The 144179-nt window shown below is 36.0% G+C and overlaps 1 pseudogene across 1 annotated transcript; it reads left to right on the top strand.

Annotated features, from left to right (window-relative positions):
- Positions 1–50018: 50018 nt before the first annotated feature.
- LOC311625851 (serine/threonine-protein phosphatase CPPED1-like) lies at positions 50019–139791 on the top strand (annotated as a pseudogene). The gene is made up of 3 exons: positions 50019–50091; positions 138618–138726; positions 138867–139791. The product of its transcript is annotated as a serine/threonine-protein phosphatase CPPED1-like (transcript).
- Positions 139792–144179: the final 4388 nt, after the last annotated feature.

The following is a 144179-nucleotide window of genomic DNA, read 5'->3' as shown; positions in this document are numbered from 1 at the left end:
TGTGCTTTCAAAAATGGTTCTACCTGGAGAATATCATGCCAAGTGAAATAAGTCAGTCAGAGAAAGACAAATGTCACATGATCTCACTTATATGTGGAATCTAATGAACAAAATAAACTGATGAATGGAGTAGATCCAGAGACATGGAAACAGAATGGAGTGTGGAATCTCAGAGGGAAAGGGGGGGTGGAGTAGAGGTGGTTGGAAGGTAATCAACCAAAGACCTTATATACATATATGCATAACCCCTGAACACAGAAATAGGGTGGTGAAGGCCTGGGAGGGAGGGCAGGGGCGGGCTGGGGAGAGGTGTCTGTGGGGGAAAAAGGAAGACATATGTAATATTTTCAACAACAAACATTATTTTAAAAAATAATAAAAAAAAAAACTGGTCCTAAAATTGATTAGCTTTATAATACTTCATAGTCACATATATTCATATATTCTTATGGAATAAAGTTACATTTCCCCAACATACATTTATTGTTTGACAAAATCAAACTTAAGTAATGGTTTATAGCCTGAAACATCAGGAGAGAGAATCACTGATCAGCTGCCTCCTGCACACCCCGCACTGGGGATCAAGCCTGCAGCCCAGCATGCGCCTTGAACAGGAACTGAACAGAGATTTCTTAGTCCATGGGTCAACACTCAACCACTGAGCCACTTGGGCCAGGCTAGCCTGGAACTTTTTAAAATTAAAGTTTATAGAAATTTATTCAAGATTTGAAAATTATCTGTATTTTAGGTACTGTTGTGAGAAAAATGTCGTAAAACATGACCACTGGGGTCTTTTAGTGTTCTCTAAATGACAGTTGTACTCAATAACCTCCCATGTATTCCAAATTTTATGTGAAGATCAAGTGAATGACAGGTCTCCTTTGCATTTTGGGTGATAAAAACAGCTTTGCGATTATGTTTTGGTACTCTTTTATTCTAAGTAAGATATTAACATATTTTGAATAAAATTCAATATTAAAAAACGTTCTGATTTTTAAGGCAGCATCTGCTGAACTAATAAAAAAAATTTTCCAGATAGGGCTTCTTATGTCACAACTGATCACATTAGCAAGTGAGTCAAGACGGTGATATTTTCCACTAATAAGATTTTCATAAATCAAATGCCCCTGGAAATGAAATAAAGCTAGAATGCTATCAAGATAGTACAATATCTCAAATAGTTTCCTGGTAACAGTCAGCATATAGTAGAAATGCATCTTAATATATTCCCTGGAATAGATGACCTCTACAAGGCTATTCACATCTCAGACCTCAGGAAGAAAGAGTGTGTTCTCTTGGTGACTACTGGTGGGAATTCCTTGGCTGCCATTCAGGATGAGCACCAAGCTGCCAAGATGCTCTATTCAGTAAACGGGCATCTGCATCTGGACTTAGCTCATCAATAAATTACCAGAAGGAATATTTCCTTTCTGTCACTTGGGAGCCACATATGAATTCGGCTTGTGCTTGCTGCTTGTTCATAGTCAGGCCCAGGCCTATTGGGGAGCAGGGAAGGCCGGGCACAATGACTCATTCAGGCCCGAGCACAAGGAAGGAAATGCTCGATGGCCAAAATGTTATGTGGAGTTCCATTCAGAGCACCACACATTTCCCTGAAACTCGCTTAGGAAAACATTCTAATGCTGTTTTTAGTGTGTTCTATTTGTCATTCTGAAACACAACATATTAGCTGCTTTGAACTCCTGGGCACTAAAAATATTTAAGTTACATAAGCAGATTGAGTGAAAGACTAAATGGAGCTTTTAACTCAACACACTCAAAAGCATCTCCTTATTGCCCTAACGAATAGTGAAGCTCTTGTAAGCGACTGTGGAAAGCCGTCCAGACAGCCAGCCCATATTGAACAGTGCAAGGGAGCAGCAAAACCAAGATAAATAGCCATGCATATTTTCTCCTGCTGGAATGAAAAGTAATGTTTTGCAAAAATATATACTCTTTTTCCTATTACTATTACAGTTCTTGTATGACTTTTCATGTCCAATAGTTGGCTGACTCAGACTTCCAAAATGTTTGAGGGTAGAAGGAAAACAGAAGGAAGAGATATTGCTTTTGTGCCCTACTTTGTGCACATTTTAAAAGTTGGCACTATGTAAATATAAAAGAAAACTATTGAAATTTACTGGTCCTTTTCATTTTTTTTGCCTTCATCTTCGATGAAGAATTATATATTTCTTATATAGTTCTAAAGTGTTGATTCATAATTTTGATCCTTTTAGTGTTGATTTCTTTTTATCTTTGGTATAAGGTATCCACCACCTCTCTTTAGGATTCTATAGTTTCCAGGGAATCAGGAATTTTTTAGGATGGATATTGTCTGTGAGTGTAACATTATATGTAGAATATATTATATAAGAGTAATGAGGGGATTAGTATAGGGCTCCTGTGAAAAGCAAGCTTTAGTATGAATGTGAAAATAAATTGAATGATAAAGAAGACAAGCAGAATAAATGGCATCATGAATATTCACAATATAATTCTTTAAAACAATTTTTAAGTTAAACTTTATTCCTTGATTTTTGATTTAGCATCTTGGGTCAAATGTGTACAAAATTCACAAAAGAAATTATATTCATTAAAATCTATATTTATATAAGTAAATAGGACAAATGTCTGTTACCTTGCTCTAAATATAAATATAACTTCACTTCATACTCATTTCCTAAAGACCTCAAACTGTTTTTACTCTAGGAAAAAATATAATAACAAGGCTGTCAAATTAATCTGCATTGCTATAAAAATGTATTTCTTAGAGAAAAATATTTTTAAAGCCTCTATACTTGAATAATAATAAAAAAGTGATGGCATTAATTAGTGGCAAACACAGATGTAAAATAAAATAAGGAGGGACACAGGATATAGGAAACTATTTGAACTATTTTAGCACTGGAAAATGTCAAACAATTTATTCACTTGGTTTGGAAGGTCTTAGGGACTGGCTATAAAAACATCGAAGAATTGGTACTGGTATAACCAAGTCACAGAGTGTGAGCACAGAGTATTTTTCAGGTTGTTTTATTACACTAGTAAATGAAAGGAACAAATTAATTACTGTTCTTTCAACTCTAACTTCAAAGATAGAAGGCAAATAAATAATAAAGGAAGGCAAAAGTTAAATCAGTGTAAAGTTCATTTTGAAAAAAAAAAAAAATAGAGCCTCTGCTCTATATGCCTCTACCCCAATGGAAGATTATACCTCAATTCACTATTTTCATGCATCAGCTTTACTTCAGGGAACTTAGCCATTAATTTGTGATCTTTGATTTTTAAAAGTAAAACTAATATCAGAAGTTCTATTTTACTTTACCATAATATTTTTACTATAATACATAAGATAAATTATATGTAACTACTTTGAGATCTTAGGAAAAAAAGGGTTAAGGTAATTATTTTATTGGGTCGGCAACTAAGTAATTGCGGATTTTAAAAAGAAAATCAAAGACAATTTTTTCATGGAACTAAATAACTTTATTCTGTAATGTATTGCCCATTTTGATCAATGACCTTTTGCCATCTTTCAGGCAGCATCATAATACCACGTTCAAAAAACTTCTGGTTTTTATTAGCAAAAAACTGAATCAGGTACGATTTGACATCATCATCATTATTGAAATTTTTACCATTCAAGGAGTTTTGTAAAGATCGAAACAAAAAGTAATCAGATGGTGCAAGGTCAGGACTATATGGTGGATGTGGCAAAACATCCCAACCAAGCTCCATTAATTTTTGCCAAGTGACCAAAGATGTGTGTGGCCTTGCATTGTCATGATGGAATACAACACCTTTTCGATTTGTCAATTCGGGCCGCTTTTCTTCAACTGCATTGTTTAATTTTGTTAGCTGTTCAATATAGACATCAGAATTGATCGTTCGGTTGGGTGGTAAGAGTTCAAAGTAGACAATTCCTTTGTAATCCCACCAAACTGATAACAAAACCTTCTTTTGATGAATATCAGCTTTTGATGTTGTTTGAGTTGGTTCACCTGGCCTGCTCCACGATCTTTTCCGCTTGATATTGTTGTAAACAACCCATTTTTCATCGCCAGTTATCAGTCGTTTTAAAAATGGATCATTTTCATTACGTTTCTTTAGCAAATTGCAGCTGCTAATGCGTTGCGTTAACTGTGATTCTTTCAGTTCGTGAGGAACCCATGTATCGAGTTTTTGAACATAGCCAAGTTGTTTTAAGTGATTTTCAATGCATGTATGTGATACATGAAGCTTCTCTGCAATCTCACGTGTTGTACTGTGACAGTCCGAATTGATAGTTGATAAGGACACATTTAAATATTGAGTAATTTATAGGAATTGATATTCAGCTAATTGAATATATTTACATTCAACCTCTAATCCAGAGTTTATCATGTATCTAACTCTTCCTTCCTAGGAGGACAGCACATCAAGCATAATGTAATGACAGCCTAAACGGTGAGTCACGCATTCAAACTTCTAACTCCTTTTAAGCTTCCTTGCCTTATTATCATTACTTAGCTCCTCTACTAAACTCAGTTTAAAGGAAGCATATTTTAAAACAAAGCCAACATTTACCTCAGAAAGAAACTTTATTTTCCATGAAAAGTTTTGGATTTTTCAATTCCTTTAACATCATAACCGAGTTCTTTTCACACTATTGGCCATAGAATGCAAGACAAGTCAATACTATTTCCCTTATAAAAGCATGAAAGTGCTTATATAAACCCTTTTTAAATTCCAATTACTCCTGTGGTGTTTTCTGTAGACACTGATCCTCTCCTTCTGCCCCCACCCTGTTCAATCATGAGATGGGAAACTCAGAGGAAAAAAAAGCACAACACATTTGAAAAACAAAAATACTATTTTAGATTTTTTTCTGCCCTGTGGGGATTATTGGATTATTAATGTGGGCTACCTACTATCTTCGTGTTGAATGTTGGTGTTTGCTTTGTGTGTAGAAAGTGAATCATCTCACGTGCTAAATACTTCTTCATAGTTTAAACTTCATGAAAGAAATTGTGCACAATTCAATAGAGTGTGCAGCAAGAATTGTCAAAGGAATATTCAAATAAATGTTTCAAAGTCCATTTGTACTTTTAAATTACAAGCAAAATTTAAAAAGTAAGAATGATAAGGATCACTTTAAAGTTAATAATAACCCCCATTCCTTATAAGCTTATATTTCACAATCATGGAATCCTAAACTATGAAGCTTCCCCATCCCTTTATCCTCCTCTAGATCATTTTTTTCCTTGCCTGTGATTTAGGAAAAATGAAAGTGCAGTAATCCAGTCACTGTATCCAGGTCACTGGAGCACCCTGCCTTCCTTCTTTACTCTCCCGTCTTCCCACCCACCCCACACACGCTGGAATGTAGTTGTGAGCATCATTTTCCTTGTCCTAAAGACATCATAAAACTAACTGAATAAGTGTGAACAGTGGCCAACTTTTCTTTCTTTTTTCTCTTGGTAAACAGTGTGGTTCTCAAGTCTTCAACTCCTCTTCCGGAGCCTTCAGTCACTTTCATTGCAAACCACTGCAGCCTGCCAGGGCTAGACCACAATCAGAGAACGAGTTCATCCTGCAAAGCAGGGACAGCTGTGTGAGGGAGATTTATAGGAGAAGTAGATAAGAAGATGATTTTTTTCTAAGTTGTTTCTATTAGTAGTTATGATTAGGAGGATGTTGTAGGGCAAAACAAGGAGGCAAAGCATAAACTGATGCACACTTGGGGTTTTTAAGAGATAGCCTATGGCTAGTTTCCAACACATCTGGTCAACTGTCTCATGAACCTACGGAATGAAATTGCAATCAATGAGAAGACGGCAAAACTCTTTGCCATTAAAGTAAATTTCTACTAGTTGCGCTATTTTTTAAAATGTATTTTCCAACCTCTGACAAATACTTTTAATGTGATTCAGTTTGGGGAGTTCAAAGTAAATGGTAGAAATTCACAGAACTCTGAATGTGCAAAGATTTGCCCTTGCATAAAATAGGCACAAGCTCAGTTCAAACTCACCGACATCTCTTAGTGCATCTTTTGACTGCACCCTCCACTGCTTGGAGCAACCTAAGGAAACAAATGCCATTTTACTCTATAACCAATACACTCAGAATCAGCACAAAGAAGAAATGTGAATACAACCTTTAAAGACTCTGAGCTAGAGAGGGAATTGAAAGGAAAAGTGCAGAACCTGAAACAAACGAAAAAGAAGGAACACATCGATGACAAAGTTATTGTTAGGGCTGTCTCCAGACTATTTTAAAGTCATCTTTATTATGGCTATTTACCAATTACCTTCTGACCTCTGTTTTATATAACTCTATTTTTATACACTTTTTCCTGACAAGTTTGTCCCAATTGTATATTTGAAACAATTCAGTCTACTCATGATCAGATATTACATATGAATGATACTACCTAATTATCCATTTTAAAAACTGCCTAGGAGATGATTTATTGTGCTATCATTCCATTTATATTTATTTTGTAAAGCTATATCTATGCTTAGATAGAACTTCTGTAATTTGTTTTATTACAATTTTTTTTAGAATTCAAAAAAATGAAAGTGGGGTGAGTCTTTTACATAGCCTGATATGATGGGTCAACCTGCTTGTGGCCAGGCCTAAGAGAGCATCATGGACATAAGTACAATTTGGAAGTCGTTTGGCCACTGTATTTGTCTCAACAATGGGATGAGATGAATTGAGAGAAAGATGACAGATAGTATACATGCAAGAGTAAAATACTCTTATCTTGGAAAAGAAGTGTTTTGAAAGAATGTGTAATGGAGGCCTTTATTAAAAGTCATATACTTTACTTATCAGAACGAATCAGAGTCCCAAATATCACATTGTGGGGCTTTTCAGTGTCTTGTTTTAAGATTCAAGAGAAGGGAAAATCTTTAGTCTATTTAAAATGCAACACTTAGACTCCTGATACCCGATCTTTATAAATACTAAGCCCAGAAATGACCAGGACATTGTAGGTGTAGTTAGTGAAGTTAATGTTTGAGCTAGAAGCTTCACCAGTGTGATAAATGATTAATACTTTTGAAAACCGTGTACTGAGTATAGGTTCTAATATAAACTATGTTATATTTTACATAATAAATTGAACATTTTATGGGGAAAAGTCAATTGTCAGTATGTGTAAAACAGCAAATTAAAATGACACAATGCTTATAGAGCTCCATTTGTGGCTCAGTGATTGAGCATCGACCAAGAGGTCTCCAGTTTGAATCCTGGTCAGGGCACATGCCCAGGTTGCAAGCTTGATCCTAAGTAGAGGGCATGCAGGAGGCAGCTGATCAATGTTTCTCTCTATCCATGTCCCTTCCTCTCTCTCTAAAATCAATAAAAACATATTTAACAAAATAAAGTGACACAATGCTAACAATATATAAATATTAGTGTTATTTATAATACTAATAAAGTGACTGATGATTAAACAGCTTCTTTGTATGGCCAAATATAGTACTAGTGTAACAATTATCCCTATTTTATAGATAAAGATACGGATGCTCAAAGACACTAAAGAACTCACAAGTCATATAGGCAACATGTGGCAGAGCCAGAGACAGAGCTGGTCTCATGCTGTTTGATACTGTCAAACTGAAAATAAGTGCTATTTTGAAAAGTGTTCGGAGTTAAATTAAATTTGAAATCACGATTGTGACTCTTAACCTGTCTGATAATCTGAATAGTCATCTGAATCTGAATAAGCACCTGTGTTCAGAATCATCTGGTTTTCTTCCACTTTCTCCCCTTTGATATACCATTCAAATAAATGTTAACAATATTTCATTTTGCTGTCATACATTTACGAGCCATCTTCAAGAGAATAAGACATTAAACATCAAGGATTTCTGCCACCTGAGAGATTAAAAGTCTGGTAGCAGCTTTCATCCCACTCTGCTTGAACCTGTCTGTACAGACTGAGCTAGCAGACTGTTTAAAGTTCCTGTGGCTTGGGCCAACGCCAGCCTTTACAGACACAGTTTCTTAGAAGAGAGACTTTTTCCCCTCACATGCGGCCAAGTTTTAAATCCTTCATTGGTTGAGTCTGATTAGGAAGGTAGCATTGGCGGGGAGGTGGAATGAAGTTGGGGAGTTGTTTGATGAGGAGAAGGTATGTTTTATAAAAAAAAAAAAAAGAAAAGAAATAATAATAGAAAGTCATCAGCTGCAAAAAAGGCATAAAGGCACAGATATTTTCAGTTTATTTCTGAAGCTAAAAGATGGGCTACACCTCATTCACGGCCGTTGTCCTTGGAAATAAATGTCCAGCAACCCCCTGGCCACCTCGGTGTCATTACCATTTTCTTTGGCGAGGCTTTTTATTTCATTCACACACTTGTTCACTCACACATTCACTTAGGTATTCCTTCATTTTTCACTTGTCCATGCAATCAACCACTTCATTGTTCTAAAACTCTACATTTAGCTCTCTAGGTCTGCCTTGCTCTACTCTGTATTTAGTATCAAATCTCTCTCTCTAATCCAGTAGAACCAAAATAGGACAGCCTTTAAAAATATTTGACATGACCCTTCCCTCCTTCCTTCCTTCCTTCTTTCCTTCCTTCCTTCCTTCCTTCCTTCCTTCCTTCCTTCCTTCCTTCCTTCCTTCCTTCTTTCTTCCTTCCTTTCTTTCTTTCTTCCTTTCTTTCTTTTGAAGAGAAATTTGTGTGTGTCATATAACTTTAATTCAAATATTCTGATGCAACCAGAAGAATCTAACAGTTACTTTTGTGTTCATGGGAAAATACACCTATCACCAGGAACTACACTAGGGTTTCAAGTACAGATACTTGTGCCTCTTCATTAAATGAGTTTTGGTGGGTTTGTGAACATCTGAATCTATAATTTTATATATACAATATACACAGGTATCTTCTTACCTAATAATAGACAAACATGTAAATTGACCATACCTCTGCTACGCCACCAGCCAATCAGGAGTGATATGCATATTAACCCAACAAATATGGTGGTTAATTTGCATACACAGGCACCAAGTGACAGGGGTGGGATGCTTTTGTTGTCACCATGGCGATGATGCAGGCATTCTGCCCCACCCCTGGTCCCTCAGGGCCCCTGGACAGCGTGGGAAGGTGGAGTCAGAGCAGAAAGAGGTGGCTCTTGGGCCTGAGCAGAAAGGGGCTGGGCCATAGTGGAAAGCCGATGCCCGCAGCCAGGGAAAGGAAAGCCCATTCTAGCGTGAATTTTCGTGCATCAGGCTTCTAGTATGTTTATATGTAATATTCAGTACTGACATTTGGTACTTTTAATCAGATTCTCACATAGTCTGTGATATATACATGCATAAATCTTTGTATCACCTGTGCATGCATACTTTTATTAAAATCTATGACAAAATGAATTTTATTACTAATTGGCAAGGATTACACTTATCTATTCAGAAAAATATTTTTCTCAATCACTCTTCTATGCCTTCTTTCTTTCATGAAACTACCAGTCACAAATCTTTAGAGGTTATATTGCTTATATAGGAGAACAAATTTAAAAACCAAGCAAAAATAAGCAAACCTTAAAATACTTCTCTTGTTTCTATTTTCTTAACAGTAGTCTATGCTTTGCTTTCCTTCCAAATTTAAAATCTTCAGCAAAACTTTACAATCATCTTTATGTCATGCATAAATAATTTAATCTTTTTTTTTTAAATATATTTTATTGATTTTGTACAGAGAGGAAGGGAGAGAGATAGAGAGTTAGAAACATCGAGGAGAGAGAGTCATCGATCAGCTGCCTCTTGCACACCCCCTACTGGGGATTTGCCCGCAACCAAGGTACATGCCCTTGACCGGAATCGAACCCGGGACCCTTCAGTCCCCAAGCCGACGCTCTATCCATTGAGCCAAACCAGTCTCGGCAAATAATTTAATCTTAATATTGGTGATATGAGTCCTATCTAAATCAAACTAAAAAAAAAACCTTTTATGAAATCTTGCTTTCATTGTTAGAATAGTTTAACATACAAATTCTGTGAAAAAGCTATGGAAGTCTGAAAGATGAGGAAAGCAAAGAAAAAAGAAGGAAATGTATTTCTGAGGTCACATTTTATAAGTTATACTAAGAATTAAACAAAGGCCTTTTTTTGCTGTTCCTCCTACTCACTCATACCATCCTTTGCTAAAATCATATTTTTTCTTCTTTACTGTAGTTCCTTATTTATCCTTTTCAAAGTCCCATTTTTATGCTTTATTTTTATGCTATTTAACATCGCACTTCTTGAACCCATTCAGCCAAGATATTTGATAAGAAAGAGAATTTAATTTTTCTTCAGATGCATTTTATACACAATATAGAAGATTTCTTCTTTCTTTCCTAAACTTAATCCCCTTAGGAACACCAAGCATAAACCAATGAAAAGGATTAAATTTAATTTTTGTAGATCAGGTTAATAATAGGCTATGGGTCTTAAGGGTACAATTAGGTGGGTTTTCACAAATGAATCCCACACTTCAGTGAAGATATAGAACATTTCCATAACCCTAGAAAGGTCCTTCATGCCAAACTGTTTTAGTTTCCCTGATTGTGTTATCATTTAACTTTCCAAATAAATGCTTTCAATTTTACAGTATAATTATGTTTCCTAATCAAATTGATGGTATGAATTAGTCACAGAAATAAATTTCAAAAGTCAATAAAGAACTAAAGTTAGAAAAGGAGCAGAACAAATACTCTGTTTCAAAATCATTCTAAATCTCTCAGAAATGCCCTTGGCATCTTGTTTGTATTGTCTTTCCAAATAATAATTTTATATGGAATACTAATGAAATAATGACTTAAGCTGTAATATCCTGCTCTTTATTTTGATATTGTCTTATATGTATTGTCACTTAATTTTATCTGATCTATTAGATTTTTATCTCATGTCTATTTTGGAAAATTTCTGATAAATAATACTTCCTTATGTTATACTTCTTCATAGCTTTTAATTTAACATATTCTCTTAGTAGAAGAGAACTCATGCTTTCCAGGAAAACATTTTTAATAATTTAATCCTGATTTAAATCACATGTTGATTCAAATACAATCTCTACTGTTCTGAACTTTAATGCTTTTTTGGAAAAACAGAATAATACTTTTGTAAAAAGTTAAACAAATAGTTTCTTGCATATGTGAGCCATATTTACTTGAGATTTCATATTTCAGAAATGCTGAAAGCTGCTTATTTGTTTATAGGCTCTGAATAAATCCTTAAACCAATGGAGAATAATTAAAAGCATTTAAGTGGCCAAGTTCATCAATTTTAAATTCATGTCAGATGACCGAGACCACATGAAAATCTGCTAGATTCCCAGAAAAACTACTTCTTTCATGATTTAGTTGAGAACAAGTCTCCCTATTTTTGGAACCTTCTTGGTATTCTCTATTGGTAACATCTTGTCATCTTTAATCTCTGTCCTCAAAAATCTCCCTACAATTCCTCCAAATGGGGAAGTAACTTCTTAACTGAAATCTGCAAACCCCTCTCTTGTTTCTGCCTATAGACCCTACCATCTGGCCTCAGCCTGCTCCCATCAACCAACACATATCCATGAAGCGGAGCCTCTGAGGTACCCCACGCCTTTGAAAGCCAACCAGATAACATGAAGAGAAAATAACTTGACAAACAACTTCCTTTGGGATCACTGTCTCTATTTTTAAATCACAAATGTTGACTTCTTAAAAAAGAAAATGTTTTCCCATTGGCTTTTGTTGTTTTGTAAACTATGCTTAGCTCTTTACATTTTGATAGTATTAGGCCATTATCATAGCTTTTGGACACTGCTTGAGAGGTGCTTTTGTTAATGAAGGGAATAGGAGGATACAGGGTCTGACTGATGGGGGCTAGAATCAAGTCTTTGCCAATTACTGGGTATGTGATGTAAGGAAATCTACTTATGTCTCCGATTTTCTATTTTTGTCATATATAAAGTTAGAATAATCATACATAACTAGAATTTGAATACAAAAAATTATGTGATAATAGATAGACCTATATTATAAATACTTTTAAATATTCATTATTTTGTATAGAACAGGAATGAAATTCAATTTCTTAATTAAATCTCTGAAAAATATCACACATAGGCTTTAATTATCACTACTGGCCACTGGTAATTTTTATGATGTCTGTTACTGATAGCAGATTACCTCACACACCCAACACCAGTATTTGTTGAATTTCCTCCAACTCAAAATCTTTTAAGAGATGGATTAATAGGCATTTATATAATTAAATAAGGATAGTAAAAAATTATATCCAGTTGGGCATTTACTGTATAATTAATTATACTTTACTCTTTTAATTTTTTACATATAATAAAATATTTAGAATAAAACAGTATTCCATGGACACAGACAGTAGTGTGGCAAAGGCTTAGGAGGGGCAAGTAGGGGGAGAAGGGGGTAAGTGGGAAGATAAGACATCCCCTGAAAATAAGACCTAGCACAACTTTGGGAGAAAAAATTAATATAAGACACTGTCTTATTTTCGTGGAAACAGGGTAATATGCATATAAGATCTTTGGTTAATCTCTTCCCACCCTTTTTTCTCCTCCTTTCCCTATGAGATTCATCAGTCTGTTCCATGTTTCCATACCTGTGCATTGAGCATTTGCCCCCTAGTGGTCAGTACATGTAATAGCTATTGGGCAATGGTCAAATGGTCGAATGGTCATTTAGGCTTTTATATATCTAGATATATATGAAACAAGTCTTATTTGTCATGGGTTGTCTACAACTTCTTATTATATACCAATAAAAATAGTACTTATTTAGCCAAAAGTAATTACTCATTTCCAAGAAAAATGAAAATTAATTGAAGTTTAATAAGAAAAATTCCCTAGTTTTACCCCAAAATCTTAATAAAGTTAACACATCAAAAATAAATTCTGTAATGCTCTATGCAATGAAAACTTTACTCTATTTAAAAAAAAGTAATAAACTTTCATCCAATAGAATTTAAATATTAGTAAAAATAAATTGTATTGGGCTTTTGACTCTTTAGTAAAAGGCAGGTAACAAAGTTGTAAAATTACCCCACAGTTAGTGAAAGAGAGAGAGAGAGAGAGAGAGAGAGAGAGAGAGAGAGAGAGAAAGAGAGAGAGAGAGTTTTCATTCTTTTTCTCTTTGCATTTCATTATTGAAGTTTATATTGATATATCTTTAAGTTCACTGATTCTTTCCTTAACCTTATTTCAGTCTGTTGATGATCCCATCAAAGGCATTTTAAAATTTCTGCTGTTTTTGATTTCTAACATTTCCTTTGATACTTTCTTAGAGTTTATACCTTTTTCCATTGGAGCTGTTAACATATTAAACAGAGCTATTTTAGATTCCTGGTTTGATAACCCAACATTTTTGCCATATTTAAATCAGATTTTGATACTCACTTTGCTTTACCAGCCTTTGTTTTTTCTTGACTTTAATCATGGCTTGTATTTTTTTGTTGAAAGCCATACATGATGTATTGAATAACAGGACTAGAGATAAATAGTTTAGTGTGAATGAAGCTTTAATGTTAATCTAACTAGGACTCAGCTGTATTTAATTTTTGCTGTAGCTGTAGGTACCAGGGGCTTCAAGTCCCGCTGGTATTCTTGATTTTGTCTTGCTTTCTATAATGGGGTTTCCCTACAAATTATTTCTTAAATAGAGATGGGTCCTTGCAATTCTTTCAGCTATAGTCCACCATTATTATACTTAAGCCTTATTGATGTAATGGGAAAGTGTGTGATTGGAGGTGAAACATTCTATAAATCTATGATTGAATTTCAGTCTTTAGTGAGCCTTGTCCCTGTCCTGTAATCTTCACAATTGTTCCTAAGCTTCTTTCCCTCATCATGTGAGACAAGAAGGCAGGAGAGAGCTAGAAAAGGGCAATTTATTTTCCCCCACGTTGGATATGGCTATAGAAAAGTTATTTCTCTGAGACTATTGGCTTTCCTACAGCAAATGCTCTGGACATATTTCAAAATGGTTAGTTTTTTTTTCTCTCCCTTGCAAGAAGCACATAGATATTTTTCTTGTTTTCTACTGTGAGAACTTAGTGATGCTTCTGGAAGGCATAACTCATGAAAGTGTTGGGACCAGCTCATAAAAATTTCTCACTCTCATATTAATGTATACTCTGCTTCCAAAAATTTGCCCAAATTATCACTGAAGTCTATGTATTAATTTATGGTTTCAGAAGCTTCTGCTCCTGATAAGCTAATCTCAGCTATAATTTGGACATTTGGCTTTCTCTTCAGACTTGGTGTTTTGCCCTGAGACCTCAATTCTCTTAGGGGTCCAAGAAAAGTAATTGACTTTCTCTCCCTCACACTCCCCATCATTTGTTTTCTTATTGCAACATGGGAATGATGACTTCTAAGGTTTTTACATGTCAGAGCTGAAACTAGGAGTTTCCAATATTCATTTATGATAAAAACTTTCAGAAAAATAGAGAAAGACTTCTGCAATTTGATAAAGAGCACTACAAAAATATACAATTAAACATTCTATTTAATAATGAAAGAGCGAATATTTCTCTGAAAAAGGAATAAGATAAGGATATCTGCTCTCATCACAATTATTCAACACAGAGATGGAAATTCTAGTCTGCAATCAAGCAATACAAGAAAATTGAAAGCATATATAATGAAAGAAATAAATAACACTGTATCTATATATAATGCCATGATTGTATGGAGATAATCCCAAGAAATCTACAGAAAAATCCTAGAACTGATACATGAGTACATAAAAGTTATAGGACAGAACATAAACATACAAAAACCAATTGTATTTATACAGACTAATAATGAACACATTGATACCAAAATTAAAACTGAACTGCCATTTATAATTATTCAAAATATAAAAAGAAATGCCCAAATGTTAATGTAATAAAATATACACAAGACTTGTATGATTAACACAACAGCATACTGATGAGATAAATCAACTATTTAAATAAATGGAGAGATCTATCATGTAAATTAATTAGAATACTCACCTTAATAGAAATATTCAAAGACTAGTATCCTACCTAATAAAAGAGTAATATGCAAATTAACCATCACTCTGCTATACTATCAAGCCATGCCCATCAGTCAATCAGAGCAAGTATGCAAATAAACCCAACCAAGATGGCTACAGTAGCCACAGAGAGCAGGAGGGAGGCTTGGGTTTCCCAGGCAACAGGAACATCCTCTGGATCCAGGCTGCTCCTAGCCTGTAGGCCCATAGGCCCTGAGTGGCAGAGGTCCCATAATGCCCCCTGGACACTCTGAGCCTATGAGTGCAGGCGCCAAGGGGCTTGGGTTAGGGTGGGAATGTTCTGCCAAGCCTGCAGCCACTTGGGAATGCTCCAGCACCAAGTGGTGGTTTGGGTCCACGTCCCCAGCCTGGAGTCTCAGGGCGGCAGAGGCGCCCACACCCATGTGGTGATTGGGCTGCATTCCCAGCCTGTCGTCTCAGGCTGACAGAGGCACAAGAATCCACCAGAGATCCCCTCCCAGCCCAGCCTGGGTTCTCAGCCACTGAGTCACACCAGCCAGGCAGATATGGAAGAATCTTAAATGTTTCTTTTTTTATATATATATTTCATTGATGTTTTACAGAGAAAAAGGGAAAGGGATAGAGAGCTAGAAACATCAATCAGCTGCCTTCTGCAAAGTCCCCACTGGGTATGTGCACCCAATCAAGGTACATGGCCTTGACTGGAATCAAACCAGAGACCCTTGAGTCTGCAGGCCTTGCTCCATCCACTGATCTAAAAAAACCTATCTAATAAAGAGGGAATATGCAGGGGAGGGCATTTGGGGGTGACCGAGCTGTCAGGGAGGGCAGTTGTAGACAATCAGGCCTGCATGAGAGCAGGTAGGCATCGATCAGGCTGGCAGGAGAGTGGTTAAGGAGTGATCATGCTGGCAGGCAGAAGAAGTTAGGGGCAATCAGGCAGGCAGACAAGCAGTTGGGAGCCAGCAGTCGAAGATTGTGAGAGGGATGTCTGACTGCCTGTTTAGGCCTGGCAGTTGAACATCCCCTGAGGGGTCCCATATTGGAGAGGGTGCAGGTTGGGCTGAGGGACACACACCCCCATGCACAAATTTTGTGCACTGGGCCTCTAGTTTAAAATAAATACATAAGAACTCTCAAGATGCAACAGTAAAACAAATAAAAAATCCAAGTAGAAAATTGGCAAAGATATGTATGACCAGACATTTCACCAAAGACATACAGTGGCAAATAAACACATTAAAATACCCAACATAGCCCGGTTGGTTTGGCTCAGTGGATTGAGCATTGACCATGCACCAAGAGGTACTGGTTTGATTCCAGGCAGGTCAGGGCACATTCCAGGTTATGGGCTCGATCCCCAGTAGGGGGAATGCAGGAGGCAGCTGATCAATGTTCCTCTTGCATCTATGTTTCTATCTCTTTCTCCCTCTTTCTCTAAAATCAATAAAAACATATTGTTTTTAAAAAATTCTCAACATCATAATCATTTAGAGAAAGGTAAGGTAAACCACAATGAGATATCACTAGGTAATACCCATCAAAATGGCTAAAGTAAAAGTAGTGACAATGCTATATGCTGAAAATATTGCTGAGAAACTGGATCACTCATACATTGCTGATGGAAATGTAACTTGGTACAGCTACTCTGGAAAACGACTTGCCAAATTCTTTAAAAACTGAACATGCATGACCTTACAACCCAGCAATTATACTACTGCATATTTACCCTAGTGAAATAAAGATTTGTGAGCATATAAAAACTTGTACATGAATGTTTATAGTATCTTTATTCATAATAGTCAAAGCCTGGAAAAAATTTTTTTGCAGAACAAATGACTAAACAAAATGTGGTACATAAATATCATGGAGCAGTTTTCAGCAATAAAAAAGGAATGAATTATTGATAAACACAAAACCTTAATGAATCTTCAAAGAATAATGTTGTATAAAAAAAATCCCCCCAAATCATTTACTATATTATTACATTTACATATCATTCTTTAAATGATGAAGTTATGGAAATGGTTACCAGATTAGCAGTTGCCTAGGGGAAATATATGTGGCTAAAAATAAAACAATAGAAGGAGTCCTTATGGTGATCAAAATATTTTGTCTCTACTGTATCAATGTCAATATTCTGGTTGTGATATTGTGTTGAAGATTTTTGTGACATCATCATTAGAAGAAACTGTGTAAAAGGTACACAAAATCTGTCTATATTATGTCTTACAATTTTATGTAAATCTACAATTATCTTAAAATAAAACATATAATTTAAAAGTTTAAAATAATTCTGGCTGCTGAATGAAGAATGCACTATAGTATGCAAAAAGGAGAAAAGAAAGAAAAAAATAAGATCCATCAGAGGGTAGCTGTAGTAATCTAGGAGGGAGATATGGTGACATGGACTATGGGTAGAAATGAGTGCTGAATGAAGTCAAGATATAGCTTGTTGCTGGGCTAACAGACCTGCTAAATGTTTGGATGGGAAAGGTAAGGAAAAGGAAGCAATAAAATATGACTCAGAATTGCAAAATGAGAGTTAGAGAGATAATAGATGGGAAAAATAAGCTGGGTGGAAAAGAATAGAAGGGAAACATGCTAACAGGAAGAATGTGGAGAGGTTACCAAGCATATCTTGAAAATCTGAACATATAGTGTGAAAATAATTAATTAATAAAGATTTAATTAATAAATATATCAACAAATAATTAATTATCAATATCAATAAATATATCAATGGCATATTTGAATTAACTAACTATTACATGGAGCATTTCTGGAGTAGCGGGCTGCTAAGATTGCATAGAAATGAAAAATATTGAGGATAAGAAGGTCATGGATTGAGAAGCCAGAGGAAGGCTAGCAGTGATGGATATTGACATCACTAAGCATGGTAGTATGGCTTTAGGTAGAAAAATGACAAGATAAAATTGCTAAAACATAGAATTTGTTGATGAGGGGTAAGAAATTAATAGCAAAAACTGAAGCTTCAGTATATTATAGATCAAGGCACAAGGGTTGTTCAAGGAAGTTGGGGGCATATTAATCTGTAAATGATCAGCATTGCTGATCTTGAGACTGAATTCTGAAGTAAGATGGGTGGGGCAGATAAACAGGAAGTCAAGCAACAGTGGAACCCTCAAGGAAGCCAGGTTTTAGGTGAGGCAGAGATGAACTGTTTGGTATAGATGATTACAATAATTCATAAAATGTGACATAGAATGTATATGATGATTTGTGAGAGAGAGACATTTGGAAGACATCAAAGTGAATAAGATAGATATCCCATCCTTAGGGAACTAGGACAAATAGCCAGCTATTCACTATAAAAATACTTAAGTGAGATTCATTCACTGTCCCATGCATGGAGCATTTGTGCATAAAATACTTACATGTTCTTTACTATCAGAGGGTCCTTTGCTGGTGGGCTGTAATTACCTTCCCTGGCAGGTTAGTGTGGTGGAAGAGCCCTCATGTCCTGGGAATAGTGGGATGTTTTCATTCTGACATAGAGGGAGGTCACATTGCTCGGGTAAAACTTTCAGGGTGTCCACAATGAACTCTTTCTGAGATGTGAAACTGTCCCTGAGATCCAGCCAGAAACCACCCTTGGCAGTGATAGAATAGTGCTCTGAAGACTCAACTACCTCCAAGTGTTTTGGAAGTAGTCTGAGTATAAATCCTGCAAACAAATTGATTGACCAAATAATGGATAGCTTGTGATTTCATTGCTCTTCTTTTCATTCCTAAACTGTAGAAGAAGGTCTGTCTCCAAACAGAAATTAACATGTATTATATTAGCAGATCCAGATTCAATGTGAACCAGTCTAGGCTGGAAGTCTTGGTAATAAACTATAGGCGGGAAGTGGAAAGGCACTTCTGCCAAAGTCTAAGTCTGGAGTGGATAGGTTCCATTTGTCACATAACAACTCAGCCGTGGCTTATCTTCGTGAGTACTCAACAGCTCCTTTGAGATCAGTTTCCAAAAGGCTTTTGTGCTTGACAACCTGAAAACTTTAGTTTAGGTCAGAATCTTACATAGTTGGAGGAAAAAACAAGGGCAGATTCCTTCATCTGAAGTTCAATTCTGTGGAATGAGCATGTGGTTTAGTAAGTTAAGTAATTTATTCCTGACCACAGTACTTTCCCTATTGTAATTTTTTCCTAAGACAAAATAAAGGTTTGCTCTGCATCCAACTGTTTAGAATGCAAAAGTATGGAAAGTAGGTGTGGTGGTCTAAAGAAAAAGGGTAGATCATGGTCAAATACAAGGACAGTAGCAAATACGCAGTCAATACTGTGAATGAAATCTAACATATACGTGAGGCATAATATAATTTACCCACCTTATAATTAAACTGGGATTTCATGCATGGGTAACCAGATTTAGACTAATTCCTTCATTTCTTCATTTATAATTGACAGCATATTTCTTTCTAAAATGATCGCCTAGCTACTCTTCAGTTTTGTGTGACCATGTGATTTGATTCCAGCCAATAGTATGTGTGTTGGTTATATGTAATGTCTAGTAAGTGTCCTGCACATCTTTTTCTGTTTCTTCCTTTTGCAGTCAGGCCCTTGCTGCTGACTATATAGACCTACAATAACCATCTATACCAAACAGTCCATCTCTGCCTCACCTAAAACCTGGCTTCCATGAGGACTCCACTGCTGCTTGACTTCCCGTTTATTCTGCCCTACCTCTCAAGCTTCCTTGAGACTATGCCTGGTGGTTCCTGGGTTTTTCCCTGGGCTTTTCCTCCTTTTGCAGTCAGGCTCCTGCTGTTGATGACTGTATTGCCTTACAATAGTCATCTGGGACTGTACAGACCTACAATAGTCATTTTGGACCACAAGCTGCCTTGAGACTCTGCCTGGTGTTTCCTGTGTTTCTTCTTCCGAGTACCATTCCTCTGATGTTCCCAAAGGCCCTGGGAGCATTCTGGCACTTCCTGACAAATAGAGCCAAAGGAATCCTTGAATATTTTCAGAGATTCTATTATATGATACCCAATGATAGCTTCTCTAGCCTTACCTCTATGTCACAGTGGTTTAGGATTTTTCTTCTATATAAAGCAGGTGTTTTTAATTACTTAGTAACAATATTTCATACATTGTAGGGAAAACTTCAAAGTAACAAAAACATCGATATTTATTCAGCCATTTTTGAATCATGGAAATTTGACTTTGACAGAAAATTTTGTAAGAATGTATTTAATTATTCAAATTTTATTTTACTTGATTAAGATAGGCTACTTAAAAGTTTATGTGTTTCCAGACAACTAATTTGAACAAAACAAAAGATTCTATTTTAATTTATTTCTACGTTGAAGCATTATAGACCAATTTCATAACCATATTATGATTTAAATGTGGAGATGATATCATTAAACTTTTGTAATATTCTGGAGGTTAATGTGAGGTCTCTAGCATGAAAGAGAAACAAAAAATGCACAAGGAGGAGCAAAAATTAACCATTTAAGCAGCATATTCAATTACTATCAGCTTTTCATATGAATTCTCAAATGACAGCATTTAGTGAGAGAAAAGAGATTGTTAATCAACTAATACAAACACACATTATGAATGAGTTAGAGAATATACATGCTTAAAAGATGAACGCAGTGTTTATCATCGTTAGGCGCAGCAATGGCCGAACACTGTGCACAGGTTTATCTTAGCCCTTGTCTGGAGCCTTGCATTTCAATAGAGGGGTGATGAAAGAAGGAAGGAGAGGTTCAGGTGGTCTCCTGGCAACAGGCAATGGGGTCAAGTACCCCTGGTAGCAGAAGGCACAGATGGATTTAGGTAGCCCTATCCAAAGGCAACACTATTACAACACGTATCATTTATACTTCAAAACATTACAAACCAATTAACAGCCATGGGGCACCTAGCCCAAAGTGCAGAAGTGTCATGTATAATCAGTGCTCAAAAGCTACCACATTTGTTTCTGATCTGTTCTATCCTCATCCCCAGTTTTCAGCCATAACAGCAAATGTTCTCTTAACCTTCAGATTTCCCCCAAAGGCACTTATTTGACTTGCCTGGTTTAATGCTTCTTGCTGGTCCATAATGACTCAAACAGGAACTCCTATTTTAGTTCTGACCCATGGAACCTAAAGAAGGATATAGGTCATTAGATAGTGTCCTGGCCAGGTCAATGTCTTCCTTTCTAGCTCTAAACCCCACCCTCCCACACTGCAACATGCTGTAAAACGACTGCTTAGAATTTTCCTGAGAACACTCGCTATTGCAGTTCAAGAATAGCTAACATTCAACTGTTTAGTTCATTTGTTTTCTAATACAAATTTTGACAAGGCACACCTGTCTTGATGACGTTTCTGAGATTGTTGTAAACCCACATTCTCACACATATGAAAATATTTCATGACCCATAAATTCCAAGGTAAACAAATTAACTCTCCATTATTATACATAAATAATCTGTTGGGTGGTTTTTGTTTTAATATGAAATTGTTGTGGCTTAGTGCATCGTTCCAAAATAATACAGTCATAACAGCCTGTCTTAATAAATGACAAGATTCCAAATTTTAATTTGAAAAGTTATATTAAAAGTTAGAGTCACCCATTTATAAAACTTGTCATTACTGATGGCAAGTTTAGCACTCTTAGGAGTAATTGGTAATTTTCTAATTCTGTTTACTTATTTTATATATACAATAGGAAGGTTCATGGGAGGCATGGATTTGAAAAGGAAAAATAAACTAGTTACTACTTTCTTCCCAACATCTGGGAATACAACAGAGTATTTAGAAAAAATGTATTTTAGAATCCTGACCATTTAATTCAAATGGTCATTAAATACCATTAAATACCATGTATTTCAAATAACATATGTAATATATTAACATAGTATATTAACATTTGACTCATCTCCCAAATGGGAAGACTAAATTAAATAATTATATAACCATTGTTCTAGAGTAGGTTACTATCAAGTGATGAGAGTGGAATTGTGTGTATAAAATCAAGAAACAGAGGGTAACCTGGACAGTGTGGCTCAGTGGTTGAGTGTTGACCTATGAACCAGGAGGTATTGGTTCAATTCCTGGTCAGGACATATGCGAGGGTTGCTGGCTTGCTTCCAAGTGTGGGGCAGGTAGGAGGCAGCTGATCAATGATTCTATCATTGATGTTTTTATCTCTCTTTCTTTTCCCCTTAGCATCAATGAAAAAAGAAAAAGAAATAGAGGGTAGCTTCTCAGTTTTACAAGTAAGCAAGTTTAACTAAATGTTGCAATAGTATGAGCTAATATTTATAGTGGGAGATTCTTAGAAATTTCAAGCACACAGGGCTTTAGATATAACTTGAAAGACATATATTTTCATTTACAGAGTAACTTCCTCCCTTTAGAAGAGCAAATTTAAAAAAAATCACTAATAAAAATAAAAATTGATAGGAAAAGAATTCATTGTTGCCTTTTTTGTTTGTTTTGATTTGTTTTTAAATAGATATTCCTTCTAAGAAACTAAATAAAAAGGAAAGTACACTGGCAACAGTTGAACTAACCTGAATATCTCTCAAATCACTGTGACCTTTGTCAAGTGAAATGACCTCTTTGACACTCAGTCTCCTTATCTATTAAAAGAGAAAACAATTCTTTTCTAATGAATTAATAATAAAAAGTCTCCTGTCCATAAGAATACTTCTGTACCTTCCCTGCATACCCCCATTGTGCTCATAATGTTTTAGGGCTTGGTCTTCTCTGTTAGACCACATGCACTTAGACCACAGAAATTGCATTGTGTAGATACCCCACGAGCCTGTATAATTTATGGCACATAGGAAGAACTTAATAAATACAAGTTGGATATGTTAATTCATATAGCACAAAAGTTGAAAAATTTTGAAAGATAATATATGAATGATGGAAGAGCCATATTTCATATTATTAGGAGTAGTAAAGCAAATCCTGTTGAACAGCACACATGCCAATTTTATGAAATATAAACTATTTTATTTGGTTAGATAATACAAAACTAAATAGGACTTTTTTTCCGATGAGATTTCTAAGAATGAGTTCAGGAGAGATATTTTCAGTGATGGGCACATAGTAGTTTTATTTTTAAAGCTTTCAGCAGTCAAACATCAAAAAAGAAGTCGGATTCTTTATTACAAACCAGAAAACCAGAGCATCTCATAGTAGTTTTATTTTTAAAGCTTTCAGCAGTCAAACATCAAAAAAGAAGTCAGACTCTTTATTAGAAACCAGCAAATCACAGACTTCTCTTCATCAGTGCCTTACCCAGATATCTCTAGATTGCTCTTCCTGAAGGATTGAAGTTCATTCATAGAGTGAACCCTCAGGCCATTTAGCAGCCTAATAATGATTTATTCACTTCATACATTTTTATTAAAAACTAGTGACCTGGTGCGCAAAATTCATGCATGAGGGAGGGGATATGTTTCTCAGCCCAGCCTGCACTTTCTCTAATCTGGGACCCCTCGAGAGATGTCCGATCCCAGTGGAATCAGGCCTAAATGGGCAATCGGACATCCCTCTCACAATTCAGGACTGCTAGCTCCCAACTGCTCACCTGCCTGCCTGCCTGCCTGATTGCCCCTAACCACTTCTGCCTACCTGCCGGATCACCCCCTAACCACTCCCCTGCCAGCTTGGTCAACACCTAACTGCTCTCCTGCTGGCCTGATTGCCCCTAACTGCCCTCCCCTGCAGGTCTGGTCACCCCCAACTGCCCTCCTCTGGTGGACTGGTCACCTCTAACTGCCCTCACCTGAAGGCCTGATCCCGCCCAAAAGACCTCCTTGCAGGCCTAGTTCCTCCCAACTGCCCTCCCCTACTGATCATCTTGTGGTGGCCATCTTGTGTCCACATGGGGGCAGCCATCTTGTGTGTTGGAGTGATGGTCAATTTGCATATTACCTCTTTATTATATAGCATGGAAGTGTAGCTAATTAATTAAGCTAAATGTTTATCTGTTCTGCACTTGAAGTTATGTGTCACATTTAAACGTTTTGAAATATAAAATGTATACATAACTACTTAAAAATGGGTAAGTTCAGCTGAAAATTCAGCAAATTTTCATAGTGGCTAGTATTCAATAAAAGCATCTTCCTGATAAAATATAGTTAATTCTTTTTCAAGCAAAATTTGTAATTTTTAATGTAAAATATTTTTAATATTTTCAAATTAAATTCCTTGTACAAATATATAAATCAAGCCACTTTGTATTCTGAGACTTTCCCTGCATGTGAAACACTCAGAGAGGCACATGTTCTCCAGAAAAAAGATAACCATAAACATCTGGCTTTTCAGTGGTATTTTCTTCACCATAATAAATGAAGGGAGTAGTCCAGGGACTTCTATGAATATAAAAATATGAATTTTTACGTGAACTATTGAAATCCCTCATTTAATAAAAGCTTAGTGAATTGTGGAAAATATGTAAAATATGTTGATTTTCTATCTCAAATTTTCTAAAGAAGCACTTATAAACTTGATTGCCTTTAAAAACAAAATGAAATCCTTCTATAGGTCTACCGTTTAATGCATTCCTAAGTTAATGTTTTATTATTATTATTATTTTTTTATTTTGTACGCACTGTGGCTGTGAGCCTAACTCACTTATTATGAGGCCCATTGAAAAGAACCTGTGGTCATTCTGACATTTATGTTGCAAGTCCTTAAGCCTCTTTGTATGGAGATGTTAAACGTGACTCAGCCCACAGAGATGGATTGAGAACAATTCCACTCAAAGGCAGAAAAAAACATCAGAGACTTGCAAAGTGTATGAATGTGATCCATGCAGCAGAGTTTATTACAGCCATAGGTTTAGTTTCCAGAACATTCATGTCAACAGGACATGCATTTTTTATATAGATTTATATAATTTAGAAAATACATTTTCCCCTCACAAGAAACTAGAAATCAAGTTGTTGTAACAATCTTGCTATCTGTATTGCCTAATGTATTCAGTTGACAAAGTGCTGACTGCAAGCTTATCTAAACACAAAAACACATCATATTTTTGTATTAAAAATGATTTCTAGGTTTTTTTTTCCAAACCCACCCAGTATTTAATTAGACTATATTTAATTAAATATTTCTCTTCTTAGAATTCCTTAAATCAATGGCCTATATTCATTATCACAGAATAACTGAATTACCATGGAGATTACTATCTATAATAATAAAAGTATAATATGCTAATTAGACCTGACTGCCGAACAACCTTCTGGATGTCATTCCGGACATCCTTCTGGACTAAGCTGTGGTGGTGGCAGCCAAGGCAGAGACAGTTAGGGGCAATCAGGCAGGCAGGCAGGTGAGGGGTTAGGAGCCAGTGGTCTCGGATTGTGAGAGGGATGTCCAACTATGGGATCAGGCCTAAACCAGCAGTTGGACATCCTTCAAAGGGTTCCAGATTGCAAGAGGGTGCAGGCCAGGCTAAGGGACCTCCCCCCCCCATACACACATTGTGCAATAATTTTGTGCACTGGGCCTTTAGTCTACACTAATAAAAGAGAAACATGCAAATTGACTGTACTTCTGCTACTCCCACAAGTCACACCCACCATCCAATCAGGAGCAAGGATGCAAATAAACCCAACAAAGATGGCAATTAATGTGCATATCCAGGTGCAGATTGAAGACTGAAGACAGTGTAGAAGGAAGCCAAGAGCTGCAGAAGGGAGCGAAGCTGTGGAGAAGCAAGTGGGGTGGTGGAGAAGGAAGGGAAGCATGCAGGGTGGGGGAGAAGGGAGGGAAGGAGGCAGGGTGAGGGAGAAGGGAGGGAAGCAGGCAGGGTGAGGGAGAAGGGAGGGAAGCAGGGGGGGGTGGGGGAGAAGGGAGGGAAGCAGGCAGGGTGGGGGAGAAGGGAGGGAAGCAGGGGGGGTGGGGGAGAAGGGAGGAAAGGAGGCAGGGTGAGGGAGAAGGGAGGGAAGCAGGCGGGATGGGGGAGAAGGGAGGGAAGCAGGTGGGATGGGGGAGAAGGGAAGGAAGCAGGAGGATGGGATGAAGGGAGGGAAGCAGGTGGGATGGGGGAGAAGGGAGGGAAGCAGGTGGGGTGGGGGAGAAGGGAGGGAAGCAGGTGGGGTGGCAGAGATGGGAGGGAAGCAGGCAGGGTGGGGGAGAAGGGAGGGAAGCAGGGGGGGTGGGGAGAAGGGAGGGAAGCAGGCAGGGTGGGGGAGAAGGGAGGGAAGCAGGGGGGGTGGGGAGAAGAAAGGGAAGCAGGTGGGATGGGGGAGAAGGGAGGGAAGCAGGAGGGGTGGGGAGAAGGAAGGGAAGCAGGTGGGGTGGGGAGAAGGGAGGGAAGCAGGTGGGATGGGGGAGAAGGGAGGGAAGCAGGTGGGGTGGCAGAGATGGGAGGGAAGCAGGCAGGGTGGGGGAGAAGGGAGGGAAGCAGGGGGGTTGGGGAGAAGGGAGGGAAGCAGGTGGGGTGGGGAGAAGAGAGGGAAGCAGGTGGGGTGGGGGAGAAGGGAGGGAAGCAGGTGGGATGGGGGAGAAGGGAGGAAAGCAGGTGAGGTGGCAGAGATGGGAGGGAAGCAGGCAGGGTGGGGGAGAAGGGAGGGAAGCAGGGGGGTTGGGGAGAAGGGAGGGAAGCAGGTGGGGTGGGGAGAAGAGAGGGAAGCAGGTGGGGTGGGGGAGAAGGGAGGGAAGCAGGTGGGATGGGGGAGAAGGGAGGAAAGCAGGTGGGGTGGCAGAGATGGGAGGGAAGCAGGCGGGATGGGGGAGAGGGGAGGGAAGCAGGTGGGGTGGGGAGAAGGGAGGGAAGCAGGTGGGGTGGGGAGAAGGGAGGGAAGCAGGTGGGGTGGGGAGAAGGGAGGGAAGCAGGTGGGGTGGGGAGAAGGGAGGGAAGCAGGTGGGGTGGGGGAGAAGGGAGGGAAGCAGGGGGGGTGTGGAATAAGGGAGGGAAGCAGGTGGGATGGGGGAGAAGGGAGGGAAGCAGGCAGAGTGAGGGAGAAGGGAGGGAAGCAGGGGGGGTGGGGAGAAGGGAGGGAAGCAGGTGGGATGGGGGAGAAGGGAGGGAAGCAGGTGGGATGGGGGAGAAGGGAGGGAAGCAGGGTGGGGCAGCCACAGAAAGCCCTATTCTTGCAGGAATCTTCCTTCAATAGGCCTCTAGTTTATTATAAGAGTTGTCATCTTTTTATGTTCATAAAGGTTTTAAGGTGACATAATAAAAAATACATTCAAGAAAATTGTCAATATAGGAAAAATACTATGTGGAAAAGAAATACATACAAACCTACATCAATATAGCATTATAACTGACATTAAATGTGACTCTATATTATCTGGTATGGTTAGAGCAAAAATGAAATATAAATATTTTAATTGTTGGATAAGAAAATTTGGTTTTGCAATCAGCATAGAAGACAATTTACTAAGAAGTGACTTTTATAAGAAAACTAGAGGCACGTGCACAAAATGTGGCACTCAGGGGGTCCCTCAGCCCGGCCTGCGCTCTCTCACAGTCAGGCAGTCAGACATGCTTAGTGCTGCCACTGAGGCAGGAGAGGCTCCTGCCACCGCCACTGCACTCACCAGCCATGAGCCCAGCTTAGGGCTTCTGGCTGAACAGCACTTTCCCTGTGGGAGTGCACTGACCACCAGGGGGCAGCTCCTGTGTCAAGAGTCTGCCCCCTGGTGGTCAGTGCACATCATAGCAACTGGTCATTCTGCCATTTGGTTGAGTTGCATATTAACCTTTTATTATATAGGACTAGTGGCCCAGTGCACAAAATTCATGCATAAGGGTGTGTGTCCCTCAGCCCGGCCTACACCATCTCCAATCTGGGACCCCTTGGGGGACGTCCAATTGCTGGTTTAGGTCCAACCACCATTCAGACATCCCTCTCGCAATCTGGGATCACTGGCTCTTAACTGCTCACCTGCCTGCCTGCCTGATCACCACTAACTTCCCCCCCTTCCAGGCTGATCACCCTTACCTGCCCCTCCTGCCAGCCTGCTTGCCTCCAACTGCCCCCTCCTGCCAGCCTGCTTACACCCTACTGTCCCCCCACCCCCCACCAGCCTGCTCACCCTTAAATGCCCTCCCCACTGGCCTACTTGCCCTCAATTGCCCCCTACCAGCATGCTCATCCTCAACTACCCCCCTGCCAGCCTGCTCACTCCAAACTGCCCCCCTGCCAGCCTGATTGCCCCCAACTGTTCTCCACTGCCAGCCTGATCATTCCTAACTGACTCTGCCTCAGCTCTGCCACCATGGCTTTGTCCAGAAGGACATCCGGAAGGTCTATGGTCTAATTAACATATTACCCTTTTATTAGTATAGATAATTATAATCTACACCACATGTGTCAAACACAAGGCCCGCGGGCCAAATCCAGCCCACCAGGCCTTGCAATGTGGCCCGCACCGCGCTGTCATCACTGCACTCCGCTGTCAGTTTATGACATTGTCAGTTTATGACTGTTCAGTAAACCATTCGGCCCGCGATTTAGGCTGGATTTTAGATTTTAGCCCCTTCTCTGATTGAGTTTGACACCCCTAATCTACACTAATAAAAGAGAAAAATGCTAATTGACTGTACCTTCACTATGCCCACAGCCAATCAGAGTGAGTATGCAAATTAACCCAACAAAGATGGTGGTTAATTTGCATATGTGGAGGAAGGGAGGAGTGAAGGCTGAAGACAGCATAGAAAGAAGAGGGAGGGAATGCTGAAAGCCAGGTGGTTGCCAGAGTGAAAGCACGGGCAGGGCGGTTGGTGGCACACAAGTGCAGCCTCAGCGGCCACAGTGGCCATTTGCAGGAATATAAAACCACTAGGAGCCCCTGCAAATGGGCTCCTAGTGGTTTTATAAAGAGGATTACAAAATAAGAAAAACATTTATAGAGGACATGCAAAATTATTTTCTCATGAAACCATTTTGTAATTTGGTCCTTAAGAATATTATATCAGCCCTGGCCAGTTTTGCTCAGTGGATAGAGTGTCTGCCTGTGGACTGAAGGGTCACAGGCTTGATTCCAGTAAAGGGCACATGACCAGGTTGTGGGCTGGATCCCCATTGGAGGGCATGCTGGAGACAGCTGATCAATGATTCGCTCTCATCATTCATGTTTCTCCCTATCTTCTCCCCCCGTCCCTTCCTCTCTGAAATCAATAAAAATATCCTTGACTTAATCACATCCATGGAGTCCCTTTAAGAATAAATTATATCAAAGGTAGCATGAAAGCTTTTACCATTAGGCATTTTTGTGAGGATGTGGAGAAAGAGCATACAGGTTATTGGTTCAATGTACTGACATGTCAATTCTTTGATCTATAGCTAGAGGACTACAGACCACTTTAGCCACATCTAGAAGATCTTTTACAATAGATGCTTTAAAAATGTAGTTGCTGAGCTCCAAACCAGAAAAATTGCTTCAGAATTTTTGATGGTAAGATCCTTAATTGATATTTTTGGGTTATTTTTTTTTTTAGATTAAAAAATTAATACAACAACAAGATTAACATTTTTAGTGTAAAATTTTGTGAATATTTACACACAAATCCACATATTAAGCAAAAATTTCAAGTGTTACTTTTATCTACTACATTTGCTTATCATTGATTACATTACTTTATTGTGTCAAACTTTATTGTGCATCAGAATCACATAGAGGACCTTTTAAAACACTCTTTGCTGTTCTTCGCCCCTAACATCTTTGATTTAGCAGATCTGTGGAATGCTTGAGAATTTCTGTTTCTGACATGTTCCAGGTGCTGTTGCTGCTGGTGGTCTGGAAGGCACACTGAGAACCAGGGGACTAGAGCAATAGTTTTCAACCTTTACTTGTGCATCACAATCACCTTGGGAATTCAGAGAGAGAGAGAGAGAGAGAGAAGGGAGGGAGGGAGGAAGGGAGGGAGGGAGAAAAGAAGGAAGGAAGGAAGGAAGGAAGGAAGGAAGGAAGGAAGGAAGGAAGGAAGCAAGGAAGAAAATACCTAGGCTCCATCGCTTTAGAGAAAATTACTTACTTGCTCTATAATAGATACCAGACATACAGTTTTTCAACAACTCCCTATGTGCCCTGGCTAGGTGGCTCAGTTGGTTGAAGCATAATCCTGTACAAAATATTATTGGTTCCATCCCTCGTCAGGGTGCAACTGATCTATGTTTCTCTTTTACATCTCTCCCCATACTCTCTCTCTCTCTAAAAATCAATAAAAACATATCCTTGTGTGAGGATTAAAACAAAAACAAAAAACAAAAAGAACTCCCACATGATTGTAATATGCAGCCAAGGTTGAGAAGTGCTGCCATAATTGAAAGAATAAATATCATTCCTTGTAGTAATTTTTTCCAGAGTACACATTGGCCAGACTTTTGAGAGGAACCAAGGAAACAAGAGTATTAATACTCCTGTCATAAGGAGCATTAGGTATTTCCATTTTAGCACATTATTCCTGAAAAAAAAAAATCTCATTGTATCCACTATATTGAGGAGGAAATTGACGCACATGCTATTAATTAAAATCCCAAAGAACATGATTGAAATTAATCAGAGATGGAGGCAGAAAACAAAATCATTCCTATATGATTCTATAATCCATAGTTTGTGATTCATACTTTGAAGATCAGATGGTCATGGGGGGCATATTTTATTATAAAAATTGAGCATTTGACTTGTCTTATTCCCCACATGCCAATTTTACAAGGTCATGGACACTGAAGTACCATGAGGAAAACTTTGGATCTATTCAAGCACCAGATAATATACTAGTTTTCTCCCCACAGTTATTCACCATTAAGTATGGGAAACATTATTTCAGCCTGGAAAAAATGGAAGAATAGATGTTATAATTGACCATCTGGGCTATAGTATTGCTCCAGTGGGATATCTGATTTTGAATAATATTGCATGCAGATGGGCTGGCCAAGGAGTAATGAATCCCTAATAATTCAGAGCAAAGTCTATTCTTTTCTCTGGGGGTAGCTTCTGCAGTGGAAGAATATGCTCTTAGGATATATTATTTTCCAACATTGCTGTTGGTGACAAGATATAAAACATTAATAAATGAAAAATTCAGTCTTTTCCTCTCTCCCCAAACAAAATAAGTTTTATTTATTGTCCTCTTTTGAGTATTCTTTTAATTCCTATATCTACATGAATGTTAGTTTTGTCTTAACTACTTCTGCATTTTTTAAAATTTTAATATGTTTTTATTAGTTTTAGAGAGAGAGGAAGGAAGAGAGAAACATCCGTGTGAAAGAGAAACACCCATCAGTTGCCTTCCACTCACACCACAACTGGAGGTCAAACCTCCAACCTGGGTATGTGCCCTGATTGAGAATTGAATTCACCACCTTTCGAGTACAGGACAATGTTCCAATCAACTGAATCTCACTGGCCAGGGCTGCTTAGCCATTCTAATTATACAAACCACAGTAGGCTTAAAGGGCAAAGTTGAGATAGCCTCAGGGGCTATCCAACACTGTATTAGAAAAGGGCATATTGCAAATGGATAGAGAGAACACACACACACACACACACACACACACACACACACACACACAAAACTAATGAGAAAAAATAAAAACTGCCTTTGGTATACTGCTTACATTAATGGCCTGATTCTTACCATTGCATTTAGCACTAACTTCCTCTCTGCCTTTTGGTTCTGTCATGTGGCATGTTTTAGCCAATAAGGTGTTAGCATTTGTGATAAAAACAAAAACTTGGAAAGCATATGTGTAATTGGCTTGTTTTCTTGCCCTATGTCATCACCACAAAAAGAACATGCCTAGATGACACTGCTAAGATCACTCTAACAATCAATAGGCAGCTGATTCCAGCTTGTGAACAAGTCCCACCAAGATCAGCAGAGCTGCTTAGCAAACCTATGGTAAACCACAGATGCATGTACCAGCACAGTCCAAAGCAAATAAAGCCTTCAGTTTAGTGAGCTAAAAATATTGTTTATATGCCTGAGGTTTAAAGGTTGCTGCTTTGCAACGTTATTAAAACAACTAGAGACCCCATGCAAAAAAATTCGTGCACCAGGGTTAGGGGTCCTTCAGCTCAGTCTGCAACCTCTCGCAATCTAGGACCCCTCGGGGGATGTCTGACTGCAGTTTTAGGACCAATCCCTGTGCAATCCGGGACCGCTGGCTCCTAACTGCTTGTCTGTCTACCTGCCTGATCACCCCTAACCACTATGCCTGTCTGTCTCATCACCTTTAACCCTTCTGCCTGCCTGATTGTCCTAGGCACTTGCCTGCCTGCCTGATCACCCCTAACCACTCTGCCTGCCTGCCTGATCATCCCTAACAGTTCGCCTGCCTGCCTGATTGTCCCTAACTGCCTCTGCCTCGGCCTCCAGCATTGTGGCTTCATCCAGAAGGACATCAGGAATGACATCCAGAAGGTCCTCCAGCTGTCCGGTCTAACTAGCATATTAAGCTTTTATTATTATAAATAGGTAACTGATACACAGCTTGAACATTGAACACTTAAGTTTGAGAAAATTTAAGAGAAGAACAAAGTTGGAGAAGTATTTTGTAGCTAGTTGTCATTAGAGAAAGAACAGTCACAAGAAAGTGATTCTTAAGAAGATTCTCAAGAAGAATCTGTTAAACATTATTTAACAGATTTTAGGTAAAATCTATATTTCTTTCCAGTTAATATTGGTCGTCATATTTGAATTTCATCACTTATAACTTAGTGGAGTTTAGAGTTTAGTCTCAACACTAAAAAGAAGCAGACCCAAACTTTTATGGATTATATTTAATACTAAAGTATTCAGGAAACTCCATTCCAGATTAAGACCATTGTCAAGATGTATTGGGTTGCAGGTTGCTGGTGGGGTCCTATATGGGAGGCAATGGATTGATGTGCCTTTCTCACATTGATCCTCCCCTCCCCTTCTTTTTCAGTCTCTCTCTAGAAATCAGTAGAAAAAATATCCTCGGGTGAGGATTAAAAAAAAAGAAATAAGAGAATAAATCTGCCAAATACCCAGGTCTTTAAGCCCAAACTATTTTTATAAAAAATAAAGTTACTGTCAATAAAACAGGCATAGTGAGAAGGCAGGTTGGAGCCAACTCCTGACTCCATGTTGTACTGTGGGGCAGGGCGGAGCTATCCTCCATTTTGTGTAACTGGACTGTAGCCCTAAGCCAGCCAATCAGGGTCAGCCAAAGCAGTGACATCACCACCCCTATAAAACCCATTTGTAGAGAGCCACCTGAGATGGCACATGGACATTCTGTAATTCTTATCAGCTGAGCACAAGGGCACTGGTAGAGTCCTGTTTTCAGTACTGATTTCTTATCTTTATCCTTGTGCTTGGAATGAGGAACAAATAGGACCTTGACTTACCCAGATCTTGATATGCTAAATCTTGTACCAATTAATGAGGAACTTACCCAGGTCTTGATGGGTAGGACCTGGGCACACCCGAAACCCCTTTTGACCTTAAACTTCCCCTTTGGAAATCAAGAAATGTGCTGTGTTGTCTGTGGTGGATGTGACTGCCTCTCCATCAGAGAGGTGGCACCCACCTGGTGCCCAGCTTGATGAATCTATTTCTGCCTCCATGTCTCTTCTTTCTTTCTCTAATTTCTTAATCCCCAGCTCAGGAACCTGTTGTTTTCCTTGCGAGAAGCAAAAAACAGAGAAAATGCCCACTGCACCCATTGATATGTTAAATTCTCTCTCTCTCCCACCAAGCCATTGTCTGTGTAAGTGGGACCTAGCCTGGACTAGTCCAAAATACAGGCTTTCTGCAATTGCATCAGACTTGGCTCCCTGGTAGTCTTTGGGGATCACGAAACCTTTGGGCACAACAGTAGCAAGTTAATATTCTACACCTATCGGAATGAGCTCTCACTTGAATTGACATTTTTAGTAAGTATTTTGACTAAATCATGCTGTTATCCCTATTTTGTCAAAAAGAAACAGTTTTCTTGGAAATATTTTTCTCAAAGTTTTCTTAAAAACATAGTTAAGGAAAAAGTAAATGCCATTTTCACCTATCAAGTTGAAAGTTTTTAACAAGATAAACTCAGCCCTGAAAGATATAATATAGCCACCAAAGGCAAATGCTGATGGATGGGAGAATAATTTGATGCGTTAATTCCTAGAGATAATTTGAAAACTATATATTAAAATTTAAAAGATGATTAAATTAAAATGTACACATATTATTGAATTACTTCATTTATTTATTTTTCAAAATGTGTTTTTACTGATTTCAGAGAGAGGTATGGAAAGGGAGAGAGATAGAAACATCAATGACGAAAGAAAATAATCCATCTGCTGCCTCCTGCATGCCCTCTACTGGGAATTCAGTCTGCAACCTGGGCATGTGCCTTGTCTGGAATTCAAAACATGACTCCCTGATTCATGAATCAATGCTCAACTGTTGAGCAACACCAGGTAGGCTGGAATATACTTTAGAACATTAAAAAACACAAACCATATGAATCATGGTAAAAATACATAGAATTTCAACATCACTAGGTTTTTACTAATTAAATCAGTCTAATTTTTTCTCTTTGCCTGGGAATAAATTCTATATCATTTGCTTTTCACATGTGATATGCTCTAAAAATGACCAATAAATAAATATATAAATAAATAAAACATTCTAAGTTTTTAAAAAAATGTATGTTTGGTGAGAAAGCGATGAGATGTTTATGTGTTTTAAGATCTGAAGCATTTTTTCTCTAAATTTTGCATATTCAGGTCTCATTATAGAGTTTTATGTCAAATTTCATGTAAAAGATTTCTATTTTAATATTTGAAAAAGGTTTAATTTTTTTTATTATAACAGTAATATAATTGTGAAAAATTCAAACACGTTAGAAAGTATAAAGGGGAAGTAAAAAAAATCATGGTCAATCCAGAAGTAATCACTGTTGATACTTTTGTTATATATTTTGAAAGGTTTTATCGATGCATAGAAATTTATGTTTAAAAAATCATACCAAATGACCGTAGACTGTTTATGACTTCAGCATACTGTGAATTTCCATGTTAAAAATGGTGATTTAAACATTTAAAAATATTAATGACTAAATAGTGTTCCTTTGTAAGGAAGTATCATTTTTTAAATGATTCCTATAATTATATATAAAGTTGTATTTTTTATTGTTGTATTACTATTATAAACAATACTGAGGTGTATAATATTTTATAGACATATTTTTAAAGACTGAAAATAATCAAGAAACATTTTTGTGAAGAGTTCAGAAATAATTAAGAACATGATAAATTGATCTCAATTGACAAAAACATCTTGGGGGATTATTGTGTATACATGTGAGTGTGTGTGTGTGTGTGTGTATACAGTGGGAAGAGGGCTCTGAGAACATATAGTAAGGGAAGTAAGCATCTCCTCTTCCTACAGCTTTTTTTTTTTTTTTGTACTATTGAAATCTACTAAAGATGAACATTATAGAGTCCCTCAATGGGTAAAACAATGATTGCAAAACTATCACATATAACTTCAGAAGCTGTTCATGGAACAAAATACATTTACTGTATGGCTTTGCTGAAAACATGATGCTATGTGAATGGAGTAGTTGATACAGTTGTCTGATTCCCCCAACTTACCTAAGAAACTTTTAATTAAACAAACAAAACAAATAAACAAACATTGTAATTCTGAAAACAATATCTTTTAACTTATAGACAGACTTCTTCTGAGCTGATTTGTTTAGAACCAGTTAATAAATTTAAACTAATTTCATCAAGCCAATGTCTACTTGTTTTATAGTTCAATGTTTTCAATCAATTTGTGTGCAATTTGACTTAACTTACAATACTAAATATTTCTTAAATTATTTTATTCCATTAAAACACTTTTTGATTTATAGTCACTATTTTTAATAGCTCTCCAGATATTACTAGATAATTTCCAAGAATAAATTAGAAACTCACACAAACCTAAATTTGCCCAAGAGAACAAGCAAATGACTATCAAATGTGGTAATAAAGATTCTCAGAAAAAAATAACATTCTTAAAGACAAAGATAAGACAATTTGGTCACAAAGAGCAGTGCAGTTTAACAATATAACTTTGAATAATCATTATTGTAAAAATATTGCTGTTTTATAACTCTAAGCTCTTTTCTCTGTCATCTTCACACCTTCCCATTCCTCTACATCAAACATTCAAACATAAACAATTAAGTTTGCTCTCAATAACTAGAATAAAGACTATATTTTGAACTGATAAAAAGCAAGTTAACTTGCAGTTACTTTGAATTTATTGTTTACAAGATATTTTCAAATATTTATTGCTCCAAATTAAAAGAAGAAATTGTGACTTAAATACAATCTACATTTCTTATTCATATACCGTTATTGCTTTTAAATAGTTCCCTCTTATTTAGTCATTTCCTAGAATAATGACTATTGTTGGCGGAGATGTGGAATATAGGAGCCATGAGGCACTGCTGTTGAACATATAGACTTGTGTAACCATTCTGGACAGTAATCTTGTGGAACTTTGTCAAAGTAAATATATATGTACCATGGGGCACAGATATCCTTCTGAGTATAGACTCAAACAAATTCTCAAACAAGTTCCTCAGGAGACATTTGGCAGAGTGTTCACTGTTCCAACATATTTGATGTCAGGGATTTGGAAGCCACCAACCTTCTGCTATCACCAGAGAGCTATTTAAGTATCATGTCATGGATGCAACATGGAGAATTATGAATCAGTTGAAATAATTGTGATCCTTAAAATCATAAAAATATGCATATATAATTTTTAAAATATAGTGCTGACTGACAAAAAAGTAGAATGAGTATGAAACATGACCTGATTTCTATAAATTGAAATTATGTCCATATAAAATAAGCATACCAAACTAGTAAGAACAGAAACAAAAATTTATATATATTAAATATTACCTAATAACAGACAAACATATAAATTGTACCTCCACTATGCACAGCAACCAATCAGGAGTTATATGCAAATTAACCCAACAAAGATGGTGATTAATTTGCATACAAAGGCACCAAGTGATGGGGCAGGCATTCTGTCCCCCACCACCACCTCCCCATCCCAAGGCCTCTGGGCAGTATGGGAAGGCGGGGCTGCAGCCGAAAGAGGCACCTCTGGGGCTAGGCTGGAGTGAAAAGGCAGTGCCAGCAGCCAGAGAAAGGAAGGCCCATTCTAGCATGAATCTTCATGCATCAGGCTTCTAGTATATTATAATGACTGATTCTCAGTGGAAAATTTTGTATGTATATTCTATTTAATATATACATATGTGTAAACATACATTCACACACATACATGTAATTTTTTTAACTGCAGAAAATAGGAAAAACACAGGTGTTAATCATCTTAGGTAGCAGGCTGGTTAATACTGTGGCTCTGGAGATTACTACTGAATTTGGCTCTACTTGTATCTTTTACTGGCTACATAAACTTGAATAGGTTGTGTATTCTCTCTAAGTCTTGATTTACTCATTTGTAAAGTATAAGAATCATATAAATATAGGATTTTTGTGAAAATTTGCACATAGAAGGCTTACTCATAGAAAGCATTTGCAGCCCAATGACTATGACATAGTATTAACAATTGCTATAACAACAGCAGCCTTCAAACTGGAACTTGATACAAAAGCAAATAGGTATATAAAAGTCAGAATAAGTTAAGGGAGATAGAAACATTGATGAGAGTGAAACATTGATGCAAGGCTCCTACTAGCAATCAAACCTGCGACCTGAGCATTGCCCTCACCTGGAATCAAACCTGTGACCTCTTGGTTCTTGGGTTGATACTGAACCACACTCATTGGGCAGAACTTTAATTTTTGAGAAATACAAATGAAGAGTATTAGAAATGGATTAATATAAATAATACTAATATAGTATCTTAATTTATTTAAAATGTACATTATTGTTTGCAGCCAAAGTTATAGCATTGTATTGTGAAGATACTTATAGGTGTAAAATATATATATATATATATATATATATATATATATATATATATATATTTAAAACACCTGCAACATAAGAGTGATGGGGTTGTGAATCTGTATGGTTGAAGAGCTTTGATGTTTAATATAAAGTATTATGATATTAAATATTATGTGGAGAATTAAGTCTTTATTTTACTCTAGAGCAAGCAACAAAAAATGGCACAGAGGGGGTATAGTAAAAAAAAAAAAATAGTACTAAAATAGTAATTGAATAATTCATAACAAAAAAAGAAAGGAAAAACAGAAGAACAAAGTCAGGGAAGACAACAAAAATAAATGACAAATCATACATTAACTATTAGACAGAATGCTCTAATTAGAAATCACAGGTAATAATGGATACAATAAGCCACACCCAATTATCTTTCACCTACAAGGTATTTTAAATATAAAGACACAAATAGATAAAACGTAAAAGAATGAAAAACATGTTCCATTCAAACGTAAGCATATGAAGGCCAGAAACTTAATGTAAATATCAGATTTGTCCCTAATTGATACACAAAACTAAAGGAGCCTTGAAAATAAATGTCTTTTTCTCTCAAGTTTCCACTATCCTCATTTGTGTCTTGATTTCTGGTGTTTCCTTTTACCCTGTAACTCACCGTTTCATTTCCATAGCTATTCTCCTTCAGGAACACTATTCCCCATGGCTTTAGAGGTTTTTACTATAGGGCTTGCTTTGGCTAAAGGATATCATCTCGTGTGATCTCTGTTGCAGAATTTGAACTTTGTCAAGGCAAATAAATTTTGCCTGTGAGAACTTTAAACTACCTCATACAGTTCACTTTTCTTTCATTGCTGAAAGATTTATATACTTAGTAACTCAACTCTCTTCTGATTATTCTTGGGTTCTCAAAATCTTGTTAAGTCTAGGATACTACCTATGCCATAATCAAGATATAAGGGCTATGGGGGGGGGGTAATAGGGGAATAAGGACACATGTAATACCTTAATTAATAAAGAAATTTAAAATAAAATATGCACAACACATCAAAAAAAGGCATGAGGGCTACCGTACATCTTCAAAGAGTGACATATTCTTCCATGTAGTTGATTATTTTCTGTTCTTGTGATGGAGGCATGTCAATGTTACTGATTCCATATTTACTTCAGATGACTTTGTTTGAGACTTTCAGATCTTGTAGAGCAAAGACATTCACTGCCATATCAAACAGAGAGTTATAGAGTATCTTTTACTCTTTCTTGGACAAAAATACCAGGTACAACCCAGTTTTGGGAGTTTTTGCCTCAGCAACTCTAGAAGCTATCTTCCCAGTACATACTTTCCACTGCTATATTGATCCAACTATTTCTAATTAAAAGCAGTTTTTCAAGGTTGAATCCTGTAAAATTTTGTATATTTTATTTATTTGTCCCCACAAAAAACAAATATTACATATGTTTCATCAGAAAATTTCTACTGTTATCAGCTTCCTGCTTTCTCTGCTCTGCTTCATGATTTCTCCTTACTAATTTTTCCTGTCATCATCCAATTTCTTATAGCCTCTTCTTATTGATTTCTGTGTCTTGAGGCTTATGGAACACAACCATTTGTCTTTATTTGTTCATCAATGACATATCTTGAGATAGGTAATCCCATTAGCTCGACTGGTCACTACTCAGAGCAAAGTACACCCTTTGGGTAGAGTTCTCACCAGGCTGTTTCATATTTCCTATTTAGCCTACAATTGATGCCTCAAGGACTGGTCCCAGATCTGTTTACATGGTACAAAATGTGACTACCTATCAGGCATAAACAGCCAAGAGGGGGAACATTGAAAATATTAGGCTTTCGAATCAATCAATACAGTTATTTTCCCCCCAGCTGTTTTTATACTTGAAAAATATATACTCATTTCTCAAGTACTCAAACCACATTTCTCCAGAGGCAGTCATATTATTTTGATTCTTTTCCCCCTTCCTATGAATAGAAAACATATTCAAATGATCCCACTAAAAACACACGAAAAAAAGAACCCCTGACAATCTGCTAGGCTACAGACTCAGTGATGCTTTTTCTTTATCATCACAAGTGTAATATATGTTTTTAAAAGTCTAACATTCCCATTTCATTTTCTTCTTCCAGAAAATTGAGTTTCCTTATAAATTATATCCCAAATATTTAAAATCAATGACATACAGTATATTTAAATAATCTTTGAAAACTTTATACAGACTGAAGCACTTTAGAATGGCCCTCAGCTTTTTTCTTTGCTTTAACACAAACAATAGGTCAGGTTTTCTCTAACTGAAACAGGTCTAAGTAAATCTGGCTCTCTTCCTCATCATTACTGCTTGGCAGGCTCAAGCCCTACAGTCAGATGAAGGCCCTGTCTTTCCAAAATGTGATGGAGCGTGAAGTCCGGCCTCTCCTTCACTCCCTTTCAGACGTTTTTTTTCCTCCCAGTGTGGCCAGATGGACTTTTTTACATCCTGTATACAGCACTAAGCTTGGATTCTGTTTTTCAAGAGGAATCCAAGCTTAACCTCTCAGTGTTAGAGGATCTTTCCAAGGGAAAATTTTTCCAACCACTCTTCTGCATTTAAAATGTCTCAATAATTGTGTTTTTAAAAACTGATCGCTTCCCCCAAACTTCCTACTAACTTCCTATCTTTATCTAGAGGACATTTATATAGTACACACAGAGACAGAATAGTGCATGGATTCAGCTCATGCTTAGTTAAAAATAAAGGGAAAATCAATTCTAAGAAAGTTTATTATATTTTATAACAGAAACAAACAGAGGCAATTGGTGGGGGGGGGAGAGGACAAAATATTATTTTTTTCAATTATGGTTCATTTTTCTTAATTATGATACAGAATGTCCTAATACTTTCTTATTCACTCTTAAGCAAAGAGTAAATAAACTTGCTGCCTCAGACCTGGAGATGGGGCATCTAATCTGAGTGACATAATTTATCTGGAAAGCAGCTCACTGGGATTGTCTCATAAATCTGATAAACAGCAAGCTGTACCGCACTTTCAAATGCTGACTGCAAGTTGACCCTGTTTTGTTTCACTCTACAAGCCCAAAGGTTAGAATTGAACTCATTTTATAGATGAGGAACATCAATATCTTAAAAAACCATCAACGGTATTGGGGCAGGGGGAATGGGGCAGTGGGTCTGGAATACAGACTCTCTATCTCTTTGACCTCAACATGGACCTTCGATGAAACTCTACATACTGCAATTTTTTTTTAGATCATACAGGAGGGCAAATTCATTTCTTTCCTGCCAAAATATCCATGTTTGAGCAAGTCTCAAGTTTATTAGAGAGGAAATATTCTTTTTAAAAAATATATATATTTTATTGATATTTTACAGAGAGGAGGAAGGGAGAGAGATAGAGAGCTAGAAACGTCGATGAGAGAGAAACATCAACCAGCTGCCTCCTGCACACCCCCCACCGGGGATGTGCCCACAACCAATGTACATGCCCTTGACTGGAATCGAACCCGGGACCCTTCAGTCCACAGACTGACGCTCTACCACTGAGCCAAACTGGTTTCTGCATGGGAAATATTCTTGTTTAGCATTCTGAAAGTATCAGTAGAACTCCCAGTGCCCCTCTCTCAATTTTAAGATCTGAGCTGGTCCTGGCCAGTGTGGTTCAGCTGGCTGGAGCATTGTCCCATGCACCAAAAGGTCTCAGGTGGATTTCATTCCCATAAGTGCAGGAAGCAACAGATCAATGTTTCACTCTCACATAGATGTTTCTCTCTGTCTCTCTCCCTCCCCCTCTTCACTCTCTAAGGTCAATAAAAGCATGTTCATAGGCAAAGATTAAAAAATAAATAAGGTTGCCAAAACCGGTTTGGCTCAGTGGATAGAGCGTCGGCCTGCGGACTGAAAGGTCCCGGGTTCGATTCTGGTCAAGTGCATGTACCTTGGTTGCGGGCACATCCCTAGTAGGGGGTGTGCAAGAGGCAGCTGATCGATGATTCTCTCTCATCGATGTTTCTAACTCTCTATCCCTCTCTCTTCCTCTCTGTAAAAAAAAATCAATAAAATATATTAAAAAAACAAACAAATAAATAAACAAATAAATAAGGTTGAATCTCAGAGAGAAGGCAGGGGCGGGTGGGTGGATGGGAAGAAATTAACCAAAGAATTTATAAACATATATGTATAATCCATGGACACAGACAAATAGTGTGGTGAAGGCCTGGGGCAGGGGGCAAGTGTGGGCTAGAAGGGGTCAATTGGGGGAAGGAACGAAACATCATTAATACTTTCAGCAATAAAGATAAATAAAACGTATTATTAAAGGAAAACATAAACTTTGGTTATGTTGGTTATTTACATTGGCTATCTAAATATAACATGGGGAAATTTGGATTAGAGATTTTATTTCCAATAGTTAATTAAAAGATATTGTTCCTGAAATAAAATAATGCAATAAATAACAAGCTAGGTAGAAGAAGTATCTGAAGGCAGAAGCCTTCCTGCCAAAACTAAGCTGTGCTCTCCAGAATGACAAACACCTTCAGTTTCAGATTGACACTCATTCATTAAAAATAAATTAGCGTTCCCATCTGGTCTGACTCACTTGATGGGAACAAAAAGTTCTAAAAGAACAAATAGGGGCAAGGGAATTGAAAAAGAAGGGAGGCATGGGACTGACCTTGTGCAATTTTCCTAGGTCTGAGACCACAAACATAATTCTGACGTATAATTCAAATATCCTGAGCAGAACAAGAGCAGCCGACCTGTGTAAAGCTATTTATTACCCTGGATTACCTGACAGGTCAATGGAATTTTCATTTCAGTCTTAACAATTTTTCCTTAATCAATTTTTTAAAACTAGCTTCTGTTCCAGGATAAAGTGTTGTTATTAAGAAATAAAATTAAAGGTGTTCTGCATTCATTGTGATTTACTTTTACTAAAGCAGTGGTGGAATTCATAAATAAATTAAAATGCAAATTTCTTTAGCAGAGGCTCTTGAAACAAATAGCTCAAAACTTCTTCCATTTCTAAGCCCTTTGTTACAATCCACAGTCAGGGAGGAAAGCATGTTTGAATTGGCCAATCAAAAAATGTGCAAAGGACCTAAACAGATACTTTTTGAAAGAGGACATAAGAAAGACCAAGAGACATATGAAAACATGCTCAAAGTCACTAAGCATCTGAGAGATGCAAATCAAAACGACAATGAGGTATCATCTTACACCTGTCAGAATGGCTATCTTCAACAAATCAACAAACCACAAGTGCTGGTGAGTCTGGGGAGAAAAAGGAGCCCTCTTTCACTGCTGGTGGGAATGCAGACTGGTGCAGCCACTGTGGAGAACAGTATGGAGTTTCCTCAAAAAATTAAAAATGGAACTTCCATTTGACCTAGTGATCCCATTTCTAGGAATATACCCCAAGAAAACAGAAACATCAATCAGAAAGGATATATTCATCCCTATGTTTATAGTGGCACAATATACCATAGCTAATATTTGGAAATAGTGCCTATTAGCAGATGAGTGGATTAAAAAACAGTGGTACATCTACACAATGGAGTACTATACTGTGGTTAAAAAAAAAAAAAAAGGAATTTTTACCATTGGCAACAGAATGGATGGAACTGGAGAGCATTATGGTAAGTGAAATAACCCAAAGAAAGATAAATATCACATGATCTCACTCATTTATAGAATATAATGAACAACATAAACTGATGAACAAAAACAGATCCAGAGACAGAAAAGCATTGATCAGACTGTCAAACCTCAGAGGGAAGGTAGGGTAGGGTAGAGGTAAGGGGAAGAGATCAACCAAAGGACTTGTATGCAGGCATATAAGCCTAACCAATGGATACAGACACTAGGGTGGGTGAGGGCATGAGTGGGGGAGGGGCGCCATGGGGGGATATAGATACCTTAATCCATAAAGAAAAACATCTTTTAAAAAGAATGGAAAAAGTAGATAATATAGACAAATTATTTTTCAAAGTAATGTTATCCAAAAACATTGGTATTTTACCCTATTCTGCATTTGAAAAATAGACTTAAACTTGGTTTGAAGTAGCACTGATTCTTGGGGGTGGGATAGTAAGTTTAAGATGTCTAATAATCATTTGTTCTGAGAATCAAGCATCTTATCACAAGAAATCAGAGCCAAGTTATAATATATAAAGAAAATATTATATTGGATTTTGACTTCAAGCTTTCTTTGCCTGAAAGTCAAGATTTCCTTCCAAGGGATGTTTAAGATACAACAGCCCTCATGTTTTATAAGATAGCTACATGTTTACACGTACAATTTAGAACTCACAAAACATTACTGTTGTTTTCAGGGTACATTTAATGAACTCAAGGAAAGAATGTATTTACAGATGTTTGGCTTGCTGCTTAGTCTGGGTCTTCTAAGGGTAATACTTTAATTGGGTATTAACAACCAAAGTCTAGGCCTCCATTTAAGACATTTAGAAACTCAGTACAATAAGTACATTCTGAGATAATCAATCTCCCTGGGACTGGTCCATGTAAATCCAATTAATATGAGAGTTTATGAGTTGAGTTATATTTAGTCTCCTCTCTGTTCTAGGCCCACCGGACTTCTTCCTGCCAATATAATCCCATAGGACAGCTTTTAAATTAGATCTAACTTGTGTCTAAAATGCTCTATCTTCAAATGTGTTGAAGTAAGAAATGTCCAAACTTGTAGACAATTTTTATAAGAGTTTATTTGAGCCAAACTGATGACATAGGCCATGGAGCAAAACCTCAAATATTCCAGAGAATAACTTTTTTTGAAGCTTCACTTAAGCATTTAAAATGAAGGAGGTGAAACAAAGAAGATTATATAGAGGTGGGGAAAAAAGCAAGGCCAGGATTGGATTACAGGATAGTTAACAAGATTATATGTTTTCTTAGGATGGTTATGCCTTAGAGGGGTATTACTTCTGGCATCTCAAAGGTTTTTGCTAACCTATATGCACAAACACAATGGACAGAACTTAGCTTAAAAACCTTTCATTGAAGAAGTTTATTGTCCTAAGGTGTGACTACTCACCATGACCTTCCCAGTTAAAAATTTGTAATTTATTACAGCACCTTCTTTTTGTCCACAGATTTCCAATTCTGAATACTGGTCTCAGTTGAAAATCACTGTCTCAGAGAAGCCCTCAATGACTAGCCTATCCATAATAACCTCTCTTTAGATTCCTCTCTCTAGATTTCTCTAATTTACTTTACTTTTTCACATACCACTCAGTAATATCTGAAATACTCTGATTCATTTAATTTTCTACTAAATTCTTCTCTCTTTCCCACAAGTACATAAGGCCCTTGAGACAGTCTTGGTCTTTTTCACTTTTGCTCCCAATATTAAGAGCAGCAGAGAGCTGGTACTCAATATATTTGCTTGCAGAAGAAGAAATAGGGCAGGAGCAATAGTATAATCTCTGAATTTCCGTTTTAATCTATATAAGTGACACAGCTACTAAGATAAAAGTACATCAACTCAGACACAGCATCTCTACCTCACATAGGTTAAAAGGTGACTCACCTGCAAACTTCAGCATATGAACAGCCACATGTTGCCACAAGACCTGTGTAGTATTATCAGCAATTGTGGAAAGAAGCACAAGGAAGGCTAAGGGCTTTCTGTAGTTCTGAGAGCCAGAGACCCCAAACATTGCTAACAAATGCTTATTGTCATGAGGAAGACAACTGTGTGCCAAGTCTGGTGGATCAACATGAGAAGAGCATTCAAAACTGGGAGGGGGTCTTGCAAGCACTGAGGTAGGGTACAAGGAGAGCTCAGAAGAACTAGCTGATTATTATTTATATTTTTATTTATTTTTAAAAATATATTTTATTGATATTTTACAGAAAGGAAGAGAGAGGGATAGAGTTAGAAACATCGATGAGAGAGAATCATCGATCAGCTGCCTCTTGCACAACCCCTACTGTGGATGTGCCCGCAACCAAGGTACATGCCCTTAACCAGAATCGAACCTGGGACCTTTCAGTTGGCAGGCCGACGCTCTATCCATAAGCCAAACTGGTTTCTGCTAGCTGATTATTTTTTAGTGTTCAGTTGGGCTGAGTGAAATGAATACTAAAAAATAGTCACAGTCCCTGTGATGGTTAATTCTATATGTCAATTCAACTACCATGGAGTGTCCAAATATTTGGTCAAATATTATTCTGAGTGTGACTGTGAGGTTGTTTTGGGGTGAGATGAACATTTAGACCAGTAGACCAAGTAAAGCAGATTGTCCTCCTTCGTGTGGGTGCGGTTCACTCACTCATTAGAAAGCCTGAATGGAGCAAACGTGCTGACCATTCCCAGGAGTAAGAAATCAAGATGGAGCGATAACGGAACATGGGAGATTGTCACGTCATGGCAAGTGGTTTTGGCTCCTGCCTGTTGGAGCATTGTTCAGATTAAGGAATTTAGTTGTATTTATATTTAAAAAAATAGTTGGAGAGACTGTAGGCTGAAGACTTTTAATATTTTAATTTTGGAAATTTGTTTTCGGTTTTGCTTGTCCTATTTGGCACAAAGGGCTCTTTCTGTCATTGAATTGATGGAATAAAAATTATCTATACTTACATCATTAAAACCTGAAAATACATCAAAAGGAGAGATAAAGGCTGGCTTCATATTACCACAGAAATCTTTTACTCAAGTTGCAGTGGCAACAATACTTTCTAAGGTATAGTTCCTGTGGAGCTGTGCCCTTGTACAGGATCTTAGATCCTCAACTTCTGCACAGCAAAGGAAACCATAATCAAAACAAAAAAATCCCACTGCATGGGAGAACATATTTGTCAATGTTATCTCCAATAAGGGTTTACTCTCCAAAATTTATAGGGAACTCATACAACTTAACAAAAGGAAGATAAACAACTCAATAAAAAAAAATGGGCAAAGGACCTAAATAGACACTTTCAAAAGAGGACATATAGAAAGCCAAGAGACATATGAAATCATGCTCAAAGTCACCAATCATCTGAGAGATGCAAATCAAAACAACAAATGAGATATCATCTCAAACCTGTCAGAATGGCTATCATCAACAAATCAACAAACCACAGTGCTGGCCAGGATGCAGAGAAAAAGGAACCCTCCTTCATTGCTGGTGGGAATACAGACTGGTGCAGCCACTGTGGAAAACAGTTTGGAGTTTTCTCAAAAAACTAAAAATAGAACTTCCATTTAGCCCAGTGATCCCACTTCTAGGAATATAATCCCAAGAAAACAGAAACACCAATCAGAAAGGATATATGCACCCTATGTACATAGCAGCACAATTTACAATAGCTAAGATTTGGAAACAGCCTAAGTGTCAATCAGCAGATAAGCAGATTAGAAAACTGTGGTACATCTATACAATTGAAAACTATGCTGCGCTAAAAAAGAAGGAATTCCTACCATTTGCAATAACATTGATGGAATGGGAGAGCATTATGCTAAGTGAAATAAGCCAGTCAGAGAAAGAGAACTATCACTGGATCTCACTCATTTGTGGAGTATAATAAACAATATAAGCTGATGAACAAAAATAGAACCAGATACATAGAGGCATCGAACAGACTGTTCAATCTATGAGGGAAGGTGCAGGGTGAGGCGGTAAGAGATCAATCAAAGGATTTGTATGCATGCATATAAGCATAATCAATGGACACAGACAGTAGGGGGTTGAGGGCATGCTCTGGGGGATGGGAGCGGCCGAACAGAGGTCAATGGGGAAAAAGGAGACTCATGTAATAATTTAAAGAATAAATAATTTAAATTAAAATAAATTTGTACAATGTCCCCTGAAGACTGTCAGGCTAGATCTGGGAGGGCTGCAATGCCCTTGAAAATGTAGCCCTGGGGGACAGGCTCCTTTGTGCTAAGATATATCAGTGGCTGAGTGACTTTGCACTCAAATATGAGGTGCTGTGAGTGAAAGAGAATCTATTGCCAAGATCCACATATATTGCCCTAGTCAGAGGGGAAAAAAAAAATCCTCCTGAACCACATATCCATCCATTTCTTACAGGAAATTCAGCTCCATTTTAATCTTATGGGACCACCATTATATATGTGGTCTGTCATTGACTGAAAAATTGTTAAATGGTGTCTGAACATATTTTTAAAAAATGACTTGAAATGGAAAAATTCCATGATTATCAAAACTGCAAAAGCAAAATCAAGAAAAAATAGTGTGGAAGGCTCTGTGTCTAATAAAGATGTTAAATTTGTTGGTTTTTTTTGTTTTTTTTTAAAAAAAAATAAAAACAGCCTAAGAGAAGAAACCTTTTGAATTGTAACAAACATTTTAGGAATAAATGTTACCAATTCTACGGAAAATCTTTCAGAAATATCAAGAGTAGGGAATACTTCCCAACTCATTTAATAAGGTCAGAATTACTTTGAAGCCAAAATTATACAAAAACATTATTAAAAAAATTACTATAGATCAACATTCTTCAGAAGATGCAAAAATTCTAAACAAAACTTTATCCAAATTGAACCCAACAACACAGAAAAAAAGATTTATTTTTCAAAAGTTTTAACATTTTGAATCAATCAATGTAATTCACCATATTAATAAATTAAGAATGAAAAGCCATATGACAATTTTAATATATGCAGAAGAAGCATTTGACAAACCTAAAATTCTCAGCAAAGTATGGATAAGAGAGAATTTTCTTAACCTGATAAAAAACAATCATGAAAAATATAGAGCTACCATCATGCATAATGATAAGAAAACAAACTTTTTTTCCCTCCTAAGTTCAATAAATAGAAGGATATTTGCTCTAACAATTTACATAGAATATGGTTGAAGAGATTTAAGAAAAAGGAAAATAAGATTTGTTCATACTAGAGAGGGAGAGGAAAAGTGTTTATATCACAGATCACATGCTCATCTTTGTAGAACATCAATGCAATCTACAAAAAAAGCTATTAGAATTACTAAGAGAAGTTTATCAGGTTGTAGAAATATATATCAAGTGTGATTCTATATAATAACTGAAAACCAAAAATTAAAATAAAACAATATTATTTCAATTGCATCAAAAATAGAAAGTACTTAGGGATAAATCTGGTAAAAGAAATACAATATATTGACATTAAAAAACAAAAAACATTGGGGACATACATAAACCTTTCACAATAAAGAATTATTTAAAAATAAAAAATAAAAAACATTGAGGAAAAATTTAAAAATGCACTAAATAAGATTGATATCTTGTGTATGAGTTGGAAGATTCATCGTTAAAATGTCAATTATAAACCAAATAGTTAGCATATTCAAAACAATTGTGATAAAAATCCAAGTAGAATTTTCATAGAAATTTATATATCATGTCTAAAACTCATCTGTAAATGCAAAGGATTTAAAATAGCTAAAATAATTTTGAAAAAGAAGAAACTGGAAGGCTAAGTATAGTCAAGACGGCATAGTATTGGCATAAATATAGACAACTAGTTGATCAAATCAAACTGATAAATTAATTCAACATTAAACATGTTTCCCATTTAATGAAAAGACAAACTATAGAATATAAAAAATTTTGCAAAGCATGTCTCATAAATGATGTGTATCCAAAATATATAAAAAATTCTCAAACTGTATAATACAAAAGCAAAGAATGCAATAGACAAGGGGTTAAAGATCTAAAAAAAACACTTCAACATGCTGAAACTGGTTTGGCATGTGGATAGAGCATTGGTCTGCGAACTAAAAGGTCCCAGGTTCGATTCTGGTCAAGGTCATATACCTTGGTTGTGGGCACATCCCCAGTGGAGGGTGCGCAGGAGGCAGCTGATCAATGTTTCTCTCTCATCAATGTTTCTAACTTTCTATCACTTTCTCCTCCTCTCTGTGAAAAATCAATAAAATATATATATTTTTAAAAGACACTTCAACAAAGAAGATATATAAGTTGTCAATAATTTTATGGAAAGATATTCAGCAATAACTAAAAACTAGAAACAACCCAAATGCCTATCTATATATATAAAATCCTAATATGCAAATAGACCAAACAGTGGAACAACTGAACAACCAAACAACCGGTCACTATGACATGTGCTAACCACCAGGGGGCGCACATGAAACATGGCGAGCATTGGCAGCAGGCAGCAGAGTGCGGGACATGGAGAGTGTCAGCTGCAGCGGGATGGTGGAGCAGGTGAGTGGGGTCGCCGGTCGCTGTCATTGGGGTAAGCCTTGGTGATTACTGAAAATTCTTTCTCCCATGCACCACAGTCCCACCTGGCACTTGCATCTGCTGCCAGCGCTGGCCCCACTCGCACCTGTTGTTGGCACTGGAACTGCCACTCGCACCCACTGCTGGCACCTGGTGCCAGTCCCGATCACTTGGCGCGGTCAGAGGGTACGAGCAGCAGCTGCTGGTCCCAATCGCCCCTGAGTGCTTCTCCACTTCCCCCTGCTTTTGAGGGGCAATCAAAGCAGCAGCCGCTGCTTGCACACACTGCTGGCACCAGCCCCAAACACCATCAGCAGATGCGAGCAAGGCCAGCACCATCAGTGAGTGGGAGCAGCCATGGCTGGAGTGGGGCTGCCAGCAGATAGGGGACCCAGTGGACTGGGGACCATGGCGGGAGGGGCCAGGATGGGACATGGAGGATGGGCCAAGACCTGCCCCTGTGACCACTGCAGCCTCCCGACCCACAGTTCCTTTCAAGGTGCATAAATTCATGCACTGGGTCCCTGGTCAATAGATAAATGGATAAATATACTGCAGAATATTCACAAAATGAATTACCACTCAGCAATAGATATTAATAGACTATTGGTACATGGAAGAACATGAACAAAAATATCTTTAAAAAAATGCTGAATAAAAATAATAAAATAATTTGTTATCATGGTTGCCTGGAGATTGGAGGAGGGGGCATAAGAGGGAGGAATAACTAAAGGATACAAAAAAACTTTTGAGCATCAGCCTGAGGACTGAAAGGTCCCAGGTTCGATTCCTGTCAAGGGCATGTACCTGGGTTGCGGACACATCCCCAGTAGGAGGTGTGCAGGAGGCAGCTGGTCAATGATTCTCTCATTGATGTTTCTAACTCTCTATCCCTCTCTCTTCCTCTCTGTAAAAAAATCAATAACATACATATATATATATATATATATATATATATATATATATATATATATATATATATATATATATAACTTTGGGTTAATATGTTCACTACTAAGTGCATTCTTACTAGCTCTTATCCTTTTTTTATATAGTTGCAAAGTGGAGCAATTATTTGATTCTATTTTATGCAATGGTTTCTGTATTCAACAATGAGCTCATTAAATTCCTGGAAATATAACAATCTGCTCTTAAACACTGGTTTGAGCAAGTTTCAGCACACAACTGTATCTGACGCTCCAAAAACAAAACTAGGCCCAGCAGACTTCTAACAAAGCATCATAGTGATCATTGTTATAAAAATTTCCAAAGCATAGGAAATGAAGGAAAACTTGCAAATTCTTTTTAGAAGCAAGTGTAACATTTTTATATAAATTTTATAAGAATAGTATAACAAACTAAATTAAAACCTAGTAACACTTATGAGTATAAATGCAAATAATAATTGAAATGATAGGGAGTAGAATCTAACAGCACATTAACAAAATAATAAACCATACATTTCAAGGATGCACAATTAGATCACTGTTAGGAAATCCATTAATTTAACACATAATAATAAAAATTGTAGGGAGACAAATTATATGCATATCTCCATAGATTCTGAAAACAACTTGGCTAAAATGCAAGACTCGTTCCTAATAAAAACCCTCTGGCAAGCAAAAATTGTTAAAAGTCTTGGCAAAGTAGATTAAGTACAACCATAAAAAATTAGAAATGAGTGAGGAGAATTTATAGAAGTAGAACAAGCTTGCTAATGTCACTTGGGATCCAAGATTTTAGGGTGAGAGAGAGAGAGAGAGAGAGAGAGAGAGAGAGAGAGAGAGGCATAAAATAAATAAAAAAATAAGCATTCTAATCCTAAATTTCAATTTGAAATATCAGCATAAACTCAAGATATGTTTTCTCTTTTTTTTTTAAAAAAAACAATCTATTTCCTAGTTCTGAATACTGAACTACCTAAAATAATACCATAGCAATAAGCATTCCAAGTGTCTAGATTTGGAAGTCTCAATATCATTCCCTCCTAAAGATAACTGTGTTCTTTTATTATTATTAATTATTATTATTATTATATTTTATTGATTTTTTACAGAGAGGGATAGAGAGTTATAAACATATGATAGAGAAACATTGATCAGCTGCCTCTTGCACACCCCCTAATGGGGATGTGCCTGCAACCAAGGTACATGCCCTTGACCGGAATCGAACCTGGGACCTTTCAGTCCTCAGGCCAACATTCTATCCACCGAGCCAAACCGGTTCTGGCGATAACTGTGTTCTTTAGAGAAATAATATATTCTAGATTTAAAGAAGAAAATATACACAATAAATGTGAGATATTTTATCATAGTAGAAAATAAAGATTCTGAAACTACCTTAAAAAAATGGCCAAAGTTGAGATAATTAGAACACTAATAAGGATAACTAAAACTCATTGCACTTATTAAATATATATATATATTTTTAAATATATTTTATTGATTTTGTACAGAGAGGAAGGGAGAGAGATAGAGAGTTAGAAACATCGATGAGAGAGAGTCATCGATCAGTTGCCTCTTGCACACCCTCTCCTGGGGATATGCCCGCAACCAAGGTACATGCCCTTGACCGGAATCGAACCCGGGTCCCTTCAGTCCCCAAGCCGACGCTCTATCCATTGAGCTAAACCGGTTTCGGCGCACTTATTAAATATATTAATTTTCATGGGTTCACAATGATACAAAACAAAAAGAAACTTTGAAGGGTCTGAACAAGTGAAAACTTTTATTTTGGAAATGAATTTACACATGATTTAAGAAGGAGCACGGGGAAAGTCAGACATAATTCTGCATTTATTATATCTTTTCTGTATCATCTAATCTCAGAGTACCTTCCCTGTTGATAAAGGGATACTTCTATTTCTTTTATTATTACAAAACAATACTTATCTATTTAACCAAAGTAACAATATTCTGAAATAAAATATTTCAAAGATAACTATAGAAGGTTAGCTCTTGCTATTGACAACACTGCATTTTCTAAAGTAATCAAAGATCCAATTAAGATGACAGAAAACACAGAACATTGTTTTGATAAAATACAGAATTTTTGTTTTCTTAGTAAATTACCTTTTACAGGCTCTTATCAGGAGCAAACAGTGAAAAAAAATATTTTTTTTTTCTTTTAGGGATACTTTTATCTTATAGAAACATTCCAGATACTCATTAGAAAATGGAATGGTAAAATTAGAATCTCATGATAATGCTGTATATATAATTAAAATTTGCTAAGAGAGTGAAAATTAAATGTTCCCACCAAAATAAAGGTACATTTGTGAGGTGCTGGACATTTTAATTAATTCAATGGGGGATCTTTTCATAATTTATACATATATTAACTCATTATATTATACACCATTAATATCTTATAATTTTGTCAATTTACCTTAATAAAGCTGGAAAAGAGAGTGTTAATTTTCAAACCTTTTGCAAACCTTAGTGAATTGACAAAATGGGGAATGACTGGTTATATCACAGGCAGAAATTAAGACATCCTGTATCCAGTGATATATATATACAAATACCTATAAAGTTGCCTTGGAAAAATAAAACAAAAGCTGAATTTGAGTCTGATTAAGTCTTTTTTTTTTTTTTTTCCCCGCTGCGCATGTCGGGGCCTGGGTTTCACCTCCCCACATCGAGTGGACAGTGAGCTGAGGCCCCCCGTGGCTCTGGGCGCCGAATTGATTAGGTCTTTATTTCAGTCTGCATCTAACCAAAAGACAGAAATCGTATAGTTTGGACAGGAGCTATGTAAATAATTATTAACTCTACCTCAGGATTGGTGTAATGAGGGATTGGATACTTGAGGATAAAAATAATTCTAAATAATACAGGAGTGGCAGAGAGAGGGAACAGCCACCACACCTACGGGTGTGAAAACACTCAAAAAAAAGAACAAATCTGGAGAAGACTCCCAACTAAGGATGAGGTCTAGATTCCATTGGAGAGGCTGGGTCCAAGGCACACTGCATGGCAGATTCACGGGAGTGCCACACTGAGGGGTCTGCAGAGACTCTGCCTTTATAAAGTGATAAAATGTCTTGGATTTTCTTCAATATAATTCAGAGGAGAAAAGGAATGGATGCTGGTAAGGATGAATTAAGATTGCCATGAGTTAATAATTTCTGATGCTGGGTGACAGGTACAGGAAGAGCTCATCAGACTATCTCTCTATTTTTGTACAAGTTTTCATTTCCCATAATAAAATTAAAAATAATAAGTATTTCTTTAAATAAAAAGGTTAAACATTTAAGAGAATAGTATATATAACTATGTCAATTCCTTTTAAAATGTTTATATTTCAGAAAAATTAAAATTAAAAATACATTATCTTGAGAATGAAAAAAATTGAACTAAATCAACTGAAATGTTAAATATTAAAACAAATTATAAAAAACAAACAAACAAAAAAACAAATTATAAAACTCCCTTAAAAAAATGCCACAATAAATGCCTAAGATAATTTCTTTTGAACCATTAAGGATTAAAATATTTCTATATTTTACAATTTCCATATTATGTTCCAATAAAGTCCACAATCTGATTATCACTTTGTACCCAAAAAACTATTTGAAAGAACATGCCATATTTGGATATAAAAACAAAAATCGATAGTAGTATTAGAAAAAGAGAGTAATGATGCTATCAACAGTCTGAAATTTTTAGTACTTTCTCTAAGGTAGGGGTGTCGAACTCAATCAGAGAAGGGGCCAAAATCTAAAATCCAGCCTAAATCGCGGGCTGAATGGTTTACTGAACAGTCATAAACTGACAATGTCATAAACTGACACCGGAGTGCAGTGATGACAGCGCGGTGCGGGCCACATTGCAAGGCCTGGCGGGCTGGATTTGGCCCGCGGGCCTTGTGTTTGACACATGTGCTCTAAGGAAAAGAGAAAAATAACAATAGAATAAAAAAGGAACAAACCAGAGGTGAGGAACCTCCAGATTCTCGAAGATTAAGGCATTTGGAGAATTTGGATTTTTTTTTTTAATCTGGAAACTTGGTAAACAAAGCTGGAGGTAGAGTGGTTATTGAGCCAGAGAGGCAGGAAATAAAGGAAGGCAAGAGCCTTGAGCCTGGACTTGTCTTTGAACTCCACACTGTTTCTGGTGACCATCTGTGGGCCACAGCTGTGGCCTGTGGAGCAGTAGATGAGAATCTGCCATGCTTGCTGAGGGAAGCAAAGCATTCGATGATACTACTTTTCTTAGGTTATTCTTAAAAAGCACTTTGAAAAACCAAATGAGTAGGCTTGGGATAATTGTGAATGAAAACAGGGGCTTAAAAGAAGGAGGCTTCCAATTATTTTGCCAGACTAACCAAAGGCAACCACAAATTCTTTGATGAGGGGAACTACCATGTCATATCTGAATCCACTTCATGGTAATTAAAAGTTGATGAATAATATATTTATACTTAAATTATTATATAAGCAAAATGTATGCATTTTTCAACCCATAGTGTGGGTTCATTTCTTTTAAACATTTTGCAATATTCACAAATTCTGACTTAGGAACACATAAAATATGCTGATGTGTTTTAGGCTTGAGTCTTTTATGTTGTTTCAAATTTGTTTCAAACATCTCATCTGAACTTCCCAGGGCGCACTCGGTCTCTCTCTCTCTCTCTCTCTCTCTCTCTCTCTCTCTCTCTCTCACATCTTTAAATACTTTATGACACTTAAGCTCCATTCCTTATTTCCAATTTCCTACTCCCAGCTACTTTGTGCTCTTCTGAATTTGTGCCACATTTTTCAATGTTTCTCAGGAAACAAATTTTAAATTTGCTCACCAACTTATGCACTCTAGCTGTAAGTGAAAGAACTCTTCTAGTGCAAGGTCTCTTTCCTGTGAGCCAGAGTCACCACACCATTAAGGGAGGTTTTGGGGGAAATGCAATAGATACATTATAATTGTGATGGTATATGTAAAGTGAGAAAATCTCAGTACTATTTCTTTTAGAATATTCATGTGCATGTGTTGCATCTTATGAATGTATAGTACCATTTGAAAAAGACCGAGCTTCCTAAAGAACAGCTGTTGCAGGATTCATTTGTCCTTCTAACCCCATCCAAATAAGCAGGTAAATCCTAAGAGAGTCTTTCTGATATCAGCATCCAGTGAGTAGTATTAATAGACCTTACGATTTCTATTGTAGAGACCAAGTTATGGATGATGTCTACATTTATTATATAACTAGAGGCCCAGTGCATGAAATTCATGAATGGCGGGGGCCCTCAACTGGGCTTGCACCCTCTCACAATCTGGGACCCCTCAGACATCACTCTTGCAATATGAGACTGCTGATTCCTTATTTCTCACCTGCCTGCCTGCCTGATTGCCCCTAACCACCTCTGCCTGCCTGCCTGATCGTCTCTAACCACTTGACTACCTACCTGATTGCCCCTATCCATTCTGCCTACCTGCCTGATCACCCCTAACTGCCTCTGCCTTGGGCCCCTGCCATGGTGGCTTCATCTGGAAGGACATACAGAAAGATGTCAGGAAGGTCATTTGGCTGTCTGATCTAATTAGCATATTACACTTTTATTATTATAGATTGCTTTAACTTTTACCTTAAAAGGAGAACTGAAAAGTCTCACACAAACTTTGTATTTTGCATTCTTTTAAGCTTATATGAGCTTACCAAGGCCAAGCTGGGCACATTCCTTACCAAATGGTCAGCAACCTCCTCTCTAATGGCACTGATAATGTGGCATTATGGACCATAAATATGTAAACAAGAGGATTTCTAGTGATTTTTTTTTTTTTGACTAAGAAAAACAAAATATTATGGGCTTACCAGTACTTCAAACTAAAGCGACTATATATCTCAGTTTTTCCAAGTAAAAACAGTTTTAATTTATTTACTCAAAGTATTTCTAGTGATTTCTTTCACTATCAAAAGTATTCATATGTGGAGAATAAATTATATAATCCCAAACTTGAAACCTATCACCTCCCACAGATGAGCAGTATCTATTTTATCCTTAAGCCAGGTAAAATAAAAGAGTAACCATAAAGTGCAGCTCCCTGCAAAAGCAATGGTGACCTGCCAGTTTCTAAAATGTTGAAGGTTTTTTTCTTTTAATCTAACTATACAACAAACAATAAATGAAAAAAATTCTATGTTTAAAAAATGATTGGACTTGGCATCAGGTAATTAAATATAGCCACTTGTAGTTAACCAGAATAATCTTTTCCATATAATAATAATGATAGTGGTAGGATGTCAAATGGGTATATATACTTAATGGTTTTAATTGTAAACACAAATATAACTGTAGAATGTAGTTTAGAAAAATAGAAATAGTACTAGGACTTTAGAATTAGAGACTGAAATAATATTCATTTATAATTGTCTGTAATTCTAATATATTATTCATTGTGGAAAAAGAGAAGAAAATCACAGAAAAATGGTATATAATCTACCCATAAAGAGATAAAAATAAGATATTAGTATTAGAGAAAGCTTTTAGTCAATTATGAGGTAATATTTCTTATTTTAATCCTTTTTTTATTTTTTTATTTTCAGTTATTAGCTTAGATTCACACTGATTTTCTCACCTTTGGGATTTTTATTTGCCTTATTCTACCTGAAAATATATTTCCTTTATATGGATTGATATACATCTATTTATAATTGATTTGGAAATTGATGGCTTCATGACTAAGAAGAGCAGAAGTTATTTATTTATATATATATATTTATTTTTTTTCCTTTGTGAGCAAATATGCCACCAGGCAGGACATTTTGGATATTTCTGCAGTGGACATCTCATAGTAATATGCACTATATTTTAAATCTGGAAAAATATGTACATGAAAAGCAATTCTTTGTCATGTAATACAAAAGAAAGCAGTGAAATGAGGTATCAGTAGAGATTTTTAGAATCACAAGTCCTGACTTTGTGTCTCCTTGCTGCCATGCAGAAGTGGTATGACTTTGGGAAGTCATTTACCACCTATGGTGAGAATAAAGAACAAATGTGACAATATACTTGAAAGTATTTGTAAAGTGGAAAAATCTTATTTGTATGTTGACTGTAGAGCACATCATTATTATAAAAACATAAAGAAAATATAAAGTGAGATGAGTATAACAGCATTAGCATCTATACTAATAAAAGGGTAATATGTTAATTAGACTAGAGACCTTCCGGACATCCTTCCAGACAAAGCCATGGTGGCGGGGATAAGGCAGGGCTGTTAGGGAAGATCAGGCCAGGAGGAGAGGGCAGTTGGGGGTGATCAAGACAGCAGGGGGGGCAGTTGGGGGCAAGCAGGCTGGCAGGCAGAGTGGTTAGGGGAGATCAGGCAGGCAGGCAGGCTAGTGTTTAGGAGCCAGCGGTCTCAGATTGTGAGAGTAATGTCCTACTGACTGTTTAGGCCCAATTCTCCAAGAGGTCCCAGATTGGAGAAGGTACAGGCCAGACTGAGGGACACTCCCCTCCGTGCACAAATTTCATGCACTAGGCCACTAGTACATTAAAATAAAAACCAAGAAAAAATTCACATCTAATGATAACAAAGAGAAGGGAAAAATAAATATATTGATTCTTTCAGAAAATCCCTAAGTTTATTTTTCTTTGAAATTGTGGAACAGAGTGATATACATTGTTTCCAATCAACCATGCACTTTTCTGCCATTACCATGAAAAGAGTAGTCTTCATTATCACTTCTATTTACAAAATGAATTTGAATTAAGTTTTTTTTAAAGCGCTGCATTATTTCTGCCATTATCGTGAAAAAGAGTAATGCAGAGCTTTAAAATATCTTAAATTGCCTCAAAAATAAGGTGTTAAATATATTTGCCACCTCATAATTCCAACACAGAACACTTACATACTCCTCCACCATAGTTGAAGAAAATGGTAACTATAAATGCAGAGAGAAATATTTTTAAATGACACTATAAACATTGAATTAAAAAGGAAATTAGAATGCAGAGTTGTTAAGCCATTGGAATTAGGCCTTATTTAGATGTAGCGGTTTAGATCACTCCACTCCAATACTAAAGCTGGCAGACTGCCTATTCTGTGAGGTAAATGTAAAGAAGAGAATTTGATGTGCTAATTAGATAAAGTACAAATCCCTAAGATTTTTTTTTTCCACATAGAAACTATTTTCAAGCACTAATAAAGTCACCTTGCATGTAGTTTATAGACTTCTAAGTTCCTCATTTTCAAAATAGACCTGAAGAAATGAACGCCAAGTATAAAACGCTATAGTTGACTCTGTTGATAGAACAGCTCAAGACAGGCCGAAAAGAATAATGTAATAAAGGTGCTCAATACATTTCTGGAAATCGTTAATGTTCCTATTATTCCAGTTATCACTTTGAACCTTAGAAGTTATAAATCCCACTTAAAAAGTCAACAAACCAAATGGTCCTTCCCCAAAACCCCACTGCACAACATCAAGTTCCTTTAGGGAAGGATTTCACCAAAAAGTGTGAAATTAATCCTCATTCTGAAACACAGGGCTGGGTGCCTTGAAAGCTTGCTTGTTTCCTTGAGTCGTGCCTTGCAACACAGATGCGTTTAGTATTTCAGGAGCAGACACTAGGGGAAGCGGTGAGCCTGCCAATTCTGTAACAGACACCGGCATGTCGTCACGTCTCACAAAGACCACCTTTGTGGGCTGCATTCTTTTCCCATCAGGCCGTGCTGCCCTGACCTGTGGTGTGTTTTTACTTTCCAAAGAATGCTGATCCTCTCTAAATGATCTACTGAAAACTGAGTGTTGAAGCACAAATGAAAATTGAAAAGTGCCATTTAGCGCAACAACATAGTTATTTCACGGCCTACTGCAAGTTAGCAAAGGCACGTTTCAGCTTTTAAGATGGGAAAGCCAGATCATGCTATATCATAACATTGTGTGTGTTTTCTGGAAACGGCTTTCAATCCCCCCTTTTCCTGGGTTGGTGGCTGCAGAGAAGGCAGGGAGAAGGGAATGATATTTTCATGTGGAATAGCTTTAAAAAGACGGAGTAATGAAACCTTGATTAAAGGGAACAAACACTGAATTCAATATCTTCAGTGGCCAGACCCTTTCAAAAGGAACTAGCTTAGCCTCAGGAACAGTATAAGCAATTACAGCGATTAAATTCACGTTGTACTAAAACTTGATCCAGCCAAGAGTACCATGAATAGTCATACAGTGTGAATGAGTATGCACATGCTCACTTTTAATACCACGTAGATATGTGGGAGTAAAAGTGAATTTATGTAACTTCCAATTCGCACCAAGACTTCCTCCATAAGTCAGTCTTTATGATGACATATTTGATGTCATTTTTCTAGAAACACTAACGGTTTGCAAGTAGTGTCTCTGGTCCTAACAGTGGAGAATAACTACTAATTTGACTCACTAACCACAAATCACTTTTGTACGAATAAGTTTTGGGATAAGGTAATTTGCTTCCCTGCTCAAGCTACAGGTAATAGAAAGTACTCAGCCTCCTTCCCCAATTTCAGTGTATTGTTTAAAAGTTGGATTTTTAAAGGAAAATTACAAAAATAAATAAATAAAATAAATGATGCTCTTCTGATTCCTTGTTGCCCCCACCTGTGTTTGCAACAGGTTCATGGAAACTGGAACATTGTGTTTACTGACAACAGTATAGTGACTGTTGTCCAGAACCTTCTCGATAAATGTTTGATTGAACCAAGACTTCAGTGAATTTCTCAATAGCCTATCAGCTTTTATCAGTTGTGAAGTACACAGATGACAATAAGAAGAGAGGGGAGAATACCTGCAACATTTATGTTATATACCTCACCTCAGACTTCTGCCCTACCCATGCCCCAACCACTTCTCACTGTTGTGTCTTCAAGACTTTTGTTAGAAAATGAATGAACAATATCTCCAAGTATATTTATTCTGAAACTCGAGGCCCAGTGCACGAAAATTTGTGCACTTGGTGTGTGTGTGGGGGTTGTCCCTCAGCCTGGCCTGGGACCCTTTGGGGGATGTCTGCATGAAGGCTTAGGCCTGCTCAGACATCCCTCTCACAGTCCAGAGCCCTTGCTCCTTACAGCCTGCCAGCTCGCTGCTCCTTATTGCTTGGCTTGCTGCTCCTTAGCAATGCCTCAGATCTGGGAGAGGCTCTTGCCACTACCGCTGCACCTGCCTGGCTTCTGGCTGAGTGGAGCTCCTCCTGTGGGAGCGCACTGAGCACTAGGAGGCAGCTCCTGCATTGAACGTCTGCCCCCTGGTGGTCAGTGCATGTCATAGTGACTGGTCATTCCACTTTGATCCATTTGCATATTACCCTTTTATTATATAGGCTTCTTTACCAAGTCTCCTTTGCATTATCCATATGCCAAGCAACGTGACTGGGAATATTAATAAAGACTCAAAGATAATTATTTGATGCTATTTGAAAATAATTCTATTATAACACCATGAAAATATTTAAGAAACAATTATTTACTGATTTTTCTACCATGTGTTGGACATCAATTCTCACAATACCTTTAAGGATTCAATGTTATTTTCATTTCCCATTTTCAGGTGAGGAAATTAAGGCTCAGAGGAATTAAATAATTTTCCCAAAGTCATGCAGATAATTCTTCTAGGGCCAAGATTTGAACTGAGGCCACCTGGCTCTGCAGAAGGGCTCTTAAACACTAAATTATATAGTAAAGTCTTGCTGGGTAGTGATAAGAAAGTCTTGCTATGTTATTTGATTTGTGTGAGAAGTATATTTTTAGACTGTAATATAGCTCTTTCTGTGGCTTAACCAAGAGTTTTATGTAAAACAATCACATATTTGCAAAACCACCCCAAAGAAATATATCCAGTTGATAAAGGCTTTTTCTCTGAATTATCAGTTGAACATTATTCATTTGCAAGCCTTCAGCAAATTGTAGCACTCACACAAACACAGTAATTAGTTTTAATTTCCCTTTGTTAACCTAAAATAAAAGGGGGTCACTGATATCTTGGTACTGAGAACTTCACGCTACCTAAAAACAAGTTTAGCATTGAAAGGGTATTTGATAATTGTTACGAATCTTAAAATTCGTATGGCCTTTGTCTGAAAAGGTGGTTTTATGAATTAAATTTCCTGTTACATGCTTTACAAATAAATTCTGCCTCTTAGATTTTAGTGATGCTTATTTCTGTTTGCCCTTAGTCTTCTGGCCCTAAGAAGATTTTAAGATTATAAATACAAAGAGCTCTGCAGCTCTCTTTACCTGTAAGTGAAATGACATCTGCTAAAGTGGATTCAGTGGCTTAAGTAATGCCTCTCAGCCTTACACTTTCTTTTGTGTCCTAACTTGGGTTTTGTTCTTTATCAAAATGCTTTATTGTTCTACATTATTTTGCCCTCTTTCTTTTTATAAGTATTTTTGAAGTCTTTCTCGCCTTCCACTGTAAATACTTCAAATGTGTTTTTAATTGTTCATGCTTTGGTTTATTAAATATGTATGAAAGTTCTATTGTGTACTGGTACTATTTGTGGGTTGGAAATATGAAAGTGAATTACATGTGCTATTATTAGATTATTTATATTGTATAATGATATTAAATTTATACAAAGGAAAATGTGCATTATATATGTATAAGCTATAAAGTTCACAACAAAATGCTAACCTACCCTGTTTCCCCGAAAATAAGACAGTGTCTTATATTAATTTTTGCTCCCAAAGATGCGCTAGGTCTTATTTTCAGGGGATATCTTATTTTTCCATGAAGAAAAATACGGTACACATTTATTTTTAAATGAAATTAAAGGAAATTTGCCGAAACCGGTTTGGCTCAGTAGTAGAGCGTCGGTCTGCGGACTGAAAGGCCACGGGTTCGATTCCGGTCAAGGGCTTGTACTTGGTTGCGGGCACATCCCTGGTTGGGGGTGTGCAAGAGGCAGCTGGTTGATGTTTCTCTCTCATCTATGTTTCTAGCTCTCTCTCTCTCTCTCTTCCTCTCTGTAAAAAAAATCAATAAAATATATTTTTAAAAAAAATTAAAGGAAATTTATTACCTGTTACATGGTACGGTAGTACGGTAGTTGTCAACAGAAACCAGACAAACTGTGAATCCTACAGTATCAAGAATTTACTCATTTATTCAATGACAATCATGTCATTATCTTCTGGAACATCATCATAACAATCCAATTCCTGAATTTCCTGGTGAATTTCTTGTGACTCCATTTCTTTCAGAATCAGTGGACCAAATCTCTCATGTTTAGCCTAGGGGGGCCTTATTTTCAGGGGATGCCTTACATCTCACTCTGAAGGAAACCTGTAAGTAGGTCTTATTTTCGGAGGATTTCTTATTTTCGGGGAAACACAGTATGAACCTACCACTCAATCCCAAAACCAGAATCCCATTAAAATTATTAAAATCTATGTATTCATTCCTTATCCACTGCTTCTGCTTCCTCTAGAAGAGATATCTACTATTTGGATTTGTCTTTTTCACACCCTTTTTTCTCCTGACCTCTTTAATTCTCCTCTTTCTTCTTTAATAGTTTTAATATAAGTGCATATATCTTCTTTCACTGTTTTATACTTTATTTTTCAAGAGCACAATTTTACTTGTTCACCTCCTATTGAGGAACTGAGCTATTTTCAGATTTTGTTATGAACAATAATGCAATAAACATTCTTGTATATCTTTCTGAATGCATTTCCTAGAATTTGTTGTACAAACATCATAGTGAAATTGCTGTAGATTATATGAAGATCCATTTTATCAAATTATACTGCCATCAAATTGGTTTAAAGGTCTCCATTGATTCAACAGTGGAAATTAAGAAACTTCTTAAGTTTTGTTCAACTAGTGTGTATTAAATAATATTATAATGTTGTCTTTACTATTTCACTAATTTTTAACCTAGGTTAATATTTTCTATGTGCAAGGATCATTTCTATTGCCTCTTCTGTGAAATATTATTTCATATCATTTGCTCCTTTTTTATTATTTTTCATTTTAACATAAACATTAGAGCTATTCATTCATGAAGAAATAATTTGATGTATGGTATAAAGTAAGAAGTCAATTTTGCTTATTTTTAACAATACACAATAAATAAACTCCATTTATTTACTGGTCCAGTCATTTCCAAGTGCTCCTCAAAGCCAGTTATCTTGTACGTCAAATTTGGTTCTGTTTTTAACTTTATTCCATCGGTTTTTTTCTATTCCTTTGCCAATGTCACATGGCCTTAATTACCTTTACAACCTATTCTTATTGTTTTCTGAAAGTATCTATATTATTTTTAGTCCTCAACACCACTGGAATTACATAAAACCTATTGATCAATTTGGAGAAAATGATAAATTTATAATATGACCTCTTATCCATGAAGACATTATCTATAATCCCATCTAATAAAATAATAATATGCAAATTGACCATCACTCCAACACACAAGATGACCACTCCATGTGGTCAAAGATGGCCACCCTCATGTGGACATAAGATGGCTGCCACAAGATGGCTGGCAGGGGAGAGCAGTTGTGGGTGACCAGGCCAGCAGGGGAGGACAGTTGGGAGGGACAAGGCCTGCAGGGGATGGCAGTTGGTGGGGGAGCAACCAGGACTGCAGAGGAGGGCAGTTAGGGGTGACCAGGCTGGCAAGGGAGGGCAGTTAGAGGTGACCAGGCCAGAAAGGGAAGGCAGTAGGGGCAATCAGGCTGGCAGGGTAGGTGTTGATCCAGCTCGCAGAGAATGGTTAGGGGTGATCAAGCTGGCAGGCAGAAGTGGTTAGGGGCAATCAGGCAGGCAGACAGGCAAGCAATTGGGAGCCAGCAGTCCTGGATTGTGAGAGGGATGTCTGATTGCCTGTTTAGGCCTGATCCAGGTGGCAATTGGACATCTCTCAAGGGGTTCCAGATTGGAGAGGGTGCAGGCTGTTCTGAGGGATACCCACTCCCGTGCATGAATTTCGTGCACCGGGACTCTAGTGTCTTTAAGTAAAAACGTATACACTTTTTACTTTGCTAACTTTATTTGAACTGTCAATAACTGCGGGAGTGATGTTAAAATTTTTTACTAAAATAGATTTTTGCAAATTTCTTTCTTAAATTTATGTAAACTGCTATATATTGGTAATTTTGAAACAGCAAATGTTAGGTAGACTTATTTTTTGACTCCTATTGAAATAGTTATATACTTTCTGTTACTATCCTAGTTGATTATTGTTAGTATAAAGAAAAATTATTTCTTATAAATGTTGATTATGCTTTGTTAATTTTACCAAATATATTATTTTAATAGTGTGTGCATTTTTCTGGATTTTCAATAAAAATGATCATATCATCTTCAAAATAGACTTTATAAGCAATATATACAATAGGTATAAGTAAAATGGTTAGTTGTTTAGAAAATTTATGACAATGGGTTGGTAATGGTCAGTGGTAAAAAAGAATTCTGGAAAAAAAAGATTTAATTAAACAAACAAAAGTAACAGAATAAATATTAGGGCTGAGTTCAGGTTTGGGATTTTATCATGCCAAGATTGTCACAATACTCTGTATTTTTCTTTGTATCTTCTTTCTTATTTAGGTCATGAAAAAATGAACATCATCATGCCACCAGTGAACTTCTACACTTGCTTACTGTTCTAGTCTATAAGGGTCCCAATGCATTAGTTCCCAGTGAAGATGTAAAAGCTCTTTGGTGACTATATCTTTAAACATGTGCAAAAAATTAAATTATGGAAACTTGTCTATCATTGTTTAACACATGTATGCAACACTTCCAACATCTAATAATTCCTTTTGGACAATTCTCGTGTCAGTTTTTCAAACTGTCATTGCCTTCTTAAAACTTAGTTTATGAAGACAGATTAGTCCCTTTCTAAGATGGAATTGGACATCTCCCCAAAACAAGGGTTTGTTTTCATCCGTAAAGGGAAACTAAGTAATGTAGGTGATACATGTTTGAATCAACCCATAAAAAATCAAATTACTCAGCAAATTTATAAGAGATAAAATATATTTTCTTTTTTTAAAATATTTTTTTATTCACTTTTTACAGAGAGGAAGGGAGAAAGATAGAGAGCTAGAAACGTCGATGACAGAGAAACACCGACCAGCTGCCTCTTGCACACCTCCCACCGGGGATGTGCCTGCAACCAACATACATGCCCCTGATCGGAATCGAACCTGGGACCTTTCAGTCCGCAGACCGACGCTCTACTACTGAGCCAAACCGGTTTTGGCAATTTTCAATGACAGAAAATCCAAAATCTTCTATAACTAGAACTTCATGAAAAATTGCCAATTAACTAACTTTTTTCTTTGTTTATGATACTGTTAATGGTAAGACTGTCCTGCTCAAATAAACTTAATAAGAAAATAATTATCATCTTTGGAATAAACACAAACATTGAGCAATACATCCTAAATTTATAAAAGAAATAGTATCTCCATATTTTGAACTAGTTTTCTTATAAATGAAATTATATAATATTATTAGGTCAATTTGACAAGATATCTGTCAACATTTGTATATTAAGAATTTTAGCTTGGCCCAATAAATAAATAAATAAATAAATAAATAAATAAAATTGTAATATATCTGAATTAATTTTAACTTAATAGACTTTGGTTAGTATTGAAAAGCATATGTCAGAATACATAAAAAAGCTTCTAGCAACACAGTTATCAATAACATTAGGCTCAACTTTATTCTTCATACCAATATTCTATTATTCATATATTCAATAAATATTCATAGGCATTAATATATCATCCTAAACAAAGGAGATATATCAAGAAAAGATTGGGAAGCTTTTGAGTGAAGATTATAATATGGTGAGAGAAATACAATAAAATAACAATTTTATAGGTAACCACAGAGTCAATTTCAGTAAAATGTGATCAGTAATATGAGAAGAAGATGCAGCGTGCGATAGGAGCACATTTAAGAGATCCCTTTTTAAGTCTGAAGATGAGATTTAATGGAGGGCCATGAGAAGCCTTTGAGAGGAATGGACATTGAGACTGAGACAGATACTTGATCTAGAGTTAGGCCAGTAAATGGGAAGAAGGGAGAGGAAAGGTGAAAGTATTCTGGGCATACATGGGGACCGCCTGCTGGAAGACATGGCAGGCAGACAGAGCCTGGCACAGCCGAAGAGCTGAATGAGTTTTCTTTGGCTGCAGCGTGGGCAGGAGGCTGCAGAGAGAACAAACAGTAAGAAGAGGAAGCCATGGGTTCAGTGCTGAAAGAGCTCATAAATCCCAAGAATACACTTCCGATGTTCAGCAGCATCTGGAATTTGAAACAGAAAGGTCTTATGGGCATATTTGTATTTCAGGAAGAAATAACATGCTGCCAGCATTCTGGAGTGAATTAGAAGGAGCAGGAATGATAGGCAGGAGATGTGATAAAAAGACTATGTTAATAATGATGCTCTAGGAGGCACAGTCAACAGGATTCTATCATCATTTAGGTAGAGAGGAGTAAGGTAAAAAGAAGAGTCAAAATTAGCTCTTCGTGTTCTTGGTGTTAGAACAGGGTGAAATGGGATGCCATTCATTAAAGAGAGGAATACCAAGAAGGAAACATTCGGAGGGTTTAGCTTTGGACAGTCAAGTTTAATGTATCTGGAAGACACCCATGTGAAGATTTCCATCAAAATACCTGCAGCCTAGAACTTAAGAAGAGAGACTTGAGCAGAAAATAGGGTTTTGTAAGTTATCCATACATATTTGCCAATTGAATATACATAAAAAGTTGAGATATCCTTGGTACTAGAGTAGCTAATGAAACTAAGGCAGCCCAGAGAGTAAGTATTGCAATGTTTTAAATTGTAATAATGTACTGAGCACTCCAATTTGTATCACATGGTAACATTTTTGAGAAATAGTGAGTTTTACTAAAATGAATTGTTACTCTAAAAAATAAGAATAATGAATGACCACGGTACTCAAATATATTTCAACTCTGAAAAGACTCTGTATGTATTGAAATAAATGTCCAGCATGTTATAGAAAAAATTTGTGACTTGACTTTAGTTTTAACATTTTAAAAAACCACTGAAAACAGTCTTGCATATCATGTTCTCATTTTCAAGCAAAACAATTTATCATGCTGGGCAGTTTCTTACAGATTTATGTTGAATATATTTACTATGATTTTACTGATATTAAGTTTGTCAAACAAAGCAGAGTTTTTAAATGTACAAGACTATATTAAAAATAAGGTTTCTTACCTGTGGATTGCTTATCACTATGAGTTGTTTATTAAACTAAATTAGTAATTAAAATATTAATCAGTTGTTAGAAATCTGGTTTACAAGTGCAAAAGAACACAACTCTAAGGTTTAAAGCAAGAGATAATTTAAGACATTAAATTTGGGGAAAGAATCTTAGTCAGAAAATTTATCATCTGAGACAGACTTTTAACACATAACCATGAACTGAAATTAATTTACTCATCTATAGTAAACATTCCTAACAATAATCCATCCTGAATATCTTGAGAGGTAGCTCAGAAATGAGCATATCTTAGTTCAAAGTCTGAGAATGGAGCAATCAATGAAAAGCCTATAAACATGTGTGTTTTAATCTGTTTTGAAAGCAAAAGGAGATGAATATGTATGCATATATTCTGAGGAATTTTTGAGAAGACATACATGCAATGGTAAATGAGAGAGGCCCTCTTACTATGTGCCTGGTAAGGAATTATTTAAATTATTAGAAAATATCCTATATAATAAAAGTGTGGTATGCAAATTATCCCATTGACTGGGAGGTCTTCCAGGAGTTCAACTAGGGGGCAGGGCCAGCTGGGGGAAGGGAGAGAGTACCTAGCCGGTAGCCAGCAGCTACTAGGGACCCTACCAATGCACGAATTTTGTGCACTGAGCCTCTAGATATAATATAAACAATATATTGTTTTGTATAATTTTAACTACATCAAATATTTTCCGATTTCAATTGTTTTTCCACTCTATCTTCTAGAAATAAATATGGGGTGAATTGTAATTAATTTTCTGATCATCTCCTCCATGAATCAAGTATTTAGCATTTTGTCAACATGGGACAATAATTCAACAAGTGTTTATTCTTTTAATCCTTTCCTACCTCTGACTAGTAATGCAGATAAACACAAAAGGCTTAAATTAATCATGCTTCAGGTTAAGTCATGGTATTTTGATTGTTCTAGTAAAAAATGTGTTTTGCTAAAAGATAAAGTGACTAAAAAACAAAACAACAACAACAACAAAAAACACAGGACAGTGGATTTCTGAGAAGCCACTGGGAGATTTAAAAAGAGCCTGAGGATAAAATGTATCTGGTACTTTCCAATCCCAAGGAGCTATTTCCATCTATTATGAAAACTCTCAGAGACAAACCATATTTATGTTATTAATTATTGTCTTTATGTTTTCTCCACAGATTTCTGTATAACAAAGCTTCAGGGAACTGCTCTATTTCTTGGCAGGAACGTGGCATTTATGAGGAGAGTCAACTTGGTTGTTGTCTGAAGGCAACACAAAGGTCAACTACCTGGGGAAGCATTGCCAACTGAATCAAAAGCTGTAAAAGAAACAACCCGATGCTGACTCTGCCAATACTTTCTACCATTCCTATCTCACTGGGGCACGGCACTGATTCTCTACAGGCCTGGCACTGCTGGTCTAAATAAAGAGCAGATGGAGGGAGGGGGTCCGTGGACCATCTCAAATTTAACCTAATAAGACTTTCATCCATGAGGGGATAAATCCAGTCTGTGTGATCTTATATGTGTACTGTATCTTGCCTACTCAAAAAAGATTTATCAAAGAGGTAGTACATATTCCATGTTCAATAAATATGAATACACTAGTGCCTTGGTGCATGGATTCGTGCACATTGAAACAAAATTAATTAGAAGGTGGTTGGAGGGGCAGGACTGCGCGAGATGGGCTGGACATGCTCTGGAGTCAACCTCCTGCTGTCCCTCCCTGGCCAGCCACACCTGGGGCAGTGCCATGGCTCAAAGGGCATTTGAGGTCACCCTAGCTCAGCAGTAAACCAGATTTGAGGTGACAGTGCATCAACAACAACATAACCCACGGCCAAAGGTGGGATCATGCAGCCCTGGGAGGAAGCAGGCTCCTTCCTCTCTGGTTCTGGAGTGCATCACCCAAGAACTGCCACTGCCAAGTCACTGCAGTTTGGCAGCTCCTGTGTTGAATATCTGCCTCCTAGTGATCAGTGAATATCATACCTACTGAATGGTCAGACAGACAGATGGTTGGTTGGATGGTCACTTAGCCTTTTGTAGATGATAGATAGATAGATAGATAGATAGATAGATAGACAGTTAATTTAAAGTTTAAACTGTATTATCTAAATATGGTTTAGATTAGTGGATTTCTTGGTTGTTTCACACTATATATAATACCAAATTTAATGTCAGTATATCAACACAGCTAAAATACCTCCCTGATAGTTATGAGCAAACATCCCAGAAATGAAATATTAATAAAGTAAGTGCTTTGTCACTATAATTTGGTCATATTAAATAGCTTTTTGGGAAGCATCATAAATGTTTCTTCCCTATATTTTTTACACCATGCTTCCTCAGTTTCCAAATCTAAGTTATTTTTTTTCAGCTGCTAGAAAGGGCAGGAATTACTTTAGGCTATATTATAAAGTTTTGGACCATCCTATACAATAAAAGCCTAATATGTTAAGTGTCCAGTAGACTGGTCAGTCATTCAACAAAACTGTAATATGCTAATGTTATTCTAAGGCTGCTCAGCCACTCGCTATATTTGTGCACTGACCACCAGGGGGCAGATGCTTCAACCAGTAGGTTAGCTTGCTGCTAGGGTCCAGCTGATCAGGACTGAGTGGGACAGGCTGGACATACCCTGGAGCCTTCCCGCAGTTCCTCCCCAGCTGAACAACCTCCCACATTTCTCCCCGGCCCTGATCATGCACCAGGGAGATCCCTCAGCCTGGCCTGACCCTCTTGCAATCTGGGACCACTCAGGGGATGTCGGAGAGCTGATTTTGGCCTGATCCCACTGGCCGGATTGAAGGATCCCACTGGTGCATGAATTCGTGCACTGGGACTCTAGTTTTATATAAAAGTGAACTAAAAACAAAGTCTGACATAAGAATATTTAACATTGTATCACTGAAATGGGCTCCACCTTTTCCAAATATTGAATTCATTCTATATTTCAAAAATGAGCCCAATATTATGTTCAATGTCTGGAGCTTAGAAGTAGGTTATAAACCTTTATTAACTCCCAGGGAGCATATATGGAAAGACTAACATTTTATCTATGTGATGTTTTTCAACTTTATTTAGCAGTGTGCAGTGCATACAAAGGATAAAATTTGTCTCAATGACACTATCTCTCTGAACTTGTAAGATCTTTTTGCTTCCAACTGTTTCTTTGATCTCTTTGCTTTTTGCAGAAGAAATAGTGTACTTGGGGAATGGGAGTCAGTTTTTTTGCTTAGGACTTAATACTTATCTGGTTTGAAAGGCTAGGTCTGTGGTCGGCAAACTGGCTCGTGAGCCTCAAGCAGCTCTTTGGCCCCTTGAGTGTGGCTCTTCCACAAAATACTATGGCCTAGGCGAGTCTATTTTGAAGAAGTGGTGTTAGAAGAAGTTTAAGTTTAAAAATTTTGGTTCTCAAAAGAAACTTCAATCGTTGTACTGTTGATATTTGGCTCTGTTGACTAATGAGATTGCCGACCACTGGCTAAGTTCGTGCTTTTGTCTAATAGTATCAGGATATGAATAGAAAAAGATACATTTAAATATCTTTAGAAGTATTTTGTAAATAACTATAAAATTATAAGTTAAGCAATGCATACAATTCAGAATATAAAAATGTACATGAATATTTAAGTATATTTTGAATACTTAGTGTTTTATCCATAGAAGCAATAGTTGCACAATGACTACTTCTTTCCTTCCTCATTATTTTTATAATGTGATTTTTTTTCAAATTCATATAGTCCTAATTTTGTGTTTTGAATAGTCAAATATTTGTATATGTTGTACTATTTGAGTAGCCATAATTCTTGTTTCAAATTAATGTTCCAAATTTAACTTCCAAAATATATTAGTAAACTTTATTCCTTAAATTATAAAATTGATTATTAATGCTTATAATTTTAAAAATTACGTTCTTCAAGTGGTTTTACTTGAATTGTCAGTTTTATCTATATTTTTGATCCTATGCTTTCTATTTTAAAAGCCCTTACCAGGGGTCGGCAACCTTTAAGACATAAAGAGCCACTTGGACCCGTTTTCGAAGGAAAAAAACAACCTCGGAGCTGCAAAACCATTGAGACATAAGTGATACAGCTCCCCGCCCCGCCCTGCTATCTGCCCTGCTAGTGTCGGACCTGCTGGGGGCCGCAGCAAAGGTTCAAAAGAGCTGCATGCGGCTCCGGAGCCGCAGGTTGCTGACCCCTGCCTTAGACTATGGGGCATTTTATAGATCAGATAATTATTTTGGCTCAGTGGATAGAGTGTGGCCTGCAGACTGACAAGTCACAGGTTCAATTCTGGTCAAGGTCATATGCCTAGGTTGTGGGCTCGAACCCCCCACCAGGGTGTGCAGGAGGCAGCTGATCAATGATTCTCTCTCATCATTGATGTTTATCTCTCTCTCCCTCTTCCTTCCTCTCTGAAATCATTAAAAATATATTTTGAAAAAGATAATTACTTCTAATAGTAATTCATAGTGGTTGGAAAATATAAAATTTTAAACTAGAAAGTTAAAAATGTAGCCCCGCCGGTGTGGCTCAGTGGTTGAGCGTTAACCTATGAAACAGGAGGTCATGGTTTGACTCCTGCTAGGGCACATGCCCGGGTTGAAGGTTTGATTCCCAATAGGGGGTGTGCAGGAGGCAGACAACCAATGTTTCTCTCTCTTCATTAATGTTTCTAGGTCCCTCTTCCTCCTCTCTGAAATCTATAAAAATATATTGTAAAATCAATCAATCAATCAATCAATTTCTAAAAAAATGAAATGCCAGCCTTGTTCTTTAGTAGCTAAATGCCATCAGAAAATGTTATTGACCTGTCTAAGCCTGTTTCCTCATGCATTAAAGGGGTTATATAGAATAAAGAGGCAATACTAGACACTGAGGTGTCTTCATAATATTAATTTTGCCTGTTCCTAAGTGTCACTACTATGCGCTTGGAGGTGACGCTGACTCAGCCATCAGTTTGAGGATGGTAATCCTATTTCTCTGTCAGTTACTATTTTCTATTACCTCATCCTAAACTAGTCTGCATTTGGTTCTCTTACCACAGAGACTGGTTGTGTTGATTTCATTTAGAACCAATAGATTTAGGTGGAAAATTTCTGGAAACTCTTGAGTGAAAAAAATTTTTGCAAGGGCCAATTTTCTCTGTATTTTTCCTCCTGATGTGAAGCCTGGAAGTGCAACAGCCATTCTGCCACCTTGAGGCATCAGCTTTAGGTTAACATAGATACCACGGCAGGCAGAGAGATAAAGAGAAACTGGGTCTTCGGTATCATCATATGTGTCACAAAATAAAATTATCCCAAAGATGGCCCGGATTCTTTTATTTTTTAAAATGTGCTTAAGGAGGGTATTTTGTTTGTTTGTTTGTGTTTGCTATTGCTTTTCCACTATCAATAGAATAATAATAATAATAGCTGGTAAAAAGCAGTAGTTACACCATAATATATTTTACTTATTTTCTAATTTTTATATAGGAAATATGTTTCATTTTGTGTTCTGAAAAAAAAAAGTTTTTTGTTTAATGCTCTCCTTATTGTGGTTTCCTTCCAGATCACATTAACTGTCTTCTCAGAGATCCAGGAACTGTACCCTGCCCTTGGCCTAGCAGTGGTAAGAGCTTAGATGCTATTTCACTGGGTTACTGTACTTTTTGTGTTTTACAAACCTTACATATTTGTAAATGAATCATTTGTGAGTTCTCTTCAAATTTTCTCACTTTAACTACATCCTCGATTTCTTGTTGAATCCCTGACTAATAGGAAGGGTGATTCAAATCAGATAAAATATTGGGTCGACAGCTAAGTAATTGCGGGTTTCACACATATATGGCTTCAGTTGAATTTTTAGTTTGCAGACGTAGTACAAATGTAAAACACATTTTGTTATTTGATAGTTGGCTATTCAGCTGTTAATCAGTAAAAAAAGTTTTTTGATCTGTTTTGTAGTTTTCGTTTGGCGTTCGTTGAAAAATGGAAAATCAAAAGGAACATTTTCGTCATATTTTGCTTTTTTATTTCCGCAAAGGGAAAACGCATCGCAAGCTCATAAAAAGTTATGTGCTGTTTATGGTGACAAAGCCTTAAAAGAACGGCAGTGTCAAAATTGGTTTGCCAAATTTCGTTCTGGTGATTTTTCACTCAAAGATGAAAAACGCTCTGGTCGTCCAGTTGAAGTTGATGACGCCCTAATCAAAGCAATAATAAATTCAGACTGTCACAGTACAACACGTGAGATTGCAGAGAAGCTTCATGTATCACATACATGCATTGAAAATCACTTAAAACAACTTAGCTATGTTCAAAAACTCGATACATGGGTTCCTCACGAACTGAAAGAATCACAGTTAACGCAACGCATTAGCAGCTGCAATTTGCTAAAGAAACGTAATGAAAATGATCCATTTTTAAAACGACTGATAACTGGCGATGAAAAATGGGTTGTTTACAACAATATCAAGCGGAAAAGATCGTGGAGCAGGCCAGGTGAACCAACTCAAACAACATCAAAAGCTGATATTCATCAAAAGAAGGTTTTGTTATCAGTTTGGTGGGATTACAAAGGAATTGTCTACTTTGAACTCTTACCACCCAACCGAACGATCAATTCTGATGTCTACATTGAACAACTAACGAAATTAAACAATGCAGTTGAAGAAAAGCGGCCCGAATTGACAAATCGAAAAGGTGTTTTATTCCATCATGACAATGCAAGGCCACACACATCTTTGGTCACTCGGCAAAAATTAATGGAGCTTGCTTGGGATGTTTTGCCACATCCACCATATAGTCCTGACCTTGCACCATCTGATTACTTTTTGTTTCGATCTTTACAAAACTTCTTGAATGGTAAAAATTTCAATAATGATGATGATGTCAAATCGTACCTGATTCAGTTTTTTGCTAATAAAAACCAGAAGTTTTTTGAACATGCGATTATGATGCTGCCTGAAAGATGGCAAAAGGTCATTGATCAAAATGGGCAATACATTACAGAATAAAGTTATTTAGTTCCATGAAAAAATTGTCTTTGATTGTCTTTAAAAAATACGCAATTACTTAGTTGCCGACCCAATAGTATTAACCAAACTATTTTGTGGCCTGTCTTGCATAAATGGATCACTTTATTAGAGTGGTGATTAGAATGAGGTATTTCTTTATTATGCAATGGACCTTCATAACAAATGCAGTAGGACAAAATGTGAATTTGGTAGCTTCCAATAGAGTTTCAACTCATTATTACTAAAACAAGCTTTTCATAAATTTTTAAAACTATTATTATAAAATTGGGTAATAGCCTTTGAGTGATAATAAAGTCCTCTTTATTAAAAAAAGAAGCTATTATGATGTGTAGCAAACTACCACCAGATTAGGTTTATTTTATGTTTTATGATGAAGTTCAATAGTCCTATAAAATACTCAAAATTTGCCATTTTAAATATTCAATAAGTGTTCAATAACAATGGAACATATTTTCTGGGTTACACATTATATGAACTACTATCATTCTGGGAAAATCCTTGCAAATAAGCCATTTTATACAAAGGCTTTCAAAAATGCAAAAGGAATCATTTCATGCTATGAAATTTCAATAATGGCTTTAAATTATACTAGGTTGGTACAACCCTGGTCCTAATGCAGTAGGAATGGAAGATCTAAAATTGCATTCCACCTTCTAAATAGAACATCTACTTCCAGACCCCTAAGGTTCTTGGTACATGAGCTCTAATACAACCTAATTTTGAATGCACATAACTTTATGTGGCAGTCCAGAAAATATATACCAGTAAATGCTGGATACTACTATGGCTTATTAGGGTGTGAATGGGAAGAAAGGAATAGTTTTAAATACTTGTTGCTTTAGGCTTAAAATGACCACTATCTACTACTGATCTGAATGGAAATTGACTTCCCAAATACACATTGTGTTTCTTTACATTATAAACTCCCTTGGTAAAGCATTTATTTTGTCTATCCTGTGTTAATTGCAAGACACAGTAAGACACTTCTGTCTGTGATTTAATCAATTGTGGAGTGTACATGCACAATTTCATGTTATTAGAACAATGATTTTCACTTGTTCAAAATTTTCTAACTTCACATGATTAATAAGGCACTTGAGATGTGGTTTTCATTTAGATCTTGTAAGCATCAGAGTTTAACTGTGATTTTTATCTGAAGTATTTATTCTTCTTTGAATCATAACTCTGGCAAAATAACATTAAAACTAAGAGTATGTGATGACTAAAGTGTGTTGAGAGGGAGGAAAGAGGAAATTGGAAAATTCTCCAATCCTTCTAATCTGAACTATTAGAGGAAATTTGTACAGGGAAAAAGTAGTCTGCTATATTTAATAGTTGAAAAACCTTCACTCCTATCCCTGTAACAACTTAGTTCACCTTTTTTTCCCTTTATACCATTACTACTTTCTTAGATTGCTTCAAGAATTCAGGATTCAGGGGGAGGAGATACAATGGCAAGAATTTCCATGAGTAAAAAACAATTATGATTTAAGTGTGTTAAATTGTTTAATATAGGGTTTGAAAGCTCAATAAATATTAGTTTAAAATTCTCAAAAGGCCCCTTTTAAATCATTTAGTTTAATTACAGAGCACATGGGGACTGGGTGTTAAGAAGTTATGTTATATACCTAGAACCTATATATGATATATTTTGAACCCATTTTTTAAAAATTAAGCTTTAGGTTATATAAATGATTGGTGTTAGTCGATAATATAGTTGTGAATATTAAGTATATAGATTAATATATTTGCATTCCACATAAAAAGTTATTCACCTAATGGTGTTAATTGTTTTAAATGTACTGCCACATGAATTTTAATGAGGAAATGTTTAAAAGTGCATGATATAATGATTTAGGTATATTTATAAACATTCTTACTTTAATATAATGGAAGCTAATAATAAGTACAAGCATCATTTTTAGAAACTATGTGCCTTTCTCTGTTTGTTCTGAGAACTATTTAGGCCCAAGGAAATATGAATAATTGATATTTCTCATCATTTAAATTAAAATTATCCATATTAAATACCAAAAGAAACCCAAACCCACTTGTTAAAAGATGCCTATCGTTTGTTTGCTTGTTTTTAAAAAATGGGGCTCTGTCCCAACAATAATGATAATAAATTGTGAAACACTGACATGCTTAAAAAAATTAAAGAGGCCTGTCAAACTCAATTATGTAAACTTTTCATAAAACTTTTATTCTCTTTAAACACATCTGAGATATTACTTATATAGCACTTTTTCAATAGCTTTTAAAAATAAGTTGGGGAAAGGATTATAAAGCTTCACCATAGTAATTAAATATAATTTAAGTATATATAATTTAATTTAATTAAAATAAATGTATGCAGAAATAATTAAAATGTATCCAGAAAGGTATCACTAATCACAGATACTATATGTCAAAAAACTCATTTCCTGATTTAAACAAACTAAATTTACTTTCAATTATCAGCCTTTGTAGTAGCCTATAAAAGCTTAAAAGAAATAATTATAAAAACCTATCACAGTTTGTTATTTAACCCATGAAATTTTCTGAGTCTGTTATGTCAAACAGTGCCCCAGTACCATTTTACATTCCCACTAGCAATGAATGAAAATTTCTGATGCTCCACATCTTCACCAGCATTGGGTACTGTCAGTGTTTACAATTTTGGCCAAACTAATAAGTATTTTGTGATATCTAATTTTCATTTTAATTTGCATTTCTGTGATGACATAATGTGAAGCATCTTTTCATATGGTTATTTGTCATCTGTATTCTTTTCTTCAGTGAGATGCCTGTTAAGATCTACTGCCCATCTTTTAGTTGAGCTGTTTTCCTATAGTTGACTTTTAAAAGTTCTTTGTATATTTTGGATAATAGTTCTTTAATACAATAGATGTGTTTTTTACATTATTTTCTTGTAGTCTGTGGCTTGTCTTCTTATTATTTTGTCATTTTTTCACAAAACAAAAGGTAGCTAGATTTTTAAATTAGGCCTTGAAAAAGGAGTATTTTAAAGAAGAGTTGGAAAAAACATACCTTCAGTCTGAGGGATTAGCAAAAGGAAAGAAAATAGAATGAAAAGTATAACCTGTTGGGAATATATTGGCATGAACTTAGGCTAGTGATATAAGCAAATAATAAAACTATTAAAAATTGTGCTCCCATTGTGATGATTTCTGAGTATAATGACACAAAGTATATACATTTAAGCATGAGATTTTTTGAGGAGAGGAGTAATCCAGGTTTTGGCTGGTCTAATATATGGTTCGCCTATATTGAATTTACTGTTAACACATTTGTAACTAAGTGCTTTTCCAATTTCTTATTTGTATGCTTACATATAAGAATGATAGATCTGGAGAGCAACAGGATTATAAAAATTTGCATCTTTTTAACATAGCTTCATCATTACAAAGTGACAGGAACTGTAGGCATCCTAATGCTGGAAACTCTGTGCCATATTTGAGGCAGTCATTTATTTGGTAAGTTACTGTCCTAAAAAAATGCACAAAGTTATTTTACCCATATGTTAAATATGAAAACAATGGCATCATACCTTCTTTTCAGGCTAAATATCAGAAAAGGGCCATTATATGCTGAGACTTTACCTTTTTTGAGTAATCAATTTATTTGAAATAAAACCAACATTACCATATTTGCATGCCACAGACTTATCAGAGATCACAGGAATACTACATACTCCTAAAGCTTAAACACATGTCTATTAGGCATCATTAATATTTGAATAATTCTTTAGAAAATTTTTTATTTTTTTAAAATATATTCTATTGATTTTTCACATAGAGGAAGAGAGAGGGATAGAGAGTTAGAAACATCGATGAGAGAGAATCATCGATCAGCTGCCTCTTGCACAGCCCCCACTGGGGATGTGCCTGCAACCAAGGTACATGCCCTTGACCGGAATCAAACCCAGGACCTTTCAGTCCGCAGGCCAATGCTCTATCCACTGAGCCAAACCGGTTTAGGCTAGAAAATTTTTTAAAAGTGCATTGAATAAGAAATGTATTTGTATGCAAATTGTATGAGAGTTTATTTATTTTCAAGATGTGAACTCTTTATTCCCAACTTTCAAAGGTCAAAGATGCGTGGTATTTTTTTTTTTCTTCTTCTTATAGCCCTGCCAGAAATGACACTTTCCTACATGATGAAAGGAAGAGTACATGTTTAAAAGTGTCTCTGTACAACACTGGTTTGATATATCATGTTTTCTCAGTGGGGTCTGCTGTTAGAATCACAAGTCTGAAAAACACACAATTTTGTTCAATATTAGGATTGATCTTGCACTAATACTAAGTTGGAACAAAAAATGTTTTCGAGTAAGGATATACCCTTTTGATTTCATCACTCTTGTTAGTGCTCCTTCCTTTTACCTAGCGACTCTAAATGTAAAAGATTGAGCCAACTGGACCATATCCTTCCTTTTGGGGATAAGGCTCTTGCTACATCTTTATTTAGTACTTTAATCTTTACAAAAAATCTGATAAGACTAAAATATAAGATTTCCTCTTTGATTTTTTTTTCATCCACATGCAAGCCATTGTGATCTCTCTGGAGAATCCAACTTTGTTCAGTTGTTTCCTCACTGTATTCAAAAACCTTTAGTGACTCTCATCTCCCACAAAATAAAGTCAAGCATGTGAGGCTTTGACTATCAGTGTAAAAACTGCTTTTCTATATCTATGTCCAACCACAGAACCCTAACCTTTGGGCACACTGAATTATGCTCCATTTTCCAAAAGTACTTGCCACTTTGCTCTTTTTGAGATTTTGTTTGTGTCATTCTTTCTATGAGAGATGAAATCCTACCTTGACCTTGCTTGGAATGCTACTGTGGATTTTGAAGTATGTAGCGATGTTTGAGAATTTGGGAAACACATCATTTGGAGAAATTCTGAGCTTTTGACTTCTTGTATTTCTTGCCGATTAGCAGGTAAAATCACAAATCTGCTGAAACATTTCACTTTTGCTTCTGGAAAATCCAACACTGTGAGTAGTTTCAGCAAGTATTTACAATTCTTTTTGGAACTTGAAGACTATCCTTGTTTAATCTTACCATTCACCATCATCATCTCTATATTTATAAGCAGTATTCTCACAAGTATAATTTTCTTTTCATTTTAGTTTAAACAAATTGAACTTCACAAATTAAGAATGAGCCGTCTAATAAACAGTGAATAGAAGACTAGACTCCTGGATGTCCTTAAGTCACTAACTAGAAGAGTATTGGAAACAAGAAGCATTTCATGTATATTTACCTTGGACATTGAAGGCAACAAATATTGTCTGGTTTTGTTCAATGTTTGTAAGACACTTATTGACCTAACAAAAAAAAAGGAAACAGTGAGAAATTAAGTTGTAAAATATATAACAGCACCACAGTTCAAAAGTTCTTATCAATCAGATTACCGGGCTGCTCTTTAATTTTCAATACCTGTAGCCATTTATCAGTACCAGTTGGTATCTCACACTGTTCTAAGTGCAATACTAATGCTATATAATTATTTTATGACATGTAATAATGCCACAGTACAGAAAGAAGTCAAGTTAGTTGACTCTCATTTATTCTTGGTTACCTTGAGACTTGGTTTAGCAATAATAAATTATTGTTTTAAATTATGTTGGCCTATGAATGTCCTATCAACCATCCATTGTGTAGAATAATCAATCAGATATTTTAAGACTGTACAGTCAAAATAGGTTTTTAAATGATACACAGAGTGAGCTAGCTTTGTAATAAAACAAAACACATTATAAGCACATAAATGTTCTATTTATATAGTACATTTGCAAGTGTAATTTTCTCAGGGTCAAAACAGTTTATTATATTTTATGAGTCTTCAGAAATCATTAATAGTGTATGTTGATATGCAAAAGCTTGGAACTGTTGTTCTAGCACTGTGTGTGTTCAAATAGGATTGCTATTTAGCCCCATAATAAAAATAATGAAGTGGATGGTAATTTTTATTTCTCTTTTTGCTTAAAATATTTCACACATTTCAAAGCCTATTAACCAGTATCATATATTTGTTTCAATGCGATGTAGCAATTTCTTATAATACAATTATACTATTTCAGTGGTATCAATATTTTGTCTTTATTAATGAAATATATGTCTTCATAGATCATTTTTGAACTGTGTACTCTTAAATAGATTTTTCAACAAGAGTGGTATACAAAATATTTAATAAGTGGTAAGGCAAGAGCACTAACAAGTTGCCTTGAGTTTCTTAACTAGTTCCCAGAAAACCACATAAAAAGTCATTGACATAAAAAGTCAATCTGGTTGACTAGGTGTGTTCTGGTTGCATAGCATCTCTGTTCTGAAAGAGATGCTGTTCTTTATAATTGGGTGCCTAAAAGCAAATTTATAATAGAATAAGTTCCTTAATGCCTTTCAAAGACTTCAAAGTTCTAATTTTTTGGAACCAAAATATTAATACAATTGCAAGACACATTCCTGAGGAAACAAATATTAAAAAATAATTTAGTATATTGGAGATATATACGGTAAAAATAATTTAGTATTATCTTTCTATATATATATATATATATATATATATATATAGAAAGAGAGAGAGAGAGAGAGAGAGAGAGAGAATATGCAAATTAGCCAGGATGCTGTAACAGTCACGACCGGTCAGGAGGAGGCTGCGTGCACAGGTGAGGCCCAGAGCCGACACAGAGACAGAGATAGAGACAGGGAGGCCTGCCTAAGCTGCCCCAGTTGAAGGCAGGCCCAGAGAGGAGAGAGTGGGCTCACCTGTAGCAGCCGCATCTGAGTGCAGGCCAGAGAGGAGAGGACGGGGTAGGCCCTCCTGCAGCCACCATGGCTGAGTGCAGGCCAGAAGGGGAGAGGGGAGAGAGGAGAGAAAAAAGGGGAGTGGGGAGAGAGGATAAGAGGAAGGGGAGTGAGGAGAGGGGAGAGCACCCACTCCCAGTCGCCGTGACCAATGGCAGGCCCTTGCCAGCAGTCCTGCTTCTGCACGTGAGCTGCAGAGGAAGCCTTTTCTCACAGCTCATGGGCTGAGCTCCCAGTACGCCACTGGCAATGTTCTTGGTAACTTGAGTAATAAGAATCCAAGAAGGTTATCTAGGGGTTTTCCACCTCACTCATGTGGAGGAAAAAATGAAGGTTGCTGCTGGAGGGCCTAAGAAATGTCATATCCTGCCCTAGCTGATTTGGCTCAGTGGATAGAGCCTCAGCCCGCAGACTGCAGGGTCTAGGTTCAATTCTTGTCAAGGGCATATACCTAGGTGGCAGTCTCCTCCCCGGCTGGGGCCCAGGTCAGGGCTCATGCAGGAGGCAACCAATCACAGTGTCCCTCTCACATTGATGTTTCTCTCTTTCTTTCCCTCTCTCTTCCATGCTCTCTAAAAATCAATAGAAACATATCCTCAGGTGAGGATAAAAAAAAAAGAAAGAAATGTCATATCCTATGAAAAATACATCTTGAAAATGCCTAAAGAAAGTTGTCATATTTTTGAGGTGAAGGGATTGGAGTCTGTGTTGATGAAAACACCTTGGCAGCTGCATTGGCAGCAGCAGTGGGATGATGGGGGCAGCGCCTTCTCCTGATTAGCCAGGTTGCCTCCTGCAGAGGGAGGCCAGACTGTGGCTTAGGCCCGCTCCATCCCCTGAGGGGTCCCCGACTGTGAGAGTGGGCAGACTAGGCTGAGGGAACTCCCCAGTGCATGGATTTTGTGCACAGGGCCTCTAGTAATATTATTAATTACAAATAAGTTTTATATGATCATTTAGCTGCATATAGTTATTGAGTAGGCTTGGAAGATGTTGTTGAGTACTTTGTTACTGCATGTTGGAATCACATAGGAGAATTATTAGAAACTATGGACGCCTTACCTGCATTGTCCCCCACACATTCTGATTTAATTAGTGTAAAGTGCACCATGGATACTGGAATTCTTAAATCTCCCCAGTTGATACTAATGTGCATTAAGTATTATATTTATATCAATATATTTTGCTACTTTATGATAATTCCATATTAAAATGTGGAAGACTAAAAAATAACTATTCAGAGATATCTAAAAAGAAACAAAAATATATGTTCAAAATGGAGTATTCTGGGTTTACTGAACTCAAGTATTGCACCAAAAATGGTGCACAAAATACCACTTTTTTGTAAAACAGTTTTTCCACAAATATAGCATTTTTTTGTTTTTATTCTTACCTTTTTAACACATTTGTGATGGAAGTTATTTAGAAATTGGAAATATTAGGAGCTGTCAATGTCAAAAACAGACATACAGCCTAATTTTTATTGCCAATTCATCTGGATTATTATTTTCACTTGCTTGATTTGAAGTTTCAAGGATTGATTCAGGTTAGCTAATGCCAATGGATGTTCCTTTTCAAAAAAATGTTTGGCTTATTGTTTTAACAGCTCTAATACTATTCAGTAATGGGCAAAACAGATTTTTTTCAATTGTTCTCTTTTGGCACTTTTCATAGGTAGGTAGCATAAAGCTTTTATATTTTTGGAATTCCTTTGAAAGGTTACTTATATTTTCAGAGATTTTGCTTTATTTCATTTTGATTTTTGATTTTTAATGGAAACTTATATTGGGCATGCAAAGAATATAGTGATTCGGATGAACTATAAATTCTTTGTGAAATTAGATCTCTAATATGACATTAAAACGAAACCAGTCAATAAGCAGGATGGATGAAATTGAGAAACTATAATCATTAGATAATCATCAAAGATCGCCTATAAAATTGTTTGGGTAATGAGGGACTTCAACGACACTTGACAGTGGTCTTGGCTGAGAATACACAACAATAAAATACAGGTATGTCATCAATAAAACAAACTCTTAGGAGAGCTTGAATCTTTAATACCATCAATTCATGCAAAATAACCATATCTCCTAATATTTGGTAAGAATCTAAATGCTGGCCCCCATGTCTTTGACATTTTAATGATCTATCTTTGGTGATTGCTTTTTTTACATTTCCATCATTCTTAGGGTGTAACATTATGTTCTGCTGAAAAGAATGTGACCTCAGAGGTGGTTGAATAAAATTGAATCTAATATACACAATATGTTTTAAAGAACATTTCCAGCTATAGAAAATACTGTTGAGAAACATAAACTAGAAAATGAGACATCACAAGGGTAAAAAAAAATGTATTTAACGATGGCATTGATACTTAAAAGTGTGCAAAGATTTCTATAATTCATTTGTCATGGATAGAATACAATAAAGTTTTTAAATATTCCTATCAAAATAGAAAAAGTAAGTTCATTTATTATAACATTCACTGTCTTAGGTGAACACCTCATTCTATGGCAAAGTCCAAATGATGCCTTATTTTATATTTCATGCTTTTTAAAATATGCTATGATTCATATGTATTTCCTCTCATTCTTTGAACATCACTGTAAAAGAGAAATTATATCTACCGGTATTGTATAGGTGGAATATAAAAGTTTACAAACAGCAAATATGGATAATAATCGTGAAAAAATTCTAAATGTTTTATCCTCATCCCATAAAAAAAAGTTGAACCTATTTATTACACACTCATATTTCAAAATATTCCCTCAAAAATACACTGGCATATTTAATTTTATTTTGTTAATTATTTTTTATTTAATGTTTTGTTCTAGATGCACAACTACAGATCACTGAAGTTGCAACCCAGTTGAGTGCAACAATTCTTTCAGAGAATGTACTTTGTCTGAGCTGTCACGCTGGGTAGGATATTATTAAACCTCTTGGTGGGACCAGAGGAAAAGAATGAAGTGGTGAATACTAGTAGAGGTATACAATATACCCATGTGGACAGACATAGCCTGTTTTGAATGCTCTGGACTTCAATCAGTACCTTTCAAAGTATTATTTCACCATTGAAATGGTATTCTCAAAACAGTTTTGTCAAATGTCAAGAAAGAGGTGGGCCAATAACATGAAGTTTGGAAGAACAAGTAAAACATTTTAAAAGTAAGCCTGCTTGAAAGGTATTTTGATCTAATTTACTGATATATCTATAAAACAGTGTTTCTCTCTGCCCCCATGGCACATTTTTTTTTTTTTATTGAATCTACTTGTAAAAATAAAAATGTTTTTACCTGCTTATCTGCAGAGTAAATATGACCAAATACAGCTCCAGAGATGGCTCCATAAATACTTTATAACAGTAGAGTTTGTTTAAATCTTCTATTTTTATACGACCATTGCCAAATTGTGAAAGCTAATGCTGAAAATATTCTTATTAGATTACAAGTTATCAAGACCCATTAAAGAATTATCCCTTTTAAAATGTGTTTTTTTCTCCTTCTCATTGCCTCTGGAATGGCATAAAAACAAACTAAAGCTCAAAAAGTTGTTTATGTGGATGGATTAATTTGATTACACAATAATTTCCTGATGTGATAGCTTCTTGTGGTCATTACATAAATACTATTTGAGAATGAGGAGTGAGGATTTACTAAGATCACTTTTTTTTTTTTTTTTTTTTTTTTTGACACTGCCCAAAGTTGAAACAAAACATTGGGCCATTTGTTTTCAATTTCATAAAAATCCTGGAATTCCCTCCCCCTTCCTTCCCTTTCTCTCCCCCAGTGATCACAAGTGTATAAAGTGGAGTAGAGATAAAAGTTATTTTCTAAATGAAAATACAATCCGGGAACCCACTTTAGAAACTCCAGAATTGACTAAGGACAAGTCAATCTTTGCAAAATTTTAAGTGATTCAGATACACAGTCGGAATTGAGGACTGATTTAGATGTAGGTTGTCCAGGATTAGACCTGAGAAGAACATACTTAATGAGGGTTGAATGGGTTTTTAATTCATTTATGTTTGCTTTATTAAACATGTATCTGAAATGTGTACTATCAAGGGAGATTTGGTTCTACTAATGACAGGTAAAACAAGTATAATTCTCCCAGAAAGGCACTGATTGGTTCCTTTATTACTTCTGTTCTATTCATATTCATGTCCACTTATAAGCATTTAGTTCTAAATTTTAATTATAATTGGTCAATCTAATAAAGAGTGCAATGATTTTTCTGAAGAAAATATATTAAAATATCCCATAGTAAGCTGCCATGAAATGTTGCATGCTTTGGGATGCTCCACTTACATTATTAAAGCAATATATAAAAAATCAGCAATAACAATAAAAAATATAGCTCAGAATTATTAAAGCTTTGCCTCAGAACTTAAAGGTTGCCTACGTAAAGTTCATTTTCAACTTATTTTCAGTGAAATTGCAAGAATTCAGAGCCAGTATGGTCAGTTAATTATAGCAAACATATTCAAGATGCTAATTATGCTTGTATCTATAATAATGCTTCTTATAGGTATGATTACTCAGGAGAAATAAACAGATCATACAGGAAAACAATATCTTCCTTTAGCATTAAAAATATATATGCAATTTAGAAATTAGTAGTACTTCTAATATGAAGACATCATTTAATTAGTAGACCAAATTTGGAGTATAGGAAAAAGGTTAAAACAATATATCCTCATTTTTTGTGAGATAATATTCCAAGTATAGTCCAATAGTATAATATCATATATCTTCCTAATATCATTTTGTAATTTTTAGGTAAATAAAATATACTAAATTCACAGTGGGGTAATGATAGTATGAAAACCCTTTTTCCTTGTTTTCACCAAAGTTTCACTTCTCAGAATATTCAGGTTATGGTTGTATACATTTCATACATCTAATTTTTCTCAAGATAGGGCTTTATAACAATTTTATTTTGCTGTGAATAAAGCTACTAATTTCTGTGTTTTAGTTATTCAAATTATGTGCAGATAGCTATTGTCTGGCTCTAAGCAAATAAATAGTTAAGTGTTGAGGAAATATAAATACAAGATTACTGTCCCAAGTTATGAATATTCCTAGTGTATTTAGACAAGAAAATGTTAAACGTGTGTTTAGTAAGTTCTATTCAGGCTTCATTCATTATTTGAACTTCTAGAAACAATTAAGTATTGACACAAACATGAAAAAATAATTAAGTCTATGGAATTTAAGAACACACATAATCCTTAACTCTTTTATCATTTAAAAATAGTGGTTACAGATTTTTAATTGGATATAAGGGCTAGTAAAACCCAGAAATATACTTATAAGCTTAGAAAAGTTAATTTAAATGGTGCTTTAAGGATCACAAATAATGAATCTCTAACATAAAACAAATGATTCACTTTCATTTGTTGATAATATTTTAATAATAAAAACAATTTTTGCTTGGCTGGTGTTGCTGAGTGGTTGAGTGTGAACCTATGAACCAGGGGGTTTTGGGTTGATTGCTGGTCAGGGCACATGCCAGGGTTGCAGGCTCGATTTCCCAGCATGGGCCATGCAGAAGGCAGCCAACCCATGAATCTCTCTCATCATTGGTGATTCTATCTCTCTCTCCATCTCCCTTCCTCCCTGAAATAAAAAAAAGATACTTAAAATGTCTTTAAAAGATATTTAAAATAAAAAAGAAATAAAAATGTATTTAAAATAAAAAAGAAATAAAAATGTATATTTAAAATATATATAAATTCTTCCGCACAATGTGAGGAAGTAATTTTTCTTCTACCCCTTTAAGAACACATATAATCCTTAACTCTTTCTATCATTTAAAAAGAACATTTCCCCACCCCTCTACTCTGGAATAAAAGGTTAACAGAAGACAAACCAACAGAAGTTTAATAACATGCATAACTCCTGTGTACATGGGAGACACCCAGAAAAAAACTGAGTAACTCCTAAAATGATCCAAGCTTTCATCTTAAATACCATCTCCAGCTAAAAACACAAGATATTGAAGGGTGAGAAGACAGTTATGAAAAATTTTCAAACAAAGCACAGTAAAGGAGGGTTAGGCTGTTAGGCAGATTTCAGTCTTGCCTTCTTGATTGATAAGCGTTTTGAGAGATTTAGTCATCCTTCTCCTCCTAGTTGGAGACACCCTTTCAAATGGAGATTTTCCTCATAAAGATAAATGTCTCTTATAAAAGGGTAACTGCTACTCAGTTTTCAGGTATTTTCAGCTATTTCCTAAAATTTATCAGCCTAAAATAATATTTATGCCAAAGAGGAATTGAGGAATGAAATGAAGAAATAAAATGGAGTTAGGTATAGTCAAGCTGCTAAGTTACTAAAACCAAGTAGGTTGAAGAATGAAGAAATTATTCTATTCTTGTTTTACTAGTCTGGGACCTTAAACTTTTAAACTCCCCAGTCCTGAATTAATGCTGAAATATATACCAAACCTCCAGATAACACCCTAAAGGGCTGAGGAAAGAATGTTTACAGAGCCAGACCTTACATCCATCCAGACCACCAGTCATCTAGAGGATTACCATCGTGGGCCAATCCAGAGGATAAGAATGTAGGATGGTTCTTCTCAAGAATGTACTTCTGTAAGAACCCTCAGCTTTTCCTTCTCTTTTTGGAGCATCCCTGGTATTGTCAACTTGTGTTTCAGGTTTGCAAACCCCAAGACTTTTGAGTAAGTCCTTACCATGTTCTTCTAGCAAAGCCTGTAGGCTCTTTTTGAATTCATTCCTATTTGGGGGTGACAAATTTTGCTGCCTTTCAGAATAGTTCTATTTCTTGGGAGTTATTGGTGCCCTTGATTGAAAAGAGAAAACAAAAGTTTCTGCTCATGTCATTTAAGAAATAATGATCTGAAAAAGTATAAAGTTGTGAAACTTTTAAATTAAAATAATTCTTATCTTAGAATCTGTAAATGAGATCTCTTAAGATTATTTACATACCAAACTTTATGAAGCATATATTTTCAATTTCACATGTTTGTTGTCCTTCTTTCCTCATATTTTTAAAATAATTTTTAAATAAAGAAAAAATGTATATAAAATAAACATTTCCACAACTTAGAACATCTACAACTGACATTTTTCATATTTATTTATTATTTTTATTTAAATAAAATAAAGCTTTAGAGATTCTAGTCTTCTGTGATGAATCCCCTCAGCACTACTCTTCTTTGAACTCCCCAGAGCAACCACCATTTGACTTTCATAAAAATCCTTGTAATCTATTTACTATATTATCATTATCTTACGTGTTCTTTTTTTTATTATTAAATTATTATCTGTGTACATATCTTACCATTCCCCCCCTTCCCATTCATACTATCTTACGTGTTCTTAAACAATGCATAGTTATGTGTTGTATAGGTCATCCTCCATTTTTTCATTTTCATTCAACATTACTTTTAACATCTCTAATGCTGATCTATCGGGAACCGGCATTAATATTTTAAGCATTCCCTTATTAATAAATACTTATGCTGACTCAAGTTTTCCAAGATTATATTTATTTCTATAATACTAACACTTTCTTAGGTGCCCTTGTTTCCTATGGAGAGTGTTTCAGGCATAAAATTGTTGTATACCTGGGTATGCACATTTGCAGGTCTGCTAGATATTGTCACACTGCTTTACAACGTAGCTTTGCCACTTGCAATTCCACAAACCTGGTCATATTCTCATTTTTGACAATATTATTGGGAAAATAGCACCTTGTTTTGCTTATTTTGCATCTTGATTACATGAAATTATTATATTTAATAAATAATGTACTTTTAATTATGTGTTTATGTTGTAATTATATGATTACATAACTTTCATGTGTATATATACAGATGAAAACATATACATGAAACTTACAGACATGTAAGATTAATAATATGATAATCTTACTTTTTCAATTATATGCTAATTATAGACCCTACAATAAAATGATGTGTAGAATACATAATAATGAAATAGTAGCAGGAGGGTAAGTAGCAAGAAGGTAAGTAGTAGTAAGGGTAATCTTCAAGAGAAGATTCTGAGATGGAAGAAATAAGTGCACACTTGATGATGAAGATAGGAAATGGGTGATGTAGAGGAGAACTGCTGGAGAGAGTCCCTTGACTATGTAATAGAAGATGCGTTGAAGTTTCCAAGTGAAGGACATGAGCAGTTTATCTACAGTTTGGGGAAGGAAGGCAAATTTTGCCATACAGAATAAGTTAGTAAGGTACATGAAATGGGGCAAGCTGTTGAAAGTCCTTTCCTGATGACTTCTGATTGCTTAACTGTTTAGGAAGCAGGATCATTAGATGATATTGAATGAGGGGGAGGAGATGCAGGAATTTAATGAGAAATATTGTAATATTGAAAAGAGTAGGAGAATAAACAAATTAGGAAAATAGTGATTCAGGGGCAGCTCTATTAAGCTCATTTGCGGTTTGTCATCTGAATTGAAAGTTAGCATAGTTTGTGTCTTTTTCTCTAATCATCTTCACTTTGCAGTGGGGAACAGGTGGAAAGGTAAAGTTGTCATGCAATTACTCATCAAGGATATGAAATAGGAAAAGGTTAAGGAAAGTGAGGAATTACCATGAAATGATTGTAATAACTGATTGTGGATGCCGAGTAAAGAGGAGGAGGGAAGGTTTATTACTCTGTTCAGGCCACCATTAGAAAATATCACAGACTGGATAATTTCAACAACCAAAATGTATTTTCATACAAGTCTGGACGCTGGAAGTCAGAGGTTTGATTTCTGCTGGGGTCTCTCTGGTTTGTGCTGCACTACTAAAAAAAGATAACTCGGAGAGGAAGCAGTAAGGCATCCAGAATAGAAGGTCTGAACCCATCCTCACAAATATAAGTTCTCTTAAATAAGTGCTTTCCTTGCCATTGGCTCTGAATTAACCCATTTAGGCCCTATAGAAAAATAGTTCAAATAATCTTTGGATATGAAATGGTGGCTTCACTTTATTGTTTATCGATGCAATGATGGGAACATTATTGATATCAAGTATGTAGCCCAAAGAAAGGAATTCTATTCATACCCCCCAAAATATGAGAAGTGTTGGGATAGATATGTAGACTTTGTAGTCTAAACAGTTTTGTACTTCCTCTGGGACATTTATGCCAGCTGGCCTGGCATTCCCAGTATACACCTGTACACCAGTAAAGGGTAGTAATCCCTTTACTCCAAATGGTGTTCCATTTAAATTATAAAATATAGCCTACCAGTTACCAATATTTGGCTGTACAGGCTAATTTTTAACACTAATATTTCCTCCAACATTTATCATTTAAAAATAGATTAAAAACACAAAGTACATGTTTAATTTACATGTAAAAGTTAGATAAAATTAGCACATAAATTAATATGTGTCATTTACTTATGCTCATTCCATAAGCACAGTTATTCATGCCATTTTATAAAACTAATAGCAAGCATGCTCAGCCATGTGGCTCAGTGATTGTCATGAGGTTTTGGTTCAGTTCCTGGTCAGGGCACATGCCCAGGTTGCAGGCTTGATACCCAGCAGGAGGTGTGCAGGAGGCAACCTATTGATGTTCCTTATTGACGTTTTTATCTTTCTATGCCTCCCCTTCTTTATAAAAATAAAAAAAAATTTAAATCAATAAAAATGTTTTCAAAAATAAAATAAAAAAACTAACAGCAAGGAAATGAATGTTTAGACTATTAAATATAAGAAATATATTGCTTTTACAATAAAAATTATCACGGCTGTGTTTTAATTTTATATGAAACAAATGTTAATCCCATTTAAATGAAGGAAAAAAAAGTTTTGATTGTGTGGAAGAGGAAAAAAAAACTTTCTTCTACCCTTCAATGTTCCTTTTAGTTGGTCTAGTAATTAAATTGACATGAGAGATATTACAAGAGAAAACAACCAAACTTAATTGCATATATATACAAGGGAGTCCCACATACAGGAGAGTCAGAGAAACTGCATTCATGAGAAATTTAAAAACAGAAAGTAAAAATGAGGTATATATGACATTCTGAGCTAAAGATGAGGTAAGGCACTTGGTGCTTCAGAAGGAGGAAAGTCATTACAGGATGATAGGAATAGATGTTCAATAATTAGCAGTTTTCCTTGAAATATAACTAGGTAAAAAAAAATATTTCTGGTGATAACTCTTACTATAGGCAAGGCCCCTCATTTAAATTATTTAAGGGAGAGATAAAAGTTTATTGTGAGCCTGCAGGGTCTCTGTTGCCTTTAGCTCAAAATAATGTTTTTACCACAGAGGCAAAGGAATAAAACATAAATACCTTCATTCTTAAACATGACAAATAAATATGATTCCCTTTGCTTGGCTCAGTTTTTCCCCAAATCCATTCAAATACATGAATCACAGATGTTCCCACGGCAAATCCTTAGAGATGTGAATGCAGGGTAAAAACAAGTATTTAAAAATAACTTGAGTAACAGAACAAAAAAAATTAAATGTGAAAACTCTTGTAACAGTTTTAAGATTAGCAACAACCCTGGGGGAAGTAGAGGGAGCATGTCATTGAAATCATACACCCAAGAGTGTAAGAGTGTAGAAGGTCACAATATATCAATTTTGAATGTGGAAGAAGATAATCTGTGAGGACCTCACTTGGCAGATGACAAATGTCCTCTAGGCTTTTCTAGATTAAAGCCTGCCAAACATGAAATTTCTGCATAAAGCTGTCAACTGATCTGTAGCACTATTGTATTGCTACAGATTTCAGGAGAGATAGCCAAAAGAATCAAGCTAAAACACATGCAAAAAGATTAAAACCAGTTTTGAATCTTAGGGAGCAAAAGAGGACAGGGATCTACAAATAGAACTTAAAATATGTTGAGGAAAAGGACAAAAACTTTTATTGGACACAATAATTATTTGACTCTAAGTGACATAACAAAATTCAGCTCTATTTACTATTTCTAATTCATGAAAATTAAAAACTATTAGAGCTGAAATGGATCCTGGGTAAGTCAATAAGGAGGTAAAGTTTGGAGTTTGCACCATAAGTTAGATACTCCTAAACTTGAATTCTAGCTCTGCATGTACTCAGTGATTGATCAAGGTAAATTTATTTACCTTTTTCCATGCTAATAAAAATGTTTGTAAAGGGAGGATGATACAATCTATGTATTTTGTGATAAGTTATAAATTAAGTGAGGTAGTTTAAAATTTAAACTCTAAATAACTATGTTTATTACTTGACGAGAGGCCCGATGCACGAAATTCATGCAAGAGGAGGCCTTCCTTCCCTGGCTGCCTGCACCGGCTTCCCTCTGGCTCTGGGTTCCCTCTTAGCTCTGGCTTCATCCAGAAGGTCATCTGGAAGGGCATGGAGTTTAATTAGCATATTTTTAAAATATATATATTTTATTGATTTTTTTACAGAGAGGAAGAGAGAGGGATAGAGAGTTAGAAACATCGATGAGAGAGAATCATCGATCAACTGTCTCCTGCACCACCCCTACTGAGGATGTGCCTGCAACCAAGGTACATGCCCTTGACCTGAATCGAACCTGGGACCCTTCAGTCCGCAGGCTGATGCTCTATCCACTGAGCCAAACTGGTCTCGGCTTAATTAGCATATTATGCTTTTATTATCCAGGTCAACAGCCATGTAACAAGTGGCAGGGGTCATACTGGTTTTTCTAGTATTGATTCTGTATCTAGAACAGAAATTGTAATTGGAACACCATCTGATTATGTTTAGAATAGGGTGCAGATATTCTCCAAGAGTCATCCAATTTCTATCCAGGAAAACAGGTTAAACTTATCAGTAAATGGAGATGTAACAAGCATCACCACCCTGCTTCTTTCAAGAAGTGATGGCATTAATCCCTAGAATTCATGAAAAAAAAAAATTCCCCTTTTTGTGAAAGCAATCTTCACAAGAAGGGAATGTTTCAGGAATTTCCACTTAACTCTTCCTTTAGCCACTGCGTCACAGAGCAAATGTAAGGATTCTGCCAGTTGCCTATTATATATAATTTATCCCAATTATATATCCAGAAACTGGAAAAACAATTAGATGCACTATGAACTGAGATTGAGCTAAGACACTAATCACTTGACTGTCCTAAGCCCCTACTTTGATTCATGGACGATATCACACCAATTCAGGTTTTAGCACCAATTCAGAACAAATGTCTACTATTAACTAAAAGTACTGGGCGTTGCCCTAACTGGTTTGGCTCAGTGGATAGAGCGTCAGCCTACAGACTGAAGAGTTCTCAGGTTCCATTTCAGCAAAGGGCATGTACCTTGGTTGCGGGCACATCCCCAGTATGTGCAGGAGGCAGTTGATTGATGTTTCTCTCTCATCAATGTTTCTAACTCTCTATCCCTCTCCCTTCCTCTCTGTAAAAAATCAATAAAATATATTTAAAAAAAAATAAAAGTACTGGGCATTTCCTTTTCACTTTAGTAAATAGCCTCGGGTCCCTTTGGAGAAGGTCTGGAATATATATCGGCAGCAATAGTGCAGGGTCTTTGCTCAAAAAAACACACTGTCTCCTTTAGTCAAGGGGCTTTAGGTCTGAAACATTATATGGCTATGAGTCTCCACTGTGACTGTTCAAGTCAGGTTTTTGACTACTTGATATAGAAGGTTTGTTTTTTTTCCATGTAATGCTCTAGCTGACTGACCATTTATTTTATTTTTTTCATAGGGACAACAGGATCAATTAGTCACTGTCCTAGATCTCTAAAATGCAAGGAACTCTTATTACTGACATGTTATTTTTGCCCTTTATGGTAAATATATCAATCTTATCTTTGGCAATTAATTGCTATTATTGGGCATCTCATACTCTTGGTCCCCACTTGGTTTGTTGGTAAACACTTAACAACTAGATTGCCAGTGAAGGTGGGGAGGGGGGGAGGGTGAGAAAGGAAAAGGGAAAAAAGGAAAGAAATGGTAAGAAGGGAAGGAAAGAGAAGGAGGGGGAAATAAAGCAAGTTCTTATTTGTGGCATTTGCTGATTTTTGTAGTACAAATTCCACCATTAAGGCTGACTTCAAGTTACTGATATATCACTGAACATAAAGTTGAGAAGAGATACAATATTTAGTATTTTTACCATATATACACAATAGACATAAATAAGTTAAAGGGTTTTTCTCATTTTGATAGAAATTCCTCTGGAATTATAAGTTTTTATCCTCTGACACCACCCATTTTCCACACCAAGATACTGACTGACTCTTTTGCTTAAATTTTCATAGCTTCCAATTTGATCAAAATAGCCCTTTTCCAGAGGAGCTTTTCAATGAAATAAACTACATTTTTGTTTCTCACTATTTAGTTGTATTGTGTATGTTTTATGTTACTTTCAAATAATTAATAATGTTCTTTTAAGAAACCATATGTGGGATAAAAGAGATGATGGTAGCAGTAGCACTAACTTTGAATATTCTCAATTCATTCTTAGAAAGAGGGCAACTAGGATAGGCAAAACACCACCACCAACCTCATAGACATAGACAATAGTATGTTAATTACCAGAGGAAAAGGAAAGGGAGGAAAAAGAGGAAAAAGAGGGGATGAATAGTAATGCAAGGAGACTAGACTTGGGGTGGTGAACACATAATAAAATGTACAGATGATGTATTATGGAACTGTAGACCTGAAACTTATATAATTTTATTAACCACTGTTACCTCAATAAAGTCAATTTTTTAAAAAGGAAAAATAACATCTAATACAAAAATTGGTGCCACGATAATTTTATAAGCCTTAGAGTATGCACAAACCAGGCCAACTCCAATGTAGCATGAAAGGCTGTGAGGAGGAGAAGTTGTGTGGGAACAGCAGAGGAAAGACAAAGAGGGCTTCTGGCAGATTTAACACCTAGGAAACCAAGCTTCCTAACCAGCCCTCATTTCTGTGGGTGAACAAGTCAACTGACAAACTGGGGAAAGTCTTTAAAGTCTTCAATTTGCTGGTAAGTGCAAAGGGGACTGAGACAATCAGAGCATGCAGGAGATCCTGGGCCCACAGGGCTCCCCCAAATATTCAAGAGGGAGGGCTCACTTCTGGGAATAGAACTTACGTAAATCCTGAAATTTCAAATACAAGTGGGAGAGGGATTCTGACAAAGATATATCTCAAGAAGTTTTGAAGAGGGGGTTTAAGGTCAGCTATACGGCAAAATTGGAGGTTCCGATCCTTGTCCCTCCCAAAACAAAGACTTAACAACGTATGGACCAAAATACCTTTATGAGAACTTCAGAGTCAAGTTAAGAAGTTGCAGTAACCCAGAAAAACATGGGACTAAGAACAACTGCATTGAAATAAGTAAGTTTACCTTTCCCTGTGTCTTCCTCTTCTCCCAGATGACAGAGTTAAACATCAAAAGAGATGCTAACAATTTCTCTTGCAGGGGCTACAAAGAATGAGAGGAGCATCCCACATACCCAGCTTTTGGAATGCTGCCTGAGAAATCTCCTGTCTTGCTCCACCCAGAGTGCTGAGGAATTTGGCATAGATGGAATGCTTTGGAGCAGCTGAGTACAAAGAGGCATGGGTGGCTCTTGGCAGCTGGTGCAGCACATAGAAGCCAGCTTAGTCCCCAGCAGATGGCAAGGAACTCAGCAGATAGTGCAAATCTCAGCGGCCTATGTGGATCTTAGCAGATGATGCAGTTCTTAGCAGCTGGATTACATCTGCAGGAGTGAAATGAGGCACATAACCAAGAGACTTCTCCAGAAGGTGGGGGTGGGGGGGGGATTGGGGCTTGTGTACCATGTCCTGGCATCTTAGTGCATTGTCCTAGGGAAAAGAGGACAGTACCCACATAGCTCAGCACGTATGGAAAAAGACATGCAAACCTGAGACTTCTCTCCCAGGAAGGAGGAGAGGAGTGGAAAGTGCACACCCTATTAAAAGGTTTGAGAGGCTTCCAGAACCTCTAGTCAGGCTGATTGGTTAAAGTCTTTCACTGCTACAGTTCTGAAAACGGAAAGAGGTGCCTGCTTGTTCAATATGCACACACAAACACAGGCTACAAGAAACACAAAGAATCAGGGAAATATAACATTAACAAATGAAAAGTAATCTCCAGTAACTGACAGAAAAGGAATAGATCTCTATGAAGTACAAAACAAAGAATCCAAAATAATAATCTTAAAGATGCTCAGTGAGCTACAGGACAACACAGACAGCTAAACAAAAGAGGGGAAACCACTAAGTTAATGAATATAATATATGCATTATGAGTGTCCCAGAAGGAGAAGAGAGAGATAAAAGGGCAGAAAATTTATTGAAATAAATAAAGACAAAATCCTCCAAACCTAGGGGAGAAAAAGAATATCCAGGTTCATAATGCCCAAGAAATTCCAAATATGAGAAAACCAAAGCAGTCTACATGAAGACACATAAGAAAATTGTTGAAAGTCAAAGGCAAGAAGAAAATTTTGATAATAGCAAGAGAAAAGACTCATCATGTGGAACACGAGCAGATTTCTCAGAATAAACCTTGCAGTTCAGAAAGAGAATGGAAAAATATATATAGAAAGGAAAGGAGAAAGGATTCAAAGAACATCACTACAAAACTAACAAGACATAGAAAGGCAGGAACAAAGAAAACAGGAAGAGATGAAAAAAGACAAAATAAATTGACAAAATGCCAATAGTATACTTTCCTTATTGAAAACTTTAAACACAAATGGATTAAACTCCCCAGTAAAAATTTTTTTGAAGTGTCTGAATAGATGAAAGACCCAACTATATGCTGTCTTCAAGTGATTCTCTTTAGATTAAGGACACACAAACTTACTTAGTGAATGTTTGTAGTTAGTAAAGCTACTGTGAATGATGTATATGCTACAAATTTGGATTGAGACTTATTGAAATATAGTAGCCAATCAATAATTGAGATAGAGCAAATAGGTCATTGGGCAAATGGAAGTGGAACTCTATCTATACAGAATAAATTAAACTGAATCTCTAATTCACATCATTTACAAAATTCAGATGTAAATAGATTAAGAACTACATAGGAAAAATGAAACTTGAACATTTTAATAAAAACAATGTTTAAGAAGAACTTTATAAACGCAGTCAGAATAAATTTCTGAAATAAGGGCAAAAATTACAACCCAAATGGGAAAAAATGATGCATTTTACCACAATCAAATATCCATGCACCAAAAGATATTTGCTAACTATTTCATATGAAAAATTAGAAGCCAGAGAAGTTAACAAATTCTTACTTCTCAACAAGAAACGTAAGCAACCCAATAACAAAGTTCACAGAAAAGATAGATAATTGATAAACATCTGAAAAGCAACTCAATCTTATAACAATGAATAAAATATTAATAGAAACTATGGTAAATATATTTTCATACTCATTGTAAATTTCATACATCAGTAAAAATGTAAGTCTTGCCAAAAACCAATTTGGCTCAATGGATAGAGCGTCGGCCTGCGGACTGAAAGGTCTCAGGTTCGATTCTGGTCAAGGGCATGTACCTTGGTTGAGGGCACATCCTCAGTAGGGGGTGTGCAAGAGACAGCTGATTGATGATTCTCTCATCGATGTTTCTAACTCTCTAGCCCTCTCTCTTCCTCTCTGTATAAAATCAATAAAATATATATTTTTAAAAAATGTAAGTCTTACAATAACATTGTAAATGAGGTAAGAAAGCAGTAAAAATTTCTATACATTGTTGAGAGCTTATAAATTCAGATAATCATTTTGGAAAGTAATTTAATTTTATCTAATAAAGTTGACTATAACCTTTCATTGCTAACTGCATACCTTAAAGAAAATTTTGCTCATGTTTTTTTTTTTTAAATATACTATAATTTTCTAACGCATGTAGATTAAAGAAAGCAGAAATATCCATTTAATGGCATCCTTCTGAAGAGAGCATAACATTATTCTTTTGTTCTTGCTTGCAAGTTAAAATTCCCAAAAACTCACTGTTTAATATTATTCTTTCTCAAATTTGTGGTAAAATTCACAACCATTTTATTTGTGTTGTTATTGTTCTTGGTCAAATCCCATGGAAGAAAGTATACTTCTTCTGGACATAAGTAAAGAATACCCCTCAATATATACTGAATTCATCTCCACAAGAAAAAAATAAGTATATTTTTATTGGAAATCAAAAGAAAAATCTAAAATAAATTAAAGGATATCTGCTTACCTAATAAATGAATCCAGCTAGCTAGCTAGCTTTCAATCTACCAACAATCTCCATTTTTATTTGTCTAGGTGCCTGGAAGTCATACATTTGTGAGATTTAGAGTGAGTAATTTCAGAGACTGAGTTCTAAGTCTCATTTTGAATATGTAGCAAGGTGGGGAGGGGTTATAAAACTATTCCATCTTCCCTGTTCCTATATATCAACATTAGAAATCTCTTTTTAATTGCTAAGTACAAATGAGGCAAAGAGTTAGGTGCTTTTAAATCATTATTCTTCATTGTTTTTCTGATTGTATCCAGATTTTCCCTGGACAATTTTTGCCATGGCTGAGTTGTTAAGAAACAATGAACCTGATTAAGAGGCACTATAATTTAATGGTTAAACCAATACATGCTCTAAAGATAGAAGTGTGTTCTAATACTGCCTGGGTAAACACGAGCAATTTATTTAATCTCTCTGAATGCCCTGATTGAGTCATTTACAATGGAGATAATCACATTAAGCACCTAATAGAGTTGTGTGAATTAAATTAGACAAATTGTGCCACATTTAGCACAAATCCAGGCACAAAATACAAGATGAATACAAATTAGCTGCCATTATTCTCCTCTGAAGCCTGGGGAATATATCTTCCTTTAACTTCCAATACTGAGGAAGCAGGAGTATGGCTATTTTATACATTGTGAAACATCTGTGTGGGGACAGAGAGTGCATATGAGTGAGTTGTCTGCAGCTTCATTGGTATTGTGTTAGTTTCCTATGGCTGCTATAAAAAAATGCCACAAATTTGATGGATTAAAAACAACAATATTTGCTGTTTTGAAGTTATGGAGGTCAGCTGTCTGAAATCAGTTTCTCTAGGCCTATTTCAAGATGTCAGCAGATCTACATTCCCTCTAGAAACTATAAGGGAGAATCCATTCCTCACTCTTTCAGCTTCTGCAGGCTGTTGGCCTTCCTGGCCGTGTGGCCTCCTCAGTCCAGTCCCTGCCTCCACGGCCACGTGGCCCTCTCCTCTTCTGTGTGAAATCTTCCTCTGCCTCGCTTTTGATGAATTTGACAAAGAGCTCAAGATTCTTAACTTAATCACATCCATAAAATATCTTTTAAACATTCCCAGATTTGGGACTGGTTCCCAGATACCCTTGGGGACAGCGGGTCAGCCTACTACCAGCATCTTACTCTCCAGCTAGTTCTATCAGGACGGCCACTCCCTCTTCATCACATAACTGGCCAAAATAAGATTTTATGGTTTAGTATCTGTCACACACATGTAACCTATAAAATGCTATAAATTGATTTTCCTCAAGATTTTAATCGTAGGTTGTGGGATCTGGATTCAAACTGTCTGCACTCCAAACTTGGCTCCTGCATATACTAGGTGAGTGACATGAGGACTTTTACTTAAGCCCTCTGTGTTACAGCTTCCTCATTTACAAATGGAAATAATAATTATTTCATAAATTTGATGTGGAGATCAAAATAAATCACACATGTGAAATGCATGCAATTATATTTAGCACATTACTAAAGAATAGATGTCATTCTTTTTATGTTATTGTTTTGTTATTAAACACAGTTGCATATGAGCTGTATTTCTCAATCAGCGATGACAAACGTGGTTATCATTCAAGAGGGAATCTGACCTACATTTTATATTATGTTAGACTAAAAAGAAAAAAGGAAGGAGCTGAACTATAGCAGAGTTATATGCTGTCTCCCTTTTGTTTCTATCTTTTATCCTTAACTCAGAAGCAGATGGAAAACATACTTGAAATTTCAAATGAGCCAATATCACTGACAAGCTCATGAAAATGGTTTATGGAATACACTAAAAAAAATCTTAACAGTCACATTTTGGAAACTATTGTAATTAGCAGCAATGCAATTTACTAGTCTAAAATGTGTAAATAAATTTTTATCTATATATTACACCTTAATTTTATAATGAAAAGTATTATCATTTTTCTTGCATTTCATATATACATAACATTTTTTCTAAGAATGTTTTCAAAATGTTTATTCATATTTATTTTTAAATTACATTTAAATTAGATGATCATATAGGTTTCAAGTGTACATTTCTGTGATACATGATCTATATATTTCAAAGTATTTATTGAGCGCATATTTATTCAAGGTTGTTGGTGGCATTACAGGTGCAATATACTAGTAATAAATAATACATAATGGCTTCTTAATTCCTGAGAGGTCCTAATTTTTAATATAAGAATTTCAATATCAAAAACTTCACTATGAAAACCATGTATTGATAATTAAAACTAATAATTACACATTTTTATATGGATTATCACATGCACTCCAATATGTGATCTTCAAAAACATTTTCCCATGATTGCAAAGCTAGGTCTTAAAAAAAACTCACAAAAAATAAATCTAAGTTCCTTGACTCAAACTACTATGCTTTGCTTCTCTCAAAAGTTTAGAGGACAAGAGCTATAGAATTTCAGGGAAATATGTTCCTTACCTTCTAAGAGTCACAAAAGAGGATTCATTGAAGTGGCTAAATTTTAACCTAATCTTGATACATTTTAGATTAAAGGCCAGAGATAGTGTTAGTATTTTAAATGGAGCAAGCATCGCCTAGTTTAATGAAAAAAGGTGATAGATGGGACTGGAAAATATCAAGTTGATAAATAAAATACTTGTAATGGAATATGAGAGATTGATATCAAATTGGTGAAAGACTAAAAAAGTGCAGATTTTACTAGGCATATAATAGAGAATTAAAGTTTATGAGATGAATCATATGCTGCAAATTCTGTAAAAGAAGAAATAAGGGCAGATCAGAATACAGGCTGGATAAGAGGGTGTAGTGAAAATTACTGATGTGGCTTGAGTGGGCATACTGCAGACCTTTACTAGAGCCATAGCAGAGTGAAAGAATAAAAAGTAAAGAATGAGAAAAAAGCAACTAAAAAGAATGTGTTAATTTATTACAAAAAAATGATAATAGTATTTTTAGCTGCCTACTAAATAATTAATATTTTAGTTGCACTGCATTGGTATATTAACATGTTAACTTAATGGTATTTATTTTATTGTATTTTTAAAAAATCTTTACTCGCCGAAACCGGTTTGGCTCAGCAGTAGAACGTCGGTCTGGGACTGAAAGGTCCCAGGTTCGATTCTGATCAAGGGCATGTACCTTGGTTGCGGGCACATCCCCGGTAGGGGGTAAGAGGCAGCTGGTCGATGTTTCTCTCTCATCGACCTTTCTAGCTCTCTATCTCTCTCCCCTCCTCTCTGTAAAAAAATCAATAAAATATATTTAAAAAAATATAAAAATAAAAAATCTTTACTCAAGGATATTTTTTCCATTGATTTTTAGAGATAGTGTAAGGGAGGAAGAGAGACCAAGATAAAAATTAAACATTAATTGGAGAGAGACACATAGACTGGTTGCTTCCTGCATGCCCCCCAGATCGAACCTGCAATGGAGATATGTGTTCTTGATTAACTGGAATGGAACCAGGGACCCTTTAGTCCTTGGGCTGATGCTCTATCCACTGAGCCAAACCGGCAACAACAATTTATTTGCATTTAAAAGTATCTATGAGTAAATATTATTACATCTTTTAACTAGTTATATGGTTGGCGTTAGGTAAGGACAGAATCATTTACTGAATAATTTAATCAAGATCAAACAGAAATAAATGTAGAACAAGAAAAAACAAGGTAGCAATATTGGCTGTCATCATATAGTACAAGGAAAAGGGAGGAATATAATAATAGCTCACAATTCAAGCGTGTATAGTTTTTAGTGGTTTTTGTGTGTGTGTGTGTTGTTGTTTTTTTTTTAAATAACAGGCTTAAGAATTATTTTCGGTTTTAAGATTTAAGCATTGATATATCAACTTTACATCTTTCTAGTTGTTAATTTGGACAACTTGTTTTATTTCTCTGAGATTCATGTGTCTTTTATAAAAGGGTACTAATAATCACAAGTTAACCATTTTTGTAGTAGTTAAATGATATATTTGCTAGTTTTCATAGTGTCTAGTATTAGCTTAGGCTCAGCAAAGGGAAGTTATAGTGACTTTTGCAGGTTGAGGTGATATTAAATACTATTTTGTCACCTTTGACAACATTCAAAGAAAATATAGTTATTTATACACTAGAAATTATTTAGTGTATGAATAATTTCAAACTTGAGTACAAAACACCTAAAGTACAAAAAATTTGTCACTTTATGTGTTGTTGTTTTAATTGTACTGATAAAGAAATAAAAGAAATTTGGTCTATGTCCCTGCAGCAGTTCTAATAATTGTTTTATCTTGGTTTTTCTTCACCACTGGCCTGGGAGCATTTTGAGATTAAAGAGGTATCTTGGATCCTTGGATCCTTCAATGCCTATCACAATGTCTGACATGTCATATGCAATCAGAGTTTTTGTCAAATGAACACGTAAACACTGGATTTCATTTTGTAAGCTCATCATCATCCTGACACTATTTCCATCCTGAACTATTTTTCTTAACCTCAGTGGAAGAAGAGAGAAGGTCATATTTCAGTGAGCAAACATAGGAACAGCAATGCGGTCAGTAAACCATTATCAGAGGGTGTAGACAACTTTACTTTTCGTTGTTTATAGATAATCAGATTTCTGCCCACTGAAGCAACACAATCCTCAGCAAGAAACAGTGCATTGGCTAACGCTTTGTTCTGCTCTGGATTATTTTAAGCATTCTTGTGTTTTATACAGAGCACAGATCACTCGGGACTCTATAGTAATGATTAGATGGCATACAAAGAGGACCAGTACCAGAGACCTTTGTCTCTATACCAGCAATGTCTGCAGTAATCTATACCAGATGGTGCTGGAGAAGTCTTTGGTTTGTAACTTCTCTGAGGAACTCATGACTAAAAGCAGGGTTAAATTGAGAAATAAAATTGTAAAATTTTTGAAATAAAGTTGGATAGTTTTCTGTAAGTTAAAGAATATTTGTACTCTGACTATATATATATATTTTATATTCTCTCCCATAGTATAGTTTAACAGGAGCCTGTATAAACAGAATCAAGGGGAAATTCTAGAAATTAAAAAAAAGATAACTAGCCAAAACCGGTTTGGCTCAGTGGATAGAGCGTAGGCCTGCGGACTAAAAGGTCCCGGATTCGATTCCGGTCAAGGGCATGTACCTTGGTTGCAGGCACATCCCCAGTAGGGGGCGTGCAAGAGGCAGCTGATCGATGACTCTCTCATCGATGTTTCTAACTCTCTAATCTGTATCTCTCTCTCTTCCTCTCTGTAAAAAATCAATAAAGTATATTTAAAAAAAAGATAACTATCTTTGTAAGAATTTTTACTGTACTATTAAACTATTTTACAGTAAATGTGCATATGCATATATTTAAAATTAACCAAAAATTGGTTTGCTGTATAGCAGTGTCTTAAATAGTAATGTTTCCTGGCCGTGTGGCTTAGTTGCTTGGAGCATAATTGGGTACACTAAAAGAATGTTTAATTCTGGGTCATGGCACATACCTGGGTTACATGTTTGATCCCCTGTTGTAGTGCATAAGGGAGTCAACTGATAGATGGTTCTCTCAGATCAATGTTTCTCTCTCTTCCTTGCTCCCTCTCTAAAATCAGTAAAAACCTATCCTTGTGTAATGATTAAGAAAAAAAGGATGTTAGTATTCTCTCAATTTCCCACTTACATCTCACTAAGGAGTTGGGGTACTACTGCTGGTGTTGCTTAGGATATATTTCCCTCACAGAATATGCCATGGGTATGACAACCAACATCAGCATCCTAATACCAACACATGCTTACATATGAAGTTTTTAAATTACTTAATATGCTAAGACTTTCAAAGAGTCAAGTACTAAAAGTCTGACTGTATTCCAGTATAACTGTTAAATGAACCCTGACAGAGACTGAGGATAGAGGCATAAACTATACACAACATGTTATTAAAAACTGTAAGAGGATTTCACCAGTACTGAGATTGACAAAGAATTTGAAAAAGGGCTATATATATGCCCAAGCCATTGTCATAATATTTGGCCATATCTTCATTTGATCAAGGATTTATAAATCCTAAAAACCCAACATGTAAGCTATGAAAAGTTTCTTTAGAATGAAAAAGAATGTGTTAAATACTCAGAGAAAGATAATACTTATAAAGTATTTTACTAAAGAAAACAATAGTTAAGAAATTGATTTTGCATGCTCAATGGGGAAAAATGTGACATGGTTTAAGCAACCCAGAAATCCAGTTAATAAAAAATAAGATGAAATAAGAAGGTAAGAATATGAGCTAAATACAAAAATGAAGTAATTCATGAGGTAAAAAAAAAACACCTCTATAATATATAGAAATAAAAATAGCCTATGTCATGATGTGTTTCCTTATGCTTTCTGCTAGGAAATTTACAATGTTATGTCTTACATTTGAATCTTTAATTCATTTTGAGTGTGAATATTCAGTTTTCCTACAAGTAAGAGCACTGTCATTTGATAAAAGATCAATTCTGTTAGATGGAAACATGAATTTGTTGTCTTGGAGAGAAAGAATACATTCGAAGAAAAAATAGAAAATAGTCCAGGCAGGAAAAGAGACATACATCCAACAGAAAGGTGGGGAAAGACTTGAATAGGTACTTTGCAAAAGATGACATCCAGCTGATAATGTATTCTTTGACTATGACTCAGCTGTGTGATTTCCTTCAGCCATAGAATGGGGTAGGAGCCTTGCACATTTTGGCCTGACTATTGTCATATGTAGGTGAATCCTGTGGTCTAAAGAGGATAACAGACTAAAGAAGCAGAGCCCTTCCCGGAGACAACCCACAAATCTGCAGCAAGAAGCAACCTTCTCAGCCACTGCTGCTGAACTAAAGCTACCTAGGACCCCACCTACTATGAGTCATCTGAACCTCATTGGCCAATATACCTTTAAAATAACCCCATTGCTGTATGCTGCTTAGATGTCTTGCTATTGCTTATTAAGAGGGTTGTTACAAATGAATATTTCTGTACCAACTATACTGTCAATAAGTATAAAGTCACACAGTTCATGTCACAGTGGGATGGTTGATGTATAGAGACCAATGATCTACAACCACTACAGGAGCTTGTATAAACAGAATCAAGAGGAAATTCTGGAAATAAAAAAGATAACTATTTTATTTTTATATAAAATAAAGTGCTTGTGTGAGCACTCCCATGCACCACACAGGAACAACATAAGTATTGACACACAAAAGTTGAAAAAATGTTTCCATAGAGACTTTGGAATTCTGAAAGGGGCTTGCTATCCAGAAAAAGATATAAATATATTCTTGAGATTTTTATGAACACCTGAAAAATAAAGTACAGAACAAAACAAAAATCCTATAAAACAGTTGTTTAAAATATAAAATTAAAGTGCCAAGGGAAGACATGACTTTGGGGGGTGGGTACATGGTACAATATAATAGAAATCCACACCTGAAACCTATATGTTCATGATCAATGTCACTCCAATCAACTTAATAAATAAATACTTTAAAAAACACTAAGTGAAAAATAAGGTCATTTTCCTTCCCTTTCTAGACTCTCAAGGGTCTATGGTTCTAAAAGCAAATATGGAGAGTGCAGCTGTGGCTGTGCTCATGGTAGGCATCATTAGCAATGACAGCAGGAAGACTTCTGAATTGATTTATAGGCAGCACTGGGACCCTAAGAGCAAAAGAAGAGGCCAGATACTGCATACTGACCACAGTTTAAAAACTGTAGTGTGAGCAGCCACTGGAGAACTCCATCAGGTAAGTGGAGAATAAAGTAATAGTTTTCTGCTGCAGGATATGATGAACATACAGTTTTAGCCCATCTTATAATCATTAACAGTGATATTAGATATTCTTCAATTATTCTGACAAGCAACATTAAATAAATTGATATCTCAATGTTCAATTTTCAATCTTTTTCATTTATGATCCATTCCTCCCATCTCATAGAAAAAAAAAATAAGCAAAGTATCACCCTAATTTTTCAATTTGAAGTGAAAGCTCTTTCTTAAGATAAAAGCATGTGAGTGCTCATATATTTTACTCAATTAAGATGAAATTGTAATATAAAGCTTTAAATTTTAAGTTTCACCCCCAGACACAACTTACATTGCTAGTAGTTATACATTTTTCTTGGTACTCATTTTCATTGTTCTCATGAGAAGAACATTTTAATTGCAGAGAAGGAAAATAAATTGTCTTAGGAAAAAATGAATCACTCTTTGAGGAAATGTAGTATTGGTGTGCTTAAACAAACTCTGCTTGATATACTCTCTTTGTTTCAACCCACAAAAAAAAAAAAAACACAAAAAAAACAAACAAAAACAAAACAAAACAAAATTTCCTACCAAAGGGCATTAAAATAAAAGTCTTATAAAGAAAGGAACATTATCATAAATTTTGAAAGTGCAAGTTAACTATGAAAGAATCTGTATATTTTCTATATTTTTTTCTTGAAAGTCTCACCACAAATAGTGTAAATGTATTATTTTCTATCAAAGCAGTATCAAAATATAAATACACACATACAATGGATGAACTTGGATGGAATAATTTATGTAATTTATATAACTTACATATTGGCTCTTTGCACTGACATATCAAATCAATGTGCCATGTCAGACACAAACAAAAGTTTATATATGCCATGTGGTATGAAACAGAGAAGTTATTTAAAGATGAAGGAAAATGATCAATCAGCAAAGAAATAAAATAAACAGCAATGAAATGATCAGTTTTGTAACAAAAAGAGTACTCAAGTTCTAGCAAGTATTTGGGAACTTAAAGCCTTATGAAAACAGAGAACAAGCTTCTATTTAAGAAATACAATACAATCCATCCATTATTTGTTATAATTATTATTTCTGTTTTCTAGTTTTATTCCTTCCCATTTAGAATCATACATGGTAGACAAGCTGATGATGAATTGTCTATTATTTAGCAATCACTATTTGTAAGGTAATATGAAAAAAGATAAGGATACTCAGAAGATATATATAACTAGGGGCCCAGTGCACAAATTTGTGCACCTTGAAAGGAACTGTGGGCCGTGAGGCTGCAGTGGGCATAGGTGCAGGTCTTCATCCATCCTCGGTGCCACTGGTCCCCTGTCGGCAAGTAATTCCACTTCCAAGCGCTGATGGCGCCAGCCTGCTTGCACCTGCTGACCATGTGGAATGGAGCGTTTGGGGGCCGGCCCCAGCAGCAGGTGCAAGCAGTGGCTAATGCCCTAAAAGCTTCTCAGGAACAGAGGGAGGTGGAGAAGCCCTCAGGGGCAATCAGGGCCTGCAGCCATTGCTCGAACCCAGTGATGGCGTCAAGCAATCAGGATAGGCATCAGGAGACAGCAGTGGGTTCGAGAGACAGCTGCTGGTCTGCATTGCCCCTCAGGAGCAGGGAGAGGTGGAGAAGCCCTCAGGGGTGATTGGGGCAGGTGCTGGGTGCCAGCAGTGGGTGCAAGAGGTGCTCCAGTGCCAGCCGCAGGTATGAACACTGCAGAGCGTGGGAGCAAAGAATTTTCAGTAAGCATCAAAGGCTTGCCCCAATGACAGTGACCAAGTCCCACCTTGGTCTGGTGCCCCCACTCACCTGCTCCACCATCCCGCTGCAGCAGATGTCCAGCATGTTCTGTGCTCTTCTGCCTGCTGCCAATGCCGGTCATGTTCCTCGAGCACCCCCTGTTGGTCAGTGCACATCATAGTGACCAGTTCTGTTGTTCCTACATTCAGTCTATTTGCATATTTGGGTTTTATATATAGAGATGATATTTACATATAGAGATGAATATACATTCACCTATATATCTCTTTATCTAGAGAGAAAGAGAGGATGAATTGCTAAGTGCCAAAGAGAGATAAAGAGAGATGAATATAAAGAGTATAAGTATGCTATGAAATATTAAATGAAAGTAATATTTCAAATAGAGTATTATGAAGAACTTTGAGAATGTAGTGATAATTAAGCTGAACCTGGAAAGATGAATATGATTTGGTGTACAGAGATTTGGGAATATGGCGTTGAAAATACATTTCTGGAAACTTCCTTCAAGACAGAAATGTCAGTCACATTAAGGCACATCAATAGGAAAGTCCTTGGAGGCAGTTTGTAGAGACATAGTCTGTAAAGAATAATGAGCATTATTTCTGGAAAATGATATTGGAGCCATATAATAAATGTAAATAGAGTTTACTTTAACTATGTTTTCAGTAGGAATTAACTGGTTTTTTTTTTTTGTAGTTTGTAGTTATTGGATAGTGGCATGATTTTGCTTCAAGAATTTTAATCTGGAAGAAAACTGTAAAATTCATTAGAGTTATGAGATAGTCAAATTTAGATACTAGTTGGATGGTCATCATCCATCTCAGTCAGTCTGGATGAGTGATTAAGAAAATGCTCTGGGGAGTCAGGAATGAAAAGATTAGAAGTTAAATCAAGGGAAAGGAGAAATACAATGATGACGGGAATTGCAACACCGGTATGGAACATAAAGGAATGCCCTATTCAGCCCTTGTTCTTTAAAGCTTACTTTCAGGAGGCCCAGCTTTGATAGTTTGCCCCCTTAACTCTGCTTTCACCACCAATGAAGGCCTAAAAACCTCTCAAACCTATAAATTTTCATGATACATCATTGATTATTAGATCTACTGAATGTCAGATCAAAATGAACCTCATTTATCAATTAGGTGTCTCCCATTTTAATTTTTTTAAATACTGATTTAAATTATTGATTTCAGAGAGGAAGGGACAGGGAAAAAGAGATAGAAACATCAATGATGAGAGAGAATCATTGATCAGCTGCCTCCTGCATGCCCTCCACTGGGGATTGAGCCTGCAACCCAGGTATATGCCTTTAACCAGAATCAAACCCGTGACCCTTCAGTCCGCAGGCCAATGCACTATCCACTGAGCCAAGCTGGCTAGGGCATAAGAATCTCCCATTTTTAGACGAGAATTCTGAGGCTCAGAGAAATTAACTAATTTGAGATCACACAGCTAATTACTGTCAAATCTCCAATGAAAACCTGAGTCACCAGCCTTGGCAATCTAGTGCTCCTATTAGTCTATATGTGTCTTGCCTGTAGCCTACTTCATTAAGCATCTGGATTTATCAAGGGACCTGTGAAGTGGGAAACAGAAGCAGTGTTTGGAAGCATCATTTGGAAAAGCCTGTGTAAATACAAAACTCAGCATGTAGCTGACACACACACGTTAATTATAAAGATGATATTTAGCTTCCACCCACCTTATAGGACTGATTTAAATATTGATAAATCACCTCTATTTGCAAGTTCATGTTTTTCGGGAAAAGTGTTATGGAGACAAATATGTTATGTTTATGAGGCAGTTAAGCTTCAAGGGTCCCTTGAATTGTTTCCCCAAATCATTCTTAAAGAAAACCAGTGAGACAGCAGCCATCAGTATCAAGCCTACACCACTCAGAAATAGACTTTATACCTGCAAATGAGCCACAGTCTGGCCAGCTGCTGATAGGTGGATTATCTGTAGCATATAAATTCAAATTATATCCAACAAAGAAAAGTTGTGGACTCAAACAATGGTTGGACCTAATTCAAACATAGTGGTTTCTGAATTTTCCAGGATTATTTGGCTTTTTTTTTTTTTTTTAATTTTTTATTCTGCCGGATCCATGCTAAACATAGTTACAAGGGTAACCTCCTTTCTACTTTGAACGGAGGCAGACAGGCTGCCAGAGCACCACATGTAAAAGGCCTAATTGAGGGGAGGGATGATTTAGTCATCTGTGCCTGGAGACTTTCTGTACTTTCTGTACTCATTGAGAGTACAACCCACTGCATCTCTACACAGCTGAGTCAGCAAGACTTCGTGGTCAACAGTGTGTACAGATGCTACTTTACTCAGAACTCACAAAGGTGAAGTGTTTATTCAAAGAGGACTCTATGCATAAACCCCAAATTAGCTACTAGTTGCCAATGAATGGTCCTTTCCACTCACACTCCTGTATCCCAAACTGAGCATATCTTTTGCAAAAGCATGTAGGACCCAGGACATACCAGAATACTTAAGAGTCTGACTGCCCTGAATTTAAATCCTGGGTTTCTGCCATTTACAAGCTTTGCATTCTATGATACAAAATTTACTAAATTTAATTTTCTCCTTTGTAAAAAAGGGCTACAAGTATCTTGTATATTTGATATAAAGACTACATGTAAAATGTCTAGCAAAAACCCTAATACACAGTAGGCATTCAGAAAATGGTAGTAAATATATTTGCTTCTATCAATCAGGATTTTCTTGCAGTAGGGAATTTCAGGTCCTAAATATTATTTGGTGTTCTTTTCTTATGAACTACATATAACCAATTAGAAGAATCATAAATCTGGAAATTATAATAAAACACCATCTTATTTTATTTCCTTATCTCTAGGAGATAAACTTTGCTATATTAGTGGAATTAGATCGACATTCCCAGTTATCACAATATTTTGCTTGGTAATTTGAGAGAAAGAAAAATAAAGTCACCTATGGAATTGTGACACTAAATTATTCAAATACATGGGTTCTTTTCATCCATTGTTTTTTAAATTAAGAGAATTGAAATTAAGTCACCAATAAGACATAGTTCCTGCTTTTGGGGAAGTAAAAATTTAGCAGGGGAAGCAGAAGATTAAACAAAATAACTGTGTGTGTGAAAAGAGAGTAGAAGTGAGGGGGTGGGGAAGAGAACAGAGAGAGAGAACAGAGAAATAGAGGGAGAAAAATAATAGAATGACATAAAGTTTTATGAAAACACTCAAGATGGGGCAAGTTCTTATTCAGACACCAATTTTTTAAACCACCCTTGTTAGCATACTGTTTAAAATTATTTTTCTGATATAATTTTAGAAATACAACCCCCAAATAATTAGCTGTGTTTACTCAAATTCAATTATTTCTACTTTATAAACCTAAAATTATTTCTAATTAGGAAATTCAGTGAACAATGAAAGAACACAGTTGAAAGGAACCCAAAATTATCATGGGTTAGCAGCAGACAGATTTACTAAGCAATTAACATTAAGAGTTTAGTAGTCCATGTCTGTACAAAAAAAGGCATTCTTGTTAATTGTCCTTTCTGTGTCCCTGCCAGATTTCATCTGGTCAAACCCCATTAGATGATTGCAATGGCCCTACATCTCTGATTCTCTGGGCTTCTGGAAGGCTTTGCCATGACTGAAGGACCTCACTGGCTCATCTTTCTCTTGAATCAGGTTGATGATGCTGGCTATAGTGGCTGCTGGTCAGAAGTGGCCACTCTGCCTCACTTCCAGGATCTCTACTGGGTTCTTCTTACTCCTGGAAGCCCTCAAAGAGATTTACTTGTCTATTCTCTGAAATTGGAATTCCTTTTCCAGTAAGACCCAAGAAGGTCTTTTAGAAAACTGCTTCTTGGGAAGCTCAATTAATGGTCTGTCACTGGTTCTGTTTACCACTTCAAAACTGCCTACACATTGCCAGAAAACCAGTGGCCTTAAGTTGTGTTTTACCAGGCATTTGAAATCTTCAACTGCTTTCCTGTCCGCTAAAGGTGGGCTACAGACTTCAAAATACAAAAAGTCCTTGTTATCCAAGATCACTTATAATGAGAAAAGCTTACAATAAGGATGAAATTATTAAATCTAAAGAGATCAAATGATATTTTTATCTCAAAAATAAAACTAAAGGTGTTTATTTTATACTAAATAACATCAAAGTATAATTTAAAATGTACCTAATTCTTAAAATGAATAAATTTTTAAGTCAATCATATGTTATCTGAATGCTATGAATGACATTTTCTTCTTTTTATATTTTATCTTTATGACAGAATTATAAAAAATGCAAAAATATCTGGTATCTTCACCAATTTCCCGAGGGGATTCTGCTAATTGATAATCAAATCATTCTCTTCATTATCCTTGTTTTTGCATATGGTTTAATCAACTTTGTAATACAGTGTTGCAAAATCAGCATTTTTATTTATAACTGATAGTCATTATAATTGCATTGTTTCATTTAATGTTTCCAATATTAAAAATCAGTAAGATGATAAGTACAGCAGAATATAGTAGTCCCCCCTTATCTCTGGGAATATGTTCTAAGACCCCTAGTGGATGCCTGAAACCATGGATATTACTGTACCCTATACATACTATCTTTCCCTATCCATACAAATTAGTGTACATACCTATAATAAAGCTTAATTTATAAATTAGACAAGCTGAGGGGTTGGAGGGGGGAAAAAAGAGATTGACAACAATAAGTATCAATAAAATAGAATAATTATAAATATACTATAATAAAAGTTAGGTGAATATGGCATTATTAAATAAAATGTACAAGCATTGCACCAGCATCCATCTGATAACTGAGAAGGCTGCTAAATGAATAATGGGTGGGTAGCATATGCTGGGTAAGAGAAGGATCTACGTCCCGAACAAGGTGCAACAAGATGGTTAAAATTTTCATCATGCTACTCAGAATTATGTACAACTTAAATGTTGTGTATTACTTTGTTCTAAATTGAGAAGTTATTCTTAAAGAGTGTCAGTTGACTTTGGGTGGGCACATGGTGCAATATACAGATCTTGTAACATAGAAAACCACACCTGAAATATTTATGATCATCTTGACCAATGTTATCCCAATAAAACAAACAAAAAACAAAAAGAAAGAATGGGGTGAGAGTGAGGAATAACTTGGAACGTACCGTATAATAAATACTCATACTCCAACTTGAAGTCACAAAGGAAGTGAATCTCCAGCATTGTTAATTTCCTGATCATTGTTGATTTGGCTACAAAGTAACTAGCTCGAAAGCCCATCAGTCTAGTGTCTGAAAATTCAAATGAGATATAAAATCCTTTACAAGGATAGGAATTATACTTTGAGCATCATGTATAATGCCTGGATTTTTAAGAATGATATTATAATTTACAACAAGAAATATACATTTGGCCTTCCTGGAATGGGTTCCAGGAACAGAGCTCCTAAAACCATTACAATTTCCTTAAGGGCTGAGAGCAATCAAGGTGTCTTTTGTTATGTATTTTGGAAAGCCTATAGGTAACTCAAAGACGAAGGCTAGAGATTGATTTCATCATTGATGGTCAATAATTTAATTAATCATGTTTAAGTAATAAAGCCTCAATAAAAACCCCAAAAGACAGGGTTCAGAGAGCTTCCAGGTGATGGACACGTGGAGGGATTCTGGGAGAGAACATGAAAGCTCTGCCCTTTCCCACATGCCTTTGCCCTGTGTATCTCTTCACCTGGCTGTTCACCTCTCCCCTCTTATCATACCCTTCAATAAACTGGTAAACATAAGCAGGTGTTTCCCCACACTCTGTGAGCTGTTATAGCAAATAATTGAGTCCCATGGGGAGATGGTGATGGGAACATTTGATTTGTAGTCAACTTAGAAGTGGTGGCTAACCTAGGAACCTACTTGTGATTGGTATCTGAGATGGAGGACAATTTCTTGGAACTGAGCCCTTAACCTGTGAGATCTGACACTATCTCTAGGTATATAGTGTTAGAATTTAGTTAAATTGTAGGACACTTATTTAACTAGGTGTCCCAGAATTGCTTAATGTGGGGGAGAGAGAATAAAAAAACACAAAAAAAAAACACATCTGATGTCAGAGAGTTGTGAATGTGGTAGTAGAGTGAGAGTAAAGGAGAAATACAGGAGAACTGGGTTTTCCATATATTAAATGAATGCTTTTATCTGAAAACTTCATGTAGAAAAACTCCATTCAACAGTAATCCCTTTACTTAGATACATTTTACTATAAGTTAGACATAATGACAATAAAATTGAATATTACTAATTATGTTTATATTCTCTTTTTTAGCATATAAGTGCTTTTTTATTGGTTATATTCATAAGCAGTGGTTCTCAACCTTTCTAATGCTGCGACCGTTTAATACAGTTCCTCAGGTTGTGGTGACCCCCCAACCTTAAAATTACTTTCGTTGCTACTTCATAACTGTAATTTTGCTACTGTTATGAATTGTAATGTAAATATCTGTGTTTTCCGATGGTCTTAGGCTCCACAGCAGCGGTTCTCAATGTCACGACCCACAGGTTGAGAACTGCTAGCAGGGTCGTCTGAGAAAGAAGTAACCAATTAATACGTAATCAAGCATTTTATGAGTAATTATTGGAACTACTGGCAATTACAATCAATTACCCCACAATACCCCAAATGATAAAATACTCAGGGAGCATGTGAGAAATAAAAAATGCAATTCTAAATATAAAATTCTAAATATTTGTTTTCAAATAGCATTTTAAATATAAATAATAAAACGAGAAGAAATTGATTAAGCAGTTATCTCAACTTTATAGCTTGTTGTTCTTAACATAGGCCAAAATATAGCATATAGCATATTTTAAACTAGTGTTCCAGTGCATGGATTCATGCATATTGAAAGGAAATTAATTAGAAGGTAGCCAGTGTGGCAGGATTGCGTGAGTCAGGCTGGACATGCCCTGGAGCCAAGCTCCTGCGAACCCTCCCTAGCTAGCCACACCTGGGTTGGTGATGGGGTTCAAAGGGTGTCTTTAGAGTGACTGTATCTCTCTAGCAGGTGGGGTCCCTTGGCCTGGCCTGGGGGGATCAGGCAAAAATCAGCTCTCCAACATCCTCCAAGGGGATCCCAGATTGGGAGAGGACAGCTCTCAGATGATGCACCCTAGGATGGGGCTCCCTCCTCTCTGGTTCTGGGTGTGTTACCCAAGAACCGCCACTGCCAAGTCACTGCATCTCGGCAGCTCCTGTGTTGAGCATCTGCCCTCTTGTGGTCATTGCTCATCATAGCAACCAGCTAGTTGCTTAACCTTTTATATATATAGATGTGTATAAATAAACACACATGTACACACACATTCATTTTAAGCTTTTTTTGAGCACTGGAATTCATCTCAGGTTTCTTTCATTTGCTATTCCTCTGTATAGGTCATTAAATTTCACCAATTGATGGCCATGATGGTTAATTTTATGTGTCTCTTTGGCTAGTCTATAGTACCTAGATTTTGATCAAACACAGGTTGCTGTGAAAGTATTTTGGTGAGATTACCATTTAAATCAGTAGATTTTTTTCATAGAGCAGGCTGCCTTCAATAATGATGACACTTGTGGAAAACAATATAAATAAAGCTATTGTATTTTAAAATGGAGTCTGAGTTGCCAGCCCAGAGGAACAGCCTTGAAAGTCTTATTTCTAAAATGTTTGGGAAATTAAAAATTGGGCAAAATAACCCTTGGACTCAGTCTAAAGCAGCATTTTATTCCAAACAACTATTTGTTATGACTATATGACGGAAAATTAAAGACATTGTTTAGAATTAGCATAATTATGTTAGCTTATCTGAGCCTATAGAAATGACTTCCTTTTTAAATTTTTTAAATCTTCTCTTGCGGATACTTTCCCATTGATTTTTAGAGAGAGTGGATGAGGGGGGTGCAGGGGAAAGAGAGACAGAGAAATTAAACATCAATGTGAGAGAGACACATCAATTGGTTGCCTCCCACAGGTACCCAACCCAGGACAGAATGGAGCTTCCAACTGAGTGAGGTAAGTGCCCTTAATCAGGGACCTTTCAGGTAGAAGGAATATGCTCTATCCACTGAGCAAAATGGGCCGGGCTAAGGCAAAATGACTTCCTTTTATTAATGTAATTTTTCCTATTCTCTTCTCATAAATACTCCCTACCTAAATCAGAACACTTGTTGCCTCTCACTTTGGCCTTTTAGTTTCAGGTTTAGATATTTGGCCAATCACTTGAAGCTTTAATTGGAAAGGCTGACATGCTGGAGAAATAGGGAATTCCTTCTCCAGACTGCCTTCAGCTTTGAGCTGCAACATCAACTCTTTCCAGGGTCTCCAGCCTACTGGTCTACCTTACAAATTTTGTACTTACCAGAATGCACCACAATCACTTGAATTAGTTCTTTGAAATCAGTGTATCTCTCTAGGTATATAGTCTCTAAGCTCTGTTTCTTTGGATAACTCTAACATATCGGCTTAGAATTCTTTAATTAATAGTGAAGAAACAAATTATAATACCATAATATTCTAATAACCCCAGGCTCTGTGCCACTCTCGGAACTACTTCAGACTTCTTTACGTCATCACAAATGACATTTTGAAACAAAAGTATAACTGAAAGGTTTGTTCGGCTGCTCTAACTCTGTACCCCATCCCAACATGGTTTTTTGAGATCCAATCTATAAAATCAAATTCAGGAAGACTGCAAAACTTAGTATGGTTATTATCAACTATTTTCTATACAGCATTTGTTGGTATTACAACGAATACAGGATTACTTTACAACAATATTAACATGCCTCACTACTCTCAATGGACAGCAATATACTGCTTAACTGCAGCATGTAAATTGAGATAAAAAATAATTTAAGATTCTAACAGCCCCATTTTTGTTAGAAAAGCTTTGTCAAATGTTTCCAATATATATTATTTATGTTCATTTTTATAAACACCTAAAAAGCATGAAATTAAAATTGCTCTGATAGTCCTAAAAGACTTTTCTCACTGTTAAAAGAAAAATTTTTTGTCATTCCAGAAATAACTACCATTTTCACATTAAAGTCCATTCCCTCTTCTGGTTTTTACCTGAATTAAGTTATGTGATATGCACAGACTCCAAAGAAATATTTCTGCTTTCTCCTGGGACATGTGCTCCTGTGATGCCTTCAGGGGGTTTTGTTGTTTTGTTTTTATTTATTTTTTATTTATTTTTATTTTTTTAACAGGTTTTTTTGTTTTTGTTTTTTTTGTTTTTAAAAATATATATTTTATTGATTTTTTACAGAGAGGAAGGGAGAGAGATAGAGAGCCAGAAATGTCGATGAGAGAGAAACATCGATCAGCTGCCTCTTGCACACCCCCTACTGGAGATGTGCCTGCAACCAACATACATGCCCCTGACCGGAATCGAACCTGGGACCTTTCAGTCCACAGAATGACGCTCTACCACTGAGCCAAACCGGTTTTGGCTTGTTTATATTTGTGAGGCGGGGAATGATGTTCATTCTCTTCAGGTTTGAGTTTGCTTCTGGCCATGTAAATTCTCTAATCCAATATCAAGTCATAATAACTTCCAGCAGTTACTAAGCAAAACAAAACTTGCTTTTTAATTAAAATCCATTATCACAGTGTTTTGTTTTGTGTGTGTGTGTGTGTGTGTGTGTGTGTGTGTGTGTGTGTGTTTAAGTATTCAGGCTGATTCTGATATGTTTACTTCAAAACATTATTATTTCAGGTAACATAGTCACTAAAATTTAAATTTATGTTTCCTGGCATATATCTATGAAAGGTCATTACCCTTTATGTATTTTAAACAACCAAAAAGAATTTGGTAAATTTGTTCCATATGTCAAAGTGCTGTCCTAAAAGTTCTTCTCTCTAAATGTTGTGGTTTTTATGGGTATGAACAATAGAATTTTCTGGAGAATTTCATGATAATGTAAATGATGCTATGTAATTTAAGTCAATAAATTGAATATGATGAGTTTACTCCCAAATGAAAATCCTATACCAGTTATGATACCTTTGAATAAAAAAACTCAATGAAAGGAAAGTTGAAAGAAGTTTAAGAAAAACTCAGGCATGCCTTTCCTTGATCAAATATAAAGTTTGGGCACTGGGAGGTGGAAAACTTCAAGCATGATAACAGAATAAAATGTACGAGAGTGTAATAAAAATATGGTATCATTCTAAGGTTGTTTTTTTTTTTCTCTCTCTCTCTCACTTAATATAAGGATATCCACAAAAGTTAGTTAGGTACAATGAATGTTCCCATTTTATAGATGATGCAACTGAGAAACAGAGGTGGTTAAGTTGCTCAGTGACATAAGCCAGTGAGCATTAACACCAGAATTTGTCTCAGGCATTCTGTCCTCAGAGTCTTACTCTAAATAGGGCTTATAAAATTCATTAGTGCACTAATATAGAAAAAGTTGAGGATATAAGTTTGTTTTTGCATTCAGATATATCACAGGTCTCTTATTTCCTTAGGATAAAGTGAGATAATAAAGTAACCTCCATACTTCCAAATAAAAAAATGTTATCATATCACCAATTAGACTGCATATACTTAATAATACCCACTGAGCAATAGGTCAGCCAGTTGGGTTATACCTGGACTTCACCTGTTAAAATGACTTTCACTGGTAACCTTTGGGGCTCAATGCAGATACAACAAGGTATGGTCAGCAACAACAGGTGGGTTTCATCTTTCAGTAAAATGGAAAACTTCTTAAAATGGCTGTGTGGATGTTTAATGGCAGTACTGCAAAGCCAGAACCTTCTCTTAAATATATCCAATAGAAAACTTTCAACTAGCTTCTGCACTGTCCCCTATTGAAAGTATGGATATTCTTATTCTTGAGGCTTCTCTCTTATTGTTGACTAATTCATGTCCAGAATCTACCGCAGTCTTTATTTTCTAATAAAATGATATTCTCTGGTTATGACAAAAAGTAAACTCCCTTAGCTAGAATGGAAAGTAAGAATCCCATGCTAACTACTGAACGTTGAATCTATGCTAAAGTAAATCATATTAGAATAAAATATTCATTTCAAAGAAATTCTAAATGAAGTATATTAATATTTAATAAGTTTGTGCTACTTTTAAAAAAATATATTTTAACTAGAGACCCAGTGCCCAAATTCGTGCACCAATGTGGTCCCTCAGCCTGGCCTGAGGGATTGGCCAAAACTGGCTCTCCAACATTCCCCAAGGGGTCCTGGATTTTGATAGACCTCACCAGTGCACCATCAGGGCCAGAGAGAGATGCAGGAGGTTGGCCAGCTGGGAGGGACTGCCCTAAAGCTCCAGGGTGTGTCCAGCCCATCTCGCCCAGTCTCCATCTGCGAGATCCCAGCAGCAAGCTAACTTACCAGTTGGAGCATCTGCCCCCTGGTGGTCAGTGCATGTTATAGCCACTGGTTGACCAGCTGACTGTCTTGCCCCTGGTGGTTAGTGCACATCATAGTGAGTGGTTGAGTGGCCTTAGCATATCATTAGCATATTACACTTTGATTGGTTGAATGGAGGACTGGACACAACATATTAGGCTTTTATTATGTGGAATAACTATTTTATCATTCATTGCTAGCTTAATTAACTATTTAAAATATGCATTGCACCTCATTTTTGCCCAAGATTTACAAATGACATTTTTGAGTGTCTAGAAATATCATTGTAGCACTTGAGTCATTTCTTACAACTTTTCAAGTTTTTTTCTCTTAAAAGGACTGATCTGTAAATCAGTTCCTTAATATGATGAAAACCTTCTTCCAAATAATAAGTGGTGAAGCGATGAAAGGAAGTGAAAAAGAATATTTAAAATGGAAATTAGATGCCTGCCTATCTATGGCCTGCAAGTGTTTATTTGTTTGTTTGTTTGAGATAGTTTTGTATGTTTAATGACTACCAGATCCTCTCTAGGGAGTCATCCAAATGTGATCCTGATCATACACTTTTCTATGGCTTCAGCTAGAGCACAAAGTATGAAGCACAGAAGTCTCTCAATAAGTAATAATTATATTAAATGAAGAATAAATTTTCCCTTCAAATATAGGGCTTTACTTGAATTTAGTTCAAAATATGTAACTTTTATGTAAAGAAAGTTAAATCATAGGATCATAGATTTTAGAAATGAAAAGAAACTCATGAATTTCTTTATTAGTGCCTAAAATAATTTTAGATTATTGGAGAAAGATACACACTGAGAGAAGCATATTACAGCTCTCAAGTGTTAGATTGTTTTCTAGTTATGTGCTATTTTTTTTGATATTTTAAAATTCAAAGTTTCCTTTCCATTCACATTGGAATGACTCTCCCGTCTGCTTACCAGATGCTTCTCAGACTAGCCCTTGTCCAAACTCAGTGTGGAAGTATCATTAATTGTTATCAGGCCCCTTTCTGTTTCTTCTTTTATACTTAAATTAAAAATTCAGTGTGTTCCAATTATTGGACATTTTAGAAACTTTCCCAGTAGGAAAATTATGGCTCAATCTCAACAGAATAATGCATATTTCAGAGAGAAAATTCTAGAACTTTTCAAATAGAACACATTCGGAGATTTCACCTAACTCAAAATCTATATTTTTTATCTTTAAATTTAATGTTTGAATTGAAGAATGGTAGTATGACATTTGAGGACCTACAACAAACACATTAATCCATCTGTTATTATACAAAAAAGTTTTTTTCCTGTGAACTTTTATAGTTTTTAAAATATATTTTTAATTTATTTCAGAAAGGAAGGGAAAGGGAAAGCGAGATAGAAACATCCATGGTGACAGAGAATCATTGATCAGCTGCCTCCTGCACACCCCCTACTGGGTACAGAGCCGGCAACCCAGGCATGTGTTGCCCTGATGGGGAATCAAACCATGACCTCCTATTTCATAGGTTGATGCTTAACCACTGAGCTGTGCCAGCCAGATCAATTTTTTATGCCTTTAAAATGCAAACATATGAGACTGGTCAAATCTGCAAACATGTTAATTATGCTTTAAAACCTTATTCAGGGTTACTAATCCTTTGAAACTAAGCCTAGGACTCAAAGCCATTACCTCGGTGTGCAAGGAAGAGAATAGCATTAATAGTTTAAGTTCATCAAACATAAATATCTATCCAAATGAACTAGATTTCAGCACTTTCTCCTGATACTCCATAAGCGTTTTGTACAATTCTATGGGACTTACATGTACTGCTGTTACATGAGTGTTTTATTCTCCCCGAGAGCGTGTGCCCTCTGTGTGTGTAGGTACTGTGTGATGCTTCCATTTGTTTCCCCAGACACTTTGCATAAAGAAAATGATCCTTTTCTGTTTGTCTATTAAAATTGCTTTGAGCCATCATTACATTTGGTAACTACACTCTTTTGTCATATTTAGAATGAAAAAGGAGCAAGCAATAGTGCATAGACTTCAGCTAATTAATTGCAGAAGCACTAATATTCTAAAACAAATCACCCATAATGTGTAGAAGCATCTATTTTGTTGATTTTCTACTTCTAGACACTATTAATAAGGAAAAGACAAGTAAATCTGACATTTTTGTGTGTGCTGCAATTTTGACCCATGAAGCTCCATACTTTTCATCAGCAAACTTTGCAAATCACTGGTTTCTGGTTTTGTTTAATATGCCCAAATCAAATTTACCAGAAAACTTTGACCCATTCCAGCACATCAGGCACAAAATGTCTCTGATCTTTTTGCCACTTTCAAAAAACATCTGCATCTTTGTAAAGGCTTAGCAGGAGGAGCCAAAGTATGAGAATGGATGCAGCCACATGCAAGAAGATAGAATTGTTAGAGGAACCCACTCCCCTTGTTAGAATCCCAGAGAACCAAAAGGTGGTTGGCAGCATCCAGAGCTTATGAACAGAGTAATTTCCAAGGGTTGGATTTCAGGGGTTCCTATTCCATCACCTTATTCTACAAGACTCCCTGCTATCACTGTCAAAGGAGAGTGCTGGAGAATTGTTTTTATTTAAAGTTTTCCATTCACTACACAAATGTGGAAACTCACAACCAAATTTGTTCTGACTTGTATTTTGCCCTTTCCTAAATTTTTAAGGTAAAATTTAGATCTTTCTTTGTCAAAATCCTTCTCTTGTGGTTTATTCAGTCTGACAGGGAAGGTTCAACATACATCTATATGCATGTGATAAAAAATAGTCAGCTACTGCATCTGTCTCCCTAGCAAGACTCCAAGCCCCCTAAGCACATTTCACAGCTCCTGTCGTATGTTTGAGCAAAACTGAACTTGTTTAATCCACATAAATGCTGAGAGTACTCACTTTGAGCAGACTGTTGCAAATGAAAAGATGAAGCTTCCAAGATTTGCTCAGATATGCTGGTTAAGAGAGCCCATGAGGGCCAGCTCGCAGACCTGGGAAGGGTTAACCTTCACCTCCCGTTTTCTGCTGCTGTTCTGAGGTTCACTTTCCCAAACAGGTGGAAATGGACCGCTGAACAAAAGCAAAAGCAAAGTGGCAGATGACAGACAGCAGAAGTTTTCAATCATAGCCTCATCGAGGTTTCTAGCACATGTTATAGATTGAGTGTTCTGTGAAGCCCAAAAGGCATGAACTGAACCGAAGGTTAAGCCAACACTCTTGATGGTTTATTGAAAACATTCCCAGGTCTTGGAAATATATCCTAATATAAATTCCTATCATTTATGGAAAAGCCAGACAAACCAATATGCTCTGAGAACCAAGTGCCTTCTCTTTAGTTAGAAAGGCAGAGAAGCTAGTGCAAACAGTACATATAGAGAATACTAATCATATATAGAATATCCTATACGACTCAAAATTGTCATGCACATGTGTACATATATGTACTTATGCAGTTAAAACATCACAGGCTGGGAAGCAAAAGATCTAGATTCTAACCAATGCTCCCCTCCTCAGGGAAGGCCACGAAATGATCTCTGAGGTGCCTCCAAATTCTAAATTATATTATTTTATTTTATTCTGATCAAATTTTTCAAAGTATATTTTAGGTACACTAAACTGTATGCCATTTCTCAAAGCATGGTCAAGGAACCCAAGGAAAATTCACGGTTTTGCAAGGTCAAAACTATTTCCATAATTATATGAAGACATTATTTGCCCATTAGTACAAGAATGTTAATAGAATATGTGCCTAGGTATTCTTATGCTTGCTAAAATCTAATTAGCCCATTTATGTATTTTTTCATGTATTAACTCAATTTTTTTAGTATTTACATTGTACTCTTATTGTCACTAGTTATACTTCTTGTAATCTTTGTAAATTAATTATCATGTAGTATATCTTACTTTGAATTATACACTTATCTTTGTACCTACACAAAAAGAAGTAGAAGTCTAGATTTGTATATTTTTAAGCTTTTGAAAAATATTGAAATTTTTAAGTGTTATCTAAAACTTATTATTTTAGAAAGTAATATAATTTATTGTGAAATACAAGAAATATACTTTCTTATAGTTAAGAAATGATTATTGGCTTAAAAAATATAAGATTCATTTTTTCAACCCACAGATGCACTGTCTACATCTAAAGATGCTGAGGAAAACAAACTTTCATACAAGAGGATATTTAGGCTCACAGCAGACAGGAATCTATTCCAAAGAAACTGTAACCAAGAAACAAAAGTATGAAAAAATGCTACTTCTGTCATCTTTATACATGCTAATAATGTTTTTTATACACAATATTTTAAAATAGTTTTATAGTGCCAATTAAGTTGCAATGTTATTTTGAGACCAAACATTCAGAAGTTAAAAAAAGAAATTAAATATTTAAAGCATAGTTAAGCTACAGTCTTTAACAGCCCAAACTATTTGTTGTAGCCTTTCAGACTGGATTTACAGAGCTATTGGCACATCTTTCAGGATATCTTATCATAGTGCATTGACTGAAGAACACAATAGCTGAAGTTTAATGAAACTTTGAACCATTGACATTGCTCAATGCTTATTGATGAAAAATCAGTGAAAGCATTCACATTTGTGTCAATTTTCAATATTACAGTATCTTGTCAAATTAAAGATTTACTAAAAACATGGAGATGAGATAATATCTAATATGCAGAACTTCACTTTTTTCCTTACAAATGAGTCAGTCCATGAATATGGTCTTGCTCATTTGTTGTATTCATCTGATATGGGCAACAGCTAAGTATCTAGGAATATCTTGGTGACTATTTGGCACTAAACACAAGCGGCACTGAAATATTCAGTGTTGATTAACATTTTTGAATTTATCATTCCAATCATTCTTTGGACTTGGAGGAAGAATTGAGTTGATTTTTACAATGATGGTACAAAGTAATGATAGGTAAAACTGCTGGTGTCTCAGCACAAATCAAGATAGTGGTGCCCGGCCATACTCCTGGTCACGGTATTCTTCACTGATGGGCACTTTACAAATAAAGAAAAAGCTAATTTTAGCTGGAATATCTGGTTCCATGGCTCTCTCAGTGAACCAAGGATAACAAAATCTGGTGCCTGCTTTCTTTCTTGGAACACTCAGGGGAGGCTTGAGGGATTTCATGTGAGGGTGGTTTGTGTGCCTGCTTTGCTATGCTATTCCATAATACAGGAGAGAGTGGCTTCAGGAATGAGTGAGCATGCTGCCATTTTTCCAGAATTCCACTTGCAAGTCTGTTTGGTAAAATATGAATAAAATATTAATTAAATCCATTAATCCCTTATTGGAAGGCTATTTTAGTAAATAATTTTCAAACAAAAACTAGTTCTTCACAAGTATAATTATAGGCTGGCAAATTTATTTTTTGTTTTCTGTTGTTTTATTCATTTTTATTTATTTACTGTTAAAATTATTTTATTTACTGTTATCTCTTTTCTAATATAATGTAAAGCTCATGTGGATGGGTCTAATATCTATGTTCTGCTTGTTACCCCAGTGCTTAAAATAATGACAAGTACATTGTAGACACTCAATAAATTAGGTACAAATTGGATGATTTTTAGTTTTATGTTCAACTTAATTTGTCTGATTTTTGTTTTTGTTTTTTGTAGGCCATGCTTCAAGTAAGTAATTGATAACAACGAAAAATTAGTCTATCCAATTATGTCTACCATTATTTTAAAAAATTCCTTTCTATGCAGGATCTTTAAAGATTTATTTTATTTTATTATACTCTTTTCAGACTTGTGATTTATTGCATTAAATTAGTGATATCTTATTGCTTATTTTCTCCAGATTGTTCTTTGATATTTTTTTTGCCTATTTAGTCTTCCATACTTCTTTAATAATAATATGTCTATAAAATATAGATTTATTTAGTGGGTCAAAATAATGTAAATGCATATTTATAGCATACATGAATAATCAGACATTAACAGCTAGAAATTTCATTAAACTTGTCATTACTGACATGCTTTGGTGGCCTAAGACTTGCTCCCTTCTGCTTAGGATATTAAGTCTAGTTCCAGAGTCCACTCTTATGTATCCAACAGCTAAGACTCAGCGTGGACCTGATTAGAAGTTCATTCCCTTTTAGTTAAAGACTTAGAAAAAGTCTTCTCCCAGTTTACTATTCTTTTCTTCACATGCATATCCTCCTCACCCTAGCACACCCACAGGAACAATAGACAATGGTTAATCTACTCCCTATGGTGTCCGGCTGTTCACCTCTCTAGCCTCCTGGCCCTCTTCTTGGTTTCTAGTTCTAGTTCTAACCAGAATCTCCTGTTGGTTTTGGAGACCAGATTATAATCACTTCATTGTTAAAAAATCTCCTGCTTTATTTCATTGCATTTTTTCTGCTCTGACTTATTTTTCATACACCCCCCCACCCACCCCCCCCCCCGATCCACAATTTGGAGAGCTATAAATATATTAGTTTATACCTCTATATTCATACACAAATACTGAATAATACCACTGCCTACAAGTACCAAAATCAAACATGAGCACTCAGGTAATCCTCGTTGGAGAGTGATGGCAGTTTGAATCACGCTGGAGAGGGCTAAAGTGTATGGCTGGGGACAGATGATTTCACTCTTCCACTTTCATAACACAACAAAGTATGCAGCATAAATATGGCTACACTGGCTAATGCATTTCCTATGTAGTTGTTTATTTATCATATTCACTACTTGCATATATACATATTTGTTATTTCTTTTAATAATGAACACAGCATGAATTTCATTAAGCAAATGTTCTAGAATATTGGGGCCACCTACTAGTATATTTGCCAAATCCAACATCATTTCCAAGCCACCAAATTTATTTCTATTTTAAAGAAGGGAATTTTGATGTACAGAGCAAAAAAGTAACATTTTGCTAATGCCCCACTGTATGTCAGTGATGGAGCTGGTAATAAAACTCGAGTTCTCTGAATCTCCAATTTAGTGCTCAATTGAAATTGCATTCTTCACTCAGTGAAAGCTAAATGAGAAAATAAAAGTTACACTCTGAATTTACAGGAAATGTCATGCCAGACTAATGTCACTTATTTTACTCCTTATAACTCAAGCATACTTCAAGTACTATTTATTAAATAACCTGTGAAGGTCATTTCATGCAACAGTGCAGTGTTTGAAGGTTGTCAGTCACAAATACTATGAAATATTAACAAAAGACATTTTGCGAGCCTTCTCTCCCTTGCTGATAAAATTAATAGACCACTTACCTACTCTAGTCTCCTAATAAAGTTTTAAGGACTTATTTAGTCAAAACAATAGTGCTGATAATAAGTAATATTATAAATAATGAAGTAGCTTTTTTATCTGCCAAGTGATAATCATGATAATTTGACAAATATTATCCTATTGAAACTTCTCAGACAACAGTGAGATTAGTATTATTACATTATCATTATTATTATTGCTTTAATATTGATTAAAATAAATCTTTGAGCATTCAATTCATATAATTAATTAACAGAACCAAGTTTTAAGTTCTACTTTCAGATCAACATCTCTTATGCTGAGAGTAAGAGATTATCCTAAAATCAATGGATTTCAAATTTAATAATAAATATGAAGCTAAATTTAAAAGAAACTGTTTAGCCGAAACCGGTTTGGCTCAGTGGATAGAGCTTCGGCTTGGGGACTGAAGGGTCCCAGATTCGATTCCGGTCAAGGGCATGTACCTTGGTTCGGGCATATAACCAGAAGGGAGTGTGCAAGAGGCAGCTGATCGATGACTCTCTCTCATCGATGTTTCTAACTCTGTATCTCTCTCTCTCTTCCTCTCTGTACAAAAATCAATAAAATATATTTAAATAAATAAATAAATAAATAAATAAATAAAGGAAACTGTTTTTACCATTCATACTTTCCGTGTCATCCAGAATACTCTACTAGAGACACACAAAACATTTGCAATCTATAGTACAAATTTTAAACAGGTATGTTATTTATCATCACAATAAAAAAGAACATATATTTTATTATTTAAGAAAAACCTAACCACTTAAGAGTTCAACAAATGCTTTTTTATATTTTATATTTTATTTTAATATACATAGTATTTACCAAAAGAAATAAAAGATGCCATATAAATCATCATAAAAGTATGGTTTAAACTAGGCAGAGAATTACCTTAGTTTATTTCTTTTCTTTGGCTAAATATTTGTAAAGGCAGTTAGTGTCTGTAGAAATTATCAAAAAGAAGAGTAAAAGTAGCATAAGACTGTTGAAATATTTAAAGGTAACTAAAAACTTTCACACACAAGAGTCAGACATCTTAAGAATAAAGAAGAAACATGTCAAATAAAACTGTAAAACCAGATACTCTAAAAGACAATAGATAGGAAATAGAACATTAATAATTCCTGACTAAAGTAACAGAAGGAGATCTGGCAACACACAGAGTGTGAAATCCCTCACACTAGGTATATGCAATGTTTCTGAACCTTGGATCCTTATGAGACTCAACTGCGGAGCTTTTAAAAAATCATCTATCCAGAATACTTTACTAGAGACAAAAAACCTTTGTGTTGCTGCACATCTACCTTTGAGATTCTGATTCAATTAATAGATCTTGTACCTATAATTTAAAAACCTAGCCAGTCAAGCAAACAAACAAACCTCCTTAAGAGATTTTGATGGCTATTCAGTAATGGAAAAGCACAAATGCATCAGACCAAAGCATCCTACAATCTTAATTCCAGGTGGCAGATATATTTTACATTCCATTGCATTTGGGGTATAGAGTTCCTAATTGGTGCTTACTTAGTTCAAAAGGAATAGAGAAGTAAAATAGGATGTAGAAGAAAAATCTGGCAAAAACCTACTTATCTGATGGAAAACACACACACACACACACACACATGCACACACAAATTAAATAATAAACGATAGGATTACAAATATGACTATATCTCATTTTTTTTTGGTTTTGTTTTTTAAATCCTCACCCAAGGAAATTTTTTCCATTGATTTTCAGAAAAAGTAGGAGAGGGAAAGAGAGACAAATATCAATGTGAAAGAAATACGTCCATTGGTTGCCTCCTGCACGCTCCCTGACCAGAGACTGGGCTGGGAGGAACCTGCAACTGAGGTACATGCCCTTGACTGGAATTGAACCTGGGACCCTTCAGTCCACAGGCCAGCTTTCTTTCCACTAAACCAAAATGGCTATCTAATTTTTTAACCCAAAAATCTTAGTATAAAACACTTGGCTAAAATAAGTGTTTGAGAAGTTTGGAGAAGGTAAGTTTATAATTGTTAATTTATATGTAACTAATATGAAAATGTTTTTAGTGAAATGTACCAAAAATAAATATACAGAGAAACTGATCCTGTTATGTTACCCTTCATAGTATTGAATAAAATGTTGGCCTGTGAAGCATAAAATCTAGACTATAGAAAAAGAGATGTAAATTTATATTTGCATTTTAATTTTTGAAAATTGAAATATAAATTTAAATATAATCTAACTCTCAAAAATTATAAGAAAAATGTGACCTAATGAGGTTCTTCCTTAATTTCTAAAACAATGTTTTGTACATAAGGAGCTTTTATTATTATTTTAGGTGGCCGTGGGCTTCTAAAAAATATAACTCTGTCTATTGACCTGGAAGGGGAAAAAAAAGGATGCACCAACAATAGAGAATAACAGAGCTGCTGAGGGAGCTGGTTTATAATATATGGCTTTTAAAGTGACAAGATTATATTAATCATATTAAGCAATCAGTATAGTGTGGACACTTACTAATTGGAAGAAAAGCTATAAACTAACCAGTCCAACTCACCATTGTACAGACATTTTACCTCAGTCCATTTTAAAATAGAATGAAGTAAAATGTCCTGATCAAGAATAATACAAAATAATTTGATAGGAAGAGTATTAAGCAAGTTAGGGCTCAGGGTAGCCTGAATATAATAGTCAAGTTGTGATGACCATAAAGCTTCACAAAACGCTCTGCCAGCACAAGAACAAAAAGCAAGGACCAGTGCCAGAGGCTGAAGAGTTTACCGAGGGCTCACAGAGGAGCATGTTCTACAGCTTGTATTTGGCTTCTGCTATCCTAGTGACTGAAATCAGAGAATACAGAGTGTCCCCCAAAATTTATACACTATGAATAATTATAAAGTCAGCATTTATTAGCATACAGTTCATTTTTAAAATTTAAAAGAATCTACAGAAATGAATAAGTTTTTTTGTCAATGACCGTTTTCAAACCCATGACTATTTTGTTCTGGTCCAGGCACTGGTAATATGAAGCAATATATTTGAAAACATCAAGAATAATTTAATTCAGTATTTGTGTGCCCTCAATTCATTGACTATTGCTGGTTATTACATCGTAAACTTTATTTTTTATATATTCCTATACAAAAATAAGTGTAGTGGCACTTTAGGAAAAATTTTCTTTGTTCAAACTTAGTCTGGCTTCACATTATTTCAAATCAGTTAAACCTGAAAAGGAGTGAAAATTAAGTGAGTTATCAGTTATCTTGGTATGCATACACTTGTTTGGGCACCCTATATTTTCCTTAAATTAATTTTCATTTTCATAATACACTTAAAAAACATTATAGTAAAAATGTTGTTTTAAATAAATTAATCAACCACTTTCTCATTTGCAATCTTTGAACTGTCTTTGGTTTATTAATATTTAATAGAAACTATCAATGATTATGGGAAGATAAACTAGATTTAAATCTCACTGCAGAAAAAAAATCACTATATAAATGATTTGTTATGTGTTAAACAAGAACCAACTATTTACATTATTGTAAAATATCTGTGTACACCACACTTCCCCCCGCTTTTTTTCTTTTATCATCCACCCATTTGCAAATCATTCAGACCATTTTCCCAAACAATACTTGGATAATAGTTTGCTAATTCTCCATCTCCCTATGTCTATAGTAGGGGTGTCGAACTCAATCAGAGAAGGGGCCAAAATCTAAAATCCAGCCTAAATCGCGGGCCGAATGGTTTACTGAACAGTCATAAACTGACAATGTCATAAACTGACAGCGGAGTGCAGTGATGACAGCGCGGTGCGGGCCACATTGCAAGGCCTGGCGGGCTGGATTTGGCCCGCGGGCCTTGTGTTTGACACATGTGGTCTATAGGAATGGTTCATAGGCAATGAGACAATCTTCAGTGGCTCTGTAGGACCCAGGCGAAGGCAGAGAAGAGGCAGTATTACCTCTGGCCTGGGTGAGTGGGTCTAATTGAAGTAAAAGAGTACTTGAGCAGTCTATGGTAACACCAAAATATTGGGCATCAGAATTAGCACTATAACATGGGAGCCCAAAATAAAAATGAAGGAGGAGAAACCAAGACCAACATCATTTACATCACAATTTTGGCTTGGTTCAGCTTTGTGACATGATGATTTAATAATATGTACACTAGTTAGAAGAGGCCAACATGTAAGCAAGCCTTGCAGATTACTTCCAGTCCTCAGATCCATAAAAAACATGTTTATTGACTGATAATACAATAGTTGCAGAGCAGAGAAACTTTTCTAAGGAGTGGTAGGTAAGCTTAAGGAGCAACAGAGTGATATATTTTACATTTTTCAGACATATGGATGCTATCAATAAATTAGGTTAAATTTGTTCTTCAAATTATATAAATGAGGACAGATTTCAGTTGATTTGATGCCATGGATATTTCTAAGACTGATAAAAATTTAAAATTAATATGAAATTTGATGGCAGGAACTTTGAACTTTATGGGTTTTAGAAGTTACAAAGTCATGGAATAAATCCAACCATATGGCAACATTAGTGATGTAATTCGAATTTTGTAGTACCTACATATACCTTAAAGATTTTTTCCATACATAAAAATAAAACTTTATGACATTAGAAGGTAAGCTTTTTAAATAAGCTAGACATTTACAACTAAAGGAAAGAAATCATTTAAGCAATTACATTTAAAAATGTATAGCTTATTTTATCATATGCTTAAAACTAGGTTCTGAATCATTAAAAAATATATACAGCAGATTTTGTTTTATATAGACCTTAAGTATTTCCCATTTATAATGAAACATAGAAACCTCCATCTTGGGTAAAAAACTTTGTAACCTTGCTATTCTGGCTTCTGTAATAATTTTCTTGCTTAAATAATAGAGAAAAATAAGACTACTCCCATTCCAGAGAGGCCATAAACTATGCCCCAGACAGAGTTGTGAGTGCTGGCTCCAGGCCAGGCTTTGAGATATGGTCTCACGGCCCTGTCCCAGCACCAGCACACAGTACTTCTTTCTCAGAAGGCCTGGAAGTCTCATTCTAAATTTGGAAGACAAAGAACTGAAAAGCATATATATAGGAAAGACTTCCTCTATTTAGGACCCAGAATTTGACAGAGACACTCTAAGTAAGCCAGTACTAGTATAATAATAAAAGACTCCAAATAAATTTGGCTCATTGATTAAGTCGTCTTCTGATTTACAAGATAACACTAATAGAAATAACTTTTTGATAAAAATCATGAAGCTCAATGCTTTTCTACATACATTAAGTCTTTTTTTTCTAAACCCAAACATATTTGTGCAAGTTCTTCAAATGTTTAATAGTAGAAAATTATATATAGCTATGGAGAAAGAATAAAAAATTTTTTAATAGCATATAATGTAGGCTAATTTATATTTCTTCTTTTTTCTATAGAGTTTATATCAACCAAGTTATAATAAATATTAAAAGATCAATTGTTTATTTTCCGCCTATTTCTAAGAATTATTTTTTGTTTACTTTTTGTTGTTAAGAGTATTACAAATGTCCTCTTCCCAAAATTGTTAACCAAGATTTAGAGCATTACAGAACAATAAATTAAACCTCTAGGGAGCTGAAACCGGTTTGGCTCAGGGGTAGAGCGTTGGTCTGCAGACTGAAAGGTCCCGGGTTCGATTCCGGCAAGGGCATGTACCTGGTTGCGGGTACATCCCCAGTAGGGGGTGTGCAAGAGGCAGCTGATAGATGATTCTCTCTCATCAATGTTTCTAACTCTCTATTCTTCTCTCTTCCTCTCTGTAAAAAAATCAATAAAATATATTTATTTAAAAAATTAAATTAAATTAAAAAAATGAAAAAAAATAAACCTCTAAGGAACATTCACAGAAATAATATAAAATAATAGAAGACTGGGCTAAATGATCTCAAAGTTTATCTCATTTTCAAACTTAAAGATCCCATTGTATCTTCCATTAACACCAACTAGGACACATAGCCAGTTGGTATTGCCTAGAATTTTTATAGAAACAGGCAAAAGTCTCAGAATCTTCCTAAATAAGCTTGTTCTGGGTCTTAAACTGGTATAAAAAATAAAATAGGAACATCTTTCTGACCTTAAATTCCATCATTTCATCTAGCTCATTTTTTGGCTTACCACCAACTCAGAAAACTTATTCATTATAATGTGGTAGAAGTAAGAACATGAATTCTAAAACTGAACTGTCCTGATTGTCAACCCAGCTTTGCCACCCTTGGGCAAGTTTCTTGGCTAATCTGTAACATAGTCTCTTTATTTTATTTTTTTCTTTCTTTCTTTAAGAAAATTTTTTTTTTCTTTTCTTTTTTTTTTCTCTCCCATTTTAGTCTCTTTAAAATGTGGATAATGTTATTACCTACCTCCTAGAGCTATGGTAAGAGATACATAAATTACATGTTTGAACATTGCCTGACACATAGCACATGTTGCTATTATTTAGCAGGTGTTTGCTATTATTACTATTCTCTTACCCTTTAATTTACTTATTTAAAAACAGAAAAACTGAGTAGAGTTAGCATGAATTTGAAATTCACAGCCTGTCTTTCCTCAGCATCACTTCCCACCAAAGACATAATTCAGTAATATTGTAACAGAAAATAAATATTAAACTCTAATTATTCTTTTTCTTTTAACATTTTAAACAATCATGCTGCTTGATTTGATGAAAAATAAATATTTTTCCAGGATTAGTTAAAAATAAGTACCCTCTTCTCTAGGAAGAAAGTACTAAAGAACTATAAAAATTTGTTTATAAAAATTGGTTCCTACCTGTTTTTAAGTAAAAGTAGTTTTCTTTAGATAATGATGATGAGTCCAGTTAAAGTAGGTCTCTGAGATTCTACCTGATAGATCACCAAATTGAGGTTTGAAATGCATCTTAAAATGGATAGAGGCTGGGAAGTTAGAGAGCTTTGGGTGGAAAAGTAGCAGATTAGAGGGAAGAGATATAGCAAATGCAAGAAAATAACACTCGAGTTCTTTCTGAAAAGCACTAAGAGAGTGTGTAAGAGAAGGAATATCACCAGGATATTATTTCAGTGTCCATAAGACATGTTGAAAGAGACTAACAGATAATCAGATTTGTATAAATTATAAACGAAGACTTTTAGGGGTTGCCACTGAACTTTAGAATGTGAAGCATCTATTTCCCCCTTCTAGCAAGAGTAGCCTGATTTTCTTTGAAGGAATTTTATTTCTCCTCAGAGGGTAATAGCAATGCTGTTGAGGTGGGCCGAACAGACTTAATCCAGTCAATTCATCTCATCACTGTGGCCTTGGTATTCAATTTAGGCTGACCCATAACCCAATTCAAGCCAGGAAGACCACAGGGAAGTTGTCTTTGTTCTATCTTCTGTGTGAATTAGTGACATATCAGGAGGTACAGGATTGCAATCATTATAAAAGGAAGTCCAGGAATCAGCCTGTGAAACTGAAAAAGAACACCAAAGCTGTGAAAGATGGAGCAAAAAGAAAGAAAAAATTAGGTACCTATGACTTATTCACTGTGCAAAATCATAGAAGCGCCCTTTATCTGGACTGCTGAGTTATAAAGGTCAATAAATTCATTTGTAGTTGTTAATTATACTAGTTTTTGTTGAGTTTTCTGCAATTTGCAATTAAAGAAAACCTAACATAAATACAAGTTGCAATTTCATGAATGTATCCTAGGCTTGCACGACTTGACTAACAAATGCACAGATGTGTAAGAATTTTGTTCATTGTAAACAATGCATCCTCTTAGCTGACATCTCTGCTGAAATATGTCACAAATTTGCAATCAAGCTCTATCTGGTGACTCCACAAGAACCTCTGTGAGGTTAAAGAAAGCATGCTAGGTTAACAAACTGGGATAAGACAGCAGGAAAACATTACAGAAAAATACTTTTTTAGTCATGTGTAACGATCTTAAGTTCTATTCTAATAATCATAGCAAGCACAAAGAAGTTTAGTTCTATATTCTCATTTAATGATAGCACACTGGAGGACACACACACACACACACACCTATTCTATTGCACCAAAAGAAAGGCATAAAAGTGGCATATGCTTCTATCCCTAGCTACACATCTTAGTCAGCATGGCCATATCATATTTTCTTTTGTATTATTTGGAATGGGAATCACTGTTTCCTGAAATAATAAAAAAAAACTGATGTCAGTCACAAAATCTCATCTGGTAGGCTCTGTGAGGTCTGTTAGCTTACCAGATAATCTTTCCTAAAGATTCATCTTCATATTCTAAAACATGAATTTGAAATTTATTATTTAATATTTTAAATAATTCTTTGAAATCCAGGATACCAAAAATGGTTTTCAACATAATATCTTTAGATACATAAGTTCTCTGTGTGTGTTTATTTTTTTAAACAATTTAGTATATTGACAAAATATATTAGATCATTTCATAACATTTGAAATATTTGCATAATCACAACCAAAAAATCTCAAAATCTTCTAAAAAGCTTTAGAAATTTTAAATGATTGCAAAGAGTAAATATATACATATTCAACACCTACTTTACATCCACTTTACATTATATCACTGTAACTTTATCCACCAGAATTCCCACAGTTTTAAATTGTGTGTGTGTCGGAGGGAGATGGAAGGACGTGGTATGATGGCTTTTGGTTCGTTGCTGTGTCTTCTACTCTGTAAACTATGAAAGGGCAGAGACAAAGACTGCTGGTCTGACAAAATAAAAGAATCTCTCAATATCTACTTGCTGAATGTATAGGCGAATAAATTAATTGATGAAGAAATGAACTGTATAGGTGAATAAATTAATTGATGAAGAAATGACTAAGTAAACAAGGGTCATCCTATAGTTAGCACTGATCTAACAATGAAGATAAATGCTGCAATGACATTTTCACATCCTTGTTGAGTAATTGCCATTTATTTACTGGACAAATATTTATTGAGCAGCTAGTTTATGCAGCAGAATAATGTTGAGCAGACCACCATACACAGCAATGTGATCTATGGCAACCCCTACTCTTCTGAGAGAGAATAGCAGGCTGCAGAACATGTATAAATGGGCTAAATGGGTTGCGCTTTGAAAAAATGGTTACTTTTTTTTTTTTTTTTTTTTGCCAGGTTCTGAAAGGGATTGTTTTTCCGTTTGGCAGGTTCTGAGAGGGATCATTTTTAACACTATCTCAGGGAAAGTTGTTTCAAAGGAAAACTGCATTGGATGGACTTAGACAAAGAAGACCTTGTTCAAGACTGACCACACTAGGGAGAGAGACTGAACTCAGCTACACTGAAACTAAAGATGAAAGTATTGTAAACTCAGGTAAATTAGTGGAAAATTCTGAAGGATAATATAGGGGAGATTGGTCAGTGGGATTAGTCCATTTGTGTTTGCTAATTTTTGTTTATTGATGTTAGGCTCCAACTCTCTCTCAGAAACTGGGAGATGCCTGCTATCTTTCTTGATGACTACATAACAGAGATGACTCCCTGGTTCCTCAAACTGTCAAGTGGGTGTGAAAACATTTAAATGACAAAAAGGCAGAGAAAATTCACAATTGAACATCTTCTCTCTCTTTTTTTTCTTTACTAAGGTATTACTTGTCCTAATCCCCTCATTACCCCCTCCCCCCCCCCCACCCATTTCCTTACCCCCTTGCTGTCTGTGTCCATTGGTTAGGCTTATATGTATGCATAGAAGTCCTTTGGCTGATTTCTCCATCTTACCCCCCACCTTTCCCTACCTTCCCTCTGAGGTTTGATGGTCTGATTGATGCTTCTCTGTCTCTGGATCTATTTTTGTTCATCAGTTTATGTTGTTCATTATATTGTATAAATGAGTGAGATCATGAGATATTTATCTTTCTCTGACTGGCTCATTTCACTTAGCATAATGTTCTCCAGTTCCATCCATCCTGTTGCTACAATTGAACATTTTCTACAGAAAATGCTCTGAGAAAAGGAAGGTCAGGGGTCTAGAATCAGAAAAAAACAAAACAAACCTGTCCAGTTTAGTGAAGCTGAGGAGAATGTTAAGGCCATTGTGATCAGTCCCAAGGAGAATTGGTCACCTTTGCGTGTTGTGTTGCCTAGAACCTAACTAAAAACTTTAGCTGAAATTTAGAATATTCACATTTAGCAAATTCTCATGTAAACCTGTGGCTTCATTAGCTTCTGTAGTCTACCAAGGAAGTGATATTTTTTCTTTGAAAGATATTTATCCCAAAATACAAAATGATATTTGTTTTCATGAAATTTTTTTTGGAAACAACATATTTTTGGAGCTTTGGGGTGTTGTAATAAAATGAAGGTGTCTAATTCAGTGAAAAGTTTTAACAAATCACACACAAAACAGCATACAAAGAAGGAATCTCTGTTCCATGATGCTTCTGCTGTCCAGTTAGAATTCTCTATGCTCCATAGAGGGCTTAAATTTATTGCCACCTTTCACTTCCTCACCCCAAACCTCACCATTATTTTAGACACTGAGTAAAATAAAAGACTTGGAGAGAATTACAAGAATGAAGCCACATGTTCAACCATGATCATTTAAACTCTGGTGGTAAGGACATGATAATTTGTATGTGACTTGAAATCAAAGATAGGTTGGAAGGAATATTTTTGGTGTGATAAAAAATAAATATCACAAGCTTCCATGTTAAAGTGACCAGTGCTTTATCTAACAATACACTGTTTTGTTCATTTCTTATATTTGTAGTTCTTAGGAGAGTTCTAAGCCCATTTGGTGTAGGAGTTAGACTCTAGAAATGCACTGAAACCAAACAAGTACTTGAGACAAGAAGGAAAACCTTTTCCAATGACTGTGGCCAATTCATTGTTGACTTGAGCCAAGAGAGTGAAACTGAGAAAGCCTAGATATTTTTGTAAAGAACCAAATAATACATTTTCTCGGTCAAAATAAGGTCAACAAACTTCAGTGTTTGTCATATTAAAAGAAAGACCATCACATCATCAGTAGTTTAAGACTACATTAATTTTCCTCAGATGTTGAAAGACTATATTGGTAATGCCAGAACGTGTTTCTTCCCTGTTAATTCCAGGAATTCTACTTTTCTATGATGTGTGTATGTGCGTGCATATAACAGCTCTAATAAAGTATCCGGAGGAAATAAAACTAGAAAAAGGTTTTAACTTAGATGTATCATATTGGTAGTTAAGAGAGAAACAGAAACAGTATACATGAATGAGTATACATGAGAAATAGAAAACACTTGTGTGAATGAAAATATATTTAAATTGTGATCACCTATAACTGGTGAAATATTAAGAAATCAAAAATAAAAACTCAGGCAGTGTACTCAGGTGGGACCAGGAACTCAGTCGCCACCTCTGCAGTGGAGGAGGGGTTGGGGGGTGGAGAGATGTATTTTCCACAGAGTCCAGGGCAGGAGCCTGGACGCGGTTCCCACAGAACGGGAAAGGGAATGGAAAGGCCCATTCTACTTCGTCCAGGGTGCAAACCCAGAATTTGGACTGATGAAGGCCTGGTCCACTGGGGATTGTGACAACGGTGGAGATGAGTGGGGGCAGGAGATTCGTCTAACTGAGCAAGCCATTCAGGCCATCAACAAGCTGAACCCCAAGCCCAGATTCTTTGTTCTGAGTGGGGACCTCATCCCTGTCCTGGATGAAGGACCTGCAGCGGCTGCTCAGGAACGTGGACAGCGGCATCCCGCTGGCATACTCGGCGGCGGCCTCGATGCGGGCAACGTCCCCCACGCCCGGAGACCATCGCGGAGTTCCAGGAGACTTCGGGAGACGACTATTTCAGCTTCTGGGTCGGGGCGTCCTGGTCCTCGTCCTCAACTCCCAGTTTGTGTAGGACGCCTCCAGCAGCTGAGCGTGTGGGGCAGCAGAAGTGCCAGCACGCCATCATCTTCCAGCACATCCCCCTCTTCCTCCAAAGCATCGGCGAGGACGAAGGACTACTCCAACCTCACCAAGACTGCGTGGAAGGAGATGGCAAACAAGTTCGCCAAAGCAGCTATCAAAGCTGTGTTCTGGGGCACTACCACAGGAATGCTGGGGGTGCCTACCAGAACCTTGATATTGCGGTGTCATCTGCCACTGGGTTCCAGCTGGGCAAAGATATCCACGGGGGTCCCAGTAGTGGTGGTCACCACTGAGAAGATCGTTCATCTGTACTATGGTTTGGATGAGCTGAGTGAGAGGGGAATAGAAGGTGACCTGATGGACTTCATGAAGGAGAAATGATTGCCGTTATGATCCAGTCACTTCCACTTCCACTTCCATTGTCTATTAATTTTGCCAGAAACAGCAGCTGCATATAATCCTTCTAAATAAAGAAATATTCAGGCAGATTTGTGAATTTATGACCTTTGCATAAATCAAAGAGCTGGATCCTATTCTGAATTACATTTGAAGTAGAAGTGTCCCTTTAAGAAAGAGAAGCGGCTGGATGAGGGTTGAAGCCTGGGAATAAGAGAACAAACAATGCTGGACTATCTCTGCATGTTTGAATAAACTTTCCTAATGATGTGTTTCTAAAACAAACAAACAAACAAAAAAAATACACACACACACACACACACACACACACACACACACACACACATATATATAATATTTTAGAGGCCCATTGCATGAAGTGATTCGTGCAATAGGCCTTCCTTCCCTTGGCTTCCAGCATCGGATTTCCTCCAGCACCCAGGAACCAGGCCTTCGCTCTGGCCAGTGTCTGCAGTCTTGTCTTTGCTGTGGCCAGAGTGCAGCTCCTGTAAATCCCTTCGTTTCCCCCTTGCCCGCCCTCCCTCTCATAGCAGGCATCAGGCCCCACCCAGCCACTCAGCCCCTGGGGCAGCTGGGCAGCTGCCATCTTTCTTTTTCAAATTTGCATATTCCCTCCTGATTGGCTGGTGGGCATAGCGGAGTGATGGTTAATTTGCATGTTTCTCTTTTATTTGTGTACTCAAATCAAGAGTGTATTTTTAAAAATTATGCATTGACTCATTCAAAACAATATTTACTGAGTATCTTCTATGTGCTCAGGCATTAAAATAAATGTTATATGGATAGGAATGTTCTCTGAGAAAGTAATATTTGACAAATAGACTCATGTTTGTGTGATCATTCCAACACAACAAGAAACCTAATTCCTGTCCTTGTAACACATGGGACACATGGGTAAATCAGCAGAAGAGTCCTCTTTCATTCCATCTTTCAGAACTAAGTTAATTGACATTCTATCATTTTTAACATATGGCCTCTAAGGTCATCCTGACCATTATTTCTAATCAAGCTGGCTAAAATAGAGAAAAACAATGATGGAGGGTGAGAAAAAAAGCCAGTGACATTCAACGTGCCAGACTTGGAAGTAACCCAAGTCTCTAGAACAGGTCATAGGATCCCAGCTAGAAATAAGAAAAAAGAGCCTAGGAAAGTTTGCTTGTGTTTCCCATGAAAACTCCAGAATATGAAAGAGGAAACCTATTTTTGGTGTCAGTTAGGCATTTCTTCCACAATCTATTCTCTCACCACCAAATATTATTCTTTACTGCATTCACAAAAAGGCAACTCAAAATCCAATCCAGTTGTTGCCTTCAGTATGGAGTCCAGAGACACACTGTCTTCTTCATTAGTTCCAGAGGTGGCTTCTCAAAATTTAATGAGAAGCTATTAAAAGGCTAATTATCCACACCCTCCAACCTGTATACTTACTTTATAAGGTGCAGCAAGGATAGCAATACAAACCACCATTCAAAATGCTGAATAATACAAGACATATAGTCACTTATTCATAGAAGTCATGGTATTCTAATTGGCAGTTGTTGTGAAGGTCTCTACTCTGGCAGTAAGGAAAAGTCCTTTATTTATTACTAGAGGCCTGGCGCATGAAATTTATGCATGGGTAAGGCTCCTAGGCCTGGTCAGCAATCAGGGCAGATCTGTGGGGTGATCCGTGGGGTGATCAGGGGACCCCCACTGGCACTTGCCTTGGCCATCCTGGCACCACTTGCCCAATGACCCTGCCCACCAATGCCGCTGCCACCACTGCCAGTAGCCTCGCTCTGAAGGGCAACCAGAGGGGCAATCAGAGGTGCCCCCACTGGCACCCATCTTCGCTGGCCTGGGGCCTGCAGACTGGGAGCAGCTCCTGCACTGAGTGTCTGCCCTCTGGTGGTCAGTATGCAGCATAGTAACAAGTCATTCCATTGGTTGTTCCCCTGTTTGGTTGATTTGCATATTAGGCTTTTATTATACAGGATTGTTGTTTGTCTATCCTCCAGAGCCACATCTAACAAGGATTGTTGGAGAATATGTCCTCTTAGTCAAACCAGGTGCCAGTAACTATAATAAAATTTTCTCCTAGACATAATTCTCAAGTCTGATTTGTTTCCTTGCTTCCACCTCTTATGTCTCTCTCTATGGCAGCAACCTTAAATCCAGGTAAAATGGAAGAATTTTTAATTTAAACTTTTCAAAGCTGTGTTTTTGTTTAATGAGGATCATTAAATAAATTATTGTTACCTATGTCCTTTTAAAATTTTGTTTTCTATTTTTTAACTTGCTAGACTCTTCACCCTTTTGAATCAGTCAATTCTTCCCCAAGCTGTTTTGTGTAGTATCTTCCTAAATTCAATAAATAACAAGTACCGCATACTATTAACATTTTTCTTTTCAATCTCTTCTAGAGCTACAAATGTTGTGGGCACTTACTCTGCTGTCTAAGTTGTTGACAGCAATACTTATTTCCACAGTAAGGTTAAACTGACTGATATAAAAATTAGATCTCAAAATGTACACTGGTTAAATATAATAGAAGGTTATTTGTATTTATCTAAAACACATGTGTCAAACACAAGGCCCGCGGGCCAAATCCAGCCCGCCAGGCCTTGCAATGTGGCCCGCACCGCGCTGTCATCACTGCACTCTGCTGTCAGTTTATGACATTGTCAGTTTATGACTGTTCAGTAAACCATTCGGCCCGCGATTTAAGCTGGATTTTAGATTTTGGCCCCTTCTCTGATTGAGTTCGACACCCCTAATCTAAAATATTGGGTAGATAAACAATTGATGGAATCATAACTGTCTAGAAATTAATCAAAAACTTATTCTGATGGAGCCACTAACATTTTCAACATGTTTCTTTCAAGAGTACCTGGGGGCTGCTCTTCTTCTAGTCATACTGAAGATGTATGGAGGGAGCATGGGTGATGATCTTAGCAGCTAAACCTTGAAGTATCACATGGCATGTCTTCTCATGTTCTCTGGAGAGAACTACTCAGATGGCTCTACTTAGCTACAAGTAAGATTCAAAATGCATTACTTCCCTTTGATGACTCTATGCTTTAGAAGGAAGAACACATTTTTTGTTGTTGTTGGTTTATAATTAGCCAAACCTACTACAAGTTGTGACTTGAAAGATGAGAATAAAGGAAGACATTTTGGGGTGGTTGAGTGGAGCTGGCACTCATTTGAAGGAACATTTAAGGCAAAACAAAGTGAAATCAAAAGCCCTGAAGTGGAAAGATGTTGTTTTGTTACTGATTTAAATATCTCAGAAAAGGCTACTGTGGCTCAAATATAGTGAGTTAAGTGTAAACAGGGAAAGGTGATGCTAGAGACACAGACAGGGGACAAATCAAGCGGGGGCAGTTAACATATGTGAACTGCATTCTAAATTCAATAATTGAGAGTGTATTTTAAGTAAAAATGAAATTATTCAATATTTTAAAGACCATAACAGTTTTAAAAAATTAACTGTTTTGTTGTAGAAGAAATTATCAATCATAATAATCTTGATAAGACACTAAGGAATGTTCAGAAGAGAAGTAGAGAAGGATCCCACCCATGTGTATAATCAATCTATTATTAGATTTAAAATTATATGCTTATTTAGAATCATTCAATCATTAACTATGGTCTGAATTAAATAACATTTTTTCACTTACTCTGTTTACCTGAAGGTCACATTTATTATTAACCGATTTTTTCCAAACACATTGTTTTCTCAGTCTTTTTATCTGTTTCATATAATTTTTCTTCATAAAAGATTTCCTCTGGGATAAGGTGTATCATCACTATAACTTCTAGTTTATCTATTCAGTGAGTTTCATTCATTTATTTACCTGGTTAAATTAAGTCATCCAGAATAAGCATGACTGATATCAAGTACTGGCAATGTTATGATGAGCTACTACTGAAGGCAAATGACTAAAATAATAGTTAAAAGGTATTAAGTGCTATGATAAGGAATGTTCAGAGCATCAAGAAGAGACATAATAGAGATACTTGTCCTGGTATGCAAGAGCTGCGGCAGAAATGAGTTAATGAAAGAGATGTGGTCTCTGTTACACCTGAAGTTTGAGAAGGAATTACTTGGAATAAGGGGAGAAAGCTATTTCAGATAAAGAAAAAAGACCATATGAAAGTAGAAGTAAATAAAAATTGACAGGCACCAGAACCTGAAGGAAGACTAGAAATATGCTGAAGCATAGAGTGTATGGGGACAAGGGGGTGTGTGCAAACATCTGGACTGTACAGTTGTGCAGGTCCAGGCTTTTTAAGGAATGTCAATAAAATTTATCTTTATCCTCAAAGCAATGGGAAAACATTAAATATTTTAGTCTTCCTAAAGAAGT

Source organism: Pipistrellus hanaki (assembly GCF_964339955.1).
Source record: "Pipistrellus hanaki genome assembly, chromosome: 7".
In the NCBI taxonomy this organism is placed as follows: domain Eukaryota; kingdom Metazoa; phylum Chordata; class Mammalia; order Chiroptera; family Vespertilionidae; genus Pipistrellus; species Pipistrellus hanaki.
This window is presented reverse-complemented; position numbering and strand designations above follow the sequence as displayed.